The sequence below is a fragment of the Melanerpes formicivorus genome, unplaced genomic scaffold (assembly GCF_026170545.1).
Source record: "Melanerpes formicivorus ecotype bairdi unplaced genomic scaffold, bMelFor1.0.p_v2 SCAF_1, whole genome shotgun sequence".
NCBI classification, from domain to species: domain Eukaryota; kingdom Metazoa; phylum Chordata; class Aves; order Piciformes; family Picidae; genus Melanerpes; species Melanerpes formicivorus.
In genome coordinates, this window is record NW_027142353.1 from 17,363,506 (window position 1) to 17,507,212 (window position 143,707).

A 143,707-nucleotide genomic window follows, 5' to 3' on the forward strand; every position below is an offset into this window, starting at 1 on the left:
ACAAGAGGAAAATTTGTCACAACAAAGACAATCATCCACTGGAATAATTTCCCTGGGAAATGGTGGATTCCTCAACATCAGACACTTCTAAGATTAAGCTAGACAGGGTGCTGGGCCATCTTGTCTCGGCTCTGCTTTTCCTGAGAAAAGTTGAAATAAGTGATCCCTGAGGGCCCTTCCTTCTTGGTATTCTGCGGTTCTGTGATATGAAAATGGCAGTATGCAAGAGGGTCTGGCCTCCCTCCTCTGGACTGACACCAGCCTGGGGCCCTTTGCTTTTGAAAATACCCACCAGAGGCCAGCAGGCTTAGCTGGGGCTGAGGGAACACCTGAGGGATAGGGAAGTTAGAGAGTTGGGCAGAATGGGTCAGAAGGAGAATTTCCTAGGGAATCACGAGTTGCCTGAGCCAGCTCACACACCTGGGGGTGTTCCCTTGCAGCTCGAAAGCAGAGCATTTTCCTAAAATTGAAGCAGAGCTGTACAGAGCATTCTGTCTAGAGGAACAGCAACACCTTTTCTGCACTTCATTCACCTGCCTGATCCAAACTCTGCATGACACTTCCTCTAATCTGCTGCCTTGCCCACCAGGCAGCCAGAAGCTGGCATTGGGCATGTTTGCTGCTCCTCTCCCTTTGCCCCGTGGATGAACCCTCTGAGAACCATTGCTGCCCTTCACTACTTGGTTCTGCTCGGGCACTGCTGCTCCTGAGGTGCAAAATGCCTTGGGAGTCCCCCTCGGCTGCTGTCATGGGCTGGGGGATACCTGTGGCAGAAGGGCATCAGGGGCGAGTGGGCTACCAGCAGCAGAGGGATACCAGCTCTCGCCCCGAGGTCCCACAGGCCGTGACAGGAGGACGGACGACTCCGTGCAGCTCGCAGCCTGCGCAGTGCCGCTCTGCCAGAGGAGTGGGGCAGCGGCGGTTCTCGCCGGAGGAGGGAGTCAAACCCGCTGCTCAGGGTTAAAAACGCCCACAAATCTAAAAACACCGCAGGAGATGCAGGTGGTGCTTCCCCATGCACCTACTGCCACCTAGGGACGCGGTGCATTTAATGAAGAGGTGTACGGCCAGCACACGGTAGCGCAGTACAATCCTTGAAGGCTTTCTGTGTAAGACTAGATAGAAGACATTTTTTACAGTGAAGGTGCTGAAACACTGGCATGGGAAACATTTAAGGTCATACTGTCTGGGGCTCTGAGCAACTTGATCTAGTTAAGGATGTCCCTGCTCACTGTAGATGACCTTGAAGAGTCCCTTCTAACCCCAACCATTCTATGATTTGCCACGTTAAATCTGTCACAGTGGGTCAACAGTTAGACTCAATGAACTTAAAAGTCTTTTCCAACCAAGAAGACTCAATGATTCTGTGATTATTTCTTACTGTCAAATATTTTTTTTAGGCCACACCTCGAGTACTGTGTCCAGTTCTGGGCCCCTCAGTTTAGGAAGGATGTTGACTTGCTGGAACGAGTCCGGAGAAGGGCAATGAAGTTGGTGAGGGGTTTGGAACACAAGCCCTATGAGGAGAGACTGAGGGAGCTGGGGTTGCTTAGCCTGGAGAAGAGGAGACTCAGGGGTGACCTTATTGCTGTCTACAACTACCTGAAGGGAGGTTGTAGACAGGCGGGTATTTGGTCTCTTCTCCCAGGCAGCCAGCACCAGAACAAGAGGACACAGTCTCAGGCTGTGCCAGGGGAGGTTTAGGTTGGATGTTAGGAAGAAGTTCTGTACAGAAAGAGTGATTGCCCACTGGAATGGGCTGCCCGAGGTGGTGGAGTTGCTGTCATTGGAGGTGTTCAGGAGGAGACTTGATGGGGTGCTTGGTGCCATGGGTTAGCTATTTAGGTGGGTTGGATTGGTTGATGGGTTGGACATGATGATCTTGAACGTCTCTTCCAACCTGTTTTTTTATTCTATTCTATTCTTATTCTATACTTCACCCTAGACTGCAGCCCATTCCCATACTGTCTTCTAAGAAGTGAAAATGGGATTTTCATCTAAGGGCAGTGAGTGCACTGCCATAACAGTGCATAGTGGAACACGTTACACTGGTACACGTTACACAGGTACATCGTGCAAACTGAGGTTTTTCTTAGCAAATTCATGCTGTGATCCTCATAGCTCAGAACCCCTTCTGAGCCAAACCCCTGTAACAGAGTGCATTTCAGATTTCTCTTCTGCCAAAGGGTGATTAGCCCATGCAAACTGAATGCAGTGCAGAAAGTAGATGGGATTGCTGCAGCTGACATCCTTGTCTGGCAAGCTGTATCTTGATGGCAAACACATGGAGCTCCAGCAGCATTGCCTTTTTCCTTTAATGGTGGTTTCCAACTTAATGCCTTCAGCTAAAAGCATACATTTCCAGCATTGCAAGACCTCATGAGGTTCAACAAGAGCAAGTGCAGGATTCTGCACCAGGGCCAGAACAATCTTCACTATCAATACAAACTGGGGAGTGAGGTGATAGAAAGCAGCCCTGTGGAAAAGGACTTGGGGGTGCTGATGGATGAGAAGCTGGACATGAGTAGATAGTGTGTGCTTGCAGCCCAGGTGGCTAATCACATCCTGGGCTGCATCAAAAGAAGCATTGCCAGCAGATCCAGAGAGGTGATTCTGCCACTTTACTCTGATCTGGTGAGACCTCACCTGGACTACTTTGTGCAGGTCTGGAGCTCTCAGTGTAGGTGGGACATGGACTTGATGGAGTGGGTCCAGAGGAGGGCCATGAAAATGATCAGGTGGTTGCTCTGATGACAGGCAGAGGGAGCTGGGGTTGTTCAGCCTGGAGGAGGCTCCAGGGAGACCTAATAGTGGCCTTCCAGTACCTGAAGGGAGCCTACAAGAAGGATGGAGAGAGACTGTTTACAAAGGCCTGTAGTGATAGGACAAGGGGCAATGTTTTCAAACTAGAGAAGAGTAGACTTAGATTGGATGTTAGGAACAGGTTCTTTACTGTGGGGGTGGTGGAACACTGGAACAGGTTGCCCAGGGAGGTGGTTTGGTCCCCATCCCTGGAGATACAGTGGGGCTTGACAGGGATCTGGGCGACCTGATCTAGCTGAGGGTGCCTCTGCTTACTTCAGAGGGGGTTAGACTAGATGACCTTTGGAAGTCCCTTCTGACCTAGATCATTCTATGATTCTATGATTCTGTGACCACAGCTCCTGGTTTCAGTTACACAGTACCTGTTAGAAAACTCCCTGTGCTGTACAACGTGGCTCCTTGGTCTGTGCTTTAAGCTGTCCTATGTTGATGCTATTGCACGGCATGACCTCCATCTTTGTAAGACAGTAAAATAGTGTCATGTAAAAATACACGTATCAAAATAAAAGCTTGTGGCCATGTAACATGTGCTGGTGTGATTGTTTGGGCCAAGTGATATTGGCAAGATTTTTTCTCAGAGATGCATACATTCCTCTCCCCTCTGCAAGCAAAGCAAAGGGCAAGCAAAAGTCGTTGATTCACCTCCTTCACTCTAGGGTTTGCCAAATTGCTGGTATAACACTGTTCCTCTCTAGCTACACATTCCATTTTATTTGGTCAATTTTGTATGAGATGGTAAGAGTCCCCCATTGGACACCCCTGAAAAAAGAGAGTGTTTTCTGTACAAAATTAGTCACAATATTGTGTATTTGCATTTTCCACACAGAATCTGTGAATTCTTTCAAAACTGAACAAAGCACAATGTGACACCCCTCTCAGCAGGTCATCGCATCCAGTCCTGGGCTCCCCAGTTCAGGAGGGAGAGGCAACTTACTTGAGAAAGTCCAACAGGGGGCTACAAGGATTGATTATGGGACTGGAGCACTGCCTTATGAGGAAAGGCTGTGACACCTGGGGCTTTTTAGTCTTAGGAGAGGAAAAGACTGAGAGGGTATCTAGTAAATATATGTATGATTATATGATCCTGCTCTGGCAGGGGGGTTGGACTTGATCTCCAGAAGTCCTGTCCAACCCCTAACATGCTGTGATTCTGTGCTGCTTTCCTTTGCAGCCTATTTTCTGCTTTGCTCCTTTTCTCTCAATTCTAGCCTTGCTCAGTTCCACCTCCCTCATGTCCTTTGCTAATCTTGAATTACATTTATGGTGCCTCCAGTGCACAGGTGAAATCCTAGCTTTGGTTCAGCCACAACTCCAGAACTTTTCACCCATTTTAAAAGTATGTATATTCTTGGTTTCTTCAATGCCACCATTCAGGTTTTCTGTAACCATGTGTGAACCCAGCTAACTTGTGTCCTCTTAAAACTCTCCTTTGGAAAAAATAAAAATATCAAATGACAACAGCTGAACTGCAGATTTGTAGAGATTTTCATCAGTCACATCCATTCATCAGGTTGTACTATTCCTTTGCTCCCATCATACATTTCTTGTCTTCTATTTGAACTGAAAACTGTTGGTAGCACAAACCTTCTTTGAGTTCAAATTAAGAGTGGACTTTCTATGGTCAAAGCATCTCTTTATATATGGAAACAGGAGGAATATGGTCCACTAAATATTAAACCAACCCCAGTATAAACATATAGGTAAGCACATATATATAGATAATGTACACATGTGCATATATAAAAACACACACCGTGTTCGTGTGTTCAGGTGACTCTCCTAATAAGACAGCATTTTTGCTCATTGATACAAAATACTGATTACTATGGCTAAAGCTATTAGTAAAGCTGATCTCATTGAGGTTTTTCTTGCAGAAGAACACACACAAGACATTACCTGCACATACATATCTCTGCTAGCTCCAGTGAACACTGTGCATTTATTATCCTCAAACAGATGCAGCTCCCCTCCCACATCACGGTTGTAGTTCTGAGTGTTTTCAAATCCAGATGCCTTTGCAGATGTGTCTGTACTCCAAACACACACTGAGATGGGTTGAGGCAGATCCCCTCCCCACCATGGGCAGAAAATAATGACTCAAACAGATTGCAAAAGTGGTGGAAAGTTTAAATGGAAAGCAGTGAATGTTTACAGAGAGGCAGAGGCGCAGTGACAAAAGAGATCCCAAAGCACAAGAAGAAAATGTCCCATCCCCACCTGAGGGTACACCCAAGACCCCCAGGGCTCCTTCTTCCTCCCCCCTCCCACTCCACTGCTAGGCTGATCTCAGCTGGCCAGATCTGAGACTGCCCATCCCCCCCGGCCTTGGGCCTAGCCAGGCCCAAGGCCAGGAGACATCTCTCCCAAGTTACCAGGTGGCAGCGAGGGAAGAAAAAGGAAGTGCCAGACACCCCCCCACCCCCCCTGAGATCTTATAGTGGCGCAGGGAATTACGGGATGAAATACCTGGCTTCCTGTGTCCACCCACTGGGCTGGACTTCTGGACACAGGAAGTACCCCTCATATGAACACAGCAGAGGGCACCCAGCCCAAACTGCTACAGACACATGTCTGAGCGATGGGAGTCTTTGAATGCAGACTTTTAATTGTCTTCAGCACACTCGTAGCTCCAGTTAAATTCATCAAAGCAGTACATAAATATTCTCACTCACTCTCTGTATATATACATACGCATACACACATATATATACCTATATATACCCATGCACAAACAGGAGAGCCAAAAGCATTGCCCTTTGTCCAGTACCTTGTGCTAAGTTTTGCTTGCTGCTTCTTCTGTTTCAGGCAAAAATAATGAGACCTTTCCTCACCAAGGCTAGACAGCACAGGCTGGTACATGAACCAACTGTGACTGTCCACTAAGTAGCAGGCAATGCTTAACACTTGTTTTGGGAGGGGAAAATGGGTTTGGTAGGTACAGATTTCAGTCATTCTGCATCTTATTAAAAAAAATTAAGGCTTGAGAACCTGGTGGTTTATTAGGTAGATTTCCAGAAATTCAGACCTCCCTGTGGGCATATCTCAAAGTATCACAGAACTGTCTAGGAAAGTCCCCAGTAAACTATTCTGACGTTGTGTCAAAAGACAATATTCCCAGTCTTGTAGCAAAATTTTAACAGCAGAAAACTACTTTTATTTCAAAACACCAAATCTTGGCTTTACTAAAACATGTCTCAATCTCCCAGGGACTTAAAATCCTGCCCATAGAGAAGTGTTCTGCGTTCTCTATCTATCTAAACAATATTGCTGTGTCACACACAAAACAGGAACTGTGCAATGAGATACTCAAAACTGTATTGGACAAACACTGCATGGGCTGTGAAAAACTCCTTGCATTCCCAGAAGCGGTCCATAAAAGTTTTACCATGAAGTGGAAACCAAGTTGTTTTGCAGCTTTGTTGTGGGAATCTTACTTCCAGGGTTCTTGCACAAAGCAGGAACTGTTGCGTTCCACAGGAGCTGAGACTTTTACTCTTGGTTTTTGTTTTTTTTTTTTTCTTTTTAATAAATTTGAAATCACAACTGTGGAAGCATTTTGAACACAAACTATTCTTCAGATATCAAGGGGGGTTTTCAATTGACATCACCAAGACCTGAATTTTACCCCTCACGTATGACCCAGTTTTGTGAAACGCCCAGCAAAAAGGTGCTTTCCACACAACCGTGACATTTTGATAGCTCTTGTACAGATAATGGCAAGGAAGAATTTAGACTCTCAGAATATTCCCTCACATGTCCCAGATGCCATGTTTTAAAATTTCAAGGAATAAAGGCTCTTAGTGCTTGTCCCTATAGCAGGGCAATGTCTAAAAGGGCACAGGACATGTCTAATTCACTCTGGACTAGGCAGACCTTTATTTCCTACAGACAAAATCTGGCTTCTGAAGTGCTTCACCAGCCTTTATTGCTACTTTGGATAAAATATTCACGAGGAAAACCTGTTATGTTTCAAAATTAAAACCTGTACTTCTGTCAAGATATTTAACTAGTTTGCAAATTATTATAGGGCTTTCCCACCCCCCTTACATTTGCCCTTTGCTTTGTAAGACAGGAGGTTTCCAGACTTCTTCAGGTATAGAAACATCCCTGGGTTACACACACATTGAGCAACTCAGCTTCACACAAACAAAACCTTTCAATTAATAAGCAGACCCTGACTACATAATGTGATCATAGCAGCAAGTCAAACCCTGAAGGAGGTTGATCAAAGCTCAGGAAACACATGGTCATTCCAAAACCCCCTTATTTTAGCCACTGGAAAACACTAAAAAATATGTACAAGAGACTGACTTTATTAAAAATTATGGCATGTACCAAAAGCCGCACAATTTTGATATCATTTCTGGGTAAGGACTTGTATGCCTGAGGACTTTTTTTAAAAATCAATTAAAAAAGAAAAAGGAAGGCATCTCTCTCTCTCTCTCTCTCCCTAAATCTTGTCCTGGAATTCCCTGGTATGTTTTTCAAAGCATGTGAGACTGCACAGAGCTGTACTTTGGTACACACATGTTCATTTGGATTTCTAAACCATCCTTCCTTCTCCTGTATTCTTTCACCTCTTGCCCTCTGCACCTGCTGTTGCATTTGTTATGTTTCTGATGGCCTCTACCTTATTCTAAATGTATGTATGTATTAAATATGCCTCTGTGTGTATAAACAGACACATATACACACAATATACAAACACAACTACATACAGAAACATACATTAAATGCTTGAGATACATATGTAGATTGGTTTTACAGAGTTGCAGTTTGGAATATTGTATTACTGCTTGGTTTTATAGAGATGCTCACCTCTTTCCATCTCATCTCCTGAGGTTCCTAAGGAGTTGCTAATACTGAGCATTTGTGAGAGTCAAGTCACACAAGCTTATTTATTAGTCTGACCTGCAAACCCAGTATTGTACTACTTTGGCATTACTGTCCTGTTCCCTCCTGTGTCGGCCTCAGTCATCCCTAAGGTTAACGTTCCAGTCTGTGATCAACAGTGAGTTGCTTCAGACGGTGAAGATTCAGCAAATGCAGCACCACCCACACCTTTGACAGTACAAAACTAGAACTATATATAGAAAAGTTAGCTTTTTATAATCTCGTTTTAAGACAGTATGTAGCCTGCTCAAAAAATGCAACCAGCAATTGGACGCTGAGCATACAGCCATCATTACAGAAGTCTGTCTGAATTAGACATGGAAGTCATTGAAATAATTTCAGTTCTGATCTTACTGTATCATTCAGTTCACCTTTATTGCTTCCAGTGAGTATCTTCATGACCTGCAATCTGAACAGCAATTCAATCAATTTGCAAAAGTTTAAATGTACAGTGGCCACTTAGCACATGTGCAACACGCACATGAATTCTCTCTCATCCTATCTGTGTATTATGTGCTGAATGACAACTTGTATTCGAAAATGTATTCAAGAAATAAAGTATTACAGGCATTAAGAAAGCTTTCCAAAGAGCGATCTCCTAGTCCCATAACCCTTTGCTGAGTTGAAAATGAAATAATCTTCAAACCTCTCATTATTGTGATAAAAAAATCAAATACTGTAAAGCAGTATGTGAGCTAGAGAAATTAGGCTGGTAAATGGTGAAAATACAATTTTTCTTGGTAGGTAAATGTAGTTGTCGTGGGTTTTGGAGTTTCTTTTCCTAATTATTAAGTCTGATAACGTCTAAGAAGGCTTTACAAGAAAAAAAAACACACCTCCTTTATTTTAAAAATAAATTTAGGTGATATCCAGTAATAAGTAGAAACTAAAGTTACTTTGAAAAGGATAACCTGACTAGAAACCACCAAGTGGTCTGAAGGTTTGGGAGCAGTTCACATCTTTCCTTAACATCACTTTGAATCACCGGTCACCTGGAGCCAGCTTCTCTTTTCGGATGCTCTAGTTGGGACGACTTTCGTGAGTCTGTCCAGCAGGTGGCTTTGATCCTCTTTCAGACGTACAAACACATCAAGTGAAGTTCCTTCACACAGAAAACCATCAGTGCTGCAGTAGAAAATTAGTGGCTACGTTTAAGTCATTATTTGAAGCCCTCAGAGCTTCTAGGGCATCTCCCCTGGAAAATCCCATTTCCATAAGTCGTGCAACCTAGAAAATAAATAACACTGCATCAAAATCAGGGTTTTATTCATACTGTGTGCACACTATTCATGTTCACATGTCAGAGATCACTTTTCCACTGAATAGGATGTTCAGTGGAACATCCAGACAATGCCAGACAATAAGCAAGCATGGCTATGCACCATCACAAAGACGTTTCTGGGACAGCATGCTGGCAAACACTGCCACAGGGGTGGCTGCTGACTCAAAAGCAATCACTTCCTGGAAGTGCCACACATGTATTTGCTTAGCTGGCCCAGTTTTGAAAGAAGAGTAAAATAGAAAGTATGGTGCCTCACATGACAACCAGAGTCTCATCCTGGGGTTTGCTGCTCTCCACAAGAATGGCCTTGTGACCAGACCCCACAGCTCCTAGAAGTCCTGGGGTATAGGAACTGTGTGAGAGCTACTGCTGCTTCTCTTCTGCATGTACGGAGCCTGAAGCAGCAGAATGAAGCTCAGCAGGAACACAGCAGAGGCCCTTTATGTCCCAGGAGCAATCTCCCCAGTGTGCAAGAGCAATGTGCACTAGTACTTTAAATGTCTTTTAAAAGAAAGGTGTCATTAAAAGCAACCTCCCCTCCCTCTAAGACACCTCCAGAAGTTTCGCTATTTCTAATCTTCTCTGCTTTGGCAACTTATTGAAAAATACAGTATGCCCAGTGTGCCCAGAGGTGGGGCCCTTCCTTTTCTTAATCTAAATACATCATAACACAATGTCTGAAAACAGGTTGTCGGAATAGCAAATATGGGCACTGATCGCTTTTGTGCCTTTCCTTCTCTTCCCTGCTCTTACAAACCGATGTCAGTTTCTCACCTTCTTGTAGAGCGAAAAATGAATTGTTACTTTCGACATCTCTGCAGCAATAGCACAACTACAAACTGGCTTTCATAACCTGTACCTTACCAACGCTTACGCCCTCTGAATTTTCATTTGTAAGATTGTGGGGTTTTATGAGAAAAAGGGCAGGCAGTGGAATAAAAGCTAACCACAGAAATACAGTTCAGAAGAAAGGTTTTTGCTGAAGTTGCCATGAATTCTAACCTTAAGAAGTGGTGGATGGCATTGCGCTGTTCCCATTACAGAGTTATTCAGCAAGCATCACAGGGAATAGATTGTAACAATAAAAAGTTCTTTTCATCTGAGCGTAGCTTAACCACAAGAACTGAATCCAGCTCCAGGAAGCAGAGATGTATACTGGTATGTTACCAGTAATCTAAACAACCCACAAGAGATGCAGAGATTTTTGTACCAGAAGCCTCACAAACGCTTGCAAATTTTAATCCAAAGAGAAGAAACCCATGTGTTTCTGCCATTTTAAGACAGCTTGTACAGGTATTAGTACAGTCCTGAGAAATCAAAGGTGTTTAGGTCCCTTTTTTCTTTGCAGGGTAACTAGACAGTATTGCAAATGACAGCCATCAGGTGAGCTCTTCAACTTCAATGCGTGAGAAAATGCAACCATCCATTGCTTTCATAAATCTGGGCCTAAAGGCTTTGAGTAAGAACTGCAGATCAATAACTATTTCTTTGGTGCCAGCCCTACAATAAATGTTCCCAAAGGAAGAAGTTGTCAACAAACAAATAAACAAAACAACTCAGCAGGGAAATCTTTTGGCCCACTCCATACCTGGCACTGAGTAGGCTTTCAGGCCAGCTGAAATGAAAGTTTCTGGGTTTGTCTCAGAAGGTGGTGTTTTGTCTGGGGGTGAGTTTTGTGGGGGAATTTTTGGTGGGGCTTTTGTTTGTTTGTATTCTCTGTGTGTGTGGGGTGGTTGGTATTGTTGTTGTTTGGGGGGTTTTGTTTGTTTGTTTGTTTTGTTTTTTTTTTTGTCAGTTGGGTGGGGGTTTTTCAGGGTTGGGTTTGGGTTTTTTTGGGGGGGGGCTGTATTTTCCCTTTTTGGATGTAGCTCAGCAGGCTTACAGTCAAAATCACCCATGTAGTTAAAGTTTTAACACTTTGAGCATAAACAAACATTAAATCAAAACTGGAAATCAAATCTTAGGAAAAATTTCAATTTGGGACAGGCTCATTTTAAACTCACTAGAAATGACAGCATGGTGCTAGGAAGTATTGATTTACCTACCTAAAAAAACCCACCAAAAACCCAACAAACAAAAAAGGAATCAAAACTTGCCCTTGAAAACTACCCTTGTTCATGGGTAGCAGAGATCTTAGACTGTAAAATGGCCAATGCAACTAACTGCAGAGAGGCTACAACCTGGAGAACTTGCATGCAATAAAGTATGAACACAGAAATGAGTCTCTTTTGAGACTAAAATTATCAACAAAAGTCTAAATAAATCTATGTTTGATAGAAGAGAGACAAACTTCTCTGTTTGTACCAGTGTATTAAATCAGTCAAGCACACTACTGAGGGAAACACTCGAGTTTTAGACCAAGAGTGTGTGCAGTCCACAGCTGGCATAACATTCTTATTTCAAAAAAACTACACAACTGAATTGGAAACTTAAGCTATGAAGGAAAACTTGCATGCCTAAAAGACAAATAATGAAATCTGTTCATCATGTACTTTATTGGATCTGAATAGCTCTGATTAGTGAAACTGTCCCATCTAAATACAAAAGGCAAACCGTTACACACTAGAGCAGAAACTCCCAAGCTGATCCGTCACTCTGGTTTGAATGGCAATGACAATCTGCTGTCTCTGCACTGTGACCCTTCTCTGATACACCCATTTGTGCTGCTACAGACAATGTTTTAATAAACTGCATCAACAGATGACAAAAAAAATTCAATGCAGGTCATTCCTAATAGATTTTTTAAATGCCATTTTAAAACAGAAACATGTTTTACCTGCTCTTCCGAAACCTCAGTAGGTGGAGGTGTGTCTTGTTCTGATGGGCGATGATCTTGGTAATTTGCATTATGTCTATGACGTAAAGGAGGAAACAGTCTATTCCAGTTAATCATCCCACCCTGTAACCAGACACTGCTGTCAGTCTTTGCAAAAAGAACTACAGGCATTTTTAAACAGAAAAGATCACTTAGCCCACATAATATGAAAAGCAAACTTTGGAGTGAAAGACCTTATTTTAAACAATGAAAACTGCCGGAGTCTGTCACGAAGTAAAACTTTTGGTCTGGTTACTGATTTACTAGTTATTAGAAGTAATCACTGTATATGAAGAAGAAGTGCTACAAGAAGGAGGAAAGGATGTTTCATATGGATTATGAAAGATCTAGTTTACTACAGTGCTAGATTTCTGAGGCTGAAGGACTGCTCTCTTTACTGAAAGGGATTTTCCTGGCAAGAGATGCAACAGCATGTCCTGCAAGTGCTTTGCAAGACTGCTCTTGTAGTTAACCAGGGAAAAAGAGAGCAAGAAATAAGATGAGGTCAGGGGAAGTGATGGGGTGGTGGGGCAAAAATGGGTTCTCAGTTCAGCAGCAGAACTACATCAGGAAACACAGAACAAGCCCGGTCTTTGGGATACTTGTGATTTCCTTGTAAGTGATTACTTCTGTGACACCAACACAACTGTTACATACGTGCAGACCACGTCATCCAACTACTGCCTGTTAAATACCATTGCAAAATCTGGCCACATTCCAGTCCCAAAACATTTTGTAACTACATAGTAATAATAGAAATATACAGCAGTAACATACATATAGTGTAAATCACAGAACAGAAACTTTCTTCTAACAGCCAAGCTTCAAGTTTTCTAGCAGTAAGATGTTCAGGATATGAAGTACAAGTACTAAAAGACAAGCTTCAGAATTTATAGTTCCAAAAATAATTAATCTTCATTTACAAAACATTTTTAAAGGGATTTTGTATTATACTAAAACCACAGGCCCTGAAAACAGGAAAGAAGAGCAAATCCCACATCTCTCTTTACTACACCACTTGTTAACACATCTTTTGCAGTTTGTGTTGTCCTTTTCCTCCTCCCCTGTTCATTCCGTTACTATGGAGAAGATCCCCCTCCCTTTCTGTATATATAGGACATGGGCTTCCTTCCTCTAGTTGCTCTATTTTAGTTCTATAATGTTGTTTCTCAGAAGACCTTCCTCTTACGAGAGTTTTCTTTTCTTCTCTCAGTGAGGGCTCTTCCTGCCTTTATGTACCTCTAGAACATTAAATGCTGGCTGCTCAATCAGATCACCAGCAGTTAAACCTGCTCCTCGGCCAAAAACAAAATAAAATGAATTTATTTAGTTTTCCTGCCCTTCCCTTTGTTTTCTCCCTTTCTCTCCAACGGAGACCCAACTGTCCCAGACACCACAGGGGCATCTGGGGAGTCAGGAGATTTGAAACACTAGCTTGTAAAGTTCCAGTTTCTCATGCACTATAGCACGCTTTTCCCTGTGAAGATGTGCAATAGCTAGGAGTCGTCACGGACACAGTTTCCACCCTCAATGATTCTGAAGTTTAAAAATTATTATGCATCTGCATTTCTATTTTGCATACTGTATAAAACATTTGTTTAAAAGTCATGAGGTCTTAACCAAAGAATTCTGCATAAGCCTTGCATTAGCCAAACAGCATAGCATAGTAAAAAAGAGAATTGGTTTGTAATTTAAACCCAGACAGGGATCTCAGACCTACTGACACCACTACACAACTCTGTGGTCTGGGAAGATCACGTGTCCTGTACTTTTCCATCAATAATTTCCCCTAACTCAGTATTATGCTGAGTTTTAATTCATCTTTGAATATCTGAAAGTCTATTAAGCTCTATCGTTCAGAAGGACTATGTGCACTGATGCTGTTTTGCCTGGATTTGCTCTTTTGAAAAGAAAAGGCTTCCACAGGTCACTCACATTAAACTGGTGAATTGAAAAATGGTAACAGGACAATGCCACATTCTTTGAAGCATTAGAAGTCATACATAATAATTTATATGAAATATAAAATCTACAATAAATGTACTAATTTAGCAATATTCCAATGTACCTAAAGGCTGAAATAAATGCACCTCTCCAGCTGTGCCCTCAGCTTCAATATTGAGCTGCCTATTCCAGCTTGGTTTTGCATTCTCCCTGTCCTGTGCACTGTCACCTTCACACTGCAAAGTGACTTGTCTACTCCCTTACCCTAAATGTACAATACATTTTAAATTAACATACACAGAATTCATTACTTTGGATAATATTTTGACAAAACATATTCCTTACAAAGGCAACTGTTTTGTTTTCAGTTTACAGCACAAATCTTGATAAACTACAGATGGGAACTGATATATTAGGGAGAGTTCCATGTGAAGACTGTTAACCCCTTCCCAGAAATAACAGACTAGGCAAATTAGACGAAAACAGTTATGAAAAGGTCTTTTACAGTTGCCCTCAGAATATTACCTTTGGAAATTGTGACTAACATAACCCATCAATTCTTAACTATATTAACAAGGTAAGAACACCAAACATTCCACAACAGTAAGTTTTAAAGGCTGAAACTCTAAATGGCGTGTGAACACTGATGTTCAGCATTAATCCCAGCATTAGAGTCCACTTCTCATCTGTGTAGTGCTTTACAAACTGCACTACACCCAGGCATGTTACGTTTCTTTATATTAACTGCAAGAAAATTTTTTCTCCTCACAAGCTTGCTTCTAATTTTATGATGGACAATGCACAAAGTCAGGCTCAAGAGAGCAGAGATTTAAGGAACTGCAGCATGAGCTATGGGACTGGTACTGTGACCCATCCTGTAGAAGAAAGGAAAGATCTGGAAGTGCAGCTAACATCTTAGATCCACACAAGATGGAGATCAAGGTTATGGATTTTCAGTGTGGATGGTAAAGATTTTCAGACAACCTTAACTATCACAGCAGAAATCCAGGAAGATGTGTGAATTTTTGCCCCAAACCAAACAGCCAAAATTGCCTTACATAAATATTAAAAATTCCAGTTAAAAGATCTTCAGAAAAAGATTTCCAGACCAATACCTTTTACAGACCCTTGCTTCACAGTTTTATGACGATTTCTGTATTGCAGTGGACTTTGACCATGCTAACACACTTGCTATGTGAGAAGTGGTTTATTTTATTCTATTCTGTTCTAAAGTCAGGGAGATTTCACATGAAGACACCCAATCTAATGAATTTATTCAGAAGGGATGCTTCTAAACCATCTGAGAGTCCCTAGTGGGTAATCAGCAAAAAAGTATTTATGCATTTCACAATATAAGCACTTAACAGGACAGATGAACTCATATCCATCTCTTTACCCTCTGCAGGAACCTTCTCTCAGGTAACAGAACTCTCTGGAGTGCTTCAGAGCCAAGGCAGAAAAGGAGCTAATAATTAAGCAGTGAATATGTTCAAAGCTCCAGTATGGAAGCTCCTTTCCTGAGCAGCACCTTAACTGACAAGTCTAATCCATTTAAGGAAGCCCAGGAAGTTCTGCAATTCCAGTTTGTTGGTTTGTTTATAAAGATGTGAGTTTAATACTACTCACAGCTGGTCTGTGAGGTGGATTGCAAACTGGCTTGACAGCAGAGTTCAGAGGGTTGTCATCAGCGGCACAGAGTCAGCTTGGAGGCATGTGGCCAGTGGTGTTCCCCAGGGATTGGCACTGGGTTTGGTTTTGTTCAATATCTTTATCAATGACCTGGGTGAGGGGATTGAGAGTACCCTCAGCAAGTTCCCATATGATACAAAACTGGGGGGGTGGCTGACACCCTGTCAGGCTGTGCTGCCATCCAATGAGATCTGGACAGGCTGGAGAGCTGGGTGCAGGCAAACCTCATGAAGTTCAATAAGGAGAAGTGCAGGGTCCTACAACTGGGGAGGACTAACAGCAGGCACCAGGACAGGTTAGGGGCTGCCCTGCTAAAAAGCAGCTCCATGAAGAAAGGCCTTGACTCCAAGGTCTCCATGGAACAACAATGTGCCCTTGTGGTCAAGAGAGACAATGGTATCCTGGGATGCATCAAGAAAAGTGTGTGCAGCAGGTCTGGAGAAGTTCTTCTCCCCCTGTACTCTGTCCTGGTGAGACCACACCTGGAATACTGCATTCAGTTTTGGGTTCCCCAGTTTAAGAAAGACAGAGAACTGCTGGAGAGAATCCAACAGAGAGCCATGAGGATGATTAGGGGACCTGAGCATCTCCCCTATGAAGAGAAACTGAGATCCCTGGGGATGTTTAGTCTTGAGAAGACTGAGAGGGGATCTCATCAATGTGTATAAATATCTGAGTGGTGAGTGTCAAGTGGAGTAGGCCAAGCTCTTTTCGGTGGTGCACAGTAATAAGAGAAGAAACAAGCTTGTCAAGCTTGAACATAGAAGATTTCACCTCAACATGAGAAACTTCTTTGCAGTGAGGGTGATGGGGCACTGGAACAGGCTGCCCAGGGAGGTTGTGGAGTCTCCTTTTCTGGAGACTTTCAAAACCCACCTGGATGCATTCCTGCGCAGACTACCCTAAGTGATCCTACTTCAGTAGGGGGGTTGGACTCAATCTCTTGAGGTCCTTTCCAACCTCTAATGTACTGTGATACTGTAAATGGTTTGGGGGCTGGGACTTAACACAACTCAGGACTAAGTAAGGAGGTTGCATTAAATTTCTTCTATCCAGAGCCAGTTTCCACAACTCAGGCTGTCTTACACTGAGATTACCTGAGGTGACATTTGTCTTTGTCCTGAATCCTAGGTATTGGGAAGCATCAAGCTGAGCCAAGGGTGAAAACAAGGCAAACAGAGGCAGGGGCCTCACTGAAATATGCTGCGTTCCCACAGGATCCAAGTGAGAAAAGCAAAGCAGGTCCAGATCACCAGGGACAAATAAGATCAAGCCTAGAAGTTGAGTCAGTGGGCCAGGAGCAGGGAGGGAGATACACTGGTTGGCACATGTATTCACAAAGCTCAGCAGGCACCAAGTGCAAGGATGTAAAGGCAAGTCCTAGTTAAAGTGAGTGAGGTCTCAACAAAGCTTCTTACGTCACAGCTCTTTCTCACACGAGTCTGCTCCAAGGCTGAAGAGCTGTACTGTACCAGAGCTGGCCCTCAGCATAGGTAGCCAGCCCCTTGGAGAGCCTGTTAGTGCACTCAAGGACATGACATTAAACCAAAGCACTCTGCCATTCAGTGCCCTGGACAATAGCCGCTTGTCATGTTATCTACGTCAAGGTGGTATTTCTTGTTCACATCTGCTTCCTCAGTCTATTTTTTCCCATGCTCAATTGTGTGAATGATGCCTAATTGCATCATTAGCACAGCAAAAGGAAATTTTTTTTTCATGCAATTCCTTCATTGCTTTTTTTGTGCTGCAGGATGAGAGGCTCAGGGAGGCTTCAAAAGTGCACCAAGCTCACTGTAGTCAAGAAGCTGGAGGGTCACAGTCCCTGCAGTGGGGTGCCATGTAGAACTTCTAGTCTCCACTGCCAGCTGTTGTTTTCATGGCATTAACCAGAAACTCTGTTTTGGAAGAACCGGTTGCTGCACTACCAGAGAGAGACAAGCACTGAAAAATCCATCATTCATAAGAATACTTTGTACAAATTGGTGACTGTGTCCTTATTTCTGTCCTCACCACAGTCTCCCACACAGCATTGGGAGAAACACTTGACAGAAAGAATGCTTCATTAATCATTTCACTAGAAGGGTGATGGACACACCCAAGAAAGGCCTTTCCCCCACCTCACTCCTAAGTTGCATTTTTTAAATAACAACATTTTCTGTGTCCTTTGACTTAACAATGAGTGAAAAGCTGCATGAATCAGTTGATTATATCATATCATAATACATAATATTCTTTGTTAGTGCCTGACAGGACACAAACAGAATGAGGAGACCATTTTATTGTTCCCTGATAAATCACTACTAGAAGTGGAAAACACTGGTGATGCTGGTACTTCTCTTATAGGAAGACACAAAAAATGGTCACAGGTTTAGATGACCAAAGAATGATAATTATGAACAGACTGGAACAAGAGAACAACAAGGCCAAAATAACAATAGCAAGGCTATTTAGACTGGATGTTAGGAAGAAGTTCTTCATAGAGAGAGTGATTGGCTGTTGGAATGTGCTGCCCAGGGAGGTGGTGGAGTCACCATCACTGGAGGTGTTTAGGAGGAGACTGGATGGGGTGCTTGGTGCCATGGTTTAGTTGTTTAGATGGTGTTGGGTGATAGGCTGGACACGATGATCTTGAAGGTCTCTTCCAACCTGGTTTATTCTAGTCTAGTCTAGAATGGGAAAACAGCAGCTCTTCATCTCAGAAAGGGTTGTAAGGAAATGCCATGTTGATGACCTACTCTTGGAGAGTTGCCAGGGCTCTACGTACTTCAGTTGTGCCTTATGAGGTCACATCCTTGATGTCTTTTTTTGTTTTGGTTGGTTTTTTTTTTTATGGTGTCTGGGACAGTACTATTCACAAGGAAAAAAGTATCCTCCTTTCCTACAGAATAAGGAAGAGCTACCTAGAGCTAGTAATGTCTCTGATTGTACATCCTGCTATAATCCCAGTAATGCCATTTCTTTTCACATTATCTGCTTCCTCTCTGTTTGAAATGCAGCTGTTTCCCATATACATACCTGCCATAGATTAATTTATACTTGTTATCCAAAGCTTGATAATTAGAAATGTTGTACTATGGATAATTATCAAATACCTAGTTAAGTAGTTGTCACACCTGCACATTTTAATTAATTTCAAGAGGAAGTAAAGTAAAGCTTTATAAAAGTCCTCTTGAAAGTGATGCATGTGGTTAAGGTATTTTGACGATGTTATCTCATGGGTATGGTTAATGCCATCTTGCTATCTGTTCGCACAAACAGGAAGTGCCTCCTGATATCTGTCCTGTTCACCTTTTCTTAACATAACAACCACAGCTAAAAAAAACAAAAAAAAGCAAGAAAAAGGAAATTGCTTTGCTTGTAGCATTTTAAAGTAACATTTAAAAAGTTCACTACTCTGTATACCAACCATTATTTGGTATAGACATAAATGTCACAGTATCGCAGTATAATTAACTAAGGTTGGAAGAGACCTCGAGGATCATCGAGGCCAACCTGTCGCCACAGACCTCATGACACAGTATCACAGTATATCATCTTACTGCTTTCATATAAAGGTTTATATTGACACACAAAAAAATTACTGAAAACAACAAACACTTACTTGATTTCCACACAAATTTTCCCCCACAAATTATTGGCACCAAAGTGCACATAGTGATGATATAAACAAAGAAGCATAGCCATGAATGACAGAATAGTGTCTGCTGTTCTTCACACTGGGTAAGAAATGGTGAAATTTCTAGCCTGCCTCTTTTTGTCAGGAAAAAACTCTCCTGTTTGTTTGGGTTGTTTGTTTTTTGGTTTTAATTTGGTTGGTTGTTTTTTGTGTTTGGGTTTTTTTTTTCCTTTTCTTCTTACTTTAATACCTTCCTTCTTTTGAAAGGAGGTAGAAATGTAACATTATTAGCATTCTGAGCATCTTTCTTAGTGATGGAATTTTTCACCAAGGAATGCAGCAACTTCTAATGACGTTCCAATTTCCTCTGAAATGTATCCTACAGACAAAGTCTCTTTAGCCAAGAGGCTCTGTCTCCAACTCTTCAGTTGCTGTATCCTGAACTTTGACACCTGCATTGTCCCAGAGGAGGTCACGTGTCACAGAAATTCAGAAATCCACATGTGGTCTTTTCTGAAGCTTGATCAGCTACTTCCTTTGAAATCTAGGAGGAACACCTTAGTCTGGCCTCTGAAGCTGCCTGAAAGACAATGGAAGAGATTTCAGCACAGGCATGATGTCTTCCGAGTAGCAGATGCCAGAAATGCCAAGGGGCAGGCCCATCAGTTCCTTTGAGGCTGCTATTGAATTCAAGGAAGGCGCAGAGAGTTGTGAATGCTTCTGCATGTACTTGTGCATGCCCAAGCACTTGGCCTTGTAGACCACTGCTTGTCACACAGGGCTGGAAGGGGTACTGGTATTTTGGCTTGGACTCATGACTGGCTGAAGGTGTGTGAAGATCTATGCAGGTACTCCTAAAATTGGTAGTTATCTCAGAACACTGAAAGAGTTTGACTGCTCTGTGTGTAACCTGTTACAGTAAGACTAAATACCTATTCTGTGCCAAACTGTGCATCACAGAAACATTCACTTTTCATTACTGCTGTGATGCAGTAATTCAGCCAGAAAGCGGTGGGTCACTATGCCAAGAAAGCAAGCTATTCCGTCTCCAGCAGAAGTTAAAAGATGGCGTTGTTAGAACTGGTGTTATTCATTCATCATTGAGGAAGTGTTTAGCAGGATTCTCAGACTTTTTCTGAAAAAATATATTGGGATTTGGATCCTCTGTAGACAGTAGAGACAGGTCTTCAACCATCTTTAAAAAAAAAAAAAACTTTTCCAAACTTCCCAGCTTCCCCTGCTCGCATCAGCTGTTCATCCAAACTGAGCTCTTGCTGTGACATTACAGAGACGGTCATGACTGCATCAGCTGGAAACATCCATTCCTGTCACAGTACTGGCAGCAGGGCTTGTCACTTTTCCCCAGAGAAATTACAACTATATACTGAAAAGTATATTCACATTATTAAAAATTAATCTTTGTAAATAAGTGCCTTGTGAGAGGTGAATTTTAAAGGAATGGCATGATTTGGGGCGGTTCTTGTTTGACATTCGACACTTGCTGAGTGACATAACTGGGACAGGGGAAGGAGTCCAGTCTGCCAAATGCTGAAGGCAGGTCCACCAGCATGAACAGAGTCTGTACTTGTGGAAACAATTTTAGCTCTGTTTCAGATGTATTACACAACAGAGATGCAGTTCTACTCCTCACTGCATGGCTCTTTGGACATTGACTGGTGCCAGTGGATGACTATTATACAGATAACCCCTCACCCACCTCCTGTACTCAAAGTTTTTCAAAACAGTAATAAGTAGAAGCTGAAATAAAAGTGAAAAATCAGAGTTCTGAAACTGTTTTGACAAGCTGAGCTAACAAACATTGGACATAAAGAAAACTAGAAAATAAATTCTCCAACCTAAACTCATACCTAAGTGTGTAAAGGCTTAGTGATGATGATGTGGGGGAAACCCCAAACAGATTAGTACCTGGGGAATAAAGATTCAAGTTCTGTCCTAGGTTGCAAACAGGAAGAGCTTCCATTTGTTGAGATGTCAAAGTCAACATACAAGGTGTCACACTTGCAACACTGCTGGTGAAACTTTTGTATCTGTTGTGCCTTTGAAGACAGCACATTAAGGAAAGAACAGTCATTGAAACCAGCCTGCAATTGCTGTGTGATAATACCACAGATCTGATCAGAAAACCTGAACACTAAGATGGATCACTTTCTGTCTGAACTATTGTGCAGTCCTGGCTAACCAGGGAGGTCCCAGCTGACTGGAGGCTAGCCAGTGTGATGCTCATCTACAGGAAGGGCTGGAAGGATGATCCAGGGAACTACAGGCCTGTCAGTCTGACCTTGGTGCCAGGAAAGGTTACGGATCACATGGCACTTACAAGACAATCAGACAATCAGGCCTAGTCAGCATGGGTTTATGAAAGGCAGGTCCTGCCTGACTAATCTGATCTCCTTCCACAATAAAGTGACCTGCCTAGTGGATGAGGGAAGAGCTGTGGACCTTTTCTAGCTGGACTTTACTAAAGCCTATGACACTATCTCCCACTGCATTCTCCTGTAGAAACTCATGGCACAAGGCTTGGATAAGTACATTCTGCACTGGATAAAAAAACTGACTGGCTGACCAGGCCCAGAGCTGTGGTGAATAGAGTTAAGGCTGGCTGGTGCCCAGTCACACTCAGGGTTCAGTACTGGGGCCTGTCCTCTTTAGTATCTTCATTAATGATCCGGATGAGGGGACTGAGCGTACCCTCAGTAAATTTGTAGATGACACCAATCTGGGTGGCTGTGTTGATCTGCTAGAGGGTAGGGAAGCTTTACAGCAGGATCTGGACAGGCTAGACTGATGAGCCAAGGCTAACTGTATGAAGTTACACAAAGCCAAGTGCCAGGTCCTCCATCTGGGTTACGACAACCCCATGAAACCTTACAGGTTTGGGGAAATGTGTCTGGAAAGCTGCCTAGCAGAAAGGGACCTGGGGTTGTTCTAATCGACAAGCAGCTGAATATGAGCCAGCAGTGTGTCCAGGTAGCCAAGAAAGCCACTGACATCTTGGCTTGTATTAGAAACACAGTGGCTGTCAGTAACAGGGAGGTGATCATCCCCCTGTACTCAGCATTGGTGAGGCCACACCTTGAGTACTGTGTTTAGTTTTGGGCCCCTCTCTACATGAGGTTCTGGAGTGTGTTCAGGGAAGGGCAACAATGCTTGTGAAAGGCCTGGAGCACATGGCCTATGAGGAGCATCTAAGGGAGTTGGGGCTGTTCACACTGGAGAAGAGGAGGCTGAGGGGAGACCTCATTGCTCTCTACAACTACCTGAAAGGAAGTTGGAGAGAGGAGAGGACCAGCCTCTTCTTGATGACAAGTGACAGGACTAGAGGAAAAGGTTTCAAGCTGCACCAGGGGACATTCAGACTGGATGCTAGGAAATATTTCTTCACTGACAGGGTTATCAAACACTGGAATGGTCTGCCCAGGTCAGTGGTGAAGTCATCATCCCTGAAAATGTTTAAGCAGTGTGTGTCCCATTTAGGGACATGGTTTAGTGTTGATCCTTCAGTGCTGAGTCAAGTCTCTCACAACCAGATGTATTCTGTGATTCTGTGGTTCTGTTTCTTGTTTACTACATACTTCTTGTTTACTGTGTGTTATGGAAGATAACACTAGAAAGAAGAAATGGCTCATCAAGACTCTTGCAGTGCAGACTGAAGAGACAACAGAAGCTCTGGCATCCAGTAAATGACCATTCTCCAAGTGGGATGCCTTATTTGCCCCATGTTCAAAGCTAGAAATGAAGGGACAGGTACAGCTAAAAAGAAACATTACTTCTGAGGAGTAGGAGTAGGAGCCTTGTGCCGGTAACAACTGGCCACTAATGAAAGACATTCAGGTTATTCTAGCAGTACTAACTAGAGTCTGTCATCTCGTGGAATCGATACTTTCCATGAAAAAGGCAGAAAAATAAAGAGCTAGCCTGCAAAGTAAAGAGTCACAAACTGTTCATTAGCTGGATCAGCACCCTGGAAATACAACGTTTTTAATTTCCCACCAAAAACCATGAAAAAAGTATTCAGAAAAAGAAATCAGAAACATCTGAATAGCAGTGGACTATTAACTGCTGCTGCTGCTGCAAAAAGAAAGACATTAAAATGAAACAGTAAAAAGACAAACATGCCAACATCTGCAGTACATGCAGCTTTTATACTCAACAACCTCTAAAAGTAAAACTCTCTTTTTGAAAAAACAAACCAAAAAACTGACCTATTGCGGTAATTTTAGGCTATGCCTTTAAAAATTTTCCACAGATCTTGAACAGAAAGTGGTAGAATGTAAATAAATCACTATTGGGTATAAAAAGGAAAATAATGCTCATTCTAAACAATCCCATTGGAAAGATAATGGACTCAAACTAGTTGTACAAAACAATCTCTCTCTTCTCGCTTCTGTGACTCTGGCTGATGCTTCTCCTGGCTTTACTGAACCTGACTGCATTGCTTTTGTTGTGACTGGTATTAACAACAACTTCTCTCTTTTTTCTCTCTTGTCCCTTTGTGTACAGGGGGATAGGGAAGGAGGCAGGGACGAAGAAGCTGTTGCAGCTCCCCTGGTCTTTGGCCAGGGGGGTTCTCGTGCTGTTTATCAATTGCAAATACCTGTAAATATTGTATAGCTTGTACATATCCATTGCATTTCATTGTGGATTGTAGTTTGGCTTGTAAATACAGCTCCATTTGCTTCCAACCGAGCTGGTCTGGCAAATTTAATGTTGGGGGGGGGATTTTTCATCCCACCACACCTATTCTCAACACAAAGAAAACATTATTAAAAATATTACAGAGAAAAATCAAGATTTGGAAGTGCCAGAAGAGTTCCAGAAAGCAAAGGATGAGTTAAAGATTCACTGAGGTCTGAATGACCTACAAAAAGTGCAGCTATCCATGATTTCAAAAAAGGCTTGTGGTATGTCCACACATTAGAACAGAATAAACCAGGTTGGAAGAGACCTTCAAGATCATTGTGTCCAACCTATCATCCAACACCACCTAATCAACTAAACCATGCAACCAAGCATCCCATCAAGTCTCCTCCTAAACACCTCCAATGATGGTGACTCCACCACCTCCTTGGGCAGCCCATTCCAATAGGCAATCACTCTCTCTGTGTAGAACTTCTTCCTAACCTCCAGCCTAAACCTCCCCTGGCACAGCCTGAGACTGTGTCCTCTTGTTCTGGTGCTGGCTGCCTGGGAGAAGAGACCAACCTCTGCCTGTCTACAACCTCCCTTCAGGTAGTTGTAGGGAGCAATAAGGTCACCCCTGAGTCTCCTCCTCTCCAGGCTAAGCAGCCCCAGCTCCCTCAGTCTTTCCTCATAGGGCTTGTGCTCCAAGCCCCTCACCAACTTTGTTGCCCTTCTCTGGACTCGTTCCAGCAAGTCAACATCCTTCCTAAACTGAGGGGCCCAGAACTGGACACAGTACTCGAGGTGTGGCCTGACCAGTGCAGTATACAGGGGCAGAATGACCTCCCTGCTCCTGCTGGCCATACTGTTCCTGATGCAGGCCAGGATGCCCTCCTGGCTGCCTGGGCACACTGCAGGCTCATGTTCAGCCTACCATCGACCAGTACCCCCAGGTCCCTCTCTGTCTGGCCGCTCTCCAGCCACTCTGGCCCCAGCCTACATGTACATCAGCACACAGAGGAAGGCAAAAATGAAGGAATACTCAGTCTAAATTTAGCCACAACAATTATTGCTGCAGCAAACACACTTCATTCATAGGCTGAAATAAACCCACAAATCACTTACTAGTTAACAGAGTTTGTAAAAAATATGATGTCAAATCTTGTAGACACACAGGAGTCTGAGCTCAAATAACGCTTTTTTATCCTAATGGTATCCTGCATATAGTTGTCTTTGAAGCTTATGGCAAGATTGCTTAAGGCTGTTTCTATTTAATTATGTCATAAATTTCTAAAATAGCCTCAATTAGCACAGACTAGTTAGAATGGAAACCCAATTAGAGAAAAAGACTGTGTAACACTTTGATGAAAACTTCAGTTAGTCATTTATTCAGGTAAAGCTGTCTGGTAGATCACTTTCTGACAATCATAGAATCAATAACGTTGGAAAAGACCTCAAGATCATCAAGTCCAACCTGTCACCACAGACCTCATGACTACTAAACCATGGCACCCAGTGCCACGTCCAATCCCCTCCTGAACACCTCCAGGGCTGGTGACTCCACCACCTCCCTGGGCAGCACATTCCAATGGCTTACAACTCTCTCTGAAGAACTTTCTCCTCACCTCCAGCCTAAACTTCCCCTGGCACAGCTTGAGACTGTGTCCTCTTGTAATGATACAGCCATCTGTGGAACAGTATGAACAAGCTGCTTCCATCCAAAGTCCTGACTGTGAGAATAGGACTTTAATCTATTAATCTATTACTAATCTATTTTTCCCAAGGTCAGGAGTTTGGGTCTTAGAAATAACCAGAAGGCAAATCAGCAATCTAGCCTCACAGTCCTTAGTTGACAAAATGTGAAACTTGGGTATCTCTTAGGATATGACACTCATAACAATAAAGACACTCAGCATGTCTACCCACAGACATATCTCCAGTGTCTCAGGAGAAAGACATCTAATGCATGAACAATTAGAGGAAGTCACATTCTTGTAGAAGTCTGGTCTTCGCAAGCAGTAAAATCTCATATAGTGGGGCTGTGATATACAAATCAAGGGAGAGTCTGGCCTTACTGAAAGTAATGACAGCTGGAATGTAAGAACAGAAAAACAGGACAGAAAAGACAAAATAAGCTTGAAGTGGAGGACAGGGCAGAATGTAAGTTACGAGGATTTTAATGTATGGCTGTACACTTATCACACAGGCTGGAGCAACTTGGAGGTCTTTTATGAGCCAAGAAACTGAAGTGAAACCAAGAAGCAGGCAATATGGTGTCTTTAACATGCTCAGGGTGAATGAAGGAATAAATGCTTGGCAGATACAAAAAGCATTTTTTCAATGCAGAGGGACTGAGATCCATACACCACCCCTCCCTAATGGGCATTGGGATGAGCCTTCAAAAGAGAAGTGGTTATTTAGTTGCCAGCAGAAGGTGGTAACTACCTTTTCTGCAACTTTCCATTACCTTTCACATATCTGTCTTTAGTGACAACACTGTTGTCAATAATACATGGTCAATAATACCTACACACTGACTCCTCCCTTATCTATTTGCAGTTTGGTGAACTGCCAGCCTCCCTCCAAGTTTCTCAGTAGGAAGTGAAAGTGAAGTTGACTCCCTGCTACCACACTGGTGCACAGATGCAGCAGTCACTTCCTTTTTCCCACCATGGCTTTCATTTGGGTTACAGAAAGATAAATTTCAGAAAGATGCTGGGAAATGAAAAAGATTAAGAAATAGAAAATTCAGGAGAGGAAGTATAAAATGTTCATCAATACTACAGTATCAAAAGCATAAAATTATGCACAAAGATCTGAATTATATCTTGTCTAAGGAGAGCAAGGCAAGAGGCATCCATCTCTAGAATTTTATGCACTTCATGATGCTTCAGCAAATGATTAGCGGTGGTGAGACATAACAGGAGAGAACTTCACCCACAGTGACGAAAGATTTTACACAGGAACAAACATAAACCATGAGGAACAGTGGAGATCATAGGATCACAGAACTGTCTGGGCTGGAAGGGACCCACAAAAGTCCTCTAGTCCAACCCCCACTGCAGTAAGCAGGGGCGTTCTCAACTAGGCCAGGCTGCCTATGATGAAGAGAGATGAAGAGATGATGAGATGATGAAATTGTCACAGTGGAGACTGAAAATGTGTAAGTGGTATGAGGGGGAAAAAGATCAGATAACATGGGAAAAAGAAAGATAGGATAAATTACTTAAACTAGAAAAGAGGACAGGGAAAAGAGTGGGAAAGAAATAAAAAAACAAGGAAACAAAAGTTTTAAAAGCATTAACAAAACAGTAAGCTGGTATGTGTTGAGGGAGTGAATACATATGGCAGGCATTTTATTCTACTGTCTCAAAAGGTGCATGGAGGTGGTGCTCAGTAATTCTCCATATGTGACTAATTCATAATTTCTCAGGACTATCCGTGGAAGGAAAAAAAGAACAGTAAGTTTCCAATGTGCACACAACCATCTGTTTAAGGGCTGTATCCACAGCAACTAGAAATCACGACAAAAATCAGTCACCATGTAACCACACTCCCCTGAAGAAACTAGCAACGTAACATAGTTTTTTCAGTTTCTAACAACACATTCAGACACAGTACCACTGAACATGAGGAGATACATCAAGTAATGAAGTTGGTGGCTTATGTTCAAGTCATACCACGTAACTCAACCTGCTCCTCGAAGTTATGAGTATCAGACAACATAGCACTCACATGAACAGCTATGTGCTTCAGGGTACTCCAGACCAGAATATTATAGCTAAAGGAAGACTGGAAAAAATAAAATCCAAAGAGATGACAGTCAAGAAATTCTGGAATGGTTTCTCTTCTCTTCTCTTCTCTTCTCTTCTCTTCTCTTCTCTTCTCTTCTCTTCTCTTCTCTTCTCTTCTCTTCTCTTCTCTTCTCTTCTCTTCTCTTCTCTTCTCTTCTCTTCTCTTCTCTTCTCTTCTCTTCTCTTCTCTTCTCTTCTCTTCTCTTCTCTTCTCTTCTCTTCTCTTCTCTTCTCTTCTCTTCTCTTCTCTTCTCTTCTCTTCTCTTCTCTTCTCTTCTCTTCTCTTCTCTTCTCTTCTCTTCTCCTCTTCCCTTCTTTCTTTTCTTTTCTTTTCTTTTCTTTTCTTTTCTTTTCTTTTCTTTTCTTTTCTTTTTTCTTTTCTTTTCCCTTCCCTTCCCTTCCCTTCCCTTCCCTTCCCTTCCCTTCCCTTCCCTTCCCTTCCCTTCCCTTCCCTTCCCTTCCCTTCCCTTCCCTTCCCTTCCCTTCCCTTCCCTTCCCTTCCCTTCCCTTCCCTTCCCTTCCCTTCCCTTCCCTTCCCTTCCCTTCCCTTCCCTTCCCTTCCCTTCCCTTCCCTTCCCTTCCCTTCCCTTCCCTTCCCTTCCCTTCCCTTCTTTTACTTTTTAAATAGCATGCAAAGTGAATTCTGCCTTGGATAAAAGAGTTCAGTGAGCAGCAGAAAAAGAAAAAAGATAATATTATTTACATCCCACTCTCTTGGAGGTACAATAAAAAACAACTTGTGAGAAAGGTTTGTTCCCCTATTTTTAATTTAAAAAAAAAAAATTTACTCCTTTTATGTTGGCTTGCATAACTTGCAAGGCTCAGATCCTTCAGACTTTCTGGCACAGACTTGAAGAATAAACTTACTACAAAAAGCATCTGTTTAAGAAAGGGGCTTTCTTGTAGACAGAACAGTTTGTCACACTGAACAGACAATGGAGCACTGTTAAAACCACCCATCATATTCTTCTTTTCCTCAAAAATCATAGTATTGTAGTATCATTGAATCACTCAGGGTTGGAAGGGACCACAAGGATCATCTAGTTCCAAACACCTCCAGGGATGGGGCCGCAACCACCTCCCTGGACAACCCAGTCCAGGGCTTCACCACTCTCATGGTGAAGAACTTCTTCCTCACATCCAGCCTGAATCTCCCCACCTCCAGCTTCATTCCATTCCCCCTAGTCCTATCACTACCTGATAGCCTGAGAAGTCCCTCCCCAGCCTTCTTGTAGGCCCCCTTCAGATACTGGAAGGCCATAATTAGGTCACCTCAGAGCCTTCTCTTCTCCAGACTGAACAGCCCCAACTCCTTCAGTCTGTCCTCACAGGAGAGGTGCTCCAGCCCTCTGATCATCCTCGTGGCCCTTCTCTGGACATGTTCCAGCACCTCCATATCCCTCTTGTAATTGGGGCTCCAGAACTGGATGCAGTACTCCAGGTGGGGTCTCACCAGAGCTGAGCAGAGGGGGAAAATCACCTCCCTTGACCTGCTGGCTACACTTCTCTTGATGTAGCCCAGGATCTGATTGGCTTTCCGGGCCGCAAGTGCACACTGAGAGCTCATGTTGAGCTTTTTGTCCACCAGCACCCCCAAGTCCTTCTCCTCAGGGCTGCTTTCCAGCCAGTCACTGCCCAGCCTGGATTTGTGCCTGGGATTGCCTCAACCCAGATGCAGGACAGTGCGCTTGCTCTTGTTGAACCTCATGAGGTTGGCTTGTGCCCACCTCTCCAGCCTGTCAAGGTCCCTCTGCATGGCCTCCCTTCCCTCCAGCGTGTCTGCTGCACCACACAGCTTGGTGTCATCAGCAAACTTGCTGAGGGTGCACTCAGTGCCACTGTCCATGTCACCCACAAAGGTGTTGAACAAGACAGGTCCCAGGACTGATCCCTGAGGGACTCTGCTTGTCACTGCCCTCCACTGGGACATGGAGCCATTGACAGCCTCTCTTTGGGTGCGGCCAAATTCAATCCTAGCAATATACAGAGAAATTCCATTCTCTCTTCTCAAACGTATGAACAGAAGAGTGAAGGAGCAGGAGGAATGGGCAGAGCGCCTTCTCAAGGGGCAGCTAAACATAATCGTTGCACTACAGCATACTGAGGAAAGTTAGTTTGCTTATCTCACCAAACAAAATGGAAAGAAGGATAGAAAATGTTAATTTATCTCACCTATGGCACATTACCTACAGACAGCATATTGGGACTCCAGAAATCTGCACAATATTCTGCTAGAATATAATTTGAAGCCATATTTGATGACAGATATATACTTCACAGCTTTGATTATTTTCAGTTGCACAAAAAACCCCAACAAAACCCAAACCTCCCTAAGAGACTGATCTGCATTCTTTATCAGCTTCACTCCTACAGGTAAAATTATCATCTAAATTCTATCTGTAACATGGTCTGTTCAGCTCCACTATCCTCAAATTACACCTTTCCAAGCCTCTAAAGGTAAAAGAATTGCCCAAGTACAGCAATCCAGAAAACAGATTCCAGTATTAGAAATATTATTCTGAGCTTCAAATTAGCCTGCTTTTCACCTTTACCATTACCTCTCAACATTAGTGAATGATGCTCTTTATGATTCAGTTGATGGCCAATAAATTCTATGAGTCATTAAAAAAAGAAGGCTGGTCAAAAGCTTTCTCATTGCCTTCTGATGACAGGTTTCACAAACTACCACTATCAGTTAACTAAATACTGCACTCAAGTTAAAGGCCAAACACAAAGGTAACTCGAAACTGTTGCAGCAACTTGTAAAGGAGAGAATTCTAATGAAGTTCAAACAATGTTCATGTATTTCCCTTACACCTCTCCACCTTTTTAAAGAACTTTATCTCAAGTCAAACATGAAGAGACATTTTTCCACTCTCACTGTTCATAGCTTAAGAAAGGAAGATGTGATGAAAATATTATCAACTCTTCTTTTATCATTCACCATTCTGAACTTATTTACCACCTTTTGCAATTAAAGATATGTTATAAAGATTGTCCTTCATAACTGGAAATGGCTTCTTCTTCCTGTCTGAAGAAACTTGGCTGCACTCTTCCCAGTAGCCTGTGGTCCAACAGACACTTTTGATTCATTTACTATTACAATGGCAATGTTCAAGAACTGAGTAATTCCTACTTCAGTTCTTAGGCTGAAACTGATTAACGTTGTAACAGGACTAGAGAAAAGTAGATTAGATTCTTTCCACATGAGGAACAATTTAATCATGTTAAAATGTTAAGAAATCAAGGAAAACAGAATGATGTTATTAGGTTTGATAGAGCAGTAACCTGTGTATCTAAGGTACCAGAAAAAATGGATTGAGACACCATCTGCCTTGTTGTACTACTCTACAACACAAAGTATGTGAGTATCTGCATTTGCTAGTTTGAATAAAACAGAGAAAACAGAAAGGCTCTGTTATTCTATTCAATAAGGAAATAAAACATAAGCATTAAACACAGCAAATAGAAAGTCTCTGTGGTTGACCTCTACAAGAAAAGTTAAGAAAATTTAATTTCTGCACTTTCTTAGAAGAAGCAAACCTCATTCAAAGTACATCTGCAATCAAAGGATTTACATAGACAATTTTCAGCCTCTCTGAAAAGGATGCTAACAATATATATTCAGAAGAGTCGGGACCATTTTCACTCCCTAACTTTCCACAATTGTTCTTACTTAAAGACCACCAAGAGGCAATCACTTCAACTTTCAGCTTCATTTCTGGGGAATAAATGCCTGAAGAACTGATATCCTAACAGTGTTATTTCACACTCTGCTTACACCTTGTGAGGCAGTTTTAACGTATAAAGCTATGAAAAATTCTTAAATGGCTATTAGCAAACAAAGACTGATGGAGAATAAAGAAATTTTTTGAGAAACAAGAAATACAAAAGACAGATGAAGCAAAGATGTCTTTGTTTTCCATAACTTAATACAACCCTTATGGAACGTGTATCAATACCTGCTGCTGCCTTTGCCGTCGCATCTGGGCAACCTGAGACATCATGATCTGCCGATCCAGTAACTCCATTCTCTGCTGCCTCTGGATGTCAACTGTTGCTCCCATTCCCACTCGAGCTTCATTCGTTGGTTCCGCAGATGAGAAGATTGGTTCAAGAGTCCAAGAAAATATCTTTGCTACCCAGCTGGGTACACAAAGAATTCGATGAATTTTTAATATACTGCTATTGTAGAAAATCCCAGAAACCTAAAACCAAAACATGAATTAAAAAAACATCAAAACAAATGAAAACACTCCAAATTTACTTTGTATTTTGCTGCAGTCAGCAGTTGGTCTGGTTTTTTAAAGCACTTTTTAGCATATTTACCCAGAGCTCTCAGTCAAGAATCAGAGAAAAAAGAGGGGATTTCTTTACCTCCAACTTCCCCACAACTACAGACGATTACTTTTTAAATCTGTGTACTGTGTCTGTGACTCAGAAAGCTGCCTGAGGTTTTCTGTTTCTTTCTGAATTTGAGCTCAAGCCAAGCGACCCTTTCCCAAATAGGTCAAAATTCAAACAAAATTTTAATTTCAGGTCAGGGTATGCTGCATGCTGATTTGAGATGGCTATGGCTTCCCCTGAGGACGCTGAAGCAATAGAAACACCATTAAGAAAAACAACCCCCTCAAGGCTTCTGCTCCCACCAACCAAGTCTCTTTCCAGGAAAAACAACAGACTTATTCCAGGAGGACCTCATCCATCTTCTAGGGAAAAAAAAAATAAAAGGTCCTAAAATCAGTTTGTTAAAAACTATGAGAAAGAAAGATTTTAAACTACCCCTATCCCTTTCAGTCTTTATGTACTAAGAGGATGGAAGTAAATGGGCTAAGAGGAAGGCCATAATCTCTAGAATCATAGTGAAGACAGCCTGTAATAAAAAAATTCAGTATTCAAAGAAAGGTCTTGACTGAACTTCAGGAGTGGCGGAGCCATGGAACAGAAGCTTCTTCATGACCTCAGAAATTCTTTCCTCAGCTCTAGTGAAACTGTTCCAGATGACTGTATGCCCACAATCAAAACTTGCAGATGTCAACTGGAAACAGAGAAAAACTATAATAAAGAGCAAGTGAAGAAAAATCTGTATTGTTTTGCAATTCATCCTCTTTTGGCACGTAGTACTTGAAAAATGTACCTAGCAAGGAGGTCCCTCAGTAGCTAATCGTCCTAAAAGGGTCATGTAGACAGGCTCCTCACTCAAGAAAAGCCAAACTGCAAGGATATCAGGAAGGTCTTTTTTGGGGGAGCATGAATTGCAACTGAACCAGGTTGCAAATATTACATGTGCATTTAATCTGGTCATTTGTTAGACACAAAATGCACAAGCAATATCAGAACCTACAAATTATTGTCCTTCTTCCCACCTCGTATCATTAGGCTACAGAGGCAGGCCTCCTCTTTGGTCCCAGGGATTCTTCATTTCTGGTTGCACAGGCATAACCAGGCAGGGAGAATGCTCCTGTTGAAAATGCTTTGTCAAACATCACACCACCATTCGCTTGCTTGTTCCAAATATCTCTCCCAGACACCGATCCCTGCTCTCGCTTATCACCTAGAGTCTTCCATTAAGGTCTAATGATTTCAGAACACCCTGAATCTTGAACAAGTTCAAGAAGTCACAAGAACAAAAAGCACACAGTGACAGGAAAATCTGCATCTCCCTGAATGTGTGACAAATCTTGGCACGTGTCTGAACACATTAACCACAAACAGAATCATTCTCTCATGATAGAAAATACAGCAAAAAGATAGAAGCAGCATGTCCTCTGCGTCAATACTTTGGGACTTGTTTCAGAAGGAAAAACGTACTGCAAGCACCAACTAGAAGCTGTATCAGTAACAGCATTTTTGTGAAGACACTTTTCCTAATATACAATCTAAACCTCCCCTGGTACAACTTGATGTTATTTCCTCTTGGGAAGAGAAACTGATGCCCACCTCCTTTCATATTGGTGTAGAGAGCAAGTCATTCCAGAGCATTGCACAGTATCACAGTATCACGAAGATTGGAAGAGACCTCAAAGATCATCAAGTCCAACCTGTCACCACAGACCTCATGACTAGACCATGGCACCAAGTCCAATCTCCTCTTGAACGCCTCCAGGGATGGTGACTCCACCACCTCCCTGGGCAACCTGTTCCAATGACGAATGACTCGCTCGGTGAAGAACTTCCTCCTCACCTCGAGTCTAAACCTCCCCTGGCACAGCTTGAGACTGTGTCCCCTTGTTCTGGTGCTGGTTGCCTGGGAGAAGAGACCAACCCCTTCCTGGCTACAACCACCCTTCAGGTAGTTGTAGAGAGCAATGAGGTCACCCCTGAGCCTCCTCTTCTCCAGGCTAAACAATCCCAGCTCCCTCAGCCTCTCCTCACAGGGCTTGTGCTCAAGGCCTCTCACCAGCCTTGTTGCCCTTCTCTGGACACGTTCAAGTGTCTCAATGTCCTTCTTAAACTGAGGGGCCCAGAACTGGACACAGTACTCAAGGTGTGGCCTAACCAATGCAGAGTCCAGGGGCACAATGACCTCCCTGCTCCTGCTGGCCACACTATTCCTAATAATACAGGCCAGGATGCCATTGGCCTTCTTGGGCAGCTGGGCACACTGCTGGCTCATGTTTAGGTGGCTGTTAATCAGCACCCCCAGGTCCCTCTCTGTTTGGGAGCTCTCCAGCCACTCTGACCCCAGCCTGTAGCTCTGCATGGGATTGCCGTAGCCAAAGTGCAGCACTTGGCACTTGGACTTGTTGGATGCCATCCCATTGGACTCCAGCCATCTGTCCAGTTGGTTGAAGTCCCTCTGCAGAGCCCTTCCACCCTCTAACTGACCAATATCTGCTCCCAACTTGGTGTCATCTGCAAACTTGCTGATGACTGACTCAATCCCCTCATCCAGATCATCAATGAAGATGTTAAAGAGGATGGGGCCCAGCACTGATCCCTGGGGGATGCCACTGGTGACTGGCTGCCAGCTGGATGTGGCACCATTCACCACCACTCTCTGGGCTCCGCCCTCCAGCCAGTTTCTAACCCAGCACAGAGTGTTGTGGTCCAAGCCACGAGCTGACAGCTTAGCCAGCAGTTTGCTGTGGGGGACGGTGTCAAAGGCCTTGCTGAAGTCCAGGTAGACCACATCCACAGGCCTCCCCACGTCCACCAGACGGGTCACCTGATCATAGAAGGAGATCAGATTGGAGAGGCAGGACCTGCTCCTCTTAAATCCATGCTGGCTGGACCTGAGACCTTGGCCATCCCTCAGGTGCGCAGTTATTGCCGCCAGGAAAATCTGCTCCATCATCCGACCCTTCTTGTGGATGGGGATCACATTGGCCAGTTTCCAGGCATCTGGGGCCTCAACTGTGAGCCAGGACTGGAGGAAAATGATGGAGAGCGGCTTGACCAGCTCATCTGCCAGCTCTCTCAGCACCCTAGGATGGATCCCATCCGGTCCCATGGACTTGTGAGTGTCCAAGTGGCTCAGCATGTCCCAAACTAATTTCTCAATGATTACTGGGGCATTACACTGCTCCCAGACCCCATTGCCCAGCTCAGGAGGCCACTCGTCCTGAACTCCTGCCTTGCTGTTAAAAATTGAGGCAAAGAAGGTATTCGGGACCTCAGCCTTTTCCTCGTCTTCAGTCACCGTGTTCCCCTCCAGGTCCAATAGCGAGTGCAGGTTCTTCCTGCCCTTCTTTTTAGTGTTAATGTATTTGTAAAAATGCTTTGTATTATCTTTCACAGAGGTGGCCAGCTTCATTTCCAACTGCGCCTTTGCCTCTCTAATTTTTTTCCTACATAATCTAACAGCTTCCTTAAACATACCTTGAGAAGCCTTCCCATCCTTCCAAAGGTGATACAGCCTCTTTTTTCCCCTTAGATCTTCCAGGAGCTGCTTGCTCATCCAGGCCGGTCACCTTCCCCGCCGGCTCTTCTTTCAGCACGTGGGAACTGCCAGTTCCTGTGCCTTCAAGAGCTCCTCTTTGAAGTAGGCCCAACCAGCCTGGACCCCTTGGTTCTTGAGGGTTGATACCGAGGGAACAAATAAGTTTCTTAAACAGGCTGAAGTTTGCCCTGCAGAAGTCCAAGGTGAAGGTTCTGTTGGTGCTCCTCCTTATCTCCCTGCATATTGAAAACTTCACTATCTCGTGGTCACTGCATCCTAGGCAGTCTCCCACGATCACATCTCCCACCAGCCCTTCTCTATTGGAGAATGGCAGGTCAAGCAGAGCCTGTGCCCTGGTAGGATCACTTAAAAGCTGCATCAGGAAGCTGTCCTCCATGCACTCCAGGAATCTTCTGGACTGCCTCCTCTCTGCTGAATTAAGCTCCCAGCAGATATCTGGGAGGTTGAAGTCACCGACAAGGACAAAATCTGATGATCTTGAGACAGCCTCCAGTTGTTTATAGAATAATTCGTCAGCCTCCTCATCCTGGTTGGGTGGTCTGTAACAGACTCCAACCAGGATGTCAGATTTGTTAGGCTGCCCTCTGATTTTAACCCACAGGCTCTCAATCCCATTTGATTAGAAGAAAAGCCTTTATACAGCTAAAAGTTTATGGGCATTGCCAAAACAGAGCATGGCACTTAGCAATGTGTGTGAGACTCATACACACAGCTCCTGCCTACCCTCCCAGCTTTACTGAGCTCTCTGGAGTAGCATGCCTACTCTATAGCCACTGTGCCAGTTCCAGTGGGCAACTCTCTCTTCTGTTTGCTCCCCAACAGCAGTCTAGTGTCTTTGCCCCTCCTTGTCCTGACTTACTTAGGAACTCACTCCATAACCTAAGCGTGGACTTCAGCGTTCACACAAAAGGAGGTCTGGAAGTCTGACATTATACAATTCACACTAAAATCTAACATAAAAGCACTTGGTGAAGGACTATGACAAAAATGTGTAGGACTAGCAGAAGAGAAATATATCTTCTACATACAGTTATCAAGAAATTTAACTGTGGACCAGTAATTGTTCAGAGCAATGCTGTGAGACAACAATTCTTCACAAGTATGAACAGGTGGAAGGATGGACTCAGTGGTGAGGAGCACCAAGTGTACACTGGCAATCCACCTTGTTACCTGCACATCTGTTAGGATTTCAATACCAACTCCCTGTCCTCTCTCCCTTGAATTATTTTCCCATTATAAAGCTATTAGATAGAAGTATAAGAAACCTTAAATGCTGTGCGCTTGGTTTTAACAAATTTTCAAGAAGTTCCATCTAGTGAGGAAGAGAGATCCATTTGCATATTTCCAATAACCCCAGAATGTCGTTAAAGTAAGTCCTGTGATTCAGTCTGGTTTAGTGTCATACACTCATCTTAATGTCAAGTATTTCCAAAGAACTTCCTTTTTAGGTGGTTCACATGCAGAACTTGATATATATCATTGAAAAAAAACCCCAAGCTTTGACAAAATAGCAAATAACTTTTCATATCATTTTTGTTACAGACATGCAGAGAATTTCCAGTGTTAAAGAAAGTAAATAAACAACTCTGTTTATACGATGAAGATGCTCTCATTATATCCCAACTTCAGCACTGCACAAAAGATTAAAGGCTACTTCTCCCAAACAGATAAGCACCCAGAGTATTTTAGGCTCTAAAAAGTCACCACAGAAAGACATTGCAGCTAAGTTCACAATGTGAGAATGGAGAACTTTTGGTTGGGAATGTAAAACACATCTTAGTTGTTTTCTGCCAGTCTCACCATCATAACCTACAATTTCATCCACCATATTGTATGAGGCACAATGCTAAGCAGAGGAAATAGAGTATGCTGGAAATTGTCTGGCATGATGCAGAAAAAAAAAAAGTGTGCTGATGCTTTTAAAGTTTATTAGCATCACAGCTTACTATTAGTCCTTCACATGAAGTTTTTCTAAACTCTTCTTGCCCCTATATAAAGACCAACTTCCTCTTCCTTCATGTTCCTCTGAAGCTGCACACTATTTAGAAGGAAGAAGCTGCAGTTTCTCTTTTTCATTAGGTAAACCAAATATGGAAGCTCTCCAGTATTTTACATGACAAAGACACATATGCTCTGCTATTAACTGAGATGTTTTAAATCACTGTATTTGATGAAAACTAAAAAAGGAAATCAAGAGGAAAAAGCACTAGGCAGATTGGTTTAAGAAAACAATGTTGAAAATGGTTTTGCTTAATGGTCAGAACTTGACAGCAAATAATCATTTTGTTCTGAATAATTTAGGTATATTCACTGTATGTATTCAAAATTTTGCCACTTTCAGACATCAATAATTTGAAAGCAAACTGAGGTATTCTTAAGGTGAAGTGACATTTTAATGCATATTTTATCTCATAGAATCATTAGGATTGGAAGGGACCTCAAGAATCATCTAATTCCAACCCCCCTGCCCTGGGTAGGGACACCTCACACCAGATCAGGTTGCTCAGAGCCCCACCCAGCCTGGTGTGGTAGTTTTAGGCTACACCTTTAAAATGTAGCTGCAGATTTTGAGCAGAAAAGTAGAAAAATATAAATAAATCACTACTGGGTGTAAAAAGGAAAACAAAAGATTATTCTAAACAAATTCATTGGATAAATGACTGGGACAAGAGAAGCTCTATCGTAACAATTCTTCACATTTCATTTCTATTCCCATTCCTTTTCTCTTCTCTTCTGATCTTGGCTGTTTTGCTTCACTGGGGAGAAGATAACGTGCTTCTGGCTGACTTTAGGATAAGTCTAACCCACTGTTTCTCTCTCAACTCCTCTCTCTCTTGGGATGGGAGGTTTGGTGGGGGCAGCGGAACAGACTTTTCTGGTCTTTCGACTGGGGGCTTTTCATGTTGTTTGCTAATTGTGAACATCTCTCTAATATTGTAAATACTGTATATTTTGTACATATTCATTGCATTCCATTGTAGAGGGTAGTTTTTGCTTCTAAATACAGCTTCATTTGCTTCTGACTGAGTTAGTCTGGCTGAAAGTTAATGCTGGGGGAAAATTCAACCCACCACACCCGGCCTTAAAGACTTCCAAGGATGGGGTTTCTATGATCTCCCTGGGCAGCCTGTTCCAGTGTCTCACCACCCTCATGGTGAAGAACTTCTTTCTGACATCCAATCTGAATTTACCCATTTCTAGTTTTGCTCCATTCCCCTTTTAGTCCTATCACTACCTGACATCCTAAAAAGTCCCTCATCAGCTTTCCTGTAGGCTCCCTTAAGATATTGGAAGGCCACAATAAGGTCTCCTTGAAGCCTTCTCCTCTCCAGACTGAACAGCCCCAACTCTCTCAGTCTGTCTCCACATAAGAGGTGCTCTGATCATCCTCATGGGGCTTCTTTGGATATGTTCCAGCACATCCATATCTTTCTTGTAATAGGGGCTCCAGAACTGGACTCAGTACTCCAGGTGGGGCCTGACCAGGAATACTCATCTGCTTTACCCTTAGCATGTTCTGAATTCTATACAACTAGAATCAAAACAAGGGTTCAAGTTTGTGTCAAGATTCGGTGTTTACCTTGATTACAGAAACACATTTATTAAAACCAAAAGAAAAGGTGTGAAAACCACCCAACAAACAAAACCACTACACGTGTATTTTCAACTTGTAGTTATAATCTGCAATGTAACTGTAACACAACAGATTATTTTGCTTGGGATTTCTGTCTGGAAATAGTTACTAAGAGTATAAACAGACTTTTGCAATAATTAGCTTAACAGAAAAATAAGATTGTAGTAACAACAAACTAATTCTCTTCAATTTCCTTCCCAGTTGACTCAACTTGTACATTTCCCAGGTACTGTGATTTTTTTCTTTAATTTAGAGTCCATCAAATCTATCTTCATTGGTCAGATGCAATCACTCCTAGATCTCAATCATTCCTTGTGTATGTGCAAGCATGACTGTACTGCTATTGCAGCACAGTACATCCATTCTTTGCTTGTACTTGTGACCTAAGGATAAGTTCTCTTGGGTCTCTGCTAGGGTTCTCCAGGCAATTGCCATGATATTGTTAACTAAACTTCTTCACATCATGATTGGATTTATCTGCCCCATGTAGACACCTACTAATTTAAAAGCCTACTCAAGAAGCTGTTTGCTTGAAGTTAGTTTCGCAGCAAAGAGGCACTGTTAAGATGTAACTCATCCGAAGTACACACAGAGGTGAATTACTCTAACAGATTCCTTCCCTAAATAACTACAATGCTGCAGCCATGATGGTGTACATGTACGGGCTAGAAAAGCTTGGCTGAAGCAGTCTACCTCTTACTAAACCTCTAGCTGATGAACTAGTCCAGATTTGGGGCACATAAACTCCTCCTCAGATCTGAGAGAAAAACTGGAAACTTAGAAGTGAAATGAAAGCTGAAAACTAAAAGCCACTTTTCTACAGGCTCTCGGAAACTATGGATATAAAAGAGAAAGTGTCTTATGACACATTGTTATCTTCTCTGCTCCTTTCCCACTAATTTCTCCTTCTTACAAAAATGGAAATGTCTGCATCTCCCTCCTTCCCAAACAGTTACAACTTTGGTTCCACATTAACATGCTCTGTCTGTCAGAGGAATCAACTACTTTTCTTCTCAGATGCTTTAACTGATGCAGGAGTAAGTGTTATCAGATTAGTCAGTTATCATGTGTTTACGTGTAGCCATCTAGACAAGTATGTAAGCTCCAACCACAGAGGAGACTAATACAATACAGCTAGTAGAATATAAAGACACTCATCTCAAATTTAGTGACCTACAAAAACTACTTCCCGTACGCAGATATCTCACGTTAGTTTTGAATGGGATTCAGCACACCCATTAGCTCACATATGCACCTGTCATAGAATTATAGGATTGCTTTGGTTAGAAAAGACCTCCAAGATCATTGAGTCCAACTGTTGACCTACCACAGACATGGCCATTAAACCATGTCCCAAAGTGCCATGTCTACATGCTTTTTGAACACCTTCAGGGACAGTGACTCCACCACCTCCCTGGGCAGCCTGTTCCAATGCCTGACCACTCTTTCAATAAAGAGATTTTTCTTAATATCCAGTCTAAACTTTGTCTGGTACAATCTGAGGCCATTTCCTCTCATTCTATCACTTGGTACTATGGAGAAGACACCAACTCCCATCTCACTACAACCTCCTTTCAGGCAGTTTTAGGGCAGTAAGGTCCCCCCTCAGCCTTCTCCTCTCAAGACTAAATGATGCCAATGCTAGGGGACAGCTTCTCTTTCATTCCCTAATCTCTGTTATTCTATTGCTTTTCCATTTGCTGATCTTCCTGAATTGTGTTACCAGCAGGTTGAGGGAAGTGATCCTTTCTCCTGTTTCAGTATCAATGAGGCTGCACCTGGAGTAGTGCGTCCAGTTCTGCACTCCCTGACACAGAAAAGACATGAACTTGCTGGAGCAGTCCAGCACAGGACCACAAAGATCATCGAAGTGACTGATCTTTGCTCACATGAAGAGAGGCTGAGACAAGTAGGACTGTTTGGACTGGAGATGAGAAGGCTCAGGGAAGATTTTATCAAAGCACATAAAAGCCTGAAGGGAGAGAAAGAAGAGGCAGGAGTCAGGCATTTCTCAGTGATGCCCAGGAACAGTACCAGAGGCAGTGGGCACTAACTTAAACACAGGAGGTCAGGAGGTCACCCCTGAACATCAGAAAACACTTTGTCCTTGTCAGAGTGACCAAGCACTGGCACAAGTTGTCCAGAGTGGTGGTGAAATCTTGATCCTTTGAGATATTTGAAATCTATCTGCTCATGGTCCCAGGCAACCAGCTCTGGGTGGCCCTGCTTAAGCAGAAACGATGTACCAGATGTTAGTCTTGGTGATTCTGTGAAATGCCAGAATACTCAGCCTTTGGTGGGCAGTGCTGTCGGCAAAGGGGAATCACAACAGTTACACGTAAAATACATACTTTTACTTAGGAGAGTACTTAGGCATAGACAGAATTAGTAGTCTCACTGATATTAGGAATAGCACTGATGCCAGCAGTAAAGCCAGGGTCAAATATCCAGAAATCACAACTCAAGTTCCAAAATGTCACCAGCAAGTTTGTCTTAAAATCATTCAAGGAATATTACACTTTGACACTGAGTAGAGATCTACCTAAAACTAAACATGGATGACTTGAGAATGTCCAGACTAACTGGAGGAAGAAGGACACATGGCAGGACATGAATGCAGAGGCAAATGTGAATATTTATGCATCAGTGCATATTTAATACTAATTTTAAATATGTAGAAAGGATGATACTTGTTGATACTGCACTGTGGGGTAATAAAAAAGCTTCTGCTTTCCCTTCAAAACAGTTTTTAAAATAGCAAAAAGAATTTACTAAAAATTGTTCAAAAGCACTTAAGAAAGATCTGAAAAAGGAAGAACAATAAGAAAATCAATTATTCTTATGTCTGGTGAGATACTAACTTCATACTATTTTCAAGATAAGAACAGCAACAACAAACAAAGTGAGAGACTCATTTCAATATTTGGCTCCACAGCCCAATTACATCTTACCCCATAAATGCCAATCCTGAAGTCAGGAATTCGCTGTAGAAAACCACCTCAGCTGAACAAATAACAAACAGAAAGTTCTTAACAAACAGAACACAAAACAATCCAAAGTAGGCTTGGGAGCATTTAACACTAGGTATCTGTAGTCTACGCAAAATGAAGTTAGTAATGTCAAAATTGTGAGTAAGAACTAAAGCACTCAGAAATCAGAATTGAAATTAAAACCAAGCAGTTAGCACTGTTTGAACTTTCTATTTTAACCTCAGGCCTTTAAATGACATGCTCTAAATTAGAGATTCTCTACAGCCTTCTGATATCATAAGGATTAGAAGTGTGACTTTCCATAAAACCTGAGAAGAGTAAATCACACTGTAGCACAGAAACAATGGAGAAGGCTATTGCATTTACCTTAGAGAAATCTTCAAAGTAAACAGGGGTTTAGAAAATGTAGCCTTTTAAAGGTGAAGACAATTTTGTTTTCTTATGGTTTGAACTGAACTCTATACAAATTCAAGGCAGTTCACAGAAGACTCTGGGTATTCCAAATGCTTACATTTATGCAGTACAGATCACCTTGCAAACAAATAAATGATACTAGTTAAAAGGAAAGAGCCTGCAACACTAAAATCAGAGAAAGGGCCTTAAAGAGACCTTTGCTCTATGAAATATAGCCCTAGATACATGGTTAGCAGAAACTTTAGTGTAATCTGTATGATGAAAACATTATACTAATGAGTAGAGAGAACTGCATGTCCCAGCGGGCATATCTCATCTGGTGGTTATAGCTTGAGCTTACTTCTTGAAGCAGGTATGCTGTAGCTGTGATTGAGTGAGCCCTGATGTGCCCCTCCAATCTCATTCCTGCATAGCAATAAGAAATCTTAAGATGACAATGCAGGAGATTTTAAGGGGCAAAAAGAAAAACTGAGAGAACATTCATTGATATGTTTGCATCCAATGAAACACTCAAGTGGATACCATTTTGCCTGTTGTAGAGAAAAAAATACTAGGTGGACCGTTTCTGTCCTTCACTAAACTGAGTGATATGTATTATATGGAAACAGTTCTGTAAACACTCATTGAAAGAGTTTCTGGCTTAAAGTCAAACGGAAATAGGTTGTATGACTTTCATGATAAATCCCTAATAAGAAGTTTCCTAAGTTCACGACATAACCACTCACCCTGCCCCCATCATGAGAAACGAATGTGGGATGTAGAAAAGAATTAGAAATTAATTGAATTAACCAGGTTGGAAAAGACCTTTGAGATCATTGAGTCCAACCTATCACCCAACGCTACCTAATCAACTAAACCATGGCACCAAGCGCCTCATCCTGTCTCTTCCTAAACACCTCCAGGGATGGTGATTCCACCACCTCCCTGGGCAGCCCATTCCAATGGTCAATCACTCTATGAAGAACTCCTTCCTAACATTCAGCCTAAACCCCCCCTGGTGCAGCTTGAGACTGTGTCTTCTTGTTCTGATACTGGTTGCCTGGGAGAAGAGACCAACCCCCACCTGGCTACAACCTCCCTTCAGGGAGTTGTAGACAGCAATAAGGTCTCTTCTGAGCCTCCTCTTCTCCAGGCTAAGTAACCCCAGCTCCCTCAGCCTCTCCTCATAGGGCTTGTGCTCCAAACCCCTCCCCAGCTTTGTTGCCCTTCTCTGGACACGTTCCAGCAACTCAGCATCTTTCCTAAACTGTTGTGGCCAATGTGTAGAACCCGGCACTTAGATGTGTTAAATCTCATGCCATTGGACTCTGCCCATCTGTCCAGCCTGCCAAGGTCCCTCCAGCCACTTCCTAACCCAGCACAGAGTACTCCTGTCCAAGCCACAGGCTGACAGCTTGGCCAGGAGTCTGCTGTGGGGGATGGTGTCAAAGGCCTTGCTGAAGTCCAGGTTGACTACATCCACAGCCTGCCCTACATCCATCAGGCAGACACCTGATCACAGAATGGGATCAGGTTGGTCAGGCAGGATCTGTACTTCCTAAATCCATGCTGGCTGGGCCTGATCCCTTGGCCATCCTGTAAGTGTTGCATGATTGCACTCAAGATGATCTCCTCCATAATCTTGCCTGGCACTGAGGTCAGGCTGACAGGTCTGTAATTCCCTGGCTCATCCCATTGGCCCTTCTTGGGGATGGGCATCACATTGGCCAGCTTCCAGTCATCTGGGACCTCTCCAGTGAGCCAGGACTGTTGAAAAATGATGGAGAGCAGCTTGACCAGCTCATCTGCCAGCTCTCTCAGCACCCTGGGATGGATCCCATCTGGTCCCATGGACTTGTGGGGATCCAAGTGGCTAAGGAGGTTTCTAACTGCTTCCTCCTGGATCACAGGGGAACTATACTGCTCCCTGACTCCATCTGCCAGCTCAGGAAGCCAGTTCTCCAGAAGACAACCTATTCTGCTATTAAAAATTGAGGCAAAGAAGGTGTTAAGTACCTCTGCCTTTTCCTCCTCTTTAGTTTCAATATTCCCCTCCCTGTCCACCAAGGAGTGGAGGTTGTCCTTGCCCCTCCTCTTGCCGTTAATATAGTTGTAGAAGGATTTCTTGTCCTTCACAGCAGAGGCCAGTCTAAGCTCTAAATGGGATTTTGCCTCTCTCATTTTTTTCCTGCATGACCTAGCAACATCCTTAAACATTTTTGGGTTACCTCTCCTTCCTTCCAAAGATGATACACCCTCTATTTTTCCCTTTACCTTGCTCAGAAGTTCATTGCTCATCCAGGCTGGCTGTCTGCCCCGGCAGCTCATCTTCCAGCACATTGGCACAGCCTGCTCCTGAGCCTTCAAGAATTCTTTCTTGAAGTAGGTCCAGCTCTCCTGGACCCCTTTGTTTTTAAGGGCTGTTTCCCAAGGTACCTTCGGAGTTAGTTCCTTAATTAACCTTAAGTCCTCCCTCTGGAAGTCCAGAGTAGAGGTTTTGTTGCTGCCCCTCTTAGCTTGACTGCATATTGAAAACTCAATTATCTCATGGTCACTGGACCCCAGACAGCCTCCAACCACCACATCTCCCACCAGCCCTTCTCTGCTTGTAAAAAGAAGGTCAAGCTAAGTCTTACCCCAGTAGGCTCACACAGCAACTGGGATAAGAAGCTGTCCTCCATACATTCTAAGAACCTTCTAGACTGCCTCCTCTCTGATGCGTTAAGTTCCCAGCAGATATCAGGCAAGTTAAAGTCACCCATAAGAAGAAGGTCTGGCAATCTTGATACAGCCTCTAGCTGCCTATAGAATAATTCATCAACTTCTTTATCCTGGTTGGGTGGTCTATAACAGACTCCAACCAGGATATCTGCCTTGTTGGTCCTCCCTCTAATTTTCACCCACAGGCACTCAACCTGATCATTCTTATCTCTAGTTCCATGGCATGTAGAGCCTCCCTGATGTTCAGGGCAACCCCTCCACCCCTGTATGTACCAAGTATGGCATATTCCTGGTAAAACAAATCACATTAAACCATATAGGTCTCAAATTATAAGAAGAACAATATTACAGATTACTGATTACATCAATTTTGTGAATTTACCCACAGTCCACTTCATAAATTTGTCCTTCCTTGTAAATAATTGTCATGTATTTACACAGCATGTTTTACACAACATATTAGCAACTGAAATTACCAGGCACAGACTGACATAACAAAAAAAAAAAATCAAGAAGTTTCTCCAGTTTCATCTTGGAGTAAAGAAGCTGCCTTGAAGAGTATATTCCTGTGTAGATTCAAAATGAGGAGATCTAGGAAGATACGTCTTACAGCAAAGACAGATACACTAGAACTTCTGTATTCCAATGACAAAACACATGCTGTAACCTCCATCACTGAGAACAGTCCAGTGTCCAACTACAAACTGTCTAAAATTCCCTGCCACCATGCACACTACATCACTGCCTGTCTGCATACATCATATACACATAGAAACATGTTTCTGTAATAATGGCATCACTCCAAACCACTGAAAACAAGAGCTCAGGCTGGTTCAGTTCCCAGCTGCTCTACACCACGCCTGGAATTCACAGAGAAGTCTAACAGCATTAGCAGGTATGACCACAGAAATCAAACTTCAGTGCAACATTTTGTACCTGGAAAGTTAGATCCTGTTTAGTCTAAGAGAGTTAATGACATTCTAAAATAGAAATAGTGAGACTTTAAATAAGCCTAAACCAGGAATACGGTGAAGAGAAAGTAGAATCTGACAACAATTCAGAAATCATGTCGGCATTGTCCGTTTTCATAATCCTCATAAGCAGAAGTGCAATAAAAGCTACATTGCAGAACAGCACCATGTCCAGTCATGTGAGTGTCTAAGTGATCCTCAGAGCTAAAAATACATTGTCACTTCACAAACAGTGAAGTGTCTAACAGGCAATGAATTAATGACTAAGTATCACACCTAGCTGACAGTATTCATGCACTTACTCAGCCTATTTGTACAAATACACAAAAACTTGTTTCAGCAAGGACATACTATGGTAGAAAATGTCAATTACAAAAATACATAGGTTGTTGGAATGACTTAGCATTGAATTGACAACCTACATATTTCTGTACATATAAATATATTATCAAGTACCTCCACCTGTAGTGCTAAAAGGTGGCTTTACAGCTTTTCCCATTCCTCTTGAAATTATTTAATACCCTGTGACATTTTACTCCTTAATCAGGTTTTCTCACAAGATGCCAAATTATAATTTTTAATGGAGGAGAAAAAGAGACTTCTTTTTTACAGAACTGGGACAGATATGCTGTACAAAAACTGGCTGAAATTCATAGCAAATTTCTCTCCAAATTGTAGCACATACTACAAAATGGTAGTGCAGCTCTTCACTGGCTGCAGAAAAAAATGGAGAGTGAAAACACATCATCGCTGATGATGACTTAATCCATGCTGACTGAGGCAACATGAAAACTTAACATTTTTCTTTTCAAGCGACACAGAGAAATTTATTCCTATGGACTTACACACATGTAAAACATACTGCCAACCAATTTGTAAAAAAGAAACCTGAGAAAGGTACCTTACACTCCTGACTAACCTGTACACTTAAAGGGAATTAAAATAAGAACTGCACAATGTACTAGGAAAAAAAATACTGGAGCCTTTCTTTATAAGTCTGAATAACCAAGTATACATACAGTTCCTGCCACCAGGAAAGAGGGAGTTAAAATGCCTTTCCTTTCCTTCCCTCTCTAATGAACACCTGTTCAAAAGGAAAGGCTATTTAAAGAGCCAGAAGAGTAACAGGAAGGGTAGTGCGTTTGGAGGAAGTCACAGATCTTCAGGCAGGCACAGAAGCTTGGGCTGACCTCCACAAGAGTGTAATTCTGGTTTGTTAGTTGTCCTATTTTCATTGGTAATTATAGTCAGATCAAATTGCTGAGCAGATTTCACTATTTACTGCTTCATCACTCTTGTTAGCTATCCTGTGAGCTCACAGAATATTTTGGAACAGTCAGTGCAAATGGTTAGAGGTGAAACTACTGAGGTATAGTGACAATATGTGAAGGGTCTACAAGCACTTCACCCTGAGCTCACTGCAAATTCCAATTAGCAGGTTGTAAGTAGCAAGAGTACAATTCAAGCTCTTCTAAAGATTGAATGAACATAGTAATGAACTTTTCTAAGAGGTGACACTTTCAGTGTCTGAAAAGTAAACAAATTTTTGTTTTAGGTCAAGAAATCAGTCTGAGTTCCTAATTTGTATGTTTGTGAAATTTCTAAATATGCTTAGCAGTATCTAACAGTCTGGAACAATTAGCACAATCTGTTTTAGCACTAAGTGCCTTAGTATTAAGAACACAATTGAAAGGAAAGACACAGACCACACTGAGTTTATCTGGCTTGTGTGAAGAAGTGATTTTGCACCTTTACTGTTACTATCATAGTAAGAAACAGCTATATTACAGATGTCCTAGGAGAATCATAGAATCAGTAAGGCTGGAAAAGACCTCAAAGATCATCAAGTCCAACCTGTCACCACAGACCTCATGACTACTAAAACCATGGCACCAAGTGCCACATCCAATCCTCTCTTGAACACCTCCAGGGACGGTGACTCCACCATCTCCTTGAACAGCCCATTCCAATGGCTAACAACTCTCTCTGTGAAGAACTTTCTCCTTACTGGCAAAACATGAAAAATTCTGACAGCAAAGAGCTTAAAAGCTGTTTTTTATGAATAAAAGCTTGAAGTTTGCTGAAAAATGAAAAATAACAAGTGAACAGGTAAACATTTCTAGCATTTCAGGGGAGCAGAGAATCACAGAAATCAACCAGGCTGGAAGAGACCTGCAAGTATCAGCCAGCTCCTTGATTTTCTGTCAGTTTATCACCAGCAAACCTATGGTTTACACCTTTAGAAGCTGAAGATGAAAACTTCCTACTTGCCATCACAAATAAAAACACTAATTAGTATTTTTTTTTCTTTTTGAGCCCAAATATAATAAAGTGATTGTATACTAATGTTTAACCAACATAGGATTTTTAGAGCAGTAAGACTTACCAATCCACTTAAGGCTAAAATCCAGATGTAGGAACCAGAGGTTAAAAGCTAGAAGACAAGAACAGTGATTTAAAATTTTAATTTTACAAAGTTGTTGCCTGAACTACTACATTGCAGTATTATATTGGCTAGGTACTTATCATGACAACAGGAGAAATCAGAGATTTATCTCTGTGAAAATTCAGTTTAACATTTAAAAAAAGATGTATTCCAGAAGTAGCAAAAGTGGAAAAAACATGAGGATCCAACAATTGTTCTCCTTCCACAGAACAATACATTTTATTTTCATATAGCATACTAAGTGTAACAGGATGTCAGTTATAGACTGCACAGAAAAACAAGTCTGAAAGATAGACTGAAGCAAAGGAAATGACTCAGCAGCAACAGGAGAAGAGTTCCAAGCAGGGCAGGCAGTGCAAGTGAAGCTCTCAGACATGCAGTCCCCAGAGACTAAGCATGAGCATCAAAATTAAAGAAATAACATTCTCACTCAGTGGCACATTTGTCCACATGAAATCACAGAAATAGGCTGGGTTTTTTAGGATTTTAGAAAAATTCTGAAAAGCCAAGAGGGCAGCCCATCATTTCTAGTTAAATATATCATTAACCACCCAGAGAAAGTATTTACCAGCTGGAAAAATGGGCTGAAAATTAGACCAATACTGGTTACTAAACCAGTTCTGCATGATGCCATGACAACACCTTCTCTCTAGACTTCTGACTACACCAAGAGTGCCTTGAGATAAAGGCAGAGTTTGCAAATGAGAAGGCAAATTATTCTTCCCTCAGCCCCTGGGTGATGACAGCAGGGAAAGATCAGGCAAAGATACAGTGACTGGTTAACAGCAGTGATCTGTAACACAGGTGGTCAGTGTATGAAAGCAAAAGGCAAAGGACATGATGGAAAAGAACTCAGATAGTATCATGGCTTTCCCAAAGACTGGAATAATGGTATTGATGGGCTTGGAAGAGAGAAATTAAATTTCTGAAAGATCAAGAAAATATGATGCTGGGGCAGAAATGTATGGAATCCAAACAGCAAAAGGGATGATCAGAATATTCAGTGGAGCATCAGTCAATATTCTGCAACTGACCACCACGACCACTCATTTAAAAATATCTCTACCAAGTTTCACCTAACTGTGGTGTTTTCCATTACTAGTGCTGGAGTTATTTTTGAGTCCCCAGAATATATAAAAACCAGTATAATTTCTCATAAGTTCACACATCTCCTATTTCATAATTCAGGTTGTGACATGAGTATCCATTCATTTATAGAATAGAGTAGAGTAGAGTAGAGTAGAGTAGAGTAGAGTAGAATAGAATAGAATAGAATAGAATAGAATAGAATAGAATAGAATAGAATAGAATAGAATAGAATAGACCAGGTTGGAAGAGACCTTCAAGATCATCGTGTCCAACATAGGCTGCTGGGGTGGGTGGTGTGATTTGTTGTTTTTTTTCTTTTAACATCTACTGTGTTTTTCCACTCATATTTAACAGAATACTGCATGATGTTGCTGTACTCTAAGTCATACTACTTTAAATTACCTGTCACATGGTATTGCTTGATATAAAAGTAGTATCAATTTATATAAAGGTGAAATTCAGGCAAAATCTCAATTATTGACCAACTGTCTTACTACAGAAAAATACTGTATTCTACAGCTTTGTTTAACCTCTAATAGACAAGGGAAAAATAAATAACGTCAAGAATATAAGCAAATTAGAAAGGTGAATGATTCATATGCCTTAGCACTGGGTTCTGTTTTCATCTATTTTCATCTAGTTAATTTTGTTGACCAAAATAAAATATTTGTAGAACTGTCTCTTATATTTTTGTGTGCAGGACAGAAGACAATGGCAGAACAGATCACTTGTCCACCACTTCAGTGTATAGAAATACATATTATCACAGTATCATAGTATCATTCAGGGTTGGAAGGGACCACAAGGATCATCTAGTTCCAACCCCCCTGCCACGGGCAGGGACACCCCACACTAGATCAGGCTGGCCAGAGCCTCATCCAGCCTGGTCTTAAACACCTCCAGGGATGGGGCCTCGACCACCTCCCTGGAAACATTTGTTTTTCAGTGTTGTAGTTGATGAGACAAATATGGAGTCACACATGTGTAAGCATCATAATTCATAGATAGGCATACAAAAATACTAACCACTACAATAGTACATATCATACCTGTAAACCCAGTATGTAGACCAGTGTCTTGTTTGTGATAGAAAAGTGGCCTAATACTTGTGCCACTTGCACTCTTGGAATGGAGGAATAAAATGGTACAAACAGTGCAAACACAGGACCCAAGCTGCAAAAAGAAAGACACAGATGGTTAGTAGGAATTATACTAGCAACAGTTGTGTAAAACAATCAAAAATAATTAATTCTAGGTACATAACAATCAAAACCTAACACCACCTTGCAAGAAAAGGTCTTCCATGAGAACAAATCCTTAGATATTTGCATTCAGGATAGTAGATTCGTTAGCAAATGAAAAGAACAGGTGGCAAAAAATATCCTATTTCCAAATATTTAGGACTGGAAGCAGCAGAGAAGTCAACATAATCAGTCTAATAGCAGATTGTTTCTATAAAATACAGCACATAGAAAGAATAGCAGCAGTCTCATGCACCAGAACAAAATCTCTTCAATTCAAACAGACAAATGGTAAGGATTATAACTTTCCCAGAAGGTTATGGAAACCACTTCACTTATTAAGTCAAGCTCCTATTATTTATCCAAGCTTAAGGAGTGAGAAGACTGGCAATAGACTGTAGTATCTAAGAGGGGATTAGTGAGTTTGATTTAGCTTCTCTTTGCCAGTGACTTCCATGGCCCTACAAATAATTCACTTCACAGAATCACAGAATGTTAGGGGTTGGAAGGGACCTAGAAAGATAGAAAGATCATCTAGTCCAATGCCCTTTACCAGAGCAGGATTGCATAAACCAGATCACACAGGAACACATCCAGGCAGGTTACCTTAATCACAGCACAAGATGTTCATCAAATTAGTAACCTCTCATTGGAAGCTATTCCACAGAATTTAAGACTCAAGTACCTGTTACCACTACCAGATGCCTAGACTGAGCTTGTGAACGTATAAACTAGTGTATTTCTTTACATATCGAGATACAAAGCTTGTGTTCCTCATCACAAAACACCCAGAAAACTAAACCATGTAAAGACAATGGGAGAGACCACAGCAGAATCAGTGGTAAAGGCATGGCTAAGGGAGATCCTTGGAGAAAAGTACTTCCTAGGATGGAGAGAGGGAAGGCAAAAAGCTCACTTCAGGTAGACACAGCCTGCTCCACCAGCGGAGCTGTGATCGCAGTGACCTCCAGGCAGCAAACTGCAGGCAGCAGGCAGTAGGAGGCTATCAGCAGCGTGCACATCTGCCCCAGCTGAGTCCTTGCCTGTGGTCCTGTACTGTCTGGTGTCTGACAGGTGTGGGGTGCTGCAAGGGGTGATTTTTCACTGTTCATCATCTTATCAAAACTTTCTGGAGTTGCAGTTTCCACAGGCCTTTGCATGAAAGGAATCTTATTTTATTCAGCATGAATTCTGCAAACAGCACAAGCCAGGACCTAAATAACCTGAAGTCATCACTCAAAAATAATTTCCCTTTCAGGGGAACTACTGATAGGAGTAATACAATGTGAAATGATGGACTGAATATTAAAACTTACATTTCCTGAATAACTGCCAAATCCAAAACCCACAGCTATGAAAAAAACCAACCTCTTCAAATATAATTTTTACTCATTTAATGGGCTGTGGCTTAAGAGCATTTCATTATAATTTTGTTTGTTATATATGAAGTTCGACTTGCTGAAAAGTCTCTGAGGACTGAAATGCAGTTTAGTTATAAAGACATTTTTAGTACCATCTGTTTTACACAGACACACTTGCATTTATGTAGAATGCTAGCTCAAAAACTACTGGAAAATGTTAAATTTTGCATATAAATCTTCTTATATAAACAAAAATCACGTGTAAAAATACACACAACACATTCTTAATATACATTCAAATTATCGAGTTTAGGCAGAGCTCTAAGAAGGCTACCAAAAAAAATTTCTTCTTCAGAAGTGCTTCCATTGTAGACAATACTCACTGGAACAAATAAGGGTTTGTAAGTGAAATGAGAAGAAAGACAAAGGAAAAAATATTTTTTGCCTTCTTAGAAAAGGAATTTTAAACTGTTTCTTTCTAATCCTAGCAAATGGCCTCAAAGAGTACCAAAATTGTGGCATGCTTTTCAGGATTTTTCACTCCTGTGACAAGCAGCGACTCAGACATGAGATTTCACATGCAAGAGCACACTCAGTCATAAGAAGGGAAAGTACAACAAGGAATTTCCCATGACAGCAAGTGTGTTTTAAAAAAACAGAGATTAGAGAATGTGGAAAGGTTCCTTAAATGTTAAAAATCACCACTTATGTCAATAGACATCATAGATAGCACCAGTCCAATTCCCAAGGGTAGTGATGTGTGTAATTCGAAGTCCAGCATGATCACTATCTGACAATCTGGAGGAACTAGCTAGGGGAAACTTAGCGATGAACCTTTACTCCTGAAACAGTAAGTGCATAGGCACCACAGATGTATGCTTTGAAAGACATCAGGTTTCGGTTTTGAAGTCTCCCTTCAGCCTCTTCTTCTCCAGACTGAACAACCCAACTCCCTCAGATGTTCCTTGTAGTAGGCCTGTCTTCCTGTTCCAGGAGCTGAACCACTATGCAGCAACTTGTATCCTTATCAAATACTGAGGCAAAGTATCAGTCCAGCAGCTCAGCCTTCTTCTTGTCAGAAAAGAGTATGTTCTTAAGCCCAGCTGGCCATACAGGAGTCAACAGCACCAGGTGGGATTGTACCTCAGAGTGCTAAGGGAGATAGCAAACATAGTATCATAGTATCATTCAGGGTTGGAAGGGACCACAAGGATTATCTACTTCCAAGCCCCCTGCCATGGGCAGAGACACCCCACACTAGATCAGGCTGGCCAGAGCCTCGACCAGCCTGGGCTTAAACACCTCCAGGGACAGGGCCTCAACCACCTCCCTGGACAACCCATTCCAGGGCTTCACCACTCTCATGGTGAAGAACTTCTTCCTCACATCCAGCCTGAATCTCCCCGCCTCCAGCTTCATTCCATTCCCCCTAGTCCTATCACTACCTGAGATCCTGAGAAGTCCCTCCCCAGCCTTCCTGTAGGCCCCCTTCAGATACTGGAAGGCCACAATTAGGTCACCTCAGAGCCTTCTCTTCTCCAGACTGAACAGCCCCAACTCCTTCAGTCTGTCCTCACAGGAGAGGTGCTCCAGCCCTCTGATCATCCTCGTGGCCCTTCTCTGGACACGTTCCAGCACCTCCATATCCCTCTTGTAATAGGGGCTCCAGAACTGGACACAGTACTCCAGGTGGGGTCTCAACAGAGCTGAGCAGAGGGGGAAAATCACCTCCCTCAAACTGCTGGCCACACTTCTCCTGATGCAGCCCAGGATCTGATTGGCTTTGCGGGCTGCAAGTGCACACTGAGAGCTCATGTTGAGCTTCTCGTCCACCAGCACCCCCAAGTCTCTCTCCTCAGGGCTGCTTTCCAGCCAGTCACTGCCCAGCCTGGATTTGTGCCTGGGATTGCCTTGACCCAGATGCAGGACCCATCACTGAAACACTGTGGTGATCAGGGCAGGTTCCTGATGACCAGAAAAATGCAAATGTCACACCCTTCTTCAGGGTGGGCAAAAAGAAGATTCAGGAAGGTACAAGTCTCACCTTTGTTCCTGAAAAAATTACAGAGCAAATCCCCTGGAAGCCACTACCAGCCATGCGATGGACAAGTGATTGCTAATATCCCATGTTTGGGTTTGATGATTGTACTCAATGATTTTAGAGCTCTTTTCCAACCGAAACAATTCTACGATTCTGTGATTTACCAAGGGTGACTCTGGCACTGTGGAGGAGGAAGGGGAAGGCAACAAATGTTGTTGGTCTTTGATTCGTTCTCCTTTTGTATCCTTTGAGAAAAAAAATGGAGAGATACAGACTGAATATGCAGATATGAGGGAAACTGCCTGCACTGCCAAACTCAAAGGGTTCTAACTAACAGTACAAAGTCAAAGTGGCAGCCAGTGTCTATCAAGTTCTGTCAGGGATCCACACTACGGCAAACACCATTAATTATCTTTATTCATGACCTGGATGATAGGACAGAGTGCACTCAGCAAGTTGGCGAACAACACCAAATTGGAAGGAGCAGTCAATACTTTGGAGAGCAAGGCTGATATTCACTGATGGGCTGGAGAAATGGGCTGACAGAAACCTTAAGGAATTGAACAAAAGCAACTGTGGTGTTTTCTACCTGGATTGGAATAACCCTGTGCAGTGGTACAGACCAGCCAGAAAACAGATTTGCAGACAAGAAGTTGGAGAATCCTTTGACTGTTAATTAGCAGTTCACCACTACAGGAAAGGTCAATCACATACAGGATTGCACCATCAAGCATGTAGTGACCAAGCCAAGAGAAGGGATTACTCACCACTTCTGAGTCTGAACTTCAATCATTGTGTCTACTTTTGGGCTCCTTGCTTCAAGAAAGGTATTGATATGGAGCAAGTCCATCTGTGGGTAATGATAGTTCAGTACCATACCAGGTTGCTGAGAGCTAGAATCTCCATCCTCAGAGATAAAGCTTTGGCACACAGCCCTAAGTACTCTGTTCCTGTTGGACAACATTTGAACCTAGGTTGAACTAGATGACTACCAGAAGTCCTGTCATACCTAAACTCTTTGTTATTCTGTGAGTAATCAAACCCTTGTTCCTGAAGCTCATAATCACTGGAGAGATTTCTGGTCTTGTATTTCACTAGACAGGTGCAAGCATCCAAAGAACTGGTACTTAATTCTTTCAGTTATGTTAATTATTTGATAACACATAGATTCAACATCTACAAGTGGAAAACATACTCTTATTGAAGGATTTAACTTGATTATCTTCCATCACTTCTCTTTTTTTCTCTCATTTTTGCTTTCCCCCTGTCCCAGGTTACACCCTTTTTTGATGGGGGGGTGAAAAGAACCCAGCCCCGAGGTGGACCAAAGAAACCTGATCCAGGTGGGCAGAGAGAGACTTGGTTTTCCCCCTCCCAAGAGGAGGGGTCCCCTGGGTCACAGGTCTATTCCACTCCCCCTTCCTGTCCAGCAAGCCTATTTAAACAGACATTTCTTGGTTCTTGCTCTTTCCCCTGCACTTCACCTACTTGATGCACCTCTCTGCTACCCTCGTGCTTCCTGCATTGACCACGTGGTGAAGCCTACCTCCATGTGGCTTCCAAACCACTCCTAAGACTGCATCCACTTACATCAAGGGAATCCAATGCCAGCTGGGCCTGGTTTTGTATATTTTTGTATTTACCCTTTTCCTTATACCTTTGTAACCTCCCCTGTTACTGATATATATATATATATATATCTATATATATATATCTATATATAAATTACCTTTTTACTTCTAAACCAATTCCAGACCATTTATTTTTGTGATTTTACCTTTCCTTTCTCCTGCTCAATTTGCCTTTAAGCTACTGGGAAAAATGGATAGGGGGAGGAAAATCTAAATCTGTTTCTATTGGGCTTTTGGTCTCTGGGAAAAGCTTTAAACCATCACATCCCCTCATCCCTTTCAACCTCTCTCTTTCTTTTTCCAGAGTCCTTTGTCCCAGCCCTTTGGTCATTATACTATATCAGGAACATCCATTCAAGCGCCATGAGTAACTTCTGAAAGAAACATGAGCTGTGTGTGTGCCAAGAAAGGCCATTGACACAAATACATGCTGACTCTAAACTAAGTTTATGCCCACTTCATGTTTAGGAAGTTAATATCAGTCACGTGGGTTAGAAAATAAGTTTCCAAACACAACAGAAAATCTCTGGAACCCAAAAGATTACATTCTAGACTTTGAACACTATATAGACACTATGTCCATCCCAAAGTCTTACTGTAATAGTGGGCTCTACAACAATCATATCTTTACTTCAAATGGCATGAAGAAAAGAACAACCTTGGAAAAAATAAGCAGGGGTATAGAAACTACTAGCAGAGAAGAATCAGGAGCAAGTACTTCTCATAAAAGAAACACACTATTGAAAGGACAAATATAAATGCAAATGAAAAGAAAATATTTTAACATTAGTCTATATATGTACAAAACACAGAAAAAATGGTTCTACAATATATGAAAAAATTAGTAGGAAGCTAAATGTTACTTCTGCAAAAATACCTGCTGTTGTCAGTGGAAGTTCTGTGGGATTAAACTTGCAGAAATAGTACTCTTATTCAGAGTGACTCATGACACTTATGAACTGCAGCGCTGTATTTTTCTTCATTTAAGTTCTTCATAAAAACATTAACCTAACAAATTCACAATCGTGTACATTTTGGGGGAGCTAAAAATATCACTTATAAAATCAGCTGCAGACAATACAGAGCATGTAAACAGTGCACTTGCAATTCAAGTTACTAAGTTACTTCAGTGGTCTGTGTCTTACAGGCCTTCCAGACGCTGCCGTAATTAGGTAATTCCTTGGAACATGACCACCCTTTACAGTTGGGATCCTCTGCCTGCTAGAACCCAGGACTCAAAGAAATTATCTATTGTCCTCAATATTTTTGCTACATGTGAACAAGACACCCCAGTGCCTGAGGCCTCTCAATAACAGCAAAAGCATTAAGGTATGAGGTATGTTACCCAACAGTCAGGTATCTAACTGCCAGTATGTCACAGGAATGCAGGAATAAAGGAGGGAGGTGGGGGGAATCAAGAAAAATCCTGAAGTTTGCATAGAATGGAATAGGACAGGATGGGATAGGATAGGACAGGATGGGATAGAATAGAATAGGATGGGATAGAATAGAATAGAATAGAATAGAATAGAATAGAATAGAATAGAATAGAATAGAATAGAATAGAATAGAATAGAATAGAATAGAACAGAATAGGAACAGGAATAGAATAGAATTAACCAGGTTGGAAAAGACCTCCGAGATCATCAAGTCCAACCTATCACCCAACGCTACCTAATCAACTAAACCATGGCCTCATCCAGTCTCCTCTTAAATACCTCCAGCGATGGTTACTCCACCACCTCCCTGGGCAGCCCATTCCAATAGCCTATCACTCTTTAGGTGAAGAACTTCCTAACATCCAGCCTAAACCTCCTGTGGTGCAGCTTGAGACTGTGTCCTCTTGTTCTGTTGGTGATTTCCTGGGAGAAGAGACCAACTCCCACCTGGCTACAGCCTCCCTTCAGGTAGATGTAGACAGCAACAAGGTCTCCCCTGAGCCTCCTCTTCCCCAGGCTAAGCAACCCCAGCTCAATACAGAGACCCTTGCTTGCCAGCCAGCCTAGACAAAACTGGTAACTTTGTATTTGGAAGCACCAGAAATGAGATCTGTGGGCAACATCATGCACCAATTAATGCACAAAATAAATATGAAAGTGCTCAGTCTGGGCATGAGTAGTTAGAAACATTATAGATTATGTTTTTGGTATTACAATTCACTGTAATAATCTCAGCTTCCCTGAGCAAATAAAACCAAGAATTTAACTCAGCCATTGTGCATCTTGAAGGAAAAAGAGAGGTTCCTCTTGTACATGGATATCTCTTAGCATAATCATTGCAACTTTCAGTTCATTACGAGACCAATCATCCAATCAAACATTTTACAATTCCCTCATGAAGACAGGATTCAGACAACTACCTCTCCTTACAAAAAGCTTTATTTTTTGTAATGGCAAGACTATCCAATGATTATTACATAAACTGCTCATCTCCATTGTAAACCAGTTTCAAGTTCCTTTCTTTTCCCACTGCTAAGCTAATCTGCATCTTTCCTACTCTACTTGCTAGAATCTTTCTCCTAGTTTCAGGTTTCATTTATTGTTCATTAGTAAGATGCTAACACATGTCATCACTGTTCTTCATCTTTTTCTAAAATTCAGTTATCTCTATGCAACCTTTGTTTTGCAAAGCTGACTCACTGACCAGACCCTTTCTACTCTACCAGCCTGCTACAATATACAACATAAAACTTCTTCACTTAGGCATTCACAATTTAACTATTCCTTCTTCCTTTAGATCAACTGAACATATTTTATTTAGCCTCTGAAGAGTTACCATGACTCACTGGTGAGTCATCATTTACTCTTCCTCTTACTCAAATCACTTGAAAAATCATATTCGTTCACACACATAAAAAAAAGACAGGATTCAGCTACAGGTTAGTTCTAGACATTTGACCCATATCCCACAAAACAAAAGGAGTCTGTTTTGGAAGGAAAGCCAGTTTTGCAGTTAAGAAACAAGCTGGCTGGATTAATTTTCTGGTTGATCCATAAGCACCCTCAGAATTACTCAGAAGTAATTTTCTATCTTGGGTAGTAGCGCTCTAGATATGGAATTGTAAAGTGAAATGCAAAGTATTTGCAAACTGCCCAAATATAGTAGGCATATGGAATACAAATCATCACAGACATCATAACATACTGTATTAACTGCATTGTATTGATGCCACCATCTCTGGAAGTAACAAATGATCATATTAATTTACACGTTATTCTCCTAGCATGCCAAAATCAAAACAGTAAACTTTTGCACACAAATGGTAACACAAAACATATCTCATACTTTTTGATACATGTCATTTCTTGGTTTACATGTTCAAATACTAGGACAGCCAACAAGATATTGATGAATTAGCAGTTGTATAAGAACCAAAACCAAATAGTTAAAAGGATAAATAGGGAGTAAAAGAATGCAGTCTATATTATTTAGTTCAAGAAACTAACATCACATCATCTTAGGCTGGATTGGTAGTTAATACACCAGTATGACTCAAAGGGTACAATCTAGTAATTTATCTTAATCAAAGGAAGGTAGTATTTTATCAGATCAGAGCAGGAAACACATATTGGTGTTATTTTGTAATGGTAAGACTATATTGAAATAAGCATTTCCCTCAATATGAAGCTGTGGTACTAAGGTCATCCTGTGAGCAAAAACTACTACTTGCCTGTATTTCTCAAAAATTCCCATTTCTGCTACATATTTTTGCTGCTGGACAAGAAATCACACTGTGGTATTACTTTGTGTACATATGAAACAAATTCTCTCTGCTATTTCCCCTTAAGCAGTCTTTAACTCTCATTACTTCATTGAAAGCTCTTCTGCTCCGTGATGAAACTGAATAATTGAAAAATAATTCAAAACCAAGAAAGGAAAAGAATCAGAATAAGATCAGTAAGTTCTCATGAAGAGAATCTAGTGTTGGAACATAAATGCAACATAAAAACTGAAGACCTGAAATCCTTAGGTTGTTGACCCTTCAGCTCCCAAGCATATAAGGGCAATCAAGCCATGTCTGCACTGGGACCTCAGCACCAGAAAAAAATCAGTGTATAGTCCTAACTAAATGCTCCAAGCAGAGGCAAAAGCAGCTCACAAGGCTCTACTTCATTCTGCCACAGTAAAACCATTTCTTATAAGCCAGGGTAAGTTTAGCAAAGTTTCATTGTGTCATTAGATCTGCTGTTACTTTCAGTCTTCAGATGAGATGGGCATGTTAGTGAAGATTGTATCTCTGCATGCCTCCAACACTGCAACATCAGCAAACGCTTGTGCCATGAACACAGCCCTAATGTTTCTGAAGAGGCATTGCACGCTCTGCCTGTCTTGGACCCACTGACCATCATGCATACTTGACAGTTCTTTAAAATCAGGCCACTAAATGAGCACACGTTAAAGATAAATAGTTCTTTGCAGTTATGAACAACCAGTATGAATTTTCTGGGGAAAATCCCAGGTAACTCTCAACCACAGCCTGTAGCAGCAAACCACAGGGTTTTCCATCTATCTCTGATCTCCAAAACTCTCTTAACAAACACACAGTACAACTCTTAGATCAATGTTTTTTACCCAGAGAGAAGGTAACAACAGGTACCCCACAACCTGATATCCTATTTCTTTCCTATTCTCTAACCAGCCATTCTTATCAGTATGATTTTAGGGGAATCAGATTTGCATTTTACAAGCTTTTTATCTTTAATCTATTTACCTTATATGTGTAATAGTAGTATTTTTACTGTTACCCTTGTTAAAAATGCAATAAATAGCTTATAAAGGCACACATCCTCCCTAATCCCTCAAACCACCAGAGTTCCTCAACTCCCTCATGTATTTTCAAAGGGCCTTTCTGTAATGCCTCATCATAATGATACTAAACTAGCGCTGGGAATGTACACGGGCTGTTGAGAAGTCACCCATCTCATTATACCTCAGTTCCGAGGTTTTCTTGTGCTGTGTCAGATTTGACCAGTAAGAAGTTTTAAAACATATACTGATCATAAAGCTCTCAGCTACAAACGACATTTAAGTTATTTTTAAATGCAAAGATTTTCAATGGGGGTTTTTAGTTGGTCAACAATTAGTCTAGTAAACCTCTGGGTAAAGTCCCTTCTATGAAAATCGGTAATGCGTAACTTCAGGGAGGAGGTGGGAGGATATTGCTCTCTTTGAACAGACTAATTGTAAAAGGCTTAAAAATAGATGCTTTCACATCCCATAAAACAGTCGGCAGCAAATCAAGACCAGCGTACAAACACGGATTTTTTCAAGTACTTGAGCCCCTCCCACAAAAGACACGTAATCACTCTTGAAAACAATGTGCAAGGGTGAACTTTCACAGTCAAGCCATCCTGCTAATGCCCTTAACTGCTCAGAGGATCTAAGAAGCTACAGATATGTAAGTACGGAAAACAATTAACTTTTTAAAAACGTTTTTCACTGTACAACAGCAAACAATTCCAGAAAGACTATTTATCTTTTTTTTTTGCATTATACTGAATACTTTCATGTGGTAAGAAGGATAAATGATCTTTAGAGGGGAGAGACAAGATTCCTGGAGGAAACTCTGTGATATTTAAAGTTCACATATGCTGCCAGATAATTATTTAAAAGCTCTGTTGACCCACAGCAGAAACAAGTTATTTAAAGTCCTTTCTTATAATACAGCCTTTCCACAATCACAAGGAAACATCTGACACTGTGATACTGCATTAGCTCAGACCTTTTTTCTTTTAGCATTATAATTTAAACAAATGCAGAAATAACTACTGTATAAGTAGTAAGGGAAGCATTGCAGTTCTTAAGTCATTTGCTGAAGCTCAGAACACTTTAACAGGAGAGTGCCTTAAAACAAATCTGTGCTATTGCTGTGAATGCACAGCTCGTTCTATCACATGTGCTCCTTGTCTATGAAAAAGCCTTCCTTACTAGCTCAAAAACCCCTCAGTTGCTCTTCTCACATCTAAATATTGCAAAAGAATATGACATGCATATGTTTTGAAGGTTTTAGAAGGAATTATTTTTGCGAATCGCATCACCAAACATCATGTTATTAAAAAACCAAGCTCCTTATTACTGCCACAATACTAAAGCAATATTAAAAGAGATAACAATTTTAAACATCTTCCCAATTAATTTAGAAGGATCACTGTCAGGATCCATTTTTCCTAGTATACTTGCAAAATAAAATACACTGATCAACAGACTAATTCTACTATCATTTATCTTAAAAATAAAGATGGCTTGCACACCTTTGAGCACAGAATAAAAGGGGTCTGTTGAACATTTCATGGATCTCCTGAAGCGATGCAAACCAATTATTCTTTAAGGGCTCAACTCTTATCCCTTTCTGCTCAAAAGATTGAGGAAGATGTAGACATGTAATGAATAATAAATTCAAGCTGGAGTTCTGAAGTTGTAATCCCTAAAATTAAAGATTACCTGTGCAAGTTCCACATCATCAGGAAGGAAAAAAAAATCATATAAAATGTGTGCATTTTCTGGTACTAAAATGCAATTTGTTGTTTCACTCCTTTTTGATTCAGCTTGGAAGCATTTAATCATCAGTGGACCAGGGTTTTGTTTCATTTACTGCATTTTAGGCTCTCTCCTTTTTACATTGAGTATACTTAGGCAAGTAAATTAAAGAGAGGTTAATCATCTAAGCATCAGCACAGCTCTTCACATTAACATGCGTCTTTGATAGAGATGATTTACGTTAGATAGTTCTCACCACTTTCATAGGACAGATCACATTTGGAAAGAGAGATATAACAGATAAGAAAGAGAAGCACACTTCAAATGACTTCCACTTTTTCTTTAACTAGTTATGCAGCACTTAAACTGGACTTCTTTACTGTATCTTCTACTACTTTAGTAGAGCACCAAGTATAAATGTCATATAGCTTTGCAAAATCTATAGTAATAGATCAAAGCAGAACCATGAAGAAATCACATTGTGTACATCTGCAGATTCTATTCAGTGTTTGATGAAAATTATAATCCTTCATAGCCATCATTAATACAGTTTCATTCATTGAAAGTTTACTTGGGGTTCTCTGATGTGTGGCTTACAGCTGTAGGTTGTGAATTCAGGATTCAGTCTTCAGGTCATTAGACCTATTCATTGTCATTTAGGACAGAAAAAAGTTTTTGAAATAAGGTAAACTATCATAATGCACTAGAAGCATACAAGTGTTAAAGCATTAGAAAGAAACAGCAAGCTTTAGGATATGCCCGTCTCTTGCCTCAGCTTTTATTAAGCCACACATAGTTCCCAAGCTGCCAATCCTCATACCTCAATATATGCACCTTAGGTACATGCTCCTTCTGTATTAACAAAGTGTTCTATTAATGAAACCTACCATGCACACTTTTTAACATACATAACTTAATCGAGTTGCTTTCCCAAACAGAAAACAGTCTACAATGCAGATCAATGGTATGGTAAATTAGAAACTCAAACAGTAAATATGACTGGTCAACAGAAAACAATTAGAGATTAAGAAAAAAAAATATAAGCCTACATAACCACAGCACTGTGTATTTGCCATCTTCTGCTGGTGTTCAACTCTGTAAGACTCACACAGCTACATCTATAGAGGACTGAGTGGTGAAACCCTGGAATGGGTTGTCCAGGGAGGTGGTCGAGGTCCTGTCCCTGGAGGTGTTTAAGCCCAGGCTGGATGAGGCTCTGGCCAGCCTGATCTAGTGTGGGGTGTCCCTGTCCATGGCAGGGGGTTGGAAGTAGATGATCCTTGTGGTCCCTTCCAACCCTGAATGATACTATAATACTATGATACTATGACTGTAAGCTCAGGAAATCCTCAGGTCAGGCACTGCAGGGAAAGAGAAGTCTCTTTCCTAACTATTCCTTTTAAAATAATTTAAACTTTGAATGCATAAATAAACAACATTATCATCCAATACTCTTTGTTAAAGAAATGCTGTCCATCTCAAAGTGACTAAACCACACTATATAGAGAGTCTGGAGAGATCTTTCTAATGATCTACCCTGCCTTTCCAATAATTTATTTAAATGCCCCTTGTAATTTAGCTACTGAAGAGATGGAGCAGGAATTAATCTCCAAAGAATGAAAATTATGAAGCGACAGAAAAATCACACATTAGATTACAATACACAGTTAAAGTCTTCTACGTGTTCCCTGTTCTGCTGAAAAGACAGATGGGGCTCCTTCAGCAAACGCAGGAGATGAGAACAAGAAGAAAACTCATTTAGCTTACAAAGAAAGCTTTGTATCACTGCTTGCACATAATCAAAACCCATGTAACTGAGGGTTGTAACACTGCAATTGCTGGCTTACATCTTAAATCTATGCTTGTTAGATTTATGTAACATTATGATAGTACATATAAAGCTCATTATACATGAGCATCTCCATGAACCAGGGCTTTGGATTATATAATACTTTCTGACTAGAACCACCACTCCATTCATCAGACACCTTTTGCAGTGTGGGCTCTACTCTGAGCTAGGCTCTTGCGTAATGCAGTGGAAGCAAATCAAATGAATAAAGCCAGTCAAGTATTATCACAGAAAATCAGTATCCTAAACCATCTTATTTTCCTCTTTGACGAGATTACAAAATTGACTTTAAAAGGCACCTGCACAGAATTTAGATGTGCTAGATTTTGTAAGCAGCTTGATGTGGTACTGTGATTTTTTTTTTCCACCCCTAACTGGATACTACTGATGTCAAATATCAAGAAAGCACACAGAACAGACTAAACCCTGCCTAGCTAACAAATATCATATAATAATTGCATAAGATTTTTTTTTTTCCATTGGTGATCAGAAAGCAAAACAATGCTAAGACTTGAAAATGGTAAGTGGGAGAACAGTAAGGAACACTGCACTGCTTGCAAGCCTAGGCATAATATTAAAATTAATTTTAAACTCTCCCAGGCATAAGGTTCTCTCAGGGAGAAGCAGAGAGCAGTGGTCATGCTCCTAGACTGGAGATATCCTAAGACACAGTGAATCTGAGAACTACTGTGGGATCACAGTGAACTAACTTCACAAGCTCCCAGTGTTGTGCTATGCAACTCTATCTTGGATACCTAATCAACTGAACAGAAAAAGCAGGGACATACTGGTGAGTATGCTTCCAGGTACAATGATGCCAAGAGGCATGTGGAACCCCATTTCCTATGTGGGACTATGATGAGGTTAGAATGGACGTCATATGTTTTGCTTTGTGGTGAGACATTTGAGAAGTTCACCTTGAACTGACAAAGCCATGAGATTGTATGAAAGGAAAAGGCTACACAAAAACAGCAACTGCAAGTTAATTTTAGAGAAATTTAAGTAAGACACAGCCACATTTTTTTTAACAGGGAGGTTGACTGACCAAAAACTACAGTACAAGAGGCAAATTCACTTTCTCTTCAGTTCTCCAAATTAAGACCAAACAGCCTTTTAGAAAATATGGTTTAAATTAAAAGTTTGTGGAACCCATACACAAACACTAAAATAGCAACATAACCTGGATTATACAAAAGGTCATATTAAATGGCTAAGTGGTCTGTGTTACTGAATATTGTATGTCTGCAGACTCAGAAAAAGTAACAACCTGAACAACCTTCTTTACAATACCAATATAAAGACAGAAATTTTAAACGCTTTATGCCTTAAAGTCTTTCATGTACTTCTATGACCAAAAAAATGTGGCAATGTTTTCTAAAGTTATTATTAAGGTAAATTGAAGTTGACTTGTTTTCAGGTATATACTTCAAAATAGTATGATCAGTAAACTAAGCCACTGGGGAACTAAGCCACTAATCCAACAAACACAACCCTCTCTCAGCTAGGACTCCTTCTCAAGACAGCCATAGTTTTATGTGAGGGTGAACATCTTTTAATCAGAAACAAGTTCTGGTTTAATCTGCTATGTTAAAGATGCAACTTCATAGCATAAAACTGGGTAACACACATTTTGTGAAATCCTACCCTTGATGTAAAAAGAGTAAACTTCACTGAAATTCCTAATTTTTTCCTTACATCATCATTAAATGTGTTTGCATAACAGATTTTCTACATTTTACAAACTTCTATATAAAGAAAACTGAATGGGTCTGTTCACATTATTTATGATCAAAACCTATTACAACTTTACAGTGAACATAAATTCATGCCATTAACACGCTGTAGTTACTGCAAAAGACCCATTTATCATAAATCTTACATTACTCTTCCTTACATATGCTCAAGCAATGATTTTATCTAAATGTCAAGGAAGAAATTAGTAGAAGATTGGTGTCATGCTGGGAGTGTGAACATGTAATCAGAAGCATTTAAGTAAGAGAAACAAAACCCAAATACCTCACTGACTCTTAATCCTACACAAACCCACACCATTTTCTGCAAAAAGCAGTCTGCTGTATTTAAGTAAAACATGATGAAACAGAAGGAAAGTATCCCTTATCTATCCTCAGGGCAATAACTACTGCATCAATTGATCATCAAACAGATCAACACCAAGATATTCTGAACAATGTGGAATTAACTAATGTAATTTTCTCCAGGGAGGTGGCTGAATTGCCATCCCTGGAGGTATTTAAAAGACTCATAAATACGGTGCTAAGAGACATGGTCAAGTACCAGACTTGGTAGAGTTAGATGGCTGGACTTCATCTTAAAGGTCTTTTCAACCAATACAATTCTATGATTCTATAAAATTAGATATTCTTAAACCTTCTCTACAGCTGGAATTACAATTTAACAGTTTAATTATCTTATTCAAATCATAAAACTCCCACTTCAGATTTGACTTCCAATCCTTGATGCAGTATTCCCATCTCCTGACACATGGGTAGGTATCTAAGAGTCAAAACATCGTACATCTATGTTAGAAATCAGTAACCTGTCTTTCCTACTGCCTGTATAACACAGCAAACATAGACTATCTGGATGCTACATTTATTCCTTAAGCGTAAGTTATTTATGTATTTTAATACACATCATCCACTGTTCACAGGTTTAATGTTTAAATGTTTAAACCTGTGAATAGTGGATGATGTGTATTCCTTGCTAACCTGGCCAGAAATCTGATCAGACAGGCTTATAATATAGCAATGTGTTGCAGTTTAATTAAATATGAACTTGAAATGAGTAGGACAATCTCCTCAAAGCATTTAGCAGGAGTAACATTAGACGGCTTTTATACTTACAGTATAGAATTGTTAGGTAACAACACACCTAAGAAATAGTTTCCACTGGAAGCAGTAGCAACAGGATGGGGTCCTTTTCACTTCTGAAATTCTGCTGATTTACATTTTTAAGTCCCCCAAATCACTGCCACTTTGCAGCTCTTCCATGCTATTTGCAATTTCTAAAATCTACTAAATTGACAGCCTGTAAAATATTGTAACTGAGTTAGTTCTCTTTTGCAGCACCATTAAAGAGAGACTAAAGTAGAAGTCTTAAGAATTTATGTATGCAGCAATATTTGAATAGGATTCCAAAAGCCAGTTCTTAAAACTAGCACTACAGAAGCCGAGTTATAATGCAAATGTGGTAAGAATGATGAAAGAAATTGTCTTTCTAAATGAGTTAAACCATGAAACATGCATTGTTAGAAACAAAAACTCCCTAAAAATTCACTGAAATGCATTTAAAAGATTTTTGTCTGCTTGTGCGACTCATGGGGGTTCATATGGTCCCTTGTCAAAGCTCTGGGCAACCTGATCTATCACAGTATCACAGTATCACTTAGGTTGGAAAGGACCTCGAGGATCATCGAGTCCAACCTATCAACACAGACCCCACGACTAGACCATGGCACCAAGTGCCACGTCCAATCTCCCCTTGAACGCCTCCAGGGTCGATGACTCAACCACCTCCCTGGGCAACCCGTTCCAATGACGAATGACTCGCTCGGTGAAGAACTTCCTCCTCACCTCGAGTCTAAACCTCCCCTGGCGCAGCTTGAGACTGTGTCCCCTTGTTCTGGTGCTGGTTGCCTGGGAGAAGAGGCCAACCCCTTCCTGGCTACAACCACCCTTCAGGTAGTTGTAGAGAGCAATGAGGCCACCCCTGAGCCTCTTCTTCTCCAGGCTAAACAATCCCAGCTCCCTCAGCCTCTCCTCATAGGGCTTGTGTTGAAGGCCTCTCCCCAGCCTTGTTGCCCTTCTCTGGACACGCTCAAGTGTTTCGATGTCCTTCTTAAACTGAGGGGCCCAGAACTGGACACAGTACTCAAGGTGCGGCCTAACCAAAGCAGAGTCCAGGGGCACAATGACCTCCCTGCTCCTGCTGGCCACACAATTCCTAATGCAGGCCAGGATGCTATTGGCCCTCCTGGCCACCTGGGCACACTGTTGGCTCATATTCAGGTGGCTGTCGATCAGCACACCCAGATCCCTCTCTGTTTGGGAGCTCTCCAGCCACTCCGACCCCAGCCTATAGCTCTGCATGGGATTGCCGTAGCCAAAGTGCAGCACTCAGCACTTGGACTTGTTGAATGCCACTGCTTCCAGTGGAAACTATGATTATTACATGGCTTCTTCAGACTCCTTTTTCACTTTGGATTGCTTTAAACAGTCTTCCACCTTCACTTTCCAAATACATTACAGACCTGATTTATTATTTTGCCTTCTGTCTGATTTATTTCAGGAAAGAAGGAACCGGGATCAAAACAGAAAAGACAGAGAGATCTATCTTATTGTTTGTTTGATTTTGGAAAGTAGTTCACATAGTGAAGTTTCATTTCAGTTTTTCACAGTCTTGCTTTTTGCAACACAGGTTGCCATTGGTATGCATAAGTTGTTTATCTACATTTATTACAAAATGTTCCCTTCTGTGGCTTTTTTTTTCCCCATGTTAGGTCTACTGAGCTTCCTGCAACAACAGTGGTTACAGAAATGGACACTTTCACAGCTTCTCAGACAAACAGCTCTGTCTGTGACTTGTATGAGCACAAAAATACAGCACGGATACTACTGTCTGTCTTCTACAGCTCCATCTTAATTCTTGGAGTGCTTGGAAACACCATTGCCCTCACCGTCATTTTCAAAAACAGAAAGAAGATCAACTCCACTACCCTCTATTCAACAAATCTCGTCTTCTCCGATCTCCTGTTCTGTATTGCCTTGCCTACCAGGATAGCCTACTATGCCCTGGGATTTCACTGGCCATTTGGAGAAGTGCTGTGTCGAATAACTGCTCTCTTGTTCTACATCAACACTTACGCAGGTGTAAACTTCATGACGTGTTTGAGCATTGACAGGTTTTTTGCTGTTGTCCACCCTTTCCGATACAAGATCAGAAGGATTAAATACGCCAAGGGAATTTGTGTCTTTATCTGGTTACTTGTATTCAGTCAAACTTTCCCATTACTTATACAACCCATGTCACAGGAAGAAAAAGAAAGGACTACATGTATGGAATATCCAAACTTTGAAAAAATTGCACATCTACCACTAATACTTCTTGCTGCCTGTTTAGTAGGGTACCTTATTCCCCTGGGGATTATACTATTTTGTTACTCTCAAATTAGCTGCAAACTGTTTCAAACGGCCAAGGAAAATCCACTGACTGAAAAATCTGGGATAAACAAAAAAGCCATCAACACCATCGTATTTGTAATTATAGTGTTCATCATCTGCTTTACCCCTTATCATGTTGCAATCATACAACACATGATTAAGAAGCTTCAGAGTGAGCCTTCATGCACTGAAAATAAAATTTTCCAGAAGTCACTCCATTATACTGTATTTCTGATGAATTTCAACTGCTGCCTGGATCCTTTCATCTATTTCTTTGCATGCAAAGGATACAAGAGAACTGTAATGAAAATACTGAGACGACAAGTGAGTGTATCAATTTCAAGTGCTGCCAGGTCACATCATGAAGAAAGCTCACGTGATGTGGGAGAAACACAAATGATGGTACTTGCAAAGTCTCCCAATGGGAAGCTACCTGAGAAACCAAACCTGTAGTATGCTGCAGTTATAGCAAGATCAAAAATCCAGGGTCCACTGTAAAAATACTTAGTACTCCCTGTACAGCAGCTGAAGTAAGATTCTCAGGATGTCAGAAAATCAAGTACTGACACTGGACTGAAAAAAAACTTGTCACAGGACAGCAGGAAAACTCAGCATTATAATTTCCTAGCTGTATCATTTTGACTGATCTCATTATTTTTTCCAGGAAATATGCACCATTGTGAATGTTTGAATTCCATACTGTACATATTACGTCTGGATGTTATTAACTCGAGCAAAGACTCAGTGTGGGTGTCTGAGAAAGGATTAAACACAAATAGCTTACAGTTCAGACTGACTACAACCAGAACATCTGAAAATTGAAAGACCTCTAGCTGAGCTCCAATTACATCAATGGTTTTGTCAGCCAAGTCATGTTAAGCAAAGAAAATCAAGCTGTGAGATAAAATGGACAATTTCTGTGCATGTTTGACTGTCACAAGATCTTAGTTTGTAGTCCTTTGGAGGTGAAATTGCCTTTTACAGAATTTGGAGCATAAATACCTTATTGGGACAATTCACATAGATAATATTGTCAAATGTAATAGATGAAAAGTTAATGAACTGTTTGGTTCTCCCCGACACTGAATATCTGCCACATGTTAAATTACTCATCTTTGCAAGGTAAATTGTTGTTTCATCCCTTTTCCTAAAGGAGAATTTTTCTTTCTAGTGTGTATTGTAAAGAGTCTCTACTGCAGCTGTATATAAATTATTTATAAATATAAAAAACCAGTTGAACCAAGAGACTGTAATATGAAAACTGTTGGAGTAGGTGATCTCAAAGGTCCCTTCCAACCTAAGCTGTTCTATGATTCTACGATACAGGGTTCTTCAGAACTTCTGCTGAAATCAGACATGGACACACGACAAACTTTTTAGAAACAGGAATAAATGTTCACAGTCGAAGCCACCAAAAAGTAAATTAATTAAATCTCATGGTGTGAGATGGCCACCTCTTTTTCAGCACTGTTTACCTGAGAGATCAATAAATGAGAACAGCAGGACTAGCTGAGGGAGGACAAGCTTTCCCATTACGCGTTCATATTGCTTATCTGGGATCACTTTGGGCAGACTGAAATTGGACCAGTAGAGACCAAATGACTTAAACACATCCTGCAGGAATCAGCTCAACACCAGTTGAGTATGCAGGATGCAAGCCCTGGGTTCCTGCTGTCGTGCCCTCTGTCGTGTCAGTTTCCTTCCCTACTTCATTCCTGGCCTCCCTGTCTTTTCTTTTGTCTTCTGTTTTACTAATATGCCTTCACCTGCCAACACAACCTGGGTAATTGCACTATGAGGTTGTGATGGAAAAGCAAAATTAAAGAATGCCTGATAATTACTGGCAAAATCTATGCCAGATGTCAGAATAAAAGTTATATACTGCAGCTGTAAGATTCTGGCATTGAGGTTCTACTGAAGTCAAACAAACATAGTTACATTTGTCAGCTTTGCAATTCCTTCCTTCCTCACACGCTGACCTGTGCCTAGCTGCAGATATGGAAGGGTCATATCTGAGCAGCAGTACGGAAACATTAAATTAACAATTACTTTTTTTATGGGAAAGAAAATGCAAAATATACTGTATTTCCTACTAGTTAGGTTACCAAACTAGAGTTTCTAATTACAAAAGACACTATGCAACTACAGGAAAATGGAGTAAGAAATAGCTTCTAACAGAAGTTCAACTTAACTCTGTATGCTATAGCAGTTCTGTTCTTTTCAGCTTTTTTAATAAACTGTTTTAAATTGCTATTTAAGAGTTTGTTCCTATTGGAATAAGCAAATGATAACCTGATAAACCCACAGACAGACCACTCATGAATACCTAGAAGCTGTAGAAATAAAATATATGTATTATTAACATCAAACCACTACAAGCTCCTTTTATTCTCCTAATGTCTGTTTTCTTATTTTGATATACATTTCATCTAACTGTGATGAGGAAAGACATCTTTTTTTATATTTGTCTGTAAAATATCACTCAAAATTGCATTACAACACTACATAAAGGAGATACCTACTCTCTTCTCAGTGCAAACAAAATGCAGATCTGTATTGAAAAATCTTTCTCTATTCCCATTTTCTCATGTTAGCAATTGAGTTATTTTCAAATTTAGACTCTGGTTTTAATCCTATCAGCAGTCTCAAACAGATAACTTTACATCAAAATACTGCTTTAGTGAGTCTTACAGCGTTAGATATGGGTTTGAGAAAAGCTAGGGTCTCCTCATTTTAGTATTTCTCAAATGCTGAAGAAACCAGTAAAATAAAAACTTTTAAAAGATAAGATAAGCTCAGCTTTGTGATGTGAGTCCTAAAGACAGAGACAGGCAGGCTATGGCTATGGCTGCTGCTGCTTTCCCTCACTACTTGTCAGCACACACCACAGCTCATGCACGCTTGTTTCAATGGGAAGTCGTCTTCTGTGTGCTTATCTGAAACTGCCAAAAGTAGCAGTGGTGCTTTCAGTTGGCCTGGGCCACTGTATTTAAGTAATGTAGAAAGCATCTGTCCTATTTCTTAAACCAGTTGTGCTGTGGGCCTGGTAGCCATCACCAGAGATAGTAACAAACTGCTGCATGGGAGCAAGGGAGTAGCAGTGAAAATTTAACAGACGTTCTCAAACAAGTGGTTTTCTTCAAGGTGCTCTTATGCCTTCATCCTGCTGGCACTCTTCCCCCGGCACTGTTTGCCAAAGTATCTTTAAAATAGCAGTTGCCTGTAGTGGCACACCTCACCTGTCTCCTGCATGCCACACAGACATGAATGAAGGGTGTGAAGACACACCTGGTATCTCTTTCCTTCTCCAACACTGAGTGTATAACAGATGTGTCAGTCTTTTAAGACATGAGCATGCCATGCCATGCAACATACGCCTGAAGCAGTATGAGCTTTGTGAAAGAAAATGAGCTTTTGCTTTGGCAAAAGATTTGATACATTCTAGGAAATGCTCCTTTCTATGGGAAATGCTGGGAAATGGTCATACAGGTCTGGGGCTCACTCACCCATTTCACATATAAATGAAGCAACTGACAAGTAACAGCAGGTTCCAATCACTTACTCATTATGAACATCTCACTGAAGTTCTTTGGAAACACTGAGTCTCTGTTTGGAGGGTGAAGTCCAGTCAGGATCTTAAAACTCACATTCATGACAAAAAGAATATCTTTTAACTCTATACTTTGGAGTATAAGGCTAGGGCACTTGCTAAGGGAGCTCCAACTAGACTATATGTCCACTGCTGACAACTCTCTCAAATTCTGCCTGGTAGAGAATGCAACACAGCACATAGGAAAAACTAACCAAAACAAGCCAAATTGTACATTTTGGCTATCTCTGTCCACATTAGAGACAGAGATGGAGTGTCACACAGCATCCTCCTGGAGAAACTGGCTGCTTATGGCTTGGACGGGCATATGCTTCACTGGATTAAAAACTAGTAGGATGGCTGGCTTCAAAGAGTGAATAGAGATAAATCCAGTCAGTGGCCAGTCAGAAGTGATGCTTCTCGTGCCTCAATACAAAGGCCAGTTCTCTTTAATATCTTTATCAATAATCTGGATGAGGGGATTGAGTGCACCTTTGCTAAGTTTGCAGACAACACCAAGGTGAGTGGAGTGTTGATCTGCTTGAGGGTAAGAAAGCTCTGCAGAGGGATTTGGACAGGTGGGATTGATGGGCCAAGGTCAACTGTATGAGGTTCAACAAGGCCAAGACCTTGGACCAGGTTGGGTCCTGCACTTGGGTCACAACAACCCCATACAATACTACAGACTTGGGACAGAGTAGCTGGAACATTGCCCAGTGGACCTGGGGGTGCTGGTTAACACTCAGCTGGCTGAGTATGAGCCAGCAGTGTGCACAGGTGGCCAAGAAGGCCAGCAGTATCCTGGCCTGTATCAGGAATAGTGTGGCCAGCAGGACCAGAGAGGTGATTGTTCCCCTGTACTTGACACAGGTGACACTGTACCTGGAATACTATATTCAGTTTTAGGTCTCTCACTACAAGCTGCAGGACTGTGTCCAGAGAAGGGCAACAAAGTGGGTGAAGGGCCTAGAGCACAAATTCCTGAGGAATGGCTGGGGGAACTGGGATCGTTTAGTTTGGAGAAAAGGAGGCTGAGGGGAGACCTTATTGCTCTCTGTAACTACCCAAAAAGAGGTTGTAGTGAGGTGGGTGTTGGTCTGTTCTCCCAAGCAGCAAGTGACAGGACAAGAGGACACGATCCCTTATTGCACCAGGTGAGGTTTAGATTAGAGACTAGGAAAAAATTCTTTACTGAATGGGTTGTTGAGCACTGAAACAGGCTTCCCAGGAAAATCATTGAATCATCATTCCTGGAGGTATTTAAAAGATGTGTAGAAATGGTGCTTAGGCACATAGTTTAGCAGTGGATTTGGTAGGGTTAGGTTTATGACCTTAAAGGTATTTTGCAGCCTAAACAATTCTACAGAACATAAAGTTACATAAACACCTGTTATTGAATACATGACCAAGTGAAGGTGCATCACTTCAAAACTCCCCACACATTCACCTTCAGCAAAAGAGCATTTAGTGCCTTTACTGATCGTTCTGCTGAGAATGCAAAACAAAGAACTACTACTGCAAGTGCTCAGAGAGGTTCCCTCAGCCCCCTTGGGCTCCAAGATACTGAAGCGTAGATGAACATAGGGAAATAAAGCAAGCAATCTCCTGTGGTTCGCAATCCCAGCAGAAGAGGACAGGTAAGCAAGGAATTAATAGACTCCAAGAAAATTATGAGACAGCTTGCAGCATAAGAAAAACAGGGTGCAGCCACAGAGGAGAAGAGAAGCTTTGCCCTACATGACCAGTTTTAGAGGAACTGAAAAGCAGCAACGTACTCTCCTCTTCTATCTCCACGTCTGTGGTACAGAGCAGAGGAAGAACTCAGGACAAATGATGGTTTGTATATTAGCAGTATCCCTCTGTGCTGGGTCAATAAATACAAGGTCAACAGACACAAAGACTCACTAGAAAAACATGAAATTCATCTGAGCAAAGTATTTTCCAATACAGTTCTAGCTAAGCTGCAGCCTGCAGCTTAGACTGAGGCTATGGCACAGAATTAATTCAGCCAAGCTGCAACCTTTTTCCAAAGAAAAACCTGTGTCATAGGTTGAACTCAAATTTCCTGCTGTTATTCAAAACCATCATGCCAGCTTCAAAATGAAAATGCTGGCTGGCGCAAACTATTATGGGGCTTGAAGTTCAGATTGTAACATGAGAGGCTTCCTGTTCTGGTTGCTGTCTTCAGGTTCCAGGTATTTGGTGTTGTGTCTCTTCCACAGGGCTGGCAGTGATATGGATGGGAGCAGGGTAGCACACCCTGTCTTCTGTTTTATGTTGGTTTTCTTCTTTCCTGCATTTCACTGCACTTTTTCTGCAAGCAGGCTAAGCTAAAGTAACTGTGCATTATGATTATGTTATCTTACTTTATATTAAATTCTTACCTCTTTATCTTCACTTGGAGGGTTTTTTGTGTGGAGTGTTTGAGCTGGGGCACAAGCAGGTTAACCCATTTACTATGTGTTAACCTGTTAAAGAGGGGAATTTCTCTTTGCGTAGTAAATGCTCAGACATAATTCCTCACAAGTTTTCCCTCTCAGAATATTATCCCAGCCTGCAATGTCTACCTTTGGACTTCCTAAGGCAGATGTCTTATCTTTGCACATGACAGCCTTCAATCAATTCTTCTCCCGTGAGTCCGTCTGATCCCTTTTGGAACTCAAAAGCATCTGTGTTTGCCACATCTTGCCACAAGAAGTTCCACAGACCAACTACCCACGGTGTCTGAAGCCATTTTGTTTCACTTTTGACACCTGTTACTTTCATTTAAAGTCCCCTACTTCTCATACCAGAAATGAGTGAACACTGCGACTCCATACTTACTCTGACTCCCTATTCTGTTTTTACAGACTAGCATCAAATCCCTTTCCTCCATCTAGTCTCTTCTCCCATGGACAGTCAGATCAAAGCTGTTTGCCACTTCAAGAGGAAGGAATGAAGGCAAGTGCAAAGAAAGAACAGAAATCTGTGTTTGAGCTGGTTGGCACAAGTACAGATTATCTCTGTACAAAGGTAGATCAACAGCATGGTGAGATACTTTTCCTACACATAAGCACGCACAATGGGCTGTAAAAATAGGCTTGCAGGAACCTCATGAAATTCAGTAAGTCTAATGTTATGTCCTCCATCCAAGACAGAACAACAGCCACACACCACTGGGCACCAACTGGTTAGAAAGAAGGTTGGCAAAAAAGGTACCTCACAGTCAAACTTGTATGGGACCATGTTCAAAAGAACTTCAATTCAGTACTTGTGAGATCACACCTGGAATCCTGTGCCCAGTTTTGGGTTTCCCAGTACAAGAAAGATACTGACATACTAGAACAAGACCAGCAGAGGGCCACCAAAAGTGATGAAGAGGCTTGCAGAACATGCTACAGGAGTAGAGGCTGAGGGTGTTGAGATGGCTGAGCCTGGAGAGGGAAGACTGAGAGAAGATGTTACTGTCATCATCAACTGCCTAATGGGGAGGCATACAGAAAAGATGGCAACACCCAGTACCCAGCACAAGTAGCATCAAGGAACAATGAAACATTAGAAAGATTTTAATAGCAGGATAGGTTGTCTTCCAGACAACTGGCCTCCTGAGCTGGCAGATGGAGTCAGGGAGCAGTATAGTTCCCCTGTAATACAGGAAGAAGTAGTTAGAGACACAGCACCTGGGGGTGCTGGTTGATAGTAGGCTGAACATGAGCCAGCAATGTGCCCAGGTGGCCAAGAAGGCCAATGGCATCCTGGCCTGTATCAGGAATAGTGTGGCCAGCAGGAGCAGGGAGCTCATTCTGACCCTGGTCAGGCCACACCATGAGTCTTGTGTCCAGTTCTGGGCCCCTCAGTTTAGGAAGGATGTTGACTTGCTGAAACGTGTCCAGAGAAGGGCAACAAAGCTGGGGAGGGGTTTGGAGCAGAAGCCCTATGAGGAGAGACTGAGGGAGCTGGGGTTGCTTAGCAAGGAGAAGAGGAGGCTCAGAGGAGACCTTATTGCTCTCTACAAGTACCTGAAGGGAGGTTGTAGCCAGGTGGGGGTCGGTCTCTTCTCCCAGGAAATCACCAAAAGAACAAGAGGACACAGTCTCAAGCTGCACCAGGGGAGGTTTAGGCTGGATGTTAGGAAGAAGTCCTTCATAGAAAGAGTGATTGCCTATTGGAATGGGCTGCCCAGAGAGGTGGTGGAGTCACCATCACTGGAGGTATTTAGGAAGAGACTGGACAAGGCACTTGGTGCCATGGTTTAGTTGATTAGGTAGCATTGGGTGATAGGTTGGACTCAATGATCTCAAAGGTCTTTTCCAACCTGGTTAATTCTATTCTATTCTATTCTATTCTATTCTATTCTATTCTATTCTATTCTATTCTATTCTATTCTATTCTATTCTATTCTATTCTATTCTATTCTATAGCATTTTTTAATCTTGAGGTTAGTCAGACATTGGTAAAAGTTGCACAAAATGCTTGTGAAATCTCTACTGTTAGAGATACTCAAAACTTGACTGGATACAACCCTGATTAAATTTGCACTACCAGCATTGGACAACACTACATCCAGAGGCTCTTTTCAATGTACATCCTCCTACTACCAACAAGTTTAGGTTATACAACAAAGTGACATAAAAGTCAATGGCCTTACAGTAAAACTAGCAAATGATACAACCTGGAAATCTTTTACCGTTGTCCTCTATTTAAGTCCTCATCAAAATGCTGCCATTAGCATCCTCCTAAAATAAACGTCAAGAAAAAAAGTTGCATTCATTTTTCCTTAATGCAAAACATGATTTTGTCCTCTTCCTCTTTTCCTCAGTTGTGACAGATGTTGTGCAAAAGGCTAAAATAAAAAAGCAAGTTTTGCACCTGTTCTAAGGGCAGTGATATTTGTGGTTATCCTATCCCCTCCAGAAAAGTATACATTGTCTTATACCACACACAAGAGAGAGCTATGTTCCTCCCTCTAATAAGCTAGACTTAGCAGTTTCATCCTTCCTGTGGCATGTAACTTTTGAGGGAAGTTGTGGTTAGTTAACAGGAGGCTCTCCGAGGCAGCCTACTTTAAATATAGAGATGCTGAAAACTGATGATTCTCAACTCAATAGCCTACACAGCAGCCAGGCAATGTTTGGTCAGCAGCTGCTGATACTAGGAGGCTATAAGGTCTTGATGAAACTTTAATAGAGCAAGTTCCAAGTATGGAAAGTTACAGCAATTCTGTCTAGAAGTAACACCACCAGATCATTATTCCCAGCTGGACAGGAAGAGATGAAGCATGCATGAGGCACTTCAAAAATCTGGAGTCCTGACGAGTTATCTCCTGACAAGACTATAAAGACAACTCTGGGACAATTCTTTTTGTCCTTTAGAAAACAAATAACAGTGTATTCACAATGCCAGCTATTCAAAACAGCCAAAACACCCACCAGAACCTTACTCCTTCATTCACTGAGATGGAGGGAAAACAACTATTTTAAATGTGTCAGGGCTAGCTACTAGGACAGTAGCTGTTATTTATGCTGAAAGAGGACTCGAGTGCAAAGCTTCACATTCCTATCCCTAACACATAATAGTATCTCCTGATCTCTCGCCTTGTGCGAGACAAAACCCAACATAAATTACCAGACAGAACATCCAGAGAAAAGCCTGCAAGAAGGTAATACATTGCACATCACTATTAAAAATGTGACCTAGAAGAAAGTTGTGTAGGAAAAAAAATAAAATCTGAAATTACTGATGTAACATTTCACTGAATTAATTAAATTAAACAAAAGATTCTTCCTCTTTAACTCCTCTTAACTCAGAAGCTACAGCAGAAGTTCTAAAAGAGGCATGCTTGGATGCCATCATTGACAAGCAGAACTAGTAACCACAATTGCCGGTGATGACTGCAAAATGAGTAGCTTACAGCTCTTGGTGCAATCAGGCCATCTCTTTGCCCCTCCTTGCTTTAATCTTGTATCACTTACTCAGCACTTGTTAGGCCACACCTTGAGTACTGTGTCCAGTTCTGGGCCCCTCAGTTTAAGATGGACATTAAGACTCTTGAACATGTCCAGAGAAGGACAACGAGGCTGGGGAGAGGCCTCGAGCACAAGCCCTATGAGGAGAGGCTGAGGGAGCTGGGATTGTTTAGCCTGGAGAAGAGGAGGCTCAGGGCAGACCTCATTGCTCTCTACAACTACCTGAAGGGTGGTTGTAGCCAGGAAGGTGTTGCTCTCTTCTCCCAGGCAACCAGAACAAGAGGACACAGCCTCAAGCTGCACCAGGGGAAGTTTAGGCTTGAGGTGAGGAGAAAGTTCTTCACTGAGAGAGTTGTTCACCATTGGAATGGGCTGCCCAGGGAGGTGGTGGAGTCGCTGTCCCTGGAGGTGTTCAAGACGGGATTGGACGTGGCGCTTGGTGCCACGGTTTAGTCATGAGGTCTTGGGTGACAGGTTGGACTTGATGACCTTTGAGGTCTCTTCCAACCTTGGTGATTCTGTGATTCTGTGTGATTTCAGCCATTCAGATAGCATCTGAATCCTTGGCCATGAGGCATCCCTCCACACCCAGGAGCACAGGGAGAACTGTCCACATCTAGACAAACCTACAGAGGCCAATCTCATCACTGACAGCAACTAGCTGAAGATCAGGGTCAGGGAAATGCCTCTGCTGTCTGAACTGATTTTACCATCTCCATAAAAGATCTCTTTACATTTCCTGTACTGCATGTGGAAGCTGAACTTGGAAATATCAATTCCCCTGGCTATCACCCTGTCTTCCTAATAGTGTGGTTGCTATAGTATCTGTCTTTAACATTTTAAATAGTCCTCTTAGCACCGAGCAAAGTTTACTGGTTAATTTACAACCTCTGTCAAAATAGCTATGATTGGGTAAGGCAAGAAGATGAAGCCTGACCTCTCAACTTCTCAGACATCTGATTCTAATGGTCTTTAATGAGGTGCCACTTTTTACTCATAATCAAAAACAGGAAACAAGCGTGCCTCACTGACCATAAACACACTGTGGTTTTTGCCACTCTTTTTCACAGCTTTATCTTTGTCAACATCTCCAAAAAAGGTGTAATCAAATTAGAGTTGTTATTTATACTCCCACTAATCTGAGGATGTAACTCCACAACAGGACTCTTCTACACACAGGGCAAGGACAACAGTGGGCAAAGAGGAAGGGAAGAATGTCAGGGTGTACCAACTAGATGAACCTAGCACTGCAGAGCACCTCCAAACTATAAAGGAAATTCCACTTATTTAAGTGTCCTTTAGTTAGAAGAGCAATACTTCTTTGATACATAATAAATCAGAAAATCAGCAGTACTTTGAATCAAAATGTTTGCAAGCACAGATACTTACCACTTCTTATTTCTTACATTACCTAATAGTGATTTATCTATCTACCCTAATAGGCAGCAGTGGACAACTATTCTGTGTGTACTATGAGTAAAAGGCCCTGGAGGAACACTAGTGATCTCACAGCTGATGAACCTCAGAGATCTGTGCCACATGCTGTCCCTGACCCTCTGAGGTCCATCCAATGCTGTAATGTGTTTGGGGTTCACAGCATCAGAAGAGATCTTAAGATTCTGTAACTTGCTGTTGGCATGTCTGGGCTTTTAATGAAGAGTTAACTGCCTTCCAAGTGTTTGTGCCTTTCTTGTTGGGATCTAGAAAGAACTGTCCTCACCTTCTTGCAAAGCAATCTTTTATTATCATTTTTTCCAGCCACCAGCACAAGTAGGATAAAAGGTGAAGCACAGTTCTTTCTCTCCAAAATGAATTCCTTCAAATAAAAAGTGACTAAGTTAAAAAAGTAGTGATTTTTCTTTTTATGAGCAGAATGAAAGCAGACAAAGTAATTACAAGACTCTGCAGAGAGTAATAAAGGGGGAAAAAAGGCAAGCAAATTGATAGTTAGGGAGAATGTAACAGTGAGCTATCCTGAAACCTAGGATAGAGAATCAAGTAGTGCTCCATCTGAGAAAAACTATAATCAAACAGTGGGTGTAAGAAAATGAGGAATTAAAATATTAGTATGAAAAAAAGCCACCACTTTTTGGGGTGTTTATGGTTGCAACAAACACTCAAAAATATAACAACCTATTAATGCCACATTAAATTGAGACAAAAGGCTAAATACTTACAGTCATTTCTGTGCTTCAGACGTATTGCTGTCAATAAAAACCACAAATAACTTAGAGGCTAAACAATCTTGCACTCCAGTTGTTCAAGACAAATTGCTGAAACAAAAATATCCCTCAATTTGAAAACTTCAGATTTTACTGTTTGAGTACTCTTATCTATGCTTTCCAAAAAAAACCAACACTTGATGGCCTCTGGTAACAACACCAACCAAATTAAATACTGTGGGCAACATCACAATGTGCTCTCCCCATCTGGCTTATCTTTTAACTTTTTTTATATCTTACAACAGGCATGAAGCAACCAGCACCAGAACAAGAGGACGCAGTCTCAAGCTGCGCCAGGGGAGGTTTAGGCTGGAGGTTAGGAAGACATTCTACACAGAGAGAGTGATTGCCCATTGGAATGGGCTGCCTGGGGAGGTGGTGGAGTCACCATCACTGGAAGTGTTCAGGAGGTGACTTGATGGGGTGCTTGGTTGCATGGTTTAGTTGATTAGGTGGTGTTGGATGATGGGTTGGACACGATGATCTTGAAGGTCTCTTCCAACCTGGTCTGGTCTATTCTATTCTATTCTATTCACAACAGAGTTAAAGCTCTATTGAAACAGACATGTTTTCCATTCCTAATATCTACCTATTCCTAGAGAAACTAGCTGTTTGGAGAAGCAATTGCTCATTGAAATATTAATTTATTTTATTTTAAAAAAGTATCTTATTGCAGAGTATCTACTTTTCTTATTATTTTTTTAATTTGCAGAAACATAAAAAATGGTAATCAATTTATCTTTTCTCTTAATTTCATTTTTAAAAGGTCACAACACTGGTACAAAGCAACTCTCAGTAGCATCACCTTCCTCCTCTCACCAACTCCACCCAAACTTCATTTCTGTTTCCTCACACATAATAATGGGAATTGCCACAACAAACATGTTTCTCTTTAATCTGCTAACCTGATTCTGATAGGCAGATACTAAATCACTCTGACAGTTGCAACGTCTCATAATAATATGCCTATTGTGCAGTTTCTTCGTAACAATTACTGCTTCTTCTAATTGCCCTTGTTTAAAATTATCCAGTGCAGAAATCCAATTACAGCTCCCTTATCTTTAAAATGGGTTAAGACAGTTGGCAATATTTAGCCAAGTTGGCAGACACATGTAATGTTTACTTCCATAAGCTCCTTAAAGAATTCTGACTACAGAGATTAATCTTGCTGCAGGGCCTATGAGCTTCTCTCCCCTTAAATAAAAACACATTTCCAATTTGAATAGTTACACTTAGTTCACAGATCTCTGACAAAGCCATGCTTGGTACTTTCCACTTAGTAAAAGTAATGAAAAATGCTTAAGTGTGAATGTGGTGACAGTCTGCAATTAGAAATACCAGTCAGCACTCTGCATTTGAAAGGGGAAACTATTTCAGTGAAGTCCTTCCAAAGCTCCATCACCTTGCTTTCAGCGACAAACACTGGAAACACCTTTTGTCAAATGATCTCCTCCTACTGCTTTTTTTTTTTTTTTCATCTTAAACAACACTACTCAACTGTGTATTTTATGCACAGGTGCTCCTGTCTGAGAGGTGAGACAGCAGATAGACTTCACATCCCAACTGCAACGCAGAGGTAAGTATCCTAATTATTGTGAAAATAGAGCACTGCTCCATTTCAAAAACACCTCAGCAAACCCTGACACCAATTAACAAACCTCAGCAAACCCTAACCAATTAACAAACATTTAATTTTCCTTTTGTTATTATAGTCTGATATCCCAAATGGATACATGTCTTTTGATACAGCAGAGCTTTTGGCTGATGGTAACTTTTTGATCTCTTCCTACAGGTATTAAAATCAATCGTGCAGTGAGATAAAACTATGGAAAAACCCAGTTCAGAGGTTATGGTCTGCCTCCCTCCTCTGGCAGAGGTTACTGACTCTACAGCAATGAATACCTTAACCAAAAGCACCTGAAACTGGGCTGAAGCAATCAGCTGTGAATCTCTTGGTAAAGATTAACAAAAGAAGAAAGTCCCCATTCTGTTTTCCACCTACACATTCCCATTGCCCTCCTTGCTCTGGTGCTGGCATCATTAACTCAGAAGCAAGCAGGTTTAGAAACTTAACCCAGTGGGAAATGATCCCTGCAAAAATGTATGTGTATTCATGTTTTATTTCTAAACATCATTTTATCTCCCTGTAACCACAGCCTATAGGAAAACTGCAAATGGTAGGTAGGAAAGCACAGACTAGGGTCAAGTGAATTATACTCTCAATTTGGTGGCTGAGCTAAAGGATCAAGCATCAAGACTCAGTACTATAAGGGAATGCAAAAGGGAGTTAGATATGTGGGAGCAGGCTTTACAGACCTCCCCTGTTGAGGGAGGCATCCCCAGAATCAGGGGGTAATGGGTACAGATCCCTGTTAGGAGAAGCATGGGGAATCCATCCCGGCCCTCTTTGCCTCCCCCTCTGCCCTTGCACAATAAATATGAGGCCCTGCAGGTTGAGGGCAATGTGGATGAGAAGACAGAAGAGCAACCATCTGAGGGGATGCCTAAAGCAAATCAGTCCCCACCAACCATCAGAACTAGTACCATAAAGAAAAAGAGAAGGGTAATTGTTCTGGTGACTCTCTCCTGAGGGGAACAGAGGGTCCTATATGTCATCCTGACCCATCCCACAGGGAAGTCTGCTGCCTACCTGGGGCCCAGGTAAAGGACATCACCAGGACTCTACCAAAGCTAATCCAGCCCTCTGACTATTACCCATTGCTGGTAATCCAAGCTGGAAGCGATGAGATTCATAAGAAGGGCACCAGGACAATCAAAAAGGAATTCAAGGCCCTCAGACACTTGATTGATGGGGCAGGAACTCAAGCAGTGTTCTGCTCAGTTCCCTCAGTGGCAGGGGTGTACACTGAAAGGAACAGGAGAACCCATGCCATCAACAAATGGCTCAAGGGATGGTGCCAGCAACAGAATTCTGGGTTCTTTGATCAAGGGGCAACTTTTACCACACCTGACCTGCTGGACCTAGATGGGGTGAATCTATCTAGAAAGAGCAAGAGGGTACTAGCATTGGAGTTGGCAGGGCTCATTTGGGAGGGCTTTAAACTAGGTTTGAAGGGGGTGGGTGATGAAACTAGTCTCTCCAGAGAGGACAGAGAGGGACACAAACTAGAATTACTTGAGAAATCAGCAGCCCAGCTGAAGTGCATGTACATCAATGCGCACAGTATGGGTAACAAACAAGAGGAACTGGAAGTCTTGGTTCACCAGGAAAACTAAGATGTAGCTGCCATTACAGAAACATAGTGGGATGATTCACACAATTGGAGTGCTGCACTGGATGGCCACAAGCTCTTTAGGCAAGACAGGTGAGGGGGAAGAGGAGGAGGAGTGGCCCTGTATATTAGGGAATCTCGATGCCACAGATCTTGAGGTAGAGGATGAAAGGATTGAATGCATGTGGGTTAAAATCAGAGGGAAGGCTAACAAAACTGACATCCCAACCAGGATGAAGAGCTTGATAAATTATTCTATCAGCAATTGGAGGCAGTCTCAAGATCAGACCTTGTCCTTGTGGGTGACTTTAACCTGCTAGACATCTGCTAGGAACTTAACTCAGCAGAGAGGAGGCAGTCCACAAGGTTCCTAGAGTGTATGGAGGACAGCTTCCTGATGCAACTGTTAAGTGAGACAACCAGGGGACAGGCTCTGCTTGACCTGCTGTTCTCAAATGTGATGGTGAATGGTGCCACGTCCAGCTGGCAGCCAGTTACTAGTGGTGTCCCCCAGGGATCTGTGCTGGGCCCCATCCTGTTCAACAACTTATTGATGATCTGGATGAGGGTATTGAGTCCATCATCAGTAAGTTTGCAGATGACACCAAGCTGGAGCAGGTGTTGATCTGTTAGAGGGTAGGAGAGCTCTGCAGAGGGACCTTGACAGGCTAGACAGATGGGCAGAGTCCAGTGGCATGAGATTTAACAAATCTAAGGGCCAGGTTCCACACATTGGCCACAACAACCCCATGCAGTGCTACAGGCTGGGGTCAGAGTAGCTGGAGAGCAGCCAGGCAGAAAGGAACCTGGGGGTACTGGTCAATAGTAGGCTGAACAAGGGCCAGATGGAGGAATCTGCAAATTACAGGCCAGTCAGCCTGACCTCAGTGCAAGGAAAGATGATGCAGCAGATTATCTTGGGGGCAATCACAGCTCACTTGCAGGACAGCCAAGGGATCAGGCTCAGCCAACATGGATTTAGGAAGGGCAGGTCCTGCCTCCCCAATCTGATCTCCTTCTATGATCAGGTGACCCGTCTGGTGGATGTGGGGAGGCCTGTGGATGTAGTCTACCTGGACTTCAGCAAGGCCTTTGACACTGTTCCCCATAGCAAACTCCTGGCCAAGCTGTCAGCCTGTGGCTTGGACAGCAGCACTATGTGCTGGGTTAGGAACTGGCTGGAGGGCTGTGCCCGGACAGTGGTGCTGAATGGTGCCACATCCAGCTGTCAGCCAGTCACTAGTGGTGCCCCCAGGGATCAGTGCTGGGCCCAATCCTATTCAATATCTTTACTGATGATCTAGATGAGGGGATTGAGTCCACCATTACTAAGTTTGTGGACAACACCAAGTTGGGAGCAGGTGTTGATCTGTTAGAGGGTAGAAGGGCTCTGCAGAGAGACCTTGACAGGCTAGACAGATGGGCAGAGTCCAACATGATGGCATTTAACAAGTCTAAGTGCCAGGTGCTGCACTTTGGCCACAACAACCCCATGTAGTACTACAGGCTGGGGTCAGAGTGGCTGGAGAGCAGCCAGAAAGGAAGAGACCTGGGGCTACTGGTTGACAGCTGCCTAAACATGAGCCAGCACTGCGCCCAGGTGGCCAAGAAGGCCAATGGCATCCTGGCCTGCATCAGAAATAGTGTGACCAGCAGCAGGGAAGTCATTCTGCCTCTGTACTCAGCACTGGTTAGGCCACACCTTGAGTATTATGTCCAGTTCTGGGTCCCTCAGTTTAGGAAGGATATTGAGACACTTGAACGTGTCCAGAGAAGGGCAGCAAGGCCGGGGAGAGGTCTCAAGCACAAGCCCTACGAGGAGAGAAGCTGAGGCAGCTGAGGTTGTTTAGCCTGGAGAAGAGGAGGTTCAGGGGAGACCTTATTGCTGTCTACAACTACCTGAAGTGTGGTTGTAGACAAGTGGGGGTTGGTCTCTTCTCCCAGGCAACCAATACCAGAACAAGAGGACACAGTCTCAAGCTGTGCCAGGGGAAGTTTAGGCTCAAGGTGAGGAGAAAGTTCTTCATAGAATGAGTTATTTGCCATTGGAATGTGCTGCCCAGGGAGGTGGTGGAGTCACCGTCCCTGGAGGTATTCAAATAAGGATTGGATGTGGCACTTGAAGCCATGGTTTAGATAGTCATGAGGTGTTGGGTGATAGGTTGGACTTGACCTGATGATCTCTGAGGTCTTCTCCAACCTTGTTGATTCTGTGATTCTAAGTCTGATAAAACTCATGGTAACAAGCCTCAGAAAAGCAGAGAGTATCCCTGTATGGAACTGCTTTTATTTTCTTAAGTGTACAAGAGAAATAAGTAAAAAACATTAAAAAACAGGCATAAGTTTTAAAATACAGAAAGGTATTTTGTCTCACACTACAGGGAAACTCTGCTCATTTAAGTACCACAAGGGAGTAAGTGCTTCCTCTTGGCTGGCTGTGTCTTAACAGGGTTTAATGGACATACTTTACCAACCCAAAACCTATCCCCAGGCTGGAAAACAATTACAGAAATCAAAGAAGCAGATGTGTGGTGACTGCATTGTTAGCTGAGACAGTCTTGAATGAAAGCTGCCTCTCAGACAGAGTGGTGCCATCACAACTAACTTGCCTGCATCCTGCCCAATCTCTGTGTATCATCAGAAAACTGGAGAAGGTGGCCTCATGTCTGACTGGCTCCAGACAGATGAAAACAAGTTTTTAAAATAGCCCTAAGCAGATTTCCTGTTTGTGACACACCTGACTTATGCATTCAAAATCCCAATTTGTCAATAAGTAAGTTAAGTTCTACCAAATGATCAACATACCTAACCTAAGCAAGAGGGTGATGTGTCAGCCTTCCCGTCTGCGTAATACATCATGCTCCTGTCAACTACTGCTGTTTGGGTAAGTTCAATCTTGCTGGAGAAAAGGATCACTTACCTCAACTAGCCTGAAGTTTTTATATGTTTGGTACAGACAGGGAAATTCAAGACACAAGGTCTCTGACCCTCCAAAACCATCAAAGATCCTGGTTTAGGTGATGGAAATCTGTGAAATCTGTTAATGGTTGAAGACAGAAGGCTATGATCCTGTGACAGTGCAGTTTACCACAACTGCATGCTCTTTCAAACTGTCCCTGTGTGCAAGGAGAGCACTGAGCAAAGTGTTATGTATGGACCCACAAGTCCAGGGGGATGTGGGAGTATACAGCCCAGTGCAAGTGAAGTGCCCTCCAAGCCTGGATGGGTATAGCCCTGAGGCAATCAAACTCACATTTCTATGAGCATCAGCTGAGCCTTTTATGATTTTTATGAATCTAAAGAGTAGAAAACTGTCTAGCAGTTATTAGGATCCTGACACTTATTCTGGTAAACTGCCATTTGTGAGCCACTCTACTGAACCAACAAGAGTGAGTGGGCAACTTCACTTAAAACAGGCATTTAGGGGACACAGTCTCAAGCTGTGCTAGGGGAGGTTTAGACTCGAGGTGAGGGGAAAGTTCTTCACCAAGCGAGTTGTTCGTCATTGGAATGGGCTACCCAGGGAGGTGGTGGAGTCACTGTCCCTGGAGGTGTTCAAGAGGAGATTGGACGTGGCACTTGGTGCCATGGTCTAGTCATGAGGTCTGTGTTGATAGGTTGGACTCAATGATCCTCGAGGTCTCTTCCAACCTTAGTTATACTGTGATACTTCAAGGGGCCCCTGAGACACATTTAACCTTGAAAGCAGTACCTTATACTGGGATTAGTCCAATTTCAAATGAGGACTGGCTTTTAACACATTTTTATTCAGCAAACTTGTCTCAAAGACAATAGATTTGCTCAGTAGTGACCCAAGAGCCTGGTATGTTGCACAGCTGAATTTAGAGTTATGATTTCATTATGATTGCAAAATAAATTTTTTCATGGACAGTCTTACTTTGTGTGAAAAATATTTTCTTTTCAAAGTGAACTTATGGCTCCCATAGTTTCCTGGATTTCATGTTTCTGGTATTAAGGAACTGTAGAGGAAAGCACAGGGTAGCATCAGCCTCCCAGAACCATCTGCACAGACGGTTGACTACATGATGACCGTATGCACTGGGGACAGAGAGGTGGGCACCACAGGTGAATGACAGCTTCAGCCTTTCCTGCCAGCTTCTGACACCTGATCCCCTACTGTGCTATCAATTCTCACATTCCAGCACAGAAACTTCACTTCCCTCCATCTTCCTTACCATGCACATCATGCAATCCACACCACCTAAGCGACCCAAGAACACACCTCATTATGTGATGGGCTGAAGAAGGTCCTCATGCACAGCTCCCTGCTGATTTAAGCACCTTTTATTGGAATTTATATTTAGTGTAAAGCTCAGGTAGAGCTGAGTCAGCAGATGGCAATTTATGATGACCTATGTTGCAAAGCATGTAAGCCATTTTTGCCTCATTTATTGTGACCTATTTTCATCAGAGACAGTAAGTTGGAACTAACTACCAAAATATGACTCAAATATCTGCTGTCCAAGATTTTGAGAGTAATTCTGTAGAACAGGCTAGTAACTGGCTATCTCTCTGGCCTCTTCTTCATTCACTGTTTTTTGGCTGAGCCATTTTTCAAACTACTTTGGAATTTTTAGTTACCAAAAAAAAAAAATTACATCTCATACTTGACACATTATAATTCGTACATTGTAGTGTATATCATAACACCTTCAACTGCTGGAGACTAGTAAAGAGAGATTTTAATGTTCATCTTATTTGCACAGTTTGGCATACTTCACACTACTTGAAAATTAAACCACTTTACACAGTTTGGGGGGGTTGGGTTTTGGTTTTAGTCAATACACCATTCACACCTCTTTCTGATTCATGACTGTAGCTCATCTTTCCTTTTTCCAAAGAAGACTCTCCTAAGTATTCTGGAGCCCAAATTGCTGGCAGGAAGTTGTTTGGCTTGTTCATGACAAAACAGAAGCAAAATAGAAAAGCTGTAGTAGAGAAGTGATTTCTTTGCAAAAAATACTTCCCCATTAAGACCACCATATAATCCTGTTTCCACCACTACAGACCAAGGTGTCTGATGCAAAGTGATGACTAAACAAAAGGATAGTATTCAGTAAGCATAAAAGCAAAGAGGAAATTAAAAATAAGTCATAACAAAAATCTTGTTATTTACACAAAAAGTCTGCAAAGTCCTTTTAATTCTGAAAAAGAGATGTTCCAATTTTTTAATTCTTTAGTGAAGCAACCATTGGAGATTTTTAACTAACTATACATGCTGTCTTCCGTCTCATGCGTATTTGTTTTTTAAAGACTCAATCACACAACTGTGCTTTCTCAGAAAACCACTGAACTTACTGAATCAACTTCTGTCCATTACTCTGGTAAATCAAGAGGAGTTTCTTCAAAGTATCAGTCAGTGGAGAGCTCCTTTGTGAAGTTATTCAGGTGCTCTCCTCCTCTTTGTCCTAAGAGCGCAATCACACACTTTGTTGTGCAAAAAGACATGGCAGACACAGGATCTCCTCATATTAGTAACATCTCCCAACTACTTTCACAAATCAGTCACTTATCTCCCTTTTTTCTCTACCTCAATCAAATAATAAGCTGTTTGACAAATATAAGGATAGGGAAGAGATACACAGACCATCACTGGAACGGAGGCAGTTTGTTTGGTTTTGGAGGGGGGATATTACATCCCTTATGAAAGATTACCAGATTGAAGTGTTGTAGCAACCGATACTTTTAGCAGAACTTCTACAGATAGGAGAGGACTGATGCTTCTAGAATGTAAGGACTACTTCAAGATTGTTTTCCTTCATATCAAGTAACATGGGGCACAACTGACAGTCACTTGGAAACAGCTGCCAAAATTATCATTTGTACAGAATTCTGTGGCACAGACATCTACAATTAGATGCAGGATTTCCTTTTAAATTCCAAAGGGACTTCCACATCCCTGTCTTCCTTTACTATGGTTGAACAAATAAGGCGTTCCTATTTCCTGAAAGAGGAAGAAAGAAGGGGGAAAAAACACTAGTTGCCAGTAAATACAGAAAGAAAAGATGATCATCCCCATAAAAAATGAAAATAGCCTTCAATGGTAAGCTATTAAGCTAAAAAGAGGCCTCCTATTCCAACATAGACAAGAAAGCTTTATTTACATGAAATAATTTAATCATAAAATTTTTAGAGCATACCCCCTCCTTCAGACAAATTAAATGCTGTTGTAGAAATGTTGGTGCTATTGTGTCTTATTTTGACAAAGACATATCAGACAAATAAAACAAAACTGGAAGGTGAGTGGCTTAAAAAAATAGAGTTGCCTCTTTTTTCCCCCCATCCTTTTGTTATATAATAAAGTCAGAAGAAGAGTAGTAAAGTAACTCCAGACACAGAATCACAGAATCACCAAGGTTGGAAGAGACCTCAAAGATCATTGAGTCCAACCTGTCAGCACAGACCTCATGACTAGACCATGGCACCAAGTGCCACATCCAATCCCCTCTTGAACACATCCAGGGACAGTGACTCCACCACCTCCCTGGGCAGCCCATTCCAATGGTGAACGACTCTCTCAGTGAAGAACTTCCTCCTCACCTCAAGCCTAAACTTCCCCTGACTGTGTCCCCTTGTTCTGGTGCTGGTTGCCTGGGAAAACAGACCAACTCCCTCCTGGCTGCAAGCACCCTTCAGGTAGTTGTAAAGAGCGATGAGGTCACCCCTGAGCCTCCTTTTCTCCAGGCTAAACAATCCCAGCTCCCTCAGCCTCTCCTCGTAGGGCTTGTGCTTGAAACCTCTCCCCAGCCTTGTTGCCCTTCTCTGGACACGTTCAAGTGTCTCAATGTCCTTCTTAAACTGAGGGGCCCAGAACTGCACAGTACTCAAGGTGTCCTCCTTCTCCTTCCCACACTAGATGTCTTCTAATTCTTCACTTTTTCAAGGTAAACTCAGACTATACACAGTAAGGAAATCTTCACTTACAACTCACTCTCAGAATTGTATCTTATTGTTCAAAAAGAAATACCAGGGGGAGACCTGAAATGTAGTGCTCTGGGCAATAGCAGAATTTGAGGTTCTGCAACTACAGGAGTGATCAAAGTTTCCATACCGTGCGGTATCTCCCTTTGATGCGGGAGTAGAGTGGTTTTCACTCTTCATCATGAGTGCTCCTGCTCAACTGGCTAAGTAGGGCAGGTGTATAAGGGAATGACCCCCACTGTACCCGTTTCCTGCTGTTCCAAAAATCTGTTGCTATGCTAGATAAGGATCCATAGATGGCAGCATTGATGCAGTAATCAATCTTCACCATACACTATAGGCTTTGGGCAAGGAACTGCCTGGCATTAAAAAGACAGACCCAGGATCACTACTAAAAGGCACTATGCCAAACATTTGCCCAATAACTGTGACAGTTCAGTCTCCATCATCTTGACAGTAAAGAGTACTGTGGTTGCTGGTATATTTCTTATAGTTAACTCCACATGGTGTCAAATTAGATAGAAGGAACTTAGGTATAACCAACATCCTGTCACCTTTACTGCCCTTTATTCCTCTACTGTACCTCACTCAAGACAAGCTTTGTACTCCATCTCATTTCTGCTGCTTAAGTGCTATGAATTTGGTGATCCATATCACCACACAACACAGAGCTCACCTACAAGTAAATGAAAGCAATGCCCCAGATGTTCCAGGACAAAAATAAAAATGCATTGACAGGCAGTATGATTTGGAGGCAAAGGATGAAGGTGTCTGATCATACAAGGTACAGAAGTCTCAGTTTGGGTCCAGTGGCCCATGCTGTCTTAAAGCCATCTTTACCAACCCAATGTCTACATAAGGAAGGCTGCTAATTAAATAGTTGAATTTCAAATCTATGCCCTGCCTTATTCTACTAGGCTTCTTCTCAGGATAAAACTCATCTCCTTCCTCTCAAAGTGCAGGTGTGTGAGTAATTTTTATTGTTTTTTTTTTTAAGTTGAATCAAAAAGTACAGAGTTCTCTGACAAAGCCCAGCTCTGTACCTACAGAGACAGTGATTTCTCTGGAGTCACCTGACTTCCTTTGCCAGCTCACAAGATCAGCTGGCCTTGACTCAAAGATCAGGTACACTGAGCATACTCACACTGAACTTGCCCTTTCCCTCCAAGGACAGTGCTGAGTCAACTCACCAAGCAACCTTGACCTGCAGAGAACCTAACTAATCAGAGTCACTGCTATGTGACAGGAATTGAGTTCCTTTGTTCCAACCTGCATTATGCCAGACCCTTTACCACCCTAAATATTCCCTTGTGTCAGATCAACTCTACCACAGCACACCAAGCTTCACAACTTCAATGCATTATTATGTTTGTTAATCTGTGCCATGTAAGACAGGTAACACAGAACAAAATTAGGGGACTGTTTCTTCGTCAAAGCTACCTGCCTGGGCTAGACACTATGCACAGGGATGCAATACATGCATCCCTGCTCTTGAATTTAAAGGACACTTCACTCTCACTTCAGGTACTTTTAATTAAACACTTTGCTGGCAGACTAAAGCATATGTAGCAATTTTTAATCCTGTAATTTCTGATTGCCTATACTCATGCTCGTAACGGAGCAGAGGCTGCCCAAGTTCCTGAACTTTAGAGGAGTCAAAATTATTTTCCCTGCTTCTGCACTAGACTTCATCAAGGGCTCAGGTCCAGCCAACATGGATTTAGGAAGGGCAGGTCCTGCCTCTCCAACCTGATCTCCTTCTATGATCAGGTGACCCGTCTGGTGGACGTGGGGAGGCCTGTGGATGTGGTCTACCTGGACTTCAGCAAGGCCTTTGACACCATCCCCCACAGCAAACTGCTGTCTAAGATGTCAGCTCGAGGCTTGGACCGCAACACTCTGTGCTGGGTTAGGAACTGGCTGGAGGGCCGAGCCCAGAGAGTGGTGGTGAATGGTGCCACATCCAGCTGGCAGCCAGTCACCAGTGGCGTCCCCCAGGGATCAGTGCTGGGCCCCATCCTCTTTAACATCTTCATTGATGATCTGGATGAGGGGATCGAGTCAGTCATCAGCAAGTTTGCAGATGACACCAAGTTAGGAGCAGATGTCAGTCAGTTAGAGGGTAGAAAGGCTCTGCAGAGGGACCTCGACTGACTGGACAGATGGGCAGAGTCCAATGGGATGGCATTCAACAAGTCCAAGTGCCGAGTGCTGCACTTTGGCTACGGCAATCCCATGCAGAGCTACAGGCTGGGGTCAGAGTGGCTGGAGAGCTCCCAAACAGAGAGGGACCTGGGGGTGCTGATTGACAGCTGCCTAAACATGAGCCAGCAGTGTGCCCAGCTGGCCAAGAGGGCCAATGGCATCCTGGCCTGTATTAGGAATAGTGTGGCCAGCAGGAGCAGGGAAGTCATTGTGCCCCTGGACTCTGCATTGGTTAGACCGCACCTTGAGTCCTGTGTCCAGTTCTGGGCCCCTCAGTTTAAGAAGGACCTTGAGACACTTGAATGTGTCCAGAGAAGGGCAACAAGGCTGGGGAGAGGCCTTGAACACAAGCCCTATGAGGAGAGGCTGAGGGAGCTGGGATTGTTTAGACTGGAGAGGAGGAGGCTCAGGGGTGACCTCATTGCCCTCTACAACTACCTGAAGGGTGGTTGTAGCCAGGAAGGGGTTGGTCTCTTCTCCCAGGCAACCAGCACCAGAACAAGGGGACACAGTCTCAAGCTGCACCAGGGGAAGTTTAGACTCAAAGTGAGGAGAAAGTTCTTCACCGAGAGAGTCATTGGTCATTGGAACAGGTTGCCCAGGGAGGTGGTTGAGTCACCGTCCCTGGAGGCGTTCAAGAGGGGATTCGATGTGGCACTTGGTGCCATGGTCTAGTCATGGGGTCTGTGTTGATAGGTTGGACTCGATGATCCTCCAGGTCTCTTCCAACCTTAGTTATACTGTGATACTGTGACACTGTGAAAAGCATCCAAATATATGCAGCTCCCAACAAAGACATTTCTCTTGAAACACTAAATCTATCCCCTACCCCTGGGAGGCATATCAAGTTTCAGAACATTACACCTACACACCTGAGACTTTAAAAGCAGTTCAATAATAAAAATACCACATAGTGCATTATTAGTAAGGAAAAAAGTATTTGAAAAAGCTCTCCCAGACACTTCCAAACTGGAACAATCAACTCATTGCACAGCTCCTGACAATGCATACAGATTTAAAAAAATATTTTTTTAAAGAGTATTCATGCAGATTTTAAACAGCTATAAAGTATTTGTAATGAAAAATCTGTACTTTTAGGGAAAAAAAATGATGCTTCACAACAGTGTTTCCTGTGGGAAGCAAAAATCAGAGCCAACATTTTGGCATCCTGGGCTGTATCAGGAACAGTGTGGCCAGCAGGAGCAGGGAGGTCATTGTGCCCCTGTACACTGCACTGGTTAGGCCACACCTCGAGCACTGTGTCCAGTTCTGGGCCCCTCAGTTTAGGAAGGATGTTGACTTGCTGGAATGAGTCCAGAGAAGGGTAACAAAGCTGGTGAGGGGTTTGGAGCACAAGCCCTATGAAGAGAGGCTGAGGGAGCTGGGGTTGCTTAGCCTGGAGAAGAGGAGACTCAGGGGTGACCTTATTGCTGTCTACAACTGCCTTAAGGGAGGTTGTAGACAGGCGGAGGTTGATCTCTTCTCCCAGGCAGCCAGTACCAGAACAAGAGGACACAGTCTCAAGCTGTGCCAGGGGAGGTTCAGACTGGATGTTAGGAGGAAACTCTACACAGAGTGAGTGATTGCCCATTGGAATGGGTTGCCTGGGGAGGTGGTGAAGTCACCATCGTTGGAGGTGTTCAGGAGGAGACTTGATGGGGTGCTTGGTGCCATGGGTTAGTTGATTAGGTGGTGTTGGATGATAGGTTGGACAGGATGATCTTGAAGGTCTCTTCCAACCTGGTCTGGTCTATTCTATTCTATTCTACTCTACTCTACTCTATTCTTAAATGTATTGCTTCTATCAAAGGCTGATTCTGCTGAACAGATGAACTGCAGGTCAGATGCACTGTATATTTTTAGGGTGTTTAGTGAAACCAGGTTTGTCCTGACTGCACAAGAGAAGGAGTGGGAAAAAAAGCAACAAAAAACTGCAGGAGAAAGACAGGATGTCAATTTCATTACTGATGGGTTTTAAAAGGAAAAAAAAAAAAATCAGGAATTCCTTCCTCAAACTGTACCAATCCTAGCAAAACACAGAGGAGAAAACAAAATGTGACAGTAATTAGGACATGTCAGGTACAGCTAACTAGGCTGCAGTCCTATTGAGCTGTTTCATTTCCCAGTCCTTCAGCTCTGCCACACACACCATTTATACTCATTTGCAGCAAGGAGGGACAGCTGTGTCATGACACTGCCTCTGAGTAACACACATATGGCAAAACTGGAAACATTTACAGTAGGTTTATGCATTCAGTGCCACGACAACCTTTAACCAGTAGTCTTTTCTTAAACCTTCACTATAATACAACACATACTGGAATAAAAAAATTAAGCATGATTTCATCAAGGTTGAGAACAGTAACCCAAAATTACATGTAGCCTCACCCACAAGTTGGTGAGCTGTTAAACTGACACACGGGAAGTTGCTTCCTGCACCACTGGTGCACTGGACTGTGCTAGAAGCTTCAGTTCTTTCTTTTCAAGAGGTCCAAAAGATGGAAAGGTTCAGAAGAACACAGGCTCAAGCCTGATCCCTACCAAACTACAGCGAAGAGTGGTCCTTCTGTCCTTCTGCATGCAGAACTTCTCTGTATAATCTGGACAAACCTTGCATCACACAGTAAGCAGATAGGCAAAACAGTTTGTGCACCATGACTAAACCACTGAAAAACCAAGCAGTACCTTACTCCTGCAAACGCAACAACATGAAGACAGTATCTTCAGTGCTGCACTTTCACATTGTTGCAGGCAAAAAACTCATTTCTACTAAGGCTTAATGCCCGTTAGTGAGTAACAGACCACATGTAATAAACCACATGTGCACCATACCTCATTCTCAGACATGAAGCATGCTGGCTTAGCTTTTAACTACTAAAAAACTTCAACACAACACAACAAAAATTATCTTTAGTCCCTGAACTTCAGAATAGCAAAATAAGATCCTGAAAGGAACAGCACATTTATTTCACTAACTGCTGGAGTGCTTAAAGTACTCACCCATCTGAGGGAAACCAATGCAAGACACTCATCTCTAGCAGATAAACAGTACAGAAGGAGAACAAAAATGGTCAGGTGCTTCCTACAACAGAACCCAAAGCACCGGGGGAATGCAGCACAGCAGAGCAGCTCACTGCCTCTCACAAACCACAGTGCAGCTTTTCACTTGCATGTTCACATCCAAGTGTTTATGACTCTGCAGCTGCAGCCAGCCTGAGCACCTGAACAAGAACAAGCGCACACTTGCTGGTGGTGAGAACGCTGGTGCCAGCCAGAGCTGCCCCTCCATGCTCAGGAGGAAGGCCTTCCAGCCTGTCAGCAGCAGAGGGGTTTGGTTGCCTCTTTTCCACCAGGCAGACTGTAAACAGTCTGAATGAAAGCAGAACACAGACTGACATGTATACGCTATGGCACACAAGCTGGATAGCTAACCTGCCAGTAAACTCAACTGGGCTGCTGTTACCCACCTCTGTAAACTATTTCAGCTGCCCTCACAAGGCATCATTTCCTGCAGGGTCAAGAAATCAGGCAGCTTCTTCAGACAAAATGAGTCACAGCTATAAAACCTCGCCCTTCCCACCCCTCAAGAAGACAGCAAGCCAAGAGGCAATGCACAGCACCTAACTTTTCCAGTCCCAGTCTCAACACCTGCCTGGTTTCCATCCAAACCCAGAACTGCTTTTGCAGTCTTTCAGCTACGGGAGGCACTGTCTACTCACTTGCTTGTTCAGTACATTCACAGCACAATTCAGATGGGAAGGGACCTCCAAATTCCCAAACATTGTTTTTACCAAAATAAAGTGTTCCTGCCTAGGAGAATTCAAAAGCCTAGTTATTCTCTTCCAGGAGCCACACACTAATTTTTAAGCCTTTTAAAATATATATAACTGTCCTGGTTTCTGCTGGGATAGGGCTAATTTTTCTTCTTAGAATGTTGCTGAATTTCAATGAGCTTTCACTAAACTTTATGCAGTAGGAGTGACTCACCCTGCTGAAGCACGCTTCAGAGTTGTTTTGCTAATGATAAAGCCACTGGAGTTTTCAATACTGGTTAGCCCTTTTAAGATAACCCTTAATCCTAAAATATTAAGCTCTTTACAATAGACTTTTATTTCTGTAGGATGATCTGGGTATGATTTGCAGCTAATTACATTTAAGAGGTCTGTGGAATGATACAAAAATTGTTTGGCATTAGTTCACCTAAACAAGAAAGAGCAAATAATTTATCTACACGCTAAAAACCACACCCAGGTTCCTCTCTGTGACTACTTCACCCATCACACAGACCTAAGCAAATACCTGCACACTACCACAAACCCATTCAGTTGAGACAAATTACATGACTTCAGCAGAGAGGGTGTATTTCACAGACGTTATCTTTAGCACTGAGGATCACCTACATACACTAATTTTACAGCCAGTGAGGAAAGATGTCCCCACAAACAAACCTGATTCTAGCTACATCTGTACTGCAGGCCTTGCTGCTTCTGGCACCATGGGCAAATCCTGGCAAATCCTTGACTGCATGCCAGGAAGAGAATTAAACATTACAGTCCCTTGCTTAACACACATTTCTCCTTCATTGGGAGGGGCAGGGGAAAGAAGGCTACAAGAGGTACCAAATTCTCTGTATTGTGCTTCAGTGTCCCAAAGACTCCCAGAGACCCAGAGCTTAGTGAGTACTCTACAGAGAAATTGGAATGATACCCTTCTCTGAATGGCTATTTCAAAGGTTGCATCTTTTTTCAAGTCAACAAAGACAAAGTGTAGCAAGATCATCTTCTTTACCTACTACACTGTGTGAATACTCTCATCTCAAGAAAGATGCAGTGACACAGAGCAGTGATTTTACTCCATTTAAACAAAGGCTAAAACTTCTCATACAGCATTTTTCTTAAAAGCTCTTAAGTAGTCGTGTTCTTGTTTTAGACAGCAAAAAAATTTGGAAACATTGCTGCTGTTTCAGTAAAGTATGGTAGGTACACTATAAACAAGTTGTGTATTCAAGTGAATCAAACTTCTCATTTCAAATGTAGCAAGTTGCTATCACTTTCAGACTGACTACTAGCCAAGGTAATATAAGTTAAATGGGGATTTCCACAAAAACCCCCACTATGCACTACAGAAAATACAGTTACTTTGTGCTTGTATTATAAACTTCCACAGAACCAAAGTGCACATTCACAGTATCACAGTATCACCAAGGTTGGAAGAGACCTCAAAGATCATCAAGTCCAACCTGTCACCCAAGACCTCATGACTAGACCATGGCACTGAGTGCCACGTCCAATCCCCTCTTGAACACCTCCAGGGATGGTGACTCCACCACCTTCCTGGGCAGCACATTCCAATGGCAAATGACTCTCTCGGTGAAGACCCTTCTCCTCACCTCGAGCCTAAACTTTCCCTGATGCAGCTTGAGACTGTGTCCTCTTGTTCTGGTGCTGATTGCCTGGGAGAAGAGACCAACTCCCTCCTGGCTACAACCACCCTTCAGGTAATTGTAGAGAGCAATAAGGTCTCCCCTGAGCCTCCTCTTCTCCAGGCTAAACAATCCCAGCTCCCTCAGCCTCTCCTTGTAGGGCTTGTGCTCAAGGCCTCTCACCAGCCTCGTTGCCCTTCTCTGGACACATTCAAGTGTCTCAATGTCCTTCCTAAACTGAGGGGCCCAGAACTGGACACATTCTTGCAGAAACCTTTGTATGTAAATATTAATCAAAAACAATGTTTTTTGTTATACCATAAACATTTTTAAGTGTATTTTTTAAAGATTCATAGTACAACAACCTAATTTGACTGCATTGGAAATAATGTAAAAGCTTGTCTATTAAAAGGTCCTAGAAATATCAGTTCACTGACACTACACTTATGTGAAATATTACCTTTAAATATGACCAATAGAAGAGCTAAGCAGATAGATTACATCATTGCTTCCTGCCTGTGAAGAGGAGCTATTTTAGTTTAAGTGAAGCTGAGCAGAGAAGCAGCAGTCTAGATCGTCTACAGATTTGCAGCTACTAAAGGACTATCTTTGAAGAGACTTTGCAGTGCACAGAAGGTGAGTAACAATCCATGCTAACTTGGATGTTTACGTATGTTGCTTCTTTCTTCAGAAGCTGAACATGGAAATTCTGGAACTAATGAAAAGGTATTTAATTTCTTTAATGCACTTTCAAGGTATCAGCAGGATTCCACAAATAACATTTACTGTATTTGTAAGAGCAAATTGTCACAAATACTGCTGTTTAACATTTTAACGATACATTTCAAAATATGCAATAACTAAAAGGACTTGTAAGTACGTTACTAATAAAGGAAAGAAGTTGTTTTCCAAAAAAATAGATCTTCTTTCTTGGTCTCTGTGCTTCACTGCAGGCCACGTCCTCCTCAGGGAAATGTGAGCAAATGTAAGGGACAGCCAAAGGAAAAGTGATTTGGAACAGAGATGCAAAATCCTTTAAATGGAATCACTTTTGCTTAACTCATAGTAAGAAACTGAAGGAAAAGATGTAACTCTGGTTTTGTTCTGAGAGTCTTTGTTTTCATACACAACACCTAGATGGGTTTCACAATTCGCATCAGACATTTAGGACCTCAGCTACCATTAAAAATTTAAAACAGATTGATGAAACATACTGACCAACATTACAGGAATGATTCAGAACTAACATAGACAGACATCCAAACCCAACTGACTCTAGGGGCTCTTCAGAAAGTGCTTCAAGCAATGCTAGTAAGTGTTCCTATTACTAAAAATGGTGACTAGGGCAAATCCATACACTCAAAGGCACACAAAGATCTACTTGGGCTGACCTGGGCTATCAACCTGAACTCTATGCAGACAAGTACTGATGAAAATGCAGAACATCTGCACTCATGTATAAATGCAGATGGGTAACAAAACACTTTATTAAAAATGTCATTGTTTTAACCTACATAAATGTTGTATTTTAGATTCTTGAAAATTAAATTCAGGAAAAATAGCCAGTTATAGCACTGCATTTAAATCCACAAAGTCTGGGAACAGTGTCTTCAACAACTAAATAACACACAGACACACCTTTTTTGTTACAGCATGCCCATTCTTTGATATATCTGAAATTAGCACAAACATGAAATAACCGGCAAATGAGCTACGGAACCACCGGCTGTCCTGATAGAAGCTCATGACAAACTCAGCTTCCTCTCTTCCCATCAACATCAGCCTTCTGGTTATTTTGGAAACAAAACCTGAACAGAAACAATTACAGGCACTGCAAGTGCAAAGAAAATAAGAGCAAAACCAAAACCAAAAGTCACGCTGTTTGTTACCTTTAATCCATAAAAAGTGAATTCTACTACCTGACCTCTACATTACTACTCAATTCACCTGCTACATCTGTCAGGATCTTGAGATAGGTAGTAACGCATTATGTCACACACAACCACTCACATGAGATATAAAAATAGAACAGAAGAGAAATAACATCAATGAAAATGTGTGAAGGCAGCCAGGGACTATTAAGCAATATTTGGACTATTTCATACAACAATAATGGAAGTGGGACAGTATGTCAGAGTATCTGAATTGTGCTACATGCATGTGCTACTTTTTCTTTTTTTGAAGCATATGCCATCAATAAGGTCTGCTATCACTGCTTCATTTTGTTAATTTCAGTGTTCTTCACAGAATGTATTTTAAAGGCATTCAGACAGATGTCCTCCAAACCTCTTTTTTATCAGTACTATAGGCATAGCTTTTTCCACGCAAAACATAAATTTACACATTCCAATGGCCTCATCTGATCAGAAAATTTATCTTTGAGGCAAACATTTAGGGGTAGATATTTGAATGCTTTTTTTTAATATCTGTAAACTGGAGAATTGTAAAAAAATCAGAAGTCCAAACTAGCTATTTTGAAGCAGAAACTAACATGACATGTTTAATGGGTTGTACTTAAGCTAGTTACTCCATAGACACTCTTCTCAAGAGTAGCCTGTATCTGTCACTGTCAAGCCAGGACACCAGATTAATAAACACAGGTTCAATGCTGTGTGTATTCCCACACCACAGCAAAAAAGTATCTGGTAACAGCACAGTAAAAGCATAAATCAGAGGAGCAGTAACAATAAGCTTTTTTAAAATGTATTCTCCACTTTTGGAGATAAAACACACAGGAACTGTGTACTGTTCTACCCTTGAGGACAGCTTTGGTGCCTAACTGATAATGTGGAAGTTATTTGGCTGGCTGGCACAAGTGGGAAGATCAGACAGATGAACTCACTCTTCCCTCCTCTTCACAAAGTTGCCCCTGGGTAAAAAGCCAAACAGAAGGAACCTTCCCATGCAAAGTCATGAAACTGTGATCACAGCAATACCCAAGAAAGCAAGTGGGTACCAAGTTCACCAAAGCACCCATGCAAACATATAAACCCTGCCATCCTCAGATGTCTCCAAAGTAAAATGGGATAATGTATTTCAGCTCTCATCATCTATGTCTGCATAATGACATTTCAGGTGTCCAACTCCTATGGTCAAGAAGCTGAGAGAAGTAACATAACTGTGCTCTGGAGCAGCTGGCTACCAGCCAGCAACTTTTGCCTCCAACAAATAGTGTGCACATAGGTCCTGGCCGGAGACTGCACTGCTTCCCCTTTTACAATTTTTTATAAAGTGGAAGTCTATCACTCTATTAATCTCATTCATAGGTCAGGTATTTGGTTCTAATACCCTGGAGTTAAATATTGTATTAGAAGCTATGCAGCTATCAAGATAGCATTTCAGTGTCTTTTACAAGCAACAACATGCACCTATTCTTTTGGGACCTACATAGATAAAATGCAATGTCAGTACTTCACTTTGCATATCCAAATGTCACTACATGTCAGGCTCACTTCTTTTCATAACTAGTTTTAGTCATTAAATTTTTCAACACAGATAACTTGAAGAAATTATTAATTATTTTCTTAATTAAGAAAACAACTCTCTTACCTCAATTAGAGCTGTTTCAATATAATTACCAGCTACTGAAGCACGCTCAAAGAGCTGGTCAATCTTGACTTTTTGATTCCTTATACAAGAAATTTCTTCAACAATTCAAGATATTTAACTAAAACCAGCTTTATAACAAGTCTGACAGTACATGTACTTCCTTCAGAGCAAAATAATGTATTTGTAGTCAGAAAAAGCAACAAAGATAGCACATTTTCACAGCTTAACAATACAATCTGTCACAAAACCCCATCCTACAACAATCTTCTTGTGGTGTTTTTTTACAGAAATTGTTTTTTCGACCGAGAGTAATTTTTCTTATTTTATCTACTTTTAGAGTATTTATGGAGTGCAACTATTCCTAAATTCAATTAAAACATGATGCCTGGAAATCACCACCCTGAAGAATATAGAATTGCATCACTGGTCTTCTACAGTTTTGTATTCACAGTGGGATTACTGGTGAATGCCACTGCACTATGGGTATTCAGCTGCACTACCAAGAAGAGAACTACTATAACTGTATATATGATGAATGTGGCATTGCTTGATATCATTTTCATATTTTTCCTGCCTTTTCGAATAATCTACCATGCAAAAGCAACGTGGCCCTTTGGGGATATATTCTGTCGGATTATCAGTGCTTTCACTATATTTTATCCAGCCATTGCATTGTGGTTGCTCACTTTTATAAGTGTAGACAGATTTATGGCTATTGTCCAGCCCAAACATGTCAAAGAACTAAAAAATACCAAAAAGGCTGTGCTGGCTTGCATTGGAATCTGGATAATGACCCTTGCAACAACGTCCCCATTGCTGCTTTTACAATCCAATCCAGACACAGCCTCGAATTTCACCACCTGCCTGAAAATGCTTGATATCATCCATTTAAAGGAAGTAAATACATTGAACTTTTCTCGTTTGATTTTTTTCTTTTTGACTCCCTTGTTTATCATGATGGGGTGTTATCTAGTTATTATTTACAATTTTATCCATGGCAAGACTTCCAAACTGAAGCCCAAGGCCAAGGAGAGATCCATAAGAATTATAGTTACTCTGATTGCTCAAGTACTTATCTGCTTTGTACCCTTCCACATTTGCTTCGCCTTCTTGATGCTGCAAGATGAAAATACAACTTACAATCCCTGGGCAGCCTTTACCACCTTTCTCATGAATCTCAGTACATGCTTGGATGTGATACTGTACTATATTGTTTCTAAGCAATTTCAGGCAAGAGTCATCAGCGTAATCCTCTATCGCAACTACCTTAGAAGCGTGCGCAGGAAAAGTTTGCGAACTGGAAGTGTAAGATCACTCAGTAATATGAACAGTGAAATGATATAAAAAGAGACAAAAAAGGTCAGGGGACTTTTATAATGTGAACAAGTGATGCTTTTTCTGAACTACACTGAAGAACGTTCTATAGCTAGAAGTAACAAATACATTTGTTGCACTGCATGACAGAAGCAGAAAAATAATTGCACTTCTTTATAGTTGCTCAACAGCTTTTGTAAATCTGAAATGAACTAAAAACCTAGCATCAGACTTAAACTTTCCAGTGCTTTTGTCATCTCAAAGATTACAAATATTTTCAGACATGAAAAGGTGACTATTAGTACAATAAAGCAGACAACACTTAAGACTTGCGATGTAATGGATACAGTAATTCTTTATATTTGCACAACCAAACACTCTTGAAACTCCCACACTTCTAAAATTGGCTTCATTCTCTCAAGACTGGTGTTAGCATGCCTTCAGGAGAAAACATGTATTTCTAAAAAAACCAAGTATTTCTAGAAAACAAATATTTCTACACTAAAAACTTCTTTGGTAAGATTTGTTTGGAACTGACACATTCTGCAGTCACAGACAAAAATACCAAAAGGTATAATAGTCAAACTATTTACCAGTCCTGTGGGTATGCTGTATACATTTATTACATCCTACTCTTGCACAAAGTATTTTTTGACACGGATGAAAATACTGAATTTGTCCAAACACATCAGCAGCCTATGTCCCAGAAACAAACTTGAAAGCAGCAAATGTGATGCATAACTGCAGTACTGCTCAAGTATTCAACTCTTTTTCACACAGAATCATACAGAAACATTCAGGTTGGGAAGGACCCTTGGGATCACCAAGTCCAACCAATAACCCTACTCCACAAGGTTCACCCCTAAACCATATCCCCAAGCACCACATGCAAACGACCTTCAAATGCATCCAGAGTTGGTGACTCAACCACCTCGCTGGGCAGCACATTCCAATGCCTGACCGCTTTTTCAGTGAAAACTTTTTTCCTCCTGCCCAGACTAAACCTACCCACTGGCAGATTGAGGCTGTTCCCTCTTATTCTATCATTAATTTCCTGTGAGAAGAAACCAGCACCAGCCTCTCCGCAACATCCTTTCAGGCAGTTGTAGAGATGTGGCAGTTTAGGCTGGGTGCCTCCTGTTGCTGCCACCTAGGTTACACCTCCAGTAACTCCAGCAAGTGTCCAGCCCAGTAGGTGGACGTAGGAAATAGCGTATTTCATACCTATAATGCCCTGCGCCCTATAAATCCATCTGCAAAGTCTTTCACTTCCTCTTTCTTCCCTCTCTGCTCCTGTGGGAGATGCTCCCTATCGGGTAACAGTGGGGGAGTATCTCAAGGCCTCTTAAGCCAGGCTAGGTCTAATGCCAGGAGGAGAAGGGGGAGGGGCAGTCTCAGACCTGGCCAGCTGAGACTAGCCTGCAGTGGGGGGGGGGGGGGAAGAAAGAGCCCTGAGGGGTTTTGGGTATACCCCCAAGATGGGGAGATGGCAAGTGTTGGGAGGCTTTTTGGGTATGCTCTAGGGGGCTCTGTATGCTTTGGGTTTCTTTTGTCACTATGCTTGTAGCTTTCTGTAAAACACTAAATGCTTTTCCATTTAGACTTTCCATCATTTCTGCAATCCATTTGTGTGAGTTTCATTCTTTTGCCCCTTTCAAGGGCAAGAGAGGATCTGCCTGGCCTCAAACCAGGACAATTTTGAATACTCACACACTACAAAAAATATATCTTTATAATGTCAAACAAATACTTTTTTTCCCTGATTAAATCAGACTTCAGCTACTTTCAAGAGACACACTAAATAGGCGAAAATAATAGAAAGCCTAATATGGTGTTTAGCATTAAAAATCTAGTTCCAAGAGCTCTTATTGTTGCCTTAGAGTGTGTGACACATGGAAACTCGAGTCTATATGAGGTTCATCTCACCTGTCAGAAGCTTAACAACAAAGGCTCTGCAAGCCCCGTGGCTCACCTGTAGTATGTTTATCTCTTGTTAAGTGCAGGAATCTCAAAAATAGGTTATGTGAAACTGAATTACTAGTTAATTAAGGATTTATGAATCCTGAAAAATTTCAGATTCAAGCACTAAATGCTCTCACATTCAATTTTTGAAACAACCATATGAAATAACAGTATGAAATACATACTGCTGCATTTCAATGTCAGCATAAAGATATGCATTACAGTTGTGCTGTCTCTGTGACTTAAGAAAGAAACCAGCACCAACTTGATTTCAGAGTTATTGAATTGAACAAAACCAAACACCGCAATGATGTGTGCATTGCAAAATGTGTTTCGGTCATGCTGACACTTGAAATGAGGGTAGCGGAATGCAAAGTAATAATCCATTATAGTTAATTAACTGCAGATCACAACTAGGAAACTAATGATCAAAAAAATAATAGCTGTGTCAAGAACCTTTACACTGTAGTTCAAAAGACAATTAAATTTCATGTGAAGGGCTACATGAAGAAAGTTGGGTTTTTTAAAATTAAAACTGCACAAAGTAATGCTTTGGCACTATTTGTCCAAAATAAACAATCCATTAGGAGTTACTTACAAACCAGAAGGCAAGCTGTTGATGGTGATGCCAAATATATACTGAGCAGCTTCTACAAGGAGAAGATCAAACAATGCTGAGAGCATCCAAGCACCCAGTAAAAATGACTGGAAAGAAAAAGTTTAGTTTTAATTAATTCAACAGTTTAAAAATACGGGTTTGATGCATCTCTAAATAAAATAAAGGGGGGAAAAAAAAAAGAAAACCACTATACCAATTCATTTTAGACAAATAAAATCTTTTGCACAACGTAATTCTAGTTCTACATGGTTAGATGCTGAAGAATGAAAAGTTAAATTTGTCACCAAAATTAAAGTCTTGTAATTTTCAACTGATACAGCTTCAAACTTTAATCAGAATAATCACCTACATGCAAGATACTATTGATATAAATTTAGATTTATGCAAGCCAAATTATCTTTTAAATTCTTTAATATATATTTATATACAAGATGTTAGCAATAAAACTGCAATATTAATCCAAGACTACAAGTTTCTAAGCTGTGTAGAAAATAGTTTGTTGAAAACAAACGTAACTGGCACTTACTGAAAATTTTCTGCTGCCATATCTTCTTTCAAATATTCTAAAGTTGTAAATGAGCAGGCTGCTACAGAATGTGTCTTTCAAATCAAGACATACTGTTCTCCCACATATAAGTCTCCAAACCTAAAATGTTGAAGATCATCATGTTAAGTGTCTCTTCCTTCAAGGAAACGTTCTACAGCATGCAGTGCATTTAAGGAGGGAAATAAAATGAGTACGATGTTATGGAAACTTGAAGAAATCTCTTTTAAAATAAAATATTTTCAAGGAAGAGGCTGATGAAATATATCTACAACTCAAGCAAAGTCAAGTCAAAAACATTTTTATGTCCCTAGTTCATGTTCACAAATATAAATGGAAAGCACAACCCTACTAAGCTGGAGAATTCTGAAAAAAAAAAAAAAGTAATTTTCAAAGTGATCTCCAGATAGCAACTAGTACTGCTCTAAGCGGATGTAAATCAGATCAGCTCGCCTGGGGCTATGTCAAGCTGAGTCTTGAACACTTCCAAGGATGGAAGTTCCATAGCCTGAGAAATCTGTGCCAGTGTTTGTCTATCTCATGGTTTAAACAACTAAATCAAATCCTTACATCCAGGCAGAATTTCCCATGTCCCATCTTGCATCCACCACTTCTTGCACTACCTCAGTGCACCTCCAAGCAGAGTCTGGCTCCAGATTCTCCATACCTTCTGATCAGACACTTGTAGACAGCAATAATGTGTCCCCTCTTTACCCTCTCTTATTTAGGCTGGGCAGCCCCAGTTCTCTCGGCTTTTTCTTGTACGCAGTGTGCCCAGGTGGCCAAGAAGGCCAATGGCATCCTGGCCTGTATCAGGAACAGTATGGCCAGCAGGAGCAGGGAGCTCATTCTGACCCTGTACTCAGCACTGGTCAGGCCACACCTTGAGTCCTGTGTCCAGTTCTGGGCCCCTCAGTTTGGGAAAGGTGCTGACTTGCTGGAACGAGTCCAGAGAAGAGCAACAAAGCTGGTGAGGGGCCTGGAGCACAAGCCCTCTGAGGAGAGGCTGAGGGGGCTGTGGTTACGTAGCCCGGAGAAGAGGAGGCTCAGAGGAGACCTTATTGTTATCTACAACTGCCTTAAGGGAGGTTGTAGCCAGGTGGGGGTTGGTCTCTTCTCCTGGACAACCAGCACCAGAACAAGAGGACGGAGTCTCAAGTTGCGCCAGGAGAGGTTTAGGCTGCATGTTAGGAAGAAGTTCTTCACAGAAACAGTGACTGGCCATTGGAATGGGCTGCCCAGGGAGATGATAGAATCACTTTCACTGGACGTGTTTAGGAAGAGACTCGATGGGACGCTTCATGCTATGGTTTAGTTGATTATATGGTGTTGGGTGATACGTTGGACTCAATGACCTTGAAGGTCTTTTCCAACCTGGTTAATTCTATTCTATTCTATTCTATTAAAGTATCACAGCTTCTACAGATACTTGCAGATGTTTATGCTTGAGACACAGTAATGATGGTTTCTTTGAATGAAGTACAGCTACTACTGCTTTTCAACATATGAAACAATTGGAGAGGACTCCTCAAAAGCCAAAGCACAAAGCAAACAAATAAGCAAACAAACTCCAAATCCATAATATTTCCATTTAAAACTTGAATAGTTTCTCAGATTTTCTCCATCCTCTCCCCAAACACTTGGTTCATAGCATTTGCAAGAGACTTGGGAAATGTAAGCAGGGCTCTTGCAGAGGTGACGCCTACATCATCACAATAAAATTCTTCTTTACAAGAAAGATCACAAACATTGCAACAGCACAGAGTATCACTAGCTAGGTCTAATGATCTTTTAAGGCTTATAGTGTACAGTTGGCAATCTCAAAAGACATTAAGTTGACTACATACTTCTTTTTCATCAAACTACAGCATGTGGGGTAAGATAATTACAGAGGCATTTGCTGACCATTCTCTGTAGAGCAGTAGTTTGCCATTTCCAAAAATTAAAACAAAAATGCTCTAATCATCACAATTTTTATCTCATTAATTCTAAATGCATTATTTCAACAATTAAAACTGATACCAGTGGATACCTAATTAAGCTGAGAATAAAACCTTAGAAGATGCAATACTTTTTCCCAGATTCAATTGGGAATGAGCAAGAATATTTAGTAACATCATTAAACAATTCAGCAAATTGCTGAGGAGCATGACAAACTTCCTCATCACTTGGAATCTTCAAATTATAAGCTTTCTATTCAACAGGGAAATTTTAGCTTCTTGTATCTAACTACAGCAGACATTACAGAGTGTTAAAATACATCATATATAATCACTGTACTCGACCACAATAGCCCTCTTCAGCCTCGAGAACTAAGCACAATAAGGCAGTGACATTCATATCAAAATAGTTCTAGTATTACTCAGGCTAAATTGCACTTCATTTACAGCCAACTTTCAAATGCTAGTGGCTGGAAGGAAAAATTATACAAATCAAATCATTTCCCAGGCAAAAGAAAGAAGTGAAAAACTATGTTTATTGTTTCGGATCAGTTTTTCGCACTTTTTCCTGTGTGCTGAGGTGACATTCAGAAGGTAAGAACAAGCTGGTCTACAACAGTGAACAAAGGGGAACAAAACAGAAACAGACTGGAAAATAAATCACACAGAAGAATATATTTTGCAGCCTCTTCCCCCCCAAATTAACTGTCTTACCTGCAAATCCTCTTTTATAGCTTGTAGGTTATATGCAAAGAACTTCTGATAATGTTGGAAGAGCAGAGTCAATAGAATCGAGACGGCACTTGGGACTAGTAAGAGACTCTTTGACAATGGTGCTTTATCTTAAAAAATAAATCAAAGAAACAAAAAAGATATTTTAGAGAAAAGTCTCTCACATTTTTTAAAGTTACATATTTACACAGATGATAATAAAATACAGTATCAGTGGCACCACCTTGATTAGTTATATTGACAACTTCTCAAGTGCTTAAGAATCTGCAAACAAATAGGAAAAACACAACAACCAAGGGAAATCTTTAGAGGTATCCATGACAGTTAAATATTAATCAGACATTTTATTTTCAACATTCCCTCACAAAATTATTTGGTAACAATTAACCCTAAGTTTTCTGCAACTGCATAAGTCATGCCCTCCTATACAGTCCTCCCAAGGCTCAATCATGATGTTTCAGGAAATACAACAATCACTCTTGTTCACTAGCAAAGCTGTTAAAAAACAGCTTTGTTTCCTCTGCAGTAGAGATTAAGATTAGCCTTTTTTTTTGAGACTATGTAGCAGCAACTACTTAAATAAAAGCCACAGTATCACAGTGTCACCAAGGTTGGAAGATACCTCAAAGATCATCAAGTCCAACCTATCACCCAAGACCTCATGACTAGACCATGGCACCAAGCGCCACGTCCAATCCCTTCTTGAACACCCCCAGGGATGGTGACTCTACCACCTCCCTGGACAGCACATTCCAATGGCAAACAACTCTCTCAGTGAAGAACTTTCTCCTCACCTCAAACCTAAAATTCCCTTGGTGCAGCTTGAGACTGTGTCCTCTTGCTCTGGTGCTGGTTGCCTGGGAAAACAGACCAACTCCCTCCTGGCTAAAAGCACCCTTCAGGTAGTTGTAGAGAGCGATGAGGTCACCCCTGAGCCTCCTTTTCTCCAGGCTAAACAATCCCAGCTCCCTCAGCCTCTCCTTGTAGGCCTTGTGCTCAAGGCCTCTCACCAGCCTTGTTGCCCTTCTCTGGACACATTCAAGTGTCTCAATGTCCTTCTTAAACTGAGGGGCCCAGAACTGGACACAGGACTCAAGGTGTGGCCTAATCAGTGCAGAGTACAGGGGCACAATGACCTCCCTGCTGGACACACTGTTCCTGATACAAGGCCAGGATGCCACTGGCCTTCTTGGCCACCTGGGCACACTGCTGGCTCATGTTTAGGTGCTCTCCAGCCACTCTGACCCCAGCCTGTAGCTCTGCATGGGGTTGTTGTGGCCAAAGTGCAGCACCCAGCACTTGGATTTGTTGAATGCCATCCTGTTGGACTCTGTCCATCTGTCCAGGCGGTCAAAGTCCCTCTGCAAAGCCCTTCTGCCCTCTAACAGATCAACATCTGCTCCCAACTTGGTATGGACTTTCTTTTCATCATGCTTGAAGGCATAGATGTTGGCAAGTTATTTTATATGGCATTCATCTTCCATTCAATTGTTACAATAATAAAGAAATTGATTTGTTAACTAATTAATTCATATTTTTGAAATAGAACTTCTTTCCCTCTACTAGCACAATTTTCAGAAAGGACACTCAGAAGAAAACAGGCAGAGAAATCTGCATTATGTATTTACTACCAACTGCCTAGTGGAATATCCAGCAGGGGTCTAGCCAGCAATTCGTCCTAACCTGTTGATGCAGCTGATGCAGTAAAACACAAATTCCCTCCCAACAACTTAAGCCCAAACATAAACTGTGAAATACTAATTCTTCTATGACTTTTATCCTTTTCACACATGCAGCCTGAATCACATTTACTTCCCAAACATCCCCAGTCATAGCACAGATTTTCAAACAACTGCTTTTTCATTTGGCCTTTTTTTGGTTGGTTGGGTTTGGTTTTGGTTTGGCTTTAACAAAGTCAATAGTTCTGTTGACATTGTTCTTAGATAACAAAAGAAGCATTAAAACTACTTTAAAATTACTAATGGGAAGCAAAGAGTAGGAGCACCGGAAGAAGGAAACTGCATTAAAAAAAAGTGTAATAAAGGAAACATTTAGTGCCTATCCAGCTAAACTGAGCAATATGAATGACTGTGTCAACATCTGCTGCACACTAGAAGAGGGAACAGCTAGAAGGAAGATGGTAATAGGCACCAAGGGCAAGATTTTATTCATGGCACAATCCCACTGCTAAATGTGTGGTGGTTTTAGGCTACGCCTTTGAAATTTATCTGCAAATGTCGAGCAGAACATTAGAAAAATATCAATAAATCACTATTGGGTGTAAAAAGGAAAACAAAAGATCATTCCAAACAAATTCAGTGGGTAAATATCTGGAATAAGAAGAGCTGTACCATAACAATTCTTTCCATTCCCATTCCTTTTCTCTTCTCCTCTGATCTCAGCTGTTTTGCTTTGCTCAGGGGAGAGATAACGTGCTTCTGGCTGGCCTTGGATAAGTCTAACACACTGCTTTTCTCTCTCTGATTGCTTGCTCTCTCTGGGACAGGGAGGGTTGGGGGGGGGCAGTGGAACAGCTCTCCCTGGTCTTTTTGACCATGGGGGTTTTCGTGATGTTTGCTAATTGTAAATATTTGTATCATATTGTAAATACTGTACATTTTGTACATATTCATTGCATTCCATTGTAGAATGTATTTTTTGCTTGTAAATACAGCTTCATTTGCTTCTAACTGAGTTGGTCTGGCTGAAGTTAATAGAATAGAATAGAATAGAATAGACCAGACCAGGTTGGAAGAGACCTTCAAGATCATCGTGTCCAACCTATCATCCAACACCACCCAACCAACTAAACTATGAAACCAATGCTGGGGGGGAAACTCCAACCCACCACATAAGGAACATCATTTTGCATCAGATTTGGTAGAGTTAGATAATGGTTGAACTCAGTGATGTAAAAGAACTTTTCCAGCAGAAATTATTTCATGATTCTATAAAAAATATGGCTCTTATTACATCATTTAATCATGGTCCTCATCCAAATACTAACTGATCACATCAAGACCAACTCTGAGAGGCACTGTTAGCTGTTATCAGCTCAAACCACCCTGAATCCTGCAGAACTGCAGAGAAAGAAAAGAATACAACTGCAAAGGAAACACCTCTTCCTACGTGTATCATAATGTAGAGATTTGTACTTAAAATGCTTCTTTTGATCTACAACAATACTTTTGAGTTCATTATTTACAGACTCACTTTCATTACCCCATTTAAGCCTTGGAGAACTATCCTTTTAGAGAAATTAGGCAATGACTCAGAGGTTGTAGTGACACTGGGGGTCAGTCTCTTCTCCCCACTATCAAGTGATAGAATGAGAGGAAACAGCCTCAAATTGTGCCAGGAGAGGTCCATTTTGTGACCAGGATACAACAGATATTTTAAAGTACAGCCAAAATCAGAACAATGATAATACAGACAACAGCAGAGATTTTTGAACCAAAGTTTGACAAAATTTGCTATTTTACTAACAAAATACATTTATGTTATTTCATGAGTTTAAAAAAAATTTCACAAGAACTCACTAATCCTATAACACTTTTCACATAAAGAACACATTACCACTAGAAACACGGCAAGCAAATCACTAGATTTCCCACCCTCACTATATATTTCTACACAGCTTTAACACTTTGCTGTAGTTTTCACATAATCACATTTTTTTTTACACATATTACAGGTAATATACATGTGAAGTATTTTACCTTATCAAGCACATTCCTAAACTGGATGCATCCAAAAATAATCAACCAACAGAACTTGTCTGTTTTCTCCAAAAGTGTGCACACACGCTTTTATTGAGAGACTCCTTTTAGCTTTCAGCTTAGACACTTTAAAGGTGTTATAGAGGGAACATACTTATTTTTAAACATGTCGCCAAGTGAAAAACCACAGAAGTAACTAACCTATTAATGTGACAGTCACCCATGTGGAACATCACATGAGCAACGGAAACTTCTACTCTCAAGTTTCTCTAAACACCATCACAGCCAGTAAATTTACTGTTGTCCAGTAAAGCTGAGCAAGACAAACTCAGATAAATAATGCATCTCCTGAAATGTTGCTGCTTTTTTCCCCTTCAAGTGTTTCACTGTATAATGTAGTAGTTTGCTTGACTCTTCAGTAGCAGATAGATCATTCTCAAGGACTGCTCTAAGGTCATCAGTGAAGAAGCAACCATCCCACGGCCATGGAACATCTCAAGCAGTAAGACCAAAAATTACTAACAATTCCAGACTAACTACACAGACTAGAATGACTAACTGTGCAATTGGGCATTCTGACATCCAAGTTGAAGTCCTTACTTAGAATGTAAAGGCAAAATTCAGAAAGCAAAATTCTAGACCAATGGATTTACAACCACATGCAGGACATAACAGCCTACCAAACTACTGGGGTACCAGTGTCTGCTGGCAGCACCAATATAAATGTGCCCAAGAGGGAGATTAAAAACAATGCCTCTATACCACATGAAGTAGAATGACAAGATAAACCCTCATTTTGACCTTGAAGAGTTAAAATATAGGAAATACTATCTTCAAAGACCTTGGAATAAATTTGCAGCCCCAAAGTACTCCTTAAGTGGCAATTGCTTTCAAACAACAGGTTGTAATAGAGCTGGTGTCCCAACACACACACTGAGCTTCCAAGCCAGCAAATTTTGTAATAACCAGCATAGCATATCTGTGCTACAACAAAGAGAAAAGAACTAGCTTTCACTCCAGATCTTTGCTTCCCCCTGCTGCAGTGGAGAAGTTCTCCCCCAAAATGATCTCATAATCTCACTGGCAAGTATCCCTACCATTGTGCCACCACTGTGCAATGTGAAGCTGATCCTACAATATGACATGAATGAGGAAACTACCTCTATGTCTTCGCATTCCACCCCTGCACTCATTACAAAGCATACAAACCCTATTCTTCCACAACCTACTGCTTCTTTAGCTGCCCACTTTCAAAGTACAGAGAGTTAAGGAATAGAAGTGCCTGTCTGTCACAACTGCTCAGGCAGCTTCAGAAGCCACCACTGTACTAATAAGAATATGAAAGTTGAAGGTAGCAGCAGCAGCTATGGCTTTTGAAATTATTTCCTGTTCCCTTCCTGCTAACCACCCACAGGTCAAGAGATCTGTCAAAGACCTGTCAAAGCAGGCAGTCAGACCAAACTACTGCTCCAAAAGGGTTGTTTGGGGAATAACTTCACACCTTGTGCCTCTATTCCGGGCCCAAGACTCAAACACTGACTTCGGAGAGGACCTCACTGCCAACACCAGCTGATAAGCATTGGCTGCAGAAGCTCAAATTAGCTGAGGACATTTTTTGTGGGAATCCCTACTTAGCTTACACCACAGATGAAACACGCCACGCAGCAGCTTTTTTTAACGCTGTCATCTGCAAAATTTCCCAAACCCTGCTGCTCTGAGGCAGACACATCGCTTTCATGCAGAAAATTAACTGCTGGGGGGCTACTATGATGGCACAAAATAGACATGAATAGTTTTTTTATGTTGTGCACAAAATCTGTCAGTCTTTTAAAACATAACCTATGCACATTTGAATGCACAGTACTTCCCAAATGCACTGATAGATTCTGTATTTTAGGGGCTTGTTTTTCCTGCACTAAGCCATCATGCAGACATTCATCTATTGTATTCTAAGATCTGTCCAGGAACCTGCAGCAGGTTCACAGTCAAACAGTGACATTTCAAAAAGATGAGAGTTTTCAAGGACTCTGCCTACTATTTTCCCTTCAGATTCAAGTTTGCTACATATAAAAGAGAAGCATGAACACCTTCTCCTGGATGCCCAGAACCTTTGTTTGTCCTTTATTATAATGGTTAATGAAACATACTGTCAGGCACGTAAATCTGAATAGTAATCTTTAAGTGCTTCCTAGAATCCAGTGTGTGCTGTTGGGAGACTGGAGACCACACTATATTTAAGGAGTAAAAGCTTGTCTTCACACACCAAGTCCTGAAGACTGGCCAAAAACAAATGAAGAGCATGTCATGGAGAGAGGACTACAATAGATACACACCCATGTAATACTGCTTGAGGAATACAGAAGATACCAGAAGACTGTGTGCTGACTGATAGGATGAAATTTAACCAGAGGATGATTTTTTTTTTCAGAGTTTGCTCATCCTTAGAAAAATAAACAACAAAAAACCCCAAACAAACAACAGCAACAAAACCAAACGAACAAACAAACCAGAGGGCCCTGCAAAAGCAGTGATATTACTGCTTCCTGAAAATACCACATGCCTGAATGGAGTACTTGGGGTCAGGAAAGTAGCTCTGGTCCCTGGTCTAGACACAGAGCACTGGGACAGGAAGGAGATCCTGTGTTCAGATTGTCACTTCACAGCGTACTCTGGTGGTTAATCATTGCTATACCCGCAAGTGAATGAACACAGTAAGAAGAGTAGCACTGCAACAACAGTTTTCCATCAAATGCTTATAAACTTAAAGCAGAAACTAAGATGTGAATAACATTAATGCATATATTGACACAGTCAATAAAGAAACCAAGTATGATCGTGCTTGAAATTTATCTTTAAGAGACCTTAGTAAGACTGTAATCAAACCAGTTGCCTATACATTTACATTTAGAAAACTGCTGGGTTTAGCCTAAGTCACAAACTATAAAAGAACGAGAAGCTACAAAACCAACCAACCAAAAGCAACAAGACCTCAAAGCCTTTGCTTACAAAAGGAACATTTGAAAGGAAAGTGGAAAAAAGATGAAGTTAAAAGAAAAACTGAAACATTCACCTCATTGAGATGTCTCTTCTTCCTCCCAACCAGAGAGTATACTACCATACCATTATTAATAAATGCTGTCCTAAATATCAGGTATGGCTCCAAACCACCATGTAAAGGTCCCCACGCTAGATTGAAATGAGCCGGCTTCCTAGAATCATTTTATCAACCCAGTGTAAATAATGCAACCACAACTTGCCCTGAATTACAAACAGTAACAATCAGGACAGCTACAGTAGATAAACTGACTTCAGAAAAGCTTAGCTGAGCTAAACTTAAACTGTTAGTTTGGTAGTAGTATGTTGGGGCCACCTTATGACGCAAAAGCAAAATGCATTCAGATTAAACAAACCGGACAGCATTTTTGCCTAGAAACCTGGAACTGCATCTACATAGTGATTGGCACAGAAACACAACTGAACTCCTCTTATTGGTGAAATCAAAATACTTAAGTTTTTCATTTACTCACTCAAGATTTTGCTTATGCATGAGCCACAGAGTTTCCAAAATAAATATTATAAATTAATTGTGCTACAAGAAAGCAAGAGTATCTTCCTCCCATGTTTCCTAGAAGCATTAGATCAGTATACTGTTAAGTGGCATTGGTCTACTGAAGTTCACTCATTTCTTCTGCCACATTTTGTCATATTAAACAACAATAATTTTGACAGCCACACAGGCTTTTTATTTGAATTATAAACTATCTTCTCTTTAGCACACACAGTTGCCGTGTCTGGGCCATAAAAAAGGACAGAACTGACTAGAGAATCAAAGTTCTATCAAATGTTTACAGCAAGCGCAATAGCATGTTAAATGTCCAAAATTTAAATTATAATTGAATTATTCTACATTATGAGGGTCAAAGGCAAGTTTAAAACACATACGTAGCAAGCAGCTTGAAAATATCCTAATCATGCACGTCTCCCTGCAGTACAAAAGAAGAGGTTTGTTCTCATCAAAACTTGCAAGAGATGAGATAGGCTGTCTAGAAAGACTGATAACATAAGGTGCAAGACAGGGAAAAGAGACTAATGCAGTATCAAGGAGTTAGGTTTCACAGGACATTGTTGATGAATTTGATCTATGTACTGCAACAAATAAAACATAAGGATTCTTATTTCTCTCATATGGACCTCTAACAACAACACAAGACTATTAAATTCATAGTATCATAGTATCAGTCAGGGTTGGAAGGGACCACAAGGATCATCCAGTTCCAACCCCCCTGCCATGGGCAGGGACACCCCACACTAGATCAGGCTGCCCAGAGCCTCGTCCAGCCTGGGCTTAAACACCTCCAGGGATGGGACCTCAACCACCTCCCTGGACAACCCATTCCAGGGCTTCACCACTCTCATGGGGAAGAACTTCCTCCTCACATCTAGCCTGAATCTCCCCACCTCCAGCTTCATTCCATTCCCCCTAGTCCTATCACTACCTGACATCCTGAGAAGTCCCTCCCCAGCCTTCTTGTAGGCCCCCTTCAGATACTGGAAGGCCACAATTAGGTCACCTCGGAGCCTTCTCTTCTCCAGACTGAACAGCCCCAACTCCTTCAGTCTGTCCTCATAGGAGAGGTGCTCCAGCCCTCTGATCATCCTCGTGGCCCTTCTCTGGACACGCTCCAGCATGCCCATATCCCTCTTGTAATAGGGGCTCCAGAACAGGACGCAATACTCCAGGTGAGGTTTCACCAGAGCTGAGTAGAGGGGGAAAAATCATATTCACATTGTTTCCACAAATTCCTGCAATTTTATTATGTAGCCATTATTTATTTTTGTTCTAAAATTAACAGAAAAAATAAAACCTGAAGAATTCAAAGAACATGGCTAACAATATCTTTGACCAAGATTCTATCAACTTCATTAGATTAATATTACTAAATAGAACAGTAAGTACATAACCAGCTGCAAGTGCTGCCACTATGAACCACCAGTTACTCTCCTACCTCTGTCAGAAAAGTATTAAAAGTAATTTCAGGAATTAACTAACTAGAAGAATTCACAAGAACCAACATATTTCAAATAAATCACTATTTATGTTCTGATAAGTTTCAAAAATCAAAAGGTAAGTTTTTCAAAAGGTGAGTAGGCCAAACACAGACTTGCTTCAATGACACTATGGGCAAGGATATCTCTAGTTTTCTTACTAAAGCCTTTTGCACAAGAAGCCCAGTAAGAATCCCATTACCAAAATGTAGCAGAGGTCTGGGGTTATTTGTTGTTTGTTTTCCCAGTGCTAAAAAGGGGAGCTCTGCAGAAAGGAGTAAAATTAAGGAAATGGTGAAAACAAGGCAAAAAGTAGACAACCTCTGACCATCTGGCCCTGATCTACCAGAAATATAATCAGCTGGGTCATGTTTTAAAATGACCTAAGGTACATACAGCTACAAAGAGCTTATCATCACTAAATTTTACCAAGCATTACTGCGATATGACTTTAGTCAACTGTTACAGATGTTAAGTCTGTCAGAGATGGCATACCAGGCTACAAGAGCCTCCAGTCTGAGTTGGCATGATCATCTTTACCACTGTTGAACCAGGTGTCTGCTTTCATTATTTAGGGCTTCTGATACAGAGAGGCCCATTTACCCACCAGCTGTGCCTCAACCTTCTGTCAGAAGTTACTGCTCTCAGAACATGGACACACATGTATGTTTCCCTCACACAACATCAGGTACTGATTCATTAACTGCCTAAACCATCAGAGTCTGCGTATCAGTGACTGAACCCTACACACCTGCTGCTATTGCAGCAGCCATGTCTGCTACAAAGGCAGAAACAAAAGTCTGAGGTCACAAGGAAACCTTCAAACTTCCACAGTTGTACACTAGGTGAGCATATGTCACTGTCACCTAAATCTGTCCCTCAGAGATTGTCATGGTACCTGTGGCAGTCAGGTCTTACAGTAAAAAAAAAAACACTTTGGGTCAACAGGTGAGTTCAGCAAGACTGTATGTTGTACCAGTTTTCCAGAAGAGAAAAAAAGTAAATAAAATTAACACCAGTAAAACATTTACTTTTTGCATAATGGCATCTTGTTTAGTTTTATTTTTTTCCCAGCATAAATAAAATTCTTATGACAAATTTTCCCCTCCTTCTGATCTTGGAAAAACTTTTAAATAATGACAATGACTTTCAGCCAAACAAAAATCATTTTCACATCATTTTCTTTCTCGCATAATTATACACTGCTATCAAAACATTGGTGTTCTACAGTACCTACTACTGGGGGGGGGAGAGGGAATGAACATCAGGAGCTGTGAATCAAGCACCAGAGTTACCAGATTCATCTGCAAAAATGAGACTCAGCTTGACAGGGTGCTGGGCCACCTCATTTAAACTACACTATCGCCTAGAAAGGTTGGACCAGATGATCCTTGGGGTCCTTCCAACCTGGCACTGCGATCCAGTGAAAAACAGTCTTCCCCTCATTTGGATGCCTCAAGCAGAATATTGCTACAACTAATGCCTCTTCTAAAATGTCAGACTTATTCCCCCCTAGTCAGAGGCTGCTGTCACAGTCAGATTTGAATTTTATGTGGAGTGTGCAGTTAGTCAGCAAAGTTCCGACTTATCATTTATCCCAGCCTGCTCTGAGGACTGCAGCGCCAAAGTCCACACCACAACCAGTGGATATGAAATGACTTACATGGGCTGCGTGTGGAAAAAAAGGAAAAAAAGTTAAACAGAGGCAGAAGGACACTGCTCTTCTATGGGTCAGAAAGACACTGCTCTTCTATGGGTCCGACAGACACTGCTCTTCTATCGGTCTTCCCAATAAAATGGTTTACATAATAACCTTTGCTTAACAGTAATAAAAAAGTTCTTCCTCTTCTCTCATATATATATTTAGGCACGTAGATCTTTATCAATGTAAGTAGATAGATATACACACACAGAGAGCTGGGGAAGTCAGTCCCGGGCCAGCCGCGACGGGAGAGGACCGCTCCTCCGCCCCGGAACCACCCCTCGCCACCGGCCGCACCGGGTAGCAAAGCCCGCGAAGCAAATGCCCTCGAGCGCTGCCCAAGGCACTGCCGCGACAGGCGCAACGGCCCCTCCAACGTCGGTACCACCGGGCGCGGCTCCTCGCCCGCAGAAACATAAGCAGGAGACGCAGTAAAGTCCGAGTTTAAAAGCCCGGCTGAGGCCAGGCCGCACGTGCAAAAAAGGGGGGAAGAGGCCAGCAGCTGCCTCGGCGGAGGCAGCACCACCGCGCCCAGGCCGGGCAGCGTGAGCCGCTCGGAACCTCCCTCCGCGGTGACCGCAGAGGTCATAGCGCCGTCACCCCGCTAGGCTCCTCACAGTGGCGGCGACCCCCGCCCCAGCAGCGCGGCCCCGTCCCGTCCCCCGGCAGAAGGGGCCGGGCCACTCTCCGCGGGGGAGACGCCGACACACCCCTCGCCGCCGCCCTCCCGCAGCTCCGTCCTCCTCGCAGAATGCGGGCCCGTACTCACAAAGCCCGTTGGAGCCGGTGCTGGTGAACATGGCGGCGGCCCGGCCCGGCTCAGCGTAGCCGCGGCGGGCGCCGCTGGCGGATCCCCCAGAGGCCGGGCAGACCCCCAGGAACCGCGGCGGACCGAGGACTGCTAAGGCGGCCGCGATGGGCCAAACACCGCTGTCAACCGAGGAGCCGGCGCCCCCTGCCGGGCCTGTCGAATGACAGGGGCGGGCGGCCGGCAAGGGCCCCGCTGCTTCCCGCGTCCGGCGCTTCCCGCCCGACGTTCTCGCTGCCAGCTGGCTCCCGCGCTGCAGTGCGAAACCTATAGGAGTGCCTATACACAGGATGCCTTCACTTTAATTAACCGGCAGTGAGACTGGGAAGGCAGCTCCCAGCGGCTGGTCTTGTCAGAGGGCGCTCGCAGTTCCTGAGACACCGGAAAGGGCACTTCAAAGCTCGAGTGTAGCTAGCCAGGGAAAAAACCTAAGTCTGTGTACGGTATGCATGATTAGTTCTGGCTTTGTAAGTATGAATTAAATTTGGAATTTGTAGGTGCCTTGGGCAAACTTGCCGCTTCACGCTTTGGAAAACTGTGACACCCTAGGCTCACCCTAATTTTGGCAGTGCACAAGGCAAGTGCCTGCTTGGGACCTGTGAGTAAGCTCTCATTACAGCTAATTGAGACGTAGCCAATACGTTCTGTGGTGTCTGGAGAGTTTTTTAGATGGTCACGTGAAAGTGTCTACTTCAGGATTAAATTAATTGCTCCCTAGGCTCCACTGACTGACTTGAACTGACCCCCATTGGCTGCAATGGTACATCAGATCCCTGGCTGTCTACCAGTGTGGCAGACCCCTAATGTAAGGTGAGCCAAACACCCAATTTCATTCAGATGTGGTACAATAAGGCTGAAATTATTCAGGCACCTAATTTCAATTGTATTTTTAAGTCCACATAGAAATCAGAGTTTATAGAATTAAGTCATGCTAGGCTTTTAAAAGGTGATAATGATGCTCCACTCTGCGTCAGAGACATGAATGTCAGCCTGGAGAAAAGGAGGCTCAGGGGTGACCTCATTGCCCTCTACAACTACCTGAAAGGTGGTTGTAGCCAGGTGGGGGTTGGGCTTTTCTCCCAGGCAAGCAGCACCAGAACAAGAGGACACAGTCTCAAGCTGTGCCAGGGGAGGTTTAGACTCGAGGTGAGGAGAAAGTTCTTCCCAGAGAGAGTCATTCGCCATTGGGATGTGCTGCCCAGAGGGGTGGTGGAGTCCCCATCCCTGGAGGTGTTCAAGAGGGGATTGGATGTGGCACTTGGTGCCATGGTTTAGTCCTGAGGTCTGTGGTGACAGGTTGGACTCGATGATCCTCGAGGTCTCTTCCAACCTTAGTAATACTGTGAGACTGTGATACTGTGAATGAAACAGGACAAGGTTTGTGCACTGTGTTTGTGTGCTCCACAGAACTCAGGCCTGCCATGTCACGTTTAGCTTACTGCATTATGAGACCAAAACCAAATGTCACTCTGGAACTGGAAAATGTGACTTTTCAGGTAGGTAACAATTTATAAACAGGCAACCAATAATAAAAACTTTTTAGGCAAGTAATAAGTTTCTTACATTCCATAAATGTTTCCCACATAATACCAAATAATAATATGCCTTTTAGTAACTACATTTAAATGCAACCATTAAATAGCTCTTGTAAATGTGAAGATCACGAGTCTTCATAAACAAAATCTCCTTGTGCTGCCAGGGTGACATAAAAAGACCTACAAAGACTTAAAGTTCAGCATATCGGTATGTAATTTTTAAATGTCCCTATCTCAGCACTAATTTCATATTTTTGTGGCTCACTTGTCCTTCTCCAGGAAGGCAATGAATAAGATTCACAGTCCGCTCACAGAGTAGGAGGTATGTTGAAACTAGCCAGAAGGAGAAACCAAAATGATGGTGCATTGAAAATCCCGACTCCCTCTCAGGATGAAATTCTTTCCTCATCAAAGAAATTGGATTCACAGCACAAAAAAACCATCACCTTTTTTGTGTCTTTGGCTACCGACAGCTGGATTACTCTTTGCTGTTAAAGTACAGCTGGAAGAAGTGATTTCCTGCAGAAATTGTCATTTCTTTCAAATGCAAATGTATCTGGCTGCTGTATGTTACATATGCAAACTCTGCCTTGCCAGTATGCTGCCCAAAGTGCATAACCCTACATAAGTCACTGGCAATCTTCATGTCTAAGGACAGGGAAGGTAAATAATGAGCTGCAAAGCTTGTGATATTTCCAGTGTGAAACCTCATTCGGAAATGCTTGGGGGCCTCCTGAAACAGTCGGGATCTAATGAGGTACTCATTGATTAATTAATCACAGTTTTGGACTTTCCTGACTAAACTCCACTTAAAGTAATTAAGCCTTTTTGTGAATCTGCCTTTCATAAATAAAACCTGAAAATTTTTCCATCATTGGCTGTGTAATAGGTTTAGGATTGCTGTTTTAATGCTGAAGATAAGGCTTGGTTTTCTTTCTTTTCACAGTGACTCAGAATGGAGTGACAGAACAATTTTAATTGAGAGGTTTACAGTCTTGCTAGCCAAGAACTATTATTCTTTTGTTTTGTAAGCTCAGTTTTGAAGATTTCCCAAAATTGATGTCCTACAAAGTAATCATATTAGAGGGATTCTTCTCTGCAGTGCTGAGTGCTAGAATTGGATTGAATTCAGAATCACTAAATATATTAGAGACTTATGTGTATATTTGGCTGAGTAAGGATGCATTGGGGCAAATATTTAAGAGCCATTTTCAAAGCAGTTCTGTGGACTCATTATCACTAATAGGTACAGCAGAACTGAATGAGTCGCAGTGGTTGGCAAGCTTCCCCCAGCTTTATACTGAAATACTTGCAAATTCGTCAGTACTACTGAGATACCAGGAGCTGACTCTGAATTTATTTGCAACTATCTTATTTAAGTCTAAAAATATATTATGGCATCTGTGAAACATCTCATGGTATTTATTGTTTTAAAAAAGATTTAATTTATTGAGCCAGTTTTTCTGGGATTCCATCAGATGAGATATACTATTTGGTTTTGAGAAACTACATAAACCATGCTAGTAATTACAGTTTTGCTTTTTGATAGAATGATCAAGCTTTGGCTCCCAGATACAGTGCCAAGAAGAGAGGGGGTTTATCCCAGAAACATCAGTGTCAACTGGTAGCCTCCCATTGGAATTACACAGCTGATTTGCATTATTTAAATAGGCAGTGTTGTCCACTTTGGAGTTAAATGAAATCATCAGTCCTCATGCTTGCCTTGGAACATATCCCAGAATAGGAAAGCTAACACTTATCTACTAATCTACTCAGAACAAGCTTAGAAGGCTTTGACACTGCTCAAATGTCAGCTTAAATATCTCCATTTGTTTATTGCATCTACTTAGTGGGGTCAGTTTGGTATATTCAAAATAAAGTTATTTTGGTTTCCTGTTCAGAAGAAATCTCAGGAGACTGGAATTTGTATTTCTATTTTCTAACATGATTAGATTGCTTTCTTCGCTGAACTTGTGATGTTTTTGAACCAACTCTTAATTACTAATTAATCTCTAATAGATGGTGCCTTGCCATATAGAATGAAGGATAGGGGCAGAGTGAAACGGAGTGGAAATGTAACACCTCACTTAGGGATTTTCTGCCCTAACTCCATGCAGGTTAATGATTCTGCAGGTTAATGGTGGGTGATCCATGTCTCTGACGTCTGGGGTTTCCATGACATTCCGAGTAGCACCTACAGTGTTGTCAATTACATTAAATATTAGCAGATACCTGAAAAGTGACTGATGTTAAACATAAAGGTTTCAGTAGCTTCTACCTATGCCTTCTGTAGAGAAGCTATGCACCATACATACCACACCGAGGAGACTTCTGTAGCAGCATAGCTTGCTAATAGAAACTTGCATGGGAACGGGAAGGTGGGCAGAAGGGCGAGTTTAACTGGGCTGAAATCAGACTGGTTAATCCTGTGCTCTTCCAAAATTAGAGAATTTCTCTCAGAAATGAGTAAAGCTTTGTACTGCAGTAGACCCCCGTCCTCTTAAAGTGTAGTGGGTTTGGTTTTACACAGATGTTTGGTTTTTTAACTATATGCAGAAGATACAGACCACTTTCTAGGTTAGATCTTTACATGTAGAGGAGCAATGAAGTCACTAAAGGAGGGGCTTAGAGGTGTGTCTTAATTGAGTTCTGAAGAAGTGAGCAAAGGCAGGCAATCTAATGGAAAAAATTACAAGAGTATTGTGTTTTACCTGTATTTTTTTTCTCTCAAATGATTTTACATTAGGCTCTTACAGATAGTTGTAAAAGAGCTCAAATTTTCTCCATTTGTTATTCATAGATTTGTATAATGCTTTGGGTTGGAAGGGACCTTAAAGATCATCTAGTTTCCCCACACACACCTGCCATGGGCAGGGACACCTTCCACTAGACCAGGTTGCTCAATGCCTCATCCAACCTGGCCTTGAAGACCTCCTGGGCAACTTGTTCCAGTGTCTCACCACCCTCACTGTAAAGAATTTATTCCTAATATCTAGTCTAAATCTACCCTCCTTAAGCTTCATTCCATTCCCTCTCATCCTACCACTACGAGTCCTTGTAAAAAGTCCCTCCCCAGCTTTCTTGTAGGCCCTTTTCAGGTGCTGGAAGGCTGCTATAAGGTCTTCCTGGAGCCTCTGTTCTCCAGGCTGAACAGCCCCAACTCAGCCTGTGCCCATAGGGGAGGTGCCCCAGCCCTCTGATCATCTTTGCGGCTCTCCTCTGTACCCACTCCAGCTGTTCGATGTCCTTCCTGTGCTGGGGGCACTAGAACAAGACACAGTACTCCAGGTGGAGTCTCCCAAGAGCAGAGTTGAGGGGCAGAATCACCTCCCTTGTCCTGCTGGTCACACTACTTTTGATGCAGTCCAGGATATGGCTGACCTTCTGGGCTGCAAGCACACATTGCCAGCATTGTTGGGTTTTTAATCAGCTGACCTCCACTCCCCCCAATTCCTTCTCATGATTGCTCTTGAGCCACTCCTCACACAGAGACTTTATTTGTGTTTTGGATTGCCCAAAACCAGGTGTAGGACCTTGCACTTGGCCTTGTTGAAATTCATGAAGTTGACTTGGGCCCACCTCTCAAGCCTATCCAAGTCTCTCCAGATAGCATCCCTTCTCTCCAGCACATCAACCAGACCACACAGCTTGGTGTCATCTGCAAACTTGGTGAGGGCGCACTCAATTCCACTGCTCATATATGTTTGACAAAGATGTTAAACAACACTGATCCCAGTACCAACCCCTGAGGGACACCACTCATCACTGGTCTCCATTTGGGCATTGAGCCATTGACCACAACTGCCTGAGTTTGGCCATTCAGCCAATTCCTTATCCAGCAACTGACCCACCCCTCAAGTCCATGCTTTTACAATTTGGTGGCCAGGATGTCATGCAGGACAGTGTCAAATGCTTTACATGGGCCCAGGTAGATGATTCTGGTCATTTCAATGAGATGTTTTGCAAAACACTATGTTAAACTTGAGCTCCATATCAATGCCTAATAATATGAATATGTGGCTAACTATTGCCTCAATAACTCAAAAATAATTCAAACAGAACTATCTTGTTTTTTCAGTTGTAATCCTAGATTAGGAGGCAATCACAATACAGTATTTAAGGGACTGGCCCATCAGGACCTGAGCCAAATCACCAGCTGGTGGCCCTCAGCAGCCACAAGTTTCCACTCTGCATTACTCACCTACATCCCCAGCGAAGGCCTTTTCATGCCTACTTCATTGCCAGTTGCCTCAACCTAGACTGCTTTCCAACAAGTGTCACTATTTCACCCCAGCAAGTCACCAGAAATGTCTTCCATCTGCTACATTCTGGAATTAGAATAGAATAGAATTAACCAGGTTGGAAAAGACCTTCGAGATCATCAAGTCCAACCCATCACCCAACACCATCTAATCAACTAAATCATGGCACCAAGTGCCTCATCCACTGTCTTCCTAAACACCTCCAGTGATGGTGACTCCACCACCTCCCTGGGCAGCCTATTCCAATGGCAAATCACTCTTTCTGTGAAGAATTTCTTCCTATCGTCCAGCCTAAACTTCCCCTGGTGCAGCTTGAGACTGTGTCCTCTTGTTCTGGTGCTGGTTGCCTGGGAGAAGAGACTAATCCCCACCTGGCTACAACCTCCCTTCAGGTGTCTCCTCTGAGTCTCCTCTTCTCCAGGCTAACCAACCCCAGCTCCCTCAGCCTCTCCTCATAGGGCTTCTGCTCCAAACCCCTCCCCAGCTTTGTTGCCCTTCTCTGGACACATTGCAGCAAGTCAACATCTTTCCTAAACTGAGGGGCCCAGAACTGGACACAGGACTCAAGGTGTGGCCTGACCAGTGCTGAGTACAGGGTTAGAATGACCTCCCTGCTCCTGCTGGCCACACTGTTCCTGATGCAGGCCAGGATGCCATTGGCCTTCTTGGCCACCTGGGCACACTGCAGGCTCATGTTCAGCCTACTATCAACCAGTATCCCCAGGTCCCTTTCTGCCTGGCCACTCTCCAGCCACTCTGACCCCAGCCTGTAGCACTGGAAGAAGTTCCACACAGAGAGAGTGATTGCCCATTGGAATGGGCTGCCCAGGGTGGTGGTGGAGTCACCATCATTGGAGGTGTTCAAGAGGAGACTTGATAGGGTGCTTGGTTGCATGGTTTAGTTGATTAGGTGGTGTTGGATGATGGGTTGGATGCGATGATCTTGAAGGTCTCTTCCAACCTGGTCTGGTCTATTCTATTCTATTCTATTCTATTCTATTCTATTCTATTCTATTCTATTCTATTCTATTCCATTCTATTCATGGGGTTGCTGTGGCCAATGTGTAGAACCCAGCACTTGGATGTGTTAAATCTCATGCCATTGGACTCTGCCCATCTGTCCAGCCTGTCAAGGTCCCTCTGCAGAGCTCTCCTACCCTCTAACAGATCAACACCTGCTTGGTGTAGTCTGCAAATTTACTGATGATGGACTCAATCCCCTCATCCAGATCATCAGTAAAGATATTGAGGAGGATGGGGCCCAGCACAGATCCCAGGGGGACACCACTAGTGACTGGCTGCCAGCTGGATGTGGCACCATTCACCACCACTCTCTGGGCTCGGCCCTCTAGCCACTTCCTAACCCAGCACAGAGTGCTGCTGTCCAAGCCATGAGCTGACAGCTTGGCTAGGAGTTTGCTGTGGGGGACAGTGTCAAAGGCATTGCTGAAGTCCAGGTAGACTACATCCACAGCCTTCCCCACATTCACCAGGCAGTCACCTGATCCTAGAAGGAGATCAGGTTGGTCAGGCAGGACCTGCCCTTCCTAAATCCATGCTGGCTGGGCCTGATCCCTTGGCCATCCTGTAAGTGCTGTGTGATTGCACTCCAGATGACCTGTTCCATAATCTTGCCTGGCACTGAGGTCAGGCTGACAGGTCTGTAATTCCCTGGTTCCTCCTTCCAGCCCTTCCTGTGGATAGGCATCACGTTGGCCAGATTCCAGTCATCAGGGACCTCTCTGGTGAGCCAGGACTGTTGAAAAATGATGGAGAGTGGCTTGGCCAGCTCATCTGCCAGCTCTCTCAGCACCCTAGGATGGATCCCATCTGGTCCCATGGATTTCTGGGGATCCAAGTGGCTAAGGAGGTCTCTAACTGCTTCCTCCTGGATCACAGGGGAACTAAGGGGAAACATTACCCCCATTTTCAAAAAGGGTAAGAAGGAGGAACCAGGGAACTACAGGCCAGTCAGTCTCACCTCTCTGCCCAGAAAGATCATGGAGCAGATCCTCCTGGAGGCACTACTGACTCACAAGAATAGTGAAGAGGTGATTTGGAACAGTCAGCATGGCTTCACCAAGGGCAAATCCTCCCTGACTAACCTGGTGGCTTTCTATGAGCAGGTGATGAAATTAATAGATGAGGGGCGAGCAACTGATGTAATTTACCTGGACCTGAGCAAAGCCTTCGACACTGTCCCACACCACAGCCTGGTCTCCAAACTGGTGACACATGGGTTTGATGGGTGGACCACTAGATGGATAAGGAACTGGCTTGATGGCTGCACCCAAAGAGTGGCTGTCAATGGGTCCATGTCCCAGTGGAGGCCAGTGACAAGCAGAGTCCCCCAGGGATCAGTCCTGGGACCTGTCTTGTTCAACATCTTTGTGGGTGACATGGACAGTGGCATTGAGTGCACCCTCAGCAAGTTTGCTGATGACACCAAGCTGTGTGGTGCAGCAGACACGCTGGAGGGAAGGGAGGCCATGCAGAGGGACCTTGACAGGCTGGAGAGGTGGGCACAAGCCAACCTCATGAGGTTCAACAAGAGCAAGTGCAGGGTCCTGAATCTGGGTCGAGGCAATCCCAGGCACAAATCCAGGCTGGGCAGTCACTGGCTGGAAAGTAGCCCTGAGGAGAGAGACTTGGGGTTGCTGGTGGACGAGAAGCTCAACATGAGCTCTCAATGTGCACTTGCAGCCCGCAAAGCCAATCAGATCCTGGGCTGCATCAGGAGAAGTGTGGCCAGCAGGTCAAGGGAGGTGATTCTCCCCCTCTACTCAGCTCTGGTGAGACCCCACCTGGAGTACTGCATCCAGTTCTGGAGCCCCTATTACAAGAGGGATGTGGAGGTGCTGGAACGTGTCCAGAGAAGGGCCACGAGGATGATCAGAGGGCTGGAGCACCTCTCCTGTGAGGACAGACTGAAGGAGTTGGGGCTGTTCAGTCTGGAGAACAGAAGGCTCTGAGGTGACCTAATTGTGGCCTTCCAGTATCTGAAGGGGGCCTACGGGAAGGCTGGGGAAGGACTTCTCAGGATGTCAGGTAGTGATAGGACTAGGGGGAATGGAATGAAGCTGGAGGTGGGGAGATTCAGGTTAGATGTGAGGAGGAAGTTCTTCCCCATGAGAGTGGTGAAGCCCTGGACTGGGTTGTCCAGGGAGGTGGTTGAGACCCCCGTCCCTGGAGGTGTTTAAGAGCAGGCTGGATGAGGCTCTGGGCAGCCTGATCTAGTGTGGGGTGTCCCTGCCCATGGCAGTGGGGTTGGAACTAGATGATCCTTGTGGTCCCTTCCAACCCTGAATGATACTATGATACTACAATACTATGATACTATACTGCTCCCTGCCTCCATCTGCCAGCTCAGGAGGCCAGTTGTCCAGAAGACAACCTATCCTGCTAATAAAAATTGAGGCAAAGAAGGTGTTAAGTACCTCTGCCTTTTCCTCATCTTTTGTTACTATGTTCTCCTCTGTGTCCACCAAGGAGTGGAGGTTGTCCTTGCCTCTCCTCTTGCTATCAATATATTTATAGAAGGATTTTTTGTTGTCCTTCACAGCAGAGGCCAGTCTAAGCTCTAAATGGGATTTTGCCTCTCTAATTTTTTTCCTGCCTGACCTATCAACATCCTTAAATATTTCATGGGTTACCTCTCCTTCCTTCCAAAGATGATACACCCTCTTTTTCTCCCTTAATTCATTCACTGCCCACTAGTTCATTGCCCATCCAGGCTGGCCCTTCTACCCCAGCAGCTCATCATCTGGCAAATTGGCACAGCCTGTTTCTGAGCCTTCAAGAATTCTTCCTTGAAGTAGGCCCAGCCCTCCTGGTCCCCTTTGTTTTTAAGGGCTGTTTCCCAAGGTACCTTCTGAGTTAGTTTCTTAAGTAACCTGGAGTCTGCCCTCCAGAAGTCCAGAGTGGAGGTTTTGTTGCTGCTCCTCTTAGCTTGACTGCATATTGAAAACTCAATTATCTCATGATCACTGGACCCCAGACAGCCTCCAACCACCACATCTCCCACCAGCCCTTCTCTGTAAAAAGAAGGTCACGCAAAGCCTTACCCCAGTAGGCTCACACAGCAGCTGGGATAAGAAGCTATCCTCCATACACTCTAAGAACCTTCTAGACTGCCTCCTCTCTGCTGCGTTAAGTTCCCAGCAGATATCAGGCAGGTTAAAGTCACCCATAGGAACAAGGTCTGGCGATCTTGAGACAGCCTCTAGCTGCCTATAAAATAATTCATCAACTTCTTCATCCTGGTTGGGTGGTCTATAGCAGACTCCAATCAGAATGTCAGCCTTGTTGGCGGTCCCTGTAATTCTCACCTACAGGCACTCAACGTGATCATCCTTAATCTCTAGTTCCATGGTGTCTAGAGCCTCCCTGGTGTACAGGGCCACCCTTCCACCCCTTCTCCCTTGCCTGTCACTCCTGAAGAGCCTGTAGCCATCAATTACAGTGCTCCAGTCATGTGAGTCATCCCACCACGTCTCTGTGATGGCAACTACATCATAACTTTCCTGCTGTAACAAAGCTTCCAGCTCCTCTTGTTTGTTACCCATACTGTGTGCATTAGTGTACATGCACTTCAGCTGGGCTGCTGGTTTCATCCCTGACTTCGTTTACCACCCTCAGACTCCTGTCTGGGGGGACTGGTTTCAGCCCCTTCCTCATTCAAATCTAGTTTAAAGTCCTGACAATTATTCTGTGCCCCTCAAATGCGGGTGAGAGGGGAAAAATGATGTAGTGCATTCTGCAGATATTGATGGGGTAGGCACAAGAAGTACTTACTTGGACCTGTGGAGGAAACTGCTTTCTTCTTCACATTGTACTTTTATGAGCTCAACATACACAGTAACAGTTTTACACTGAAAGTCCTCACCATTGTTTCCCTTTTAACCACATCTGAGTGTATCTTTCTAAGCGTTGACACCAAATGCACCCACACGTTGGCATCTCTGTGTTCAGGGGCAACAACAAGAGCTTGATCAGCAGCTTTGCCTCTAAATACTTGTAAAACTATATATAAACAAACATATAAATAAATGGTTGTTTTAAAATTCTCTGTCACAGGAGCCAGGCTCTTTATTGCAATTAAGGCTGACATCCTGTGAAAAACAAGAGCATATGGTAGCATACCAGGACTTAGATTGTAATGCAAACGTATTAGCAAAACAAGTTTAAGATAGGCAAATTGATTCTGATGTTTCTTAATTGTTGATTTTTATCTCTGTGTTTACGTTTCATGTACTATGTTCACATTCCATGTGACTTAGGAGAGACCTCATTCTTGCGAGAATTACAAATAGACTGGGTGACTGTCCAACTGAGCATTAAAAAGTGATTAAAAACTGGTTGGACAGCCAGTCCCAAAGAGTCATTGTGAACGGAGTCAAATCCAGTTGGTGGCTGGTCACAAGTGGTGGCCCCCAGGGCTCAGTACTTGGACCAGTTCTGTTTAATATCTTTATTAATGATTAGGATGAGGGGACTGAGGGCACCATCAGCAAGTTTGCAGATGACATAAAATTGCGCAGGAGTGTTGATCTGCTTGAGGGTAGGAAGGCTTTTCAGAGAGATCTGGACAGGTTAAATCAATGGGCTGAGGTCAGTGGAATGAAGTTTAACAAGACCAAGTGCCAGGCCCTGCACTTTAGTCACAACAACCCTAAACAATGCTACAGGCTTGGGAAAGAGTGGCTGGAAAGCAGCGTGGTGGAAAAGGATCTGGGGGTGCCAGTGAATGGATAGCTGAACATGAGCCAGCAGTGTGTCCAGGTGGCCAAGAAGTGTGTCTAGCAGGAGTAGGGTCCTGTACTCAGCCCTGCTGAGTCCACAACTTGAGTACTGTCTTCAGTTCTGGGTTTAAGAAAGATGTTGAGGTCCTGGAGCATGTTCAGAGAAGAGCAACAGGGCTGGTAACAGGTTTGGAGAGTGTGCATACAAGGAGCAGCTAGGGGAGCTGATGGTGTTTAGTCTGGAGAAGTGAAGGCTGAGGTGAGATCTTACTGCTCTCTGCAACTACCTGAAAGGAGATTGTAGTGAGGCTGGTGTTGGTCTCTTCTCTCAAGTAACTAGCGATAGGATGAGAGGAAATGGGTTTAAATTGTGCCAGGGGAGGTTTAGATTTTGTATTAGGAAAACTTTCTTTACTGAGAGAGTGATGAGGTGTTGGAACAGGCTGTCCAGGAAGGTGGGTGCTCAAAAGACCCAATTAAGAAATCCATTGGGAGGTCAAAATATTATGTATAGCATTGTATGATACAGCATACTTTGCATATGTGTACTTTTTAATGCAAACTAGAGACCAAGCACTAGCCATCAGTTTCAGGCTGAATCTATGTCAAAGACTACCTTTGTGGTCTGGAATATATGCCAGATTACCCAAGATAAGTCTCAGTGATAGCAAAAGTCTTAAGCCTTTAAGATGCAGAAAAGGAGTTGCATTGTTCCATATATTTACAGCTGTGCTGGATTCATGTATTCTGAAAATCAGATTTTAGAATATATTTATAGGGGGATTTGAGAGTTTTTTTTAATCTGTGATACCTATCTATAGTTCTCAAGTATCCTTCTTCTCTTGTTTCATGTCTGTATTGTAGTCCCACCTGTGTAGGAACAGTATGGTCAGCAGGAGCAGGGAGGTCATTCTGCCCCTGTACACTGCATTGGTTAGGCCACACCTCGAGTACTGTGTCCAGTTCTGGGCCCCTCAGTTTAGGAAGGATGTTGACTTGCTGGAGCGTGTCCAGAGAAGGGCAACGAAGTTGGTGAGGGGCTTGGAAAACCAGCCCTATGAGGAAAGACTGAGGGAGCTGGGATTGCTCAGCCTGGAGAAGAGGAGACTCAGGGGAGACCTTATTGCTCTCTACAACTACCTTAAGGGAGGTTGTAGACAGGCAGAGGTTGGTCTCTTCTCCCAGGCAACCATCACCAGAACAAGAGGACACAGTCTCAAGCTGTGCCAGGGGAGGTTTAGGCTGGAAGTTAGGAAAAAATTCTACACAGAGAGAGTGATTGCCCTTTGGAATGGGCTGCCCAGGGAGGTGGTGGAGTCACCATCATTGGAGGTGTTCAGGAGGAGACTTGATGGGGTGCTTGGTGCCATGGTTTAGTTGATTAGGTGGTGTTGGATGATAGGTTGGACACGATGATCTTGAAGGTCTCTTCCAACCTGGTTAATTCTATGCTATGCTACGCTATGCTATGCTATGCTATGCTACGCTATGCTATGCTATGCTATGCTATGCTACGCTACGCTATGCTATGCTATGCTATGCTATGCTATGCTATGCTACGCTACGCTACGCTACGCTACGCTACGCTACGCTACGCTACGCTACGCTACGCTACGCTACGCTACGCTACGCTACGCTATGCTATGCTACGCTACGCTACGCTACGCTATGCTACGCTACGCTACGCTACGCTACGCTATGCTATGCTACGCTACGCTACGCTATGCTATGCTATGCTATGCTATGCTATGCTACGCTATGCTATGCTACGCTATGCTATGCTACGCTATGCTATGCTATGCTATGCTATGCTATGCTATGCTACGCTATGCTATGCTACGCTATGCTATGCTACGCTACGCTATGCTATGCTATGCTATGCTATGCTATGCTATGCTATGCTACGCTACGCTATGCTATGCTATGCTATGCTATGCTACGCTATGCTATGCTATGCTATGCTACGCTATGCTATGCTATGCTATGCTATGCTATGCTACGCTATGCTATGCTATGCTATGCTATGCTATGCTACGCTATGCTATGCTACGCTATGCTATGCTACGCTATGCTATGCTATGCTATGCTATGCTATGCTATGCTACGCTATGCTATGCTACGCTATGCTATGCTATGCTATGCTACGCTATGCTATGCTATGCTATTCTATCTGCACACAGTGCAAAGGTTATTAAACACCCATATTTACACTCAGAGGCAATCTGTGGTTAAGGGAACACATGGCTACCCACATCACAATGTTATCAGGCCTGTAGCATAGCACTGCTAAGAGATTACCAAAAAAAAAAAAAAAAAAAAAAAAAGATAAAGCTTCAAGCAATTCCTCTCCCCAAATGTCATTATCTTAGTTGTACTTGACTTAAATTCCAGCACGAAAGAATAGTCTCATCTTTTTTCCCCTCTAACTGTAATTACCCATGCCAAGGGAGGATTATGTTCATATGCTTATGTTGAAATACAGTGCTCTCTTGGAAGAACTTGCAAAAAGGTAAAGGATGTTCACCTCCAGGAAATGTACTTGCATGATATTTGCAATAGAAGTATGTACACCTCTGGGAAATAAGCAGTCCTGGGGTTTCCTTTCTCCTCTAAAAATGCTAATAATGGTAAAATTAGATGCTAAAATTCTGCATGATACGAAAGGGTAAATTGTTGTCCAGCTGTGGCTTGTAAGTTGCCATTAGGAAACTAAAACACTTTTCAGAAAGAGGAACTATTGTAAAGAAAAAACAGTGTATTGATAAATTAAATACAGCAGAGTTATTAAAAACACAGTGAGTATGGTTTATTACAATTATTATTGCTTCTATGCTATACTTTCTCCAGTGTGGGCCTTTTTCCATTTGCTGCTACAGGTACTGATATGCTGGGCAGATTTCTAAAACTGAGGATGAGATCTAGTCTAAAACTACAATATAAAACTAATTCACAGAATCACAGAATCACCAAGGTTGGAAGAGACCTCAAAGATCATTAAGTCCAACCTGTCACCACAGACCTCATGACTAGACCATGGCACCAAGTGGCACATCCAATCGCCTCTTGAACCCCTCCAGGGACAGTACAAAAGACAGGGTTCTTACTGTTCCCTTAGCTCCCCTCTCTACACCCAGGAAGTATTTATTGTTTTTCTTGCTGAGCACAATTTAATATATTTCAATATTAAAAAAAAAAAAATACTAAGTGCTTTATAAATGGGGATCAGGGGCACTACAAAAGTCTATGTTCCTGGGGTGGTTGTAGCAGAAATCACCACCCATGACAAAGAAATCTTTCCTAGTGTGAAGATAACGTTCTCTACCTGTGCTTGTCTGCTATTTTGGGCTCTCCCTTACCCAGGAGGTGGGATGGTGCCATTTTCTGATCAGCTGACTCAATAGGGGGGGTGTTTTCCCACTGATCTCTCAGGACAGACTTGACTGGGGTGTTAAGCTGGAGAAATGAGCACCAACATTTCATGCCATTTTAAATTTTTGAAGTAAATCACATGATTCCTGGATGTTGAAGCTTCAAGGGGATCTTTCCATGCTGCCTTCAGTCTGCATAGACCAGCCTGAGTTTCATGCCTCCATTCTCTCGGGTGGCTTGGTGGCTCATCTCCAGCAAATGCACCTGCACCCAGAGGAAATGAGACTGCAAGTGGGAATTAATTGGGAGAGGAAGAACTGGAAGCCCTTATTTGAAGGGGTGTGTAAACCACAACATTAATCTTTTCTATTGTTACACCTTCATGCTAGAGCTCTTGCCACAGACTCCTCCAGGGGCACTGGCAACCATCTGCGCTGGGTGACTGGAGTTCAGAGACTTCCTACCTGCCTATATCCTGATCTGGCAGTTGTGCTGAAGGTTGTGTTAAGGCCATTTCTGGCCCTTAAGAAATAATGATGGAATAGTAAACCAGCTCAAGTTCATTGCTTTGTCCCTGCTGTAAACTGTTATCAAACTTTTCAAGTAGGAGAAAAATCAACTGCCAAAGTCCATAAGCTCCTTTGTACATATCAGATGTGCATTCACTGCAACAGTTGTTCCTTAAGCACATATTTGTTTGAGTATATATACTAGTAAGTATATACTTACAACACAAGTCACATTACACTGATTACAAGCCACATTACAGTGATGACAAAAAAGTATCAGTACAAATATTGGATTATAATTTGTATATGAATATATATCAAGAAGAAAGCATTTTCAATCATTTTCCTACAGCTCTAATTTCAGATTTTAGGGGGGTTTAGTCCTTCCATATCAGCATGGTTGGAGTTGCAATACCAAATTATGTGAATATACCATCCAGTCAGTATGAGTGAGAACTGGTATGTTTATACATACAGGAGAAACAGTCTGCAAGATGAATTCAACATCAGTAATCTTGCTGGGGGCATATACATTTGGGGGGCAAAAATTAAGCATTTTTTCCCCTAGGCTGTATTCCAATATCATGCAAAACATAGAAATTTTACTTACTTGTAGGTAAACTGTTTTCATCTGAAGGACATTCTGTAAGAAGATTGACATGATGGCCAGGAAAATCACTGGTTTGGGGCTTAAGTACCTGCATTTGATGCAACATTTGAGATGTGTCAGTACATTAAATGGTAAAAAAGGAAAGAAAAAGATGGCAAGAAAAAAAGAGCATGTCAGCCCCACATGATTTATGGCCTGATTAAAAGGGTTCTGAATTCAACAGTGAGAGTCACATTGTGTTTGCAGCAGCGTTTGGCTCAGGCGAGTGCACTTTAAGCTTCCAAACTGCAGTCAGTACAGCAATGAGCTGGGGCAGATGGAAAGTGCCCATCACAGACTGGATGATTCAGGGAACAGATGGGTTCTGCTGCACTCCTGCTTTGTTTTGAGAGGGAAGAGGGAGGACGCATAGCTAACATAGGGTGGGAGGCTGCCCTCGCCCTACATGGATGGGGATGGCATTAAGGTCAGAACACAAAAGAAAGAGGAAGGGAGTGGTCTCAGAAGAGGGCTGGGTGGAATGTGTGGAATTAGCATGGGGTGGAGCAAGAGACAGGGGGAAGAACAGAGGCACACTTGGGGTTACGCAACTTGGCAGGTCTTAAACCTGCTACTGGCAGAGGAGGAATCCATAAAAAGCTCCGAGGAGGAGATGTGGCAAGGGGGATTGACAAGTAAGGTAACAGCAATGGGATGAAGCCCAGGTCTATGCACAGTGGAATGATGACTTTAAAATAGAGAAGAAAATAAAGAGAAAGTGAGGTAAAGAAAAATAGTGAAAGGAGAGTTGTTGAAGTGTTTTGAAGAATTCTGGTTGGCTTCTATATTCTATCTGTAGAGTCTCTTTTCTGTAAATTCATGCAGTGAAAGGGTTCACTGAAATGCACTGTCTAGCAAGGATGTCCTGTATCCTGAGTACCCTCACATTCCACATGAGGTACAAAACAGGTGCAAAAGGTGACTTCTCTCTGTAAAATGGAAATGTTATAGGACTCTCTGAGTGTGTGTAAGTGACCCACAGCAATAGTCTCCAAATAATGTGCAGGTAAGTAACTCTTCTTGGGGAGTGCTGGAAGGCCAGCTAAAAGTGGTCAGGGTACTGGTCAGGCAAAAAACTCCAGTTTAGAAAGTAATTTTGTCTGATCTTGGCTTCTGTCATGGAAAGGGCTTAATGGAAACCTGGACTGTCCATCAAGTGGCTGTTTCATAGTAATCAAAAGTAGTGACACAGAGAAAAAATCCCTGTCAGCAGCTTCAGCCAAAGAGAATGAACCCTTGTCTGATAAGGGCAAAAAATAGGATGAGATCAAATTGTTTTTTATTGGGACAAATCCTAATACGATTCAAAACTCAATTATATAGCCTTTGAACTGAAATTTTATGACTCACTAGTGTTTTGGTGATTACTACAAGCACTCTTAAGAAAGTTTCAAAGTTCTTTGCAAGTAAGAGGTTACTACTTCAACGTGCCTTCTCACTTCTGTGAGAGAAGCTCAAGGAAGAAAATCAGTAAGTGGATCACTTCATTCAAATGACATTGTGTAACCACCTATGTTAAGAATTTAGGGTGAGGCCTGAGAAAGACTTGATCAAGATGAAAAATTAAAAGGGTGTGTGTCTTTCATCACATATTGTATTTCTTCATTTTGTCATGCTGATATAGTAACAACCAAGATGATCTTCTCAGACACAGTCATAATTAATAAGGCATTGGCCTGGATTCATGATAAGAGTATTTTAGACTTTAGGAACAGAACTGGGATCTAAATGAATAGCAGATTACTCACTGCTAACTGAAGACCTTCAAGGATTTAATTGGAGTGTGGAAAAAAAAATTAGGCAGACTTTCATACTGGGCAGTGGTAAAGGTGATGGTGCAACATTCTCTCTTTTCCTGGGCTATCACATCCAGCAGGAAAGCCGAATTCATGAGAACCAACAAACAATATTGTCAAAACCCACATGCTGATGTTGTCTCAGCTACGCAGCAGCAATTATGATCCCTCTGTCAGCACTCTCTGGCTTTTCCAAGGATCCAGGGAATGAAGGAGATTTGAATATACTTGCAAATAACAACCAAACAAAAAATGTAACTATGTTTGAAAATAACTCTAGATTTTGACCTATCTGTTCGAGGAGATGGTTAAACAGTGGGGTATTCCTGTCTCCCACAATAGTTTATAGACCAATAACCCTAATTCCTTAAATCAGAGTCCACAAATTAGTAACTGGTATGATAAAAACTGGGGTAGTCAGTCTGTTGGGTCATTTCTATACTTAGAAAGATTTACTGACAGATACACTGCTTTCATAACCTAACTATCTCCTGACCCAGCAGGGATTATTTTGTCTCTTCCAAGCTGTGAGAGTGCTTGTAATTTGATGGACTGATTCCTCATTTTACCACCTCCCAAGAATGAGGGAGCTGGCTGCCACTAAGGCTCTGCCACAGTATCTTTGCACAGATACCTAGTTTTTCAATCAGCCATGATGATTTATGGCAAGTAAGGAGTTTAATTATAATTATGTGGGCTCAAAATACTGTAAGTGGAGGTGTGGCCTCATGTTGTGTTACAAAAGTGCCAGGGACCAAATACTTTATCGCTCTTCCATGTCAAGTGACCTTTTCTAAAGGCTTGTGTCCCTGCAGAAAGTTTGTGCAGTGGGTATGAGACACAATTAGAGTTTCATAACTATTAAATACCTGCCCTCTGCATGGACTTCCCTATTCTGCAAGAAAAGCTGTCTGGAGGCTAAGCATAACCCAGCATGGAATAACTTTTGCACGCAAAATGCGAGCAGTGGAGTCGATGCTATCGCTTGGTACACAGCACCTTTATAGCACTCATCGTTTCAAACTTTTCTTTCGAGTAAACACATTTGGTAGAGTTTTTCATGATTTGTGCTCACCAACCAATCATTTATTTTTCTCAGAGACTTGTCATAGGTCCTAACTAGAATGTGTGCTAAAGTGGTGGACAAGCAGTCTCAAACAAATTATTTATAATCAAAAAGATAGAAGGACTTACAGAGAAATTCAGAAACTATAAACACAGGAGGGACTGAATCAAGATCATAGCATCCATTTTAGGAAGGTCTTTGAGGTATTACATTAGCCAAGGATTTGCCATTCACCCATATCACAAAACAAAACAACCCCCCAAACACAAAAACAAAACAAAAAAGGAATCCAGAATGCTCACTGTTTAAAATTACTCTTCCTTAGAAAAGAAAGAGTGCACAAACCCCAGGCGGTGGGGGTTTTAAGTCTCAAAACTTAGAGAAAATATCCCATATGAAAGGGGAATTGAGCATAACGTGTGCTGGACATTATGCTAGCTGGCACATCAACTCCTAGATTGTGCTGTTGGTATTTACAGGAACTACTGAAAGAAGGAAAGCTGAGGTATGTGAACACAGATGCTGGCCAGTGCCATCTTGCAGCCATACAAGGTTAAAAACAACCCAGGGATTACCTCCGTTCTGATCACAAGAACATGCTGGGAACCAGACAGTGATGGTGAAGACCACTCTCCAGCATAAGTTTACAAGTGGGAATCAAATGTGTTTCAGCCGAGGATTTGTCCAGATCATTCAGAGCACTAAAGCACTTGCTCATATATGCCACCATGACCATTAATACCACACTCATGAGAAGTGTGACCTTACATGAGAGAGAAATGCTATGGTGCCATGCTGCTCGCCTGTTCCACCTCTTTCATCTGCTGCCCTGAACTCCTAGAAGTTTTATTCTTTCACATTCATATGAAAAAGTTCAGATTTGAACTTTTTGTATATATCTATATCTACATGCATACATATTTCACTCATCATGCCTTGGAGCATGAAACTAATTGTCTGGAGTATATGTATGAACTAACCAGTAGCATATGTGTTTCAGTATCTGCTTTTGCCATTTCGCCTTGGCTCTAGAGAGACTACAAGATGAAAAGGTAGCCCACATGTATTACAGCATCCTGTAATTTTACTGTGAGACTCTCCATATTTCGTGGTCATCTTTTGACTCCAGAGACTGAAATCCAGAGATTTCTTGAGAATCCCTTCTTTGACTTTTCCAAAGGAAAATCTTTGAGGTCTTAACATTGCAAAGAATGTTTTAAAAATTGTGATGCAATTTTGCCATAGATATTCAGAAGGAAAACACCAGAAATTGTAAAAGGCAATTTATTATGCAGGGAGCCTGACACGTGTTTTAGGAAATGCAAGTTTCTGTATTGTGCAGGGTTACCTCTGCCCTACTTCACCTGTGCAATCGCTCATACAAAAAAACCCCACATTTCTACTCTTATTTTGTAATATGCTTTTCTCCCTGGTCCAGATCATCTATGCAAAGGATAGAACAATGCTCCTGTTTTGTTTTCTTGAACTTCTTTTATTTATTTAGAATAAACCAAACCAGGTTGGAAGAGACCTCCAAGATCATCGTGTCCAACCCATCAACCAATCCAACCCACCCAAACAGCTAACCCATGGCACCAAGTACCCCATCAAGTCTCCTCCTGAACACCTCCAATGACGGCGACTCCACCACCTCCCTGGGCAGCCCATTCCAATGGGCAATCACTCTTTCTGTATAGAACTTCTTCCTAATATCCAACCTGAACCTCCCCTGGCGCAGCCTGAGACTGTGTCGTCTTGTTCTGGTACTGGGTGCCTGGGAGAAGAGACCATCATTCTTGGCTAAGCCTACTGGCGATCTTAAAACACAGCTAGCCAACACAGCTCTGCTGCAGAGAGATCACAAGTGGTCAGAGGAAGCAGGCCAGAAAATGGCTAATTTTAAGAAGCACATGTTCCTTATATCCATTCAAAATAGTTGAAAGCATACATAATGCATGCAGACAAAGCATACATACTGTGCTCAGACTTTATGTTCACATTAGTAGGTATTCTGGAGTGTCTGTCATGGTGTGTACAGTTGACACCACTATTGCTGTTTGCCCTTTCTGCAGCAGAGAGGAAAAATCCTTCAGAAACAACGGTTGAACAAAGTGTCAAAAGGATTAGGTATTTTTAAACAAATCCACCAACCCCAGCTGATAAAATTCTGCATGGCTGGAATAGAGAGCAAAATAATTTGATGACATAGAATATGAAACAATACAACAAAATTGGCTAATAGTTTCCTCAATGTGTAAGCAATATTGCTTTCAACACAGTCTTTACCTCTATCAAAATTAATTTCAGAGTTGAAAGTCTTGTAAATGTTGATGTTATAAGAAAATTTGATGAAGATCCTTAACTGGATTAAGTCAATCTAGCTCCATCTATTCATTCCCTAGAACCAAAATCAGTTTGCTGCAGCTGAGGATCTGCTTTTTCCTCCTCTACAGCTAAGCATGGATACAGTTTCCTCTTTTCACTTTTCATAAAATCATCTCACTTAAAAGAAGTGTGAGTTTCTTTTAACTGTGTTAAAGTTCATTTTGTTTAAGCATGCAGTTCTCTCTTGCCTGAGCACAAACAGTATGTGCAGCCATAATTTTCTTGGTGGCTAATTTGTGGGTGATTAAATGGCTTTGCAATATTTGATTGGCAGAGAGCTAAGCACTTTTAAATAGATTTTAATTGGGCTTTGGAGTTTTTTTGTCTAGCCTTGTAAATACTTAGTTAACACCTTTCTTATAGCTGACTTCATGAACACTCAAATGAAAAACCATCTCTGAGTTCTTTTGTAACGCACAGCTAATTAATACAGTGAAGTACAATTGAGTTAAGTGGGAGAATCATAGCTCATAAATAAATATAAGAAAATTAGAAGAGGAGTGACTGATGTGTATGTAATTACCTGCTTGGGAGGCAGTCTGATCAGGAAGAACCAGAAGAGATTTGTGAGGCAGGAAATCCTGTGTTGTAACCCTCATTCCACCCGTGATTCCTGATACCATAAGCAAGTTGCCCTGCCTCTCCTTCCCAAATGGCAGTTACTCAATGAGAGTGACATAAGGACTTATTAATAGAATAGACAAACCACCTGAAACACTTAAAGTGTGATTTAGGTACTTGTGAATATTACATAAAACATATGTTTTCTCAGGTTAATAGTTTCTTTCGCCATTCTCCGTGTCCTGTTCAGAAGTGGTTGCTCATTGAAAGTTAAATGGAATCACAGAATCATTTCAGTTGGAAAAGACCTTTAAGATCACTGAGTCCAGCCATTAGCTAGCTCTACCAAACCTAGTGCTAAATGATGTCCCTTAGCATCACATCTATGTTGTCTTTTTATCACTCCCAGGGGTGGTGATTCAACCAACCCCCTCAGAGCCCATTCCAGTGTTTAATAACCCTTTCGGTGAAGAATTTTCTTCTAATATCCAGTCTAAACCTCCCCTGGTGTAACTTGAGGACATCTCCTCTCGTCCTACAAATCTGTTTTTTGTTACTTTAAAGTAATGGATTACAAAGCACATTGCCAGATGGGCATTAATCACAGTAAGGTGCATGATCCTGGAGAGGGTGCTGTCAGAGGGCTGCTGATCACACAGAATCAAGATTTTGTGTCTTCTGAAATCAATGTCAGTACTCAAAAAACAAACAAACAAAGAAACAATCTCAGTAATAGCCAAAAATCTGATACTGTAACTCCATGTTACTCCAGAATTTTACTCAAAAGTAATTTTTATAAAAGGATTTCAACTCATGTTTTGTAACATCTCACTCCTACAACAGACAGAGGAAAAGATATCTGAAGATGGGGAAATCCAAGAGGAAGTAAGCTGGAGACTGAGTCAACATTGTAATCT

The 143,707-nt window shown here is 42.1% G+C and overlaps 3 protein-coding genes across 5 annotated transcripts; 2 read left to right on the top strand and 1 right to left on the bottom strand.

Annotated features, from left to right (window-relative positions):
• Nucleotides 1-5,954: 5,954 nt before the first annotated feature.
• Nucleotides 5,955-121,064, bottom strand: UBAC2 (UBA domain containing 2). The gene is made up of 9 exons (XM_068165219.1): nt 120,879-121,064; nt 109,625-109,752; nt 106,953-107,072; nt 106,406-106,512; nt 50,694-50,817; nt 48,496-48,543; nt 31,460-31,705; nt 11,775-11,897; nt 5,955-8,943 (listed from the first exon to the last, which is right to left on the bottom strand). The coding sequence occupies exons 1-9, from the start codon at nt 120,907-120,909 to the stop codon at nt 8,836-8,838; spliced, it is 1,035 nt and encodes a 344-aa protein (XP_068021320.1). The 5' UTR covers nt 120,910-121,064; the 3' UTR covers nt 5,955-8,835.
• LOC137454733 (G-protein coupled receptor 183-like) lies at nt 61,231-71,834 on the top strand. Of its 2 annotated transcripts, XM_068165097.1 has the most exons (3): nt 61,271-61,316; nt 64,845-65,034; nt 68,764-71,834. In XM_068165097.1, the coding sequence occupies exon 3, from the start codon at nt 68,801-68,803 to the stop codon at nt 69,875-69,877; it is 1,077 nt and encodes a 358-aa protein (XP_068021198.1). In that variant the 5' UTR covers nt 61,271-61,316; nt 64,845-65,034; nt 68,764-68,800; the 3' UTR covers nt 69,878-71,834. The 2 variants fall into 2 exon arrangements, with proteins under 2 accessions (XP_068021114.1, XP_068021198.1); XM_068165013.1 differs by lacking the exon at nt 64,845-65,034 and having other exon boundaries at nt 61,231-61,316.
• On the top strand, nt 99,532-104,264 carry GPR18 (G protein-coupled receptor 18). 2 transcript variants are annotated; one of them, XM_068161610.1, is made up of 3 exons: nt 99,532-99,618; nt 100,635-100,958; nt 102,869-104,264. In XM_068161610.1, exon 3 carries the CDS (start codon nt 102,910-102,912, stop codon nt 103,873-103,875), a length of 966 nt encoding a protein of 321 aa, XP_068017711.1. In that variant the 5' UTR covers nt 99,532-99,618; nt 100,635-100,958; nt 102,869-102,909; the 3' UTR covers nt 103,876-104,264. The 2 variants fall into 2 exon arrangements, with proteins under 2 accessions (XP_068017711.1, XP_068016904.1); XM_068160803.1 differs by lacking the exon at nt 100,635-100,958 and having other exon boundaries at nt 102,869-104,263.
• Nucleotides 121,065-143,707: the final 22,643 nt, after the last annotated feature.

Bases quoted from the DNA above. Each gene is read 5' to 3' on its own strand.
- UBAC2 (XM_068165219.1), bottom strand. From the start codon at position 120,909: ATGTTCACCAGCACCGGCTCCAACGGGCTTT. The intron at 107,073-109,624 runs GTAAGACAGTTA...TCAACATTTTAG, and splicing joins CTATAAAAGAGGATTTGCAG to GTTTGGAGACTTATATGTGG. The intron at 8,944-11,774 runs GTAAAACATGTT...TTTATTTTCTAG, and splicing joins CTGAGGTTTCGGAAGAGCAG to GTTGCACGACTTATGGAAAT.
- GPR18 (XM_068161610.1), top strand. From the start codon at position 102,910: ATGATGCCTGGAAATCACCACCCTGAAGAATATAGAATTGCATCACTG.